The sequence below is a fragment of the Lagopus leucura genome, unplaced genomic scaffold, assembly GCF_019238085.1.
Source record: "Lagopus leucura isolate 7727_CA_CO unplaced genomic scaffold, USGS_WTPT01 Super-Scaffold_100157, whole genome shotgun sequence".
Classification (NCBI taxonomy): Eukaryota; Metazoa; Chordata; class Aves; order Galliformes; family Phasianidae; genus Lagopus; species Lagopus leucura.
Genome location: NW_024962334.1, coordinates 37,091,882 through 37,236,060, shown reverse-complemented (window position 1 = coordinate 37,236,060; position 144,179 = coordinate 37,091,882). Strand labels below are relative to the sequence as shown.

General features: G+C 40.2%; 1 protein-coding gene across 2 annotated transcripts; it reads left to right on the top strand.

Annotated features, from left to right (window-relative positions):
- The first annotated feature begins 26,772 nt into the window (after nt 1-26,772).
- NRP1 (neuropilin 1) lies at nt 26,773-135,949 on the top strand. 2 transcript variants are annotated; one of them, XM_042888156.1, is made up of 17 exons: nt 26,773-27,309; nt 30,351-30,525; nt 72,209-72,390; nt 76,606-76,833; nt 83,900-84,055; nt 86,290-86,456; nt 103,525-103,680; nt 106,805-106,949; nt 107,830-108,161; nt 112,648-112,792; nt 115,655-115,759; nt 118,698-118,757; nt 125,367-125,504; nt 128,412-128,683; nt 129,136-129,229; nt 130,991-131,047; nt 132,296-135,949. In XM_042888156.1, exons 1-17 carry the CDS (start codon nt 27,243-27,245, stop codon nt 132,580-132,582), a joined length of 2,766 nt encoding a protein of 921 aa, XP_042744090.1. In that variant the 5' UTR covers nt 26,773-27,242; the 3' UTR covers nt 132,583-135,949. The 2 variants fall into 2 exon arrangements, with proteins under 2 accessions (XP_042744090.1, XP_042744091.1); XM_042888157.1 differs by having other exon boundaries at nt 26,774-27,309; nt 115,655-115,738.
- Nucleotides 135,950-144,179: the final 8,230 nt, after the last annotated feature.

The following is a 144,179-nucleotide window of genomic DNA, read 5'->3' as shown; positions in this document are numbered from 1 at the left end:
ACCTTACATGAACTGCCTCACCTAGGAGGTATATCTACAGAGGAGTTAGTTCAACAGCTGTCACGGCCATTGCCAAGAAACAACTTGTGTGTTAGCACAGCATAGTTTCAAATTAGGAAGAACTATACATTCATTAGGGATCGTTCCTCATTATTCAAGGCGCAGATACCAAAAAGGCTGGGGGTGGGGGTAGAGTTCACAGCAATAGTGATCATTTAAATGAAAAAGAGAGAGAGAATTGGGGAGCAAATGGTAAGGAAGGCAACTGAAACTATGTGTATCCAATATCCACCATCTTGTAGCTGCTGATTTTTGGAACTGATCAGGAACTGACTGCTCTACAAGCTCGGCACATGTAGAAAACATTCACTTGGTATTTTAGGAAATGTCTCATGTATTCCATCTGGAGAATCCCCGCATAATTTTATGTTAAATGGTTGAATTCCCTCAGGGCAAGAAGTAAAGATGCTTTCAATTGATTGATTAGGAAGAAGAGTAGAAAGGAGGAAAGAATGACGAGAAAAAGAAAAACAAGTAGGCATCTAGCTGTAAGCATCTCTCAGCAAGCGTTCAAAGCATCCTGAAGAGTAACATTCTGAGTAGCAGAAAAAGAACATGAGTAACAGCAATGAAAGAAAGATTTATTTATGTTTTATTTTTCCAGGTTATTTGTCTTTGTGAAGTCTGTGCTGCAAAAGACAAATCTTGAGTTTGCTTGATGTGCTATTTTTCACTTTGTGTTGGTTCATATATTTTTTCAGAGAAGGATATTGCTATTTCTCCTAGGGACTAAAAATCGTTTACTCCAAAAAAATATAAGTGTGAATTAAAATAAAAGTTTGAAAAGCTGTAACTAGGTAATTCAGTAAAAAGTCTCATTGCTACAGTCAAGCATCCTCTTTCTGATCATTAAAAAAAAATATTTAGAAATATCTTTCTATTTTTACCAGAATAAGTAACTTTTTTTCTCAATGAAACTCCAAATCTCCACAGAAGCTGCAATTTTTTATCGATCCAAAAGAATATTTTGTACATTCCTAAATGTGATGTGATGAACACTTCTCAACTTTTAAGTTTGGGTCATCCTCCTGAAGGAGGATCATTCAAGGTCAGTGCACTATGCTCAACAGTGGTAATATGAAGCTTAAGATGAATCATTTCTACACATGAGATAAAGGCATTAGGCTGCATTTTTTTCCAGATGTAACCATTAAATTACATGAAAAATTAGTAGGAAAGATGTCTTGAGTCACACAATGTCATAGTAGCTCTAATTGAGATGGCTTGTGCATACTCCAAGATTGAATTTGTTATAGTTGTACATTGTTGACTGAAAAGTGTTTTGATTCAGTTTATGTGGTTTCATAGCAGCAACCTTCACTTTAATTCATACTGGCATAGTGGTAATTAAATTTAGCTCATAAAACAAAGCTAATTCTAGTAAGTTTTCAAATTTTTTTGCTTTTATATAAACACTAACATTGAAAATTTTAAGCATATAGTAATCACAGCAGGAGCCAAGCAACTAAATATGCAGTCCTACCTCCAGATTCCTTAAATTACCTACTGTTGAGGCACAGCGTCTATATCAAAAGGACAGAATTCTGGCAGAATATGTCCTCATCCATTACTGTGGCAAGCGAGGAGATGCACAATCAGATTACAATTACACTATGTAAATGCAAAGGATCAGAATAGGACCTCAAAGATATATATTCTGGGTTTCTCAAGTAGAAGATATCCTAAATGTTATGCAAAACAATACGTGGCATTTAATCTTCTAAGAGATATAAAGAAAATGTCTTCTACTTTATACATTTAAAGGGGAAAGTCTTTTGTTCATCACATTGGACAGAACTTTTATCCTTAAACTGTCAAGATGATAAAGGCATCAGCATACATTTAAATTCCTTACCTCAAAAGATAGTAAATGATGTATGCAAAAGAAAATCAGAGTGCACAAGAAATTTCTTTACACAGAGTTTGTACCATAGAAGAAAATGAATGTAAAAATATAGATGTGTTTTTTAAAGCTGATGTTAATACATGACGAGGTCAAGTGGCAAGCAAATCCAGCCAGCTGGAGGCTTCCTTTCTAATAGGAAAAAGATATTTTTTGAGAAAGAAGATTCTTTTTTTTTGCTTTTGCTTGTATTGATGCACTGTGAAGGTCAGGAAGAGATTGATCCACAGAGGCCAGTAAAAGTTAGAAGTAATTTAATTAGCATTGTCCAAATCCGAAATATCTTCAAATCCGATTATATATTTATTTCTTGGGGGAGACTGAGTTGATCTCTGTATTTCCTGTAGAAATATTCTTTTCTGTAATCAAAAAGATTCAGTTATCAACTCCTGAGTTGACACAATGAGTGAAAACAATAAAAAAAATCCTGGAATATTGGAGTACTTTTTCATAGCTTAATAAGTATATATTTTTGTATTAGTTTATACTTAAAATTGTCTGCATGTATGTGTCTATGGATTTGTAGAGATATATTACATCTACACTGGATAAAATAGTCTTGTTGAAACTTGGTCAAATGTGTCACATGAGGTTTCATTTCAGTGCTTGCTACCTGCTTTATGTGGCTGGAATGATTCATCACAATAAAGCGCATATCCTGGGAGATTTAAAGAGATGTGATTTTGTCTAACTGCTCTAATATTTAATAGATTAAAATGTTTATGAGGAAGACTATCATCCATGAAAGATTCTTCCTCCTGGCTTTGCCATAAGTTTTTAAAGGGTAGAAAATGTACATTAAATATAAGTGCAAAAACTGATGCTATTCTTAATAACTGTAAACCAAATGAGGCATCATGTGAAGGTGAGCATGCTGCAAATGAGAGCTGAGAGGCTGAGAAAAAAATTGCAGTACGTACTAAATGATAGCACGGTCTGAGCTGCAGAGGAAGGTCTTCAACCCACTGCCCCTGAAAAAATAACGCCACAGACAAGTTTTTAGGAATGTATCCCACATGTTAAGCAGGAATTGTAGCCTTTCTTAGCACAGTACAACAGGATTTGCCTGAAAACTGCTCAGTTTTCTCAAATAAAAATCATAAGGTAAAGAAGTTTGGGGCATGCAAAAAGCACAAGAGTGTAGGTCGCTTCCTTCATCTCCCTGTGTCCATTTGTAGCACCGAAATAGAAAGAAATGAGGTTTTGTAAGACATTTGGTTAGGTTTTCTAAAATGTTCCTCCCTTCGGTTTCCAGAATCCAGAGCCAGAAATAGCAGAGCTGAAATTCTATGAGAAAGACCACTCTCACACTTCTGGAAAATACCACTGTTATCTCTAGAAAGTCTGTTACTGTGAGATTTGGAGCTCTTTTGCTAACTGGGGAGATGTGGATATTCTTCAGACAAGGAATTGAAAGTTTGTCTTACTACCAGATGCAAATCTGAACTCTAAGTTCCACCCACTAATAAGTTAGACACTGAAGAATAGCTATAGTACAAATCTGGTAGGATCTCCTCAAGATTAATGTTTGCAATGCTGCCTTCAAAAGGTTTACAAACATGGATGGACCAGTGGTGTTAGTCAACAATAATTAAGATGTTCCCTAAATCAATCCCAAATACCGAATTGCCCACAAATGGCACAGAAATGATTTTATTTTCAGAAATAAACCATTAGAGATAAAAAGCTCCTGTGCCTCATGGGCTTTTATTTTTTACCACCAGATGAACATGTTATACAAAAAACAATTACTTTAGGCAAGATCTTAAGTTCCATGTGCTCAAGCTCTTTGCCAAACAGGCATGGGGTTATTCATGTGCTTAAATATGTCTTGCTATTACATAGATAATTCAAAATTTGAAATTTATATCCATGTATATCCTTCCTCATGTAACCATTTTGGAAATGAAGAAACATGCTGTGCTTTTTGGATCTTGCTGTATCCTGGCAAACAGAGAATATATTCCTTGTTCTCACTGGATATTTCACTGGACAGTTAATTTCTTGAAAAGCATAATGCACGCATTCCTAATGATTCGTAAGCTAATGTGATGACAACTACTTCTACCTTGAATGCTTCCCTGGACAGTGGTTTTTCTAAAGTGCTAATAACATGTCTCAATCTCCTAGAGCAATAAGAAATACTTTCCTAGGAGCTGTGCTTGTGAATGAGGGCTACAAGAACAACCTCTGTGAGAAGTTCCTTATAGCTTTTTTGTTTTCTCTCTTTTTTTTTTTTTTTTAAGAAAAACTGGCCTAAAAGAGTTTACACAGCTGTGAGTGATAAAATATAGCAGCCATGGCAACCCACTCTCCAGTATTCTGATAATGCATCAGAAATGAGGCTATTAGAATTATTAATTCACATTAGTGGCTATTAAAATTACTACCTGCAGATTCACAGCCTGAAAATCCTTTTCTATTTCTAAGAGAAGGTTCAATTGCAAAAGGAACCTTTTTGCTAAGTAGGTACACTGCATTGTATGCTAGACATTATGGGAAGTCCAATAGATAATAAAGCTCACATTGAGCTTTATGTGGCTTCTTTGTAATGCAAGGGTAGCAGATGTAATACTTTATTCTTTTAATGATGGCAAAGAACCAATACAGCCCCAATAGCAGTAACAATAACTGGACTCTTACTGGTTCCCTGCAAGCTAATACTAGAAATCCAACTTGCTCTAGTCTATTTCATTAAATAACAAGTGACATACAAAATATTCTACTTTGGTAGGTAATAAACAAAGCCGACAGAAACCAGCAGAAAAGCTGAGCCAGACCCATAGAAAGGTTTTGTAGAGATTCTGTAGTGAGACTCAGGGAGTCCTGTAGAGATTTGGCTACATCCTTTCCATCCCCCATTAACTTAACTCAAAATGCAATTGCATGCTGTTTTAAGTAAAAGAAGAAACACTATTACACCAAGGCCACAGCAGGAAATAATCAAGGGGAACAGCAACATGGCAGAGAAAGAACATTTTATTTATGGAAATGAGCAGAAAAAGTAACACACGATCTAGAAGCAGCCAAATAGGTACCAGTAAAAACAACAAACAAGTAAAGAACATGTGCTTGGATCACAACCAGTTTTTAGGAATTCACATCAGTGTCTATCTCCTTTAAAAGCCCATGTACCAAAAATGGATATGACATCCAGTGTTCTTTTTAAAAATTATCGTTCTCAGAAAGAGCAGAGGAAAACAAGGGTGAGTGCAAAAAGAAATTTAGCACGTCTACACACTACACACAGCAAATTATATAGGCATATATAATGGAGTTTGAGTAGTCTTTTCACCAATTGCTCTTCTGAATTCTCTCCCCTTGGTTGCCACCTAACTCAAGAACATCCTGAATTCCTTAAGGACTTTATTTTTCAATAAAGTTTACCCAATGCCTACATTTCTTTGTGCATATCCCCTTCTGATATCCTCTACAACTATATCAAGTAATGCCAATGGGCACCTAGATGTAGAATTTTCTCCATCTCTGAAGTATTGCTGACAAAATCAGATTTTCAACAAATAGAGCAATTGTGCTTCTTTTCAGACAAGGTAGCACCAAACGTATAGGCGACAGTATTTATGGTCATGAATTAGAAGTCCCAGGATTGATTTCTTCCAGGGGCTGTTCAGACTCACTCACAAACATTATATAGCTTAGCTCTGTTCTGTGGGTGCCTTTATAATGTTAAGAAAGTGAGCAGAGTAATTTGTTTTTGTATAGTATGACCAGCTAAATCATACACATTTTAGCTCATTGAGCATACAAAAAAGTGTTACTGACAGTCCCTACAAGAGATGACCAAATAATAAAAAAAATTTGTCTGTGATCTTATTTCTAAGGATTACAACTCTTCATTCTCAGTGCCGTGCCTTCTTCCCATTTCTCCTCAGGCATTCAGAGACACAATGATGTATATGGTATTATTCATACAGATAACAGTATCCCTGCATGACCAAAGAGTTTCATGCACGAACAAAAGTGTTGTTTCTTCCTCCGTACTTGTTCATCAACTCAAGTTCATGTCAACAGGATGACTCATGTGCTTCTGTTTAGCATGTGCTTAATGCTCAGCTGAGAGAAGCAAAGCCTGCTGTGGACTACAGGATCCAGCTTGTCACCAGAGAGAGAGCAGCCTCCACATGAGCAATTGCTACAAAGTCCAACATGGCACTGCTCCACAACATGGAAAGAGCTGTTTCGTCAGAGTTTCTCCCTTGGTCTTGCAGAGGGAAATCAGAGAGCAGCTCGGGAGCAGCCAGCGCCGTGCCAGGATTAACCTCCCCATAACTTAGGCAGGCAGCTGACCTGTCTTCATCTAGTCCAACTGTCTACCTACCACCAATACTGCCCACTAAGCCAGGTCCCTAAGTACACGTTTCTTGAATACCTCCAGGAATGGTGATCCCATCACTTCCCTGAGCATCCTGTGCCAATACATCACCACTCTTTCTGAGAAGATTTTTTTTCCTAATATCCAACCTGTGGCCTACCTGCCTGCCAAGTCTGCAGGCATCTCCTGCTATCATGGCTGCCCAGCTTCTCCACAGCCATGGTGGGGCATGGGGAGCTTCAGCATGATCCCACAGGATCAGGGCCCATCACTGAGCATCTTTTTCTTTTCTCTTTCTGAAAAATCTGAATTTCGTCCTTTTTTTGGCCTTTTTCAAATCACATTTGGAAGTATATATATAAACATATATAAGACAAAATAATCTTTCTCTGTATGGTTTGTGCACAATGGAGCAATAAGCAGTCATTTTTTCCCTGCCTCATAACGGACACTTTTGAACAACTCTCCTACAAAGACAGGCTGAAGAAGCTGGGCATTGGACAACCTGGTCTAGTGCCTGATTTAGTGGTTTGGAGCCCTGTCCATGGCAGGGGATTGGAACTAGGCAATCTTTGAGATCCATTCCAACCCAAGTCATTCTATGATTTCATGATTCTGTGATTCACTGAGACTTGCTGGGAAGATTATAAGAATAAAAACTGACAGTGAAAAATGAGAGTCAAAATTAAACAAGAAACACAGGTAGTGATCCTCCCACCAAAAAAAAAACACTGAACAGGGCAGGAGAAGTATTGGAGGAGAAACACTTCTCTTGTTCTCCTCAAATCATGAGTGCATTTGCAGAGATCGCCTGTGTGCAAAGTGTTTGGACATGACAATTGCCCTAAAAATGCACCACAGTTCAAAAAGCAGGCCCATACTAGAAGAGGAGCAAGCAAAGTATCTAAATGCATTATTACTGCATAAGAGGTCTGTGTTTTAAAGAAAGAGTTCCATTTATAGTAAAATTTAGATGGACAGATGCATTTTGAAATTCTTCAGCGGGTGAAGGGAGCCCAGCACAACAAACAGGTTGTTCTGGCCGCAGCTCCTAGGAGGTGCCCCATAAACCTCTGCTCTGGAGCAACTCTGTGGTGGGAGCAGGCTTCCTCAGGAAACTGTTTCTGCCAACAATATTATTGGAGAAAAAATAGTTTCACATCATTCACTTCTTCGTATTTTAACATTCTCTTAACGTTATCCTTCAGTTTATGCTCTTCTAAGTCACCACAAAAGCACAGCTTCTATACATTGCCCACTGACAAAATGACTGCTGTTACTTTTAGTCATTTTGATTTTAGCTTAATCTCATATTAAAATCTAAATGAGAGATGATTTCAATTTCTTCTTGGAGGCTGGAAGGAATGGCAATGTGGGACTGTACCAGCTGCAGCTTTAGAGCTTTATTTGGAAGGCTACAAGGACACAATATATTTCCTTATGGATCTCAAAAGGCCTGGACTAATTAGTACTTATTAGAAAACAAATTAGAAATGCATTTTAGTTCTCCATATGGTGAACACAGGAGCTACAGTAAAGGAATAGGATCCTAGAAAAACTGAGATGGTGATTTCCAATGCATTTTTTTCTTTTTTTAACTAATTTTGCCTTTTCTGTGCATGGATTGTCTACCAGCAGCTAACAGCTTCCCACAGTCTATCTATTGTTCAAAAGAATTCAACAAATAATTTTTGCCACACAGCTCATCTGTGAACCTTTTTTTTTTTTGATAATGTGGATACCACTATAATAAGGGTTTTTTAATGTGAGTGTGCTTGATTTGATTTTTAAATTTGCCATGAGCATAAATTCTCCAAAATTTATCTTAAAACTACCTCACTGCCAATAACTTTGCTGTAGAAAAGAAAAAGGGTGCTATGAGGACTAAGTAGAATTCAGAGGGCCTATGGTCTTTCCCTGACTGTTTTGTGAATGTTTCCTCCATGATAAACTTTGTATTTGTAGAAATTGAGTCTAGAAGGTGAATAAAAACAATTAAAGCAATTTCATTCTGAAAATTTAGCAGATTTGAGTACTTTGAGCCTGGAATAAAGAACTAATTTTTCATTATGCCTTGCATACATTAGAAACTGGAACAGTTATCACCTTAGTGATCTTTTTCTTTACCTCTTTTTCTCATATTGAACATAGCAACCACCATTCTGAAGCTATATTTCTCAGCCCAAATTTTGACCTTGGGGCTGGTTAAAGTACCAGGAGGTACTTTTTTCCACATGAACAATGTCCAGGTCTTTAATTTCCAGGTGGGGCATTATGCAGTAGGTATTCTTATGAACCACTTCTAGGAACTCACCATCAACATCTACTGCAGAAGTCATGTTGTGTGGTTCCGTATTGCCAGTGTGCTGGGTGTGCTTCCAGCAAGCCCACACACAGAACAAGGAGCCTCAGTGGAGCAAGGGCATAATGCCAGATCTATTCATCCCAAACAGTTTCTCCCATCTACCTGCTCTGGTCAATTTAAGACAGCAAAAATGATGCAAGTAGAAGTGGTGAACAGAAGTAATTATATTTATATGTATGTGAACCATGCAACTGCATGAACAATTGATTCCAGATATTCCTTTTATAGGCCCTACACCTGGCTAACTCTAAGCTGTGGTCTATAGACCCTTGTCCATAGGGGATGCATGCATCCTAGTCCCGTGAGCAAGATGGCTAGGATCTTTTGCCAAAAAAAAACAGATACCATTCACACTATCAAAAAATGCTCTGTAGTCTCATACATCTTGGTAGAAAGAAGCGTACAAAGGATTCACATAAGCATGACAATTTGAGGAAATTGATTTCATCTCCAGATTAAACGTTTTTGTTCTCTATTTTAAGATTCCAGTCAGACTTAATCTATTTTATTCCACTGAGTAAAATGCTTGGAGATCTGTTATCTTCCTTAAAATGTTTTTTGGCTAGAAAATGCTTCTAATTTGTATGATGCATTATTCCATCAATGTTAGAAAACTATAATTTATGCAAGCTGTAAGTATGCATGGACCATACATAAGTTTTCAAATTCTGAAAGACCTCTTGACTTGCTTTTCTCTGTTGATTTCCTTTACTGAGAGGACTGATCTCACCTTTCAGCCGCCTCTTTTAACAGAACATTGCTCAACTGTAGATAGCATATAAACTCTTCTCTCTTTGAAAATCTTTTCTCCTATATGTCCCACACTCAGTGCTGTATTTCAAAGTGCCACTTTAATCCTTTTTATCTTTCTGATAACTCAGATTATTGGTCATTATTTGGTTATTCCAGTCACATTTCACTGTTCTTCACTGAAATCTCTATAGAGAAACAATGCTTAAGGCAAAATGAACTGTGAACTTTTGTGTCATCAAAATCTTAATATAAGTATATTGAATACAGCCTACACAGCTTAGCCTAAAATCATAGGAAACACATTCACATTATAAAGCTTGCACCAGCACACAAATGTAAGCTTTTGTGAAGAAGAAATTTCATTTCTCAGTGTTATTACTTATGACCCTGGGTACTTACCTAATCTAATAATAATAATAATAATAAAAAAAAAAAAAACATTTGAAAATATTTATATCAAACCCAGGAAAGACAATGTAGTGAAGATTACAATAAAAACTTTCTGCTTCCTCCTATAGAAACCAGAATGCTTTTTACTGACCATAAACTTGATTTGAAATTCTACAATTAGAAAGCTATGACACTGTCTTCATGCACCACATCTGAATACATACAGGTCATGATGACACCATAAAAGTTAATGTGCATACTCTTTTTTAAATACCATTACTACTCCAAGGAAGTAGTGCCTATCATAAAATTGTGTTTAATTTGAAAAGAGATATTAATAGGAATTAAAGTGTCCTTTTCTCCTTCAATCCTTCAATACTTCATCCCTCAGGAATCATCAGAAAACTGCTTGTTTTTTTGAAACAGACATTTCTGACATAGGTGTCTCTGCTTGTACTTTTCACATATATTCCTGACATCATTATTACATTAAAACACAGTTTTTGCCGAGGATTTTCTTTTCTCTGCTTCACCTTATGCGTTTGTTATCAAACCTGCTGCTCCCTGCTGGTGCAGACCAATTTCTCACAGCTTAATACACAAATTATTATCTTAAAATTCCTAAAATACAGCTCCACCATGGCTTAGCCACTTTTGCCACTTTAAAAATCACTACTTATTAATGTTAATCATGTTAGGATACTGGGTTTTCTTAACTAGTATAAGAGCTTACGTTTTTAATCTGAGTCATTTTTATTCCTCACAAATTTCCAGAAAATTGCTAGGATTAAAATACCATAAAGATTTCCTTTCAACTTAAGTGAGCCTGTAGCCCAGATTGCTTAGGAAAAAATCTTTTATCCCATTCGAAGAACATATGTGCAGGCTGATGTAAAGCACAGTCATGTACATATGTGTTCACTCCAACAGGACATTCGCACATTTGCATTCTGTGGTTAACAAAAAATTAAAAACTGATGGAACTGCACTACAAACTATTTCTTCCCTTCACCTTCACCCTATATTTATGTCTTCACCCATATTTTATACAACTTTTGAATGTGCCCCCAGGTGAAATATACATGCTTTTTAAGCTTTGCAGAACCCAAAGTGTAGTGAACGCTGGATCTCTATTCAGAGGAACAAAGGTGACCCCAGAGGGGAAGCCATACCAATCTCCTCCATTGCAATTTATACCTAGAGGAAAAAGATGGACACGTGAATGCACCATTTCTAAGGCAAGCAGCGTCTCTACCTGCAGTCGCACGGCTGAGTCAGGAAGAGATAAATGTGACCTCTTCTCTGGTAATATCTCAGCCATTTGAAGTAACATAATTGTGAAGTTTGTCAACGGATTTCATTTTGCAGCCTGCATTTTAGAACCAAATTGAGCAGAAACACATTAAAACAGATTTTTCTGATTCCTTGTGGAAACTAAAGATAGTATCTTCCCAAAACTATAGTCACTGGCCTTCATTAAAAAAATATTAATAATTGCATGTCTCAGTACTTGCTATTTGTTGTTAGCGTGTTGCTCCACAATCTCCTTTCTAAGTGTTATTAAGAAGGAAGAAAAAGTTCTTCATCCATTTTTAATTTGATTTAGGAGAACAGCACAGACTATTCTCAGTTCTCTGACTTGTTTTCTGCCTAGAAATGGACAAAACTCTTGGATGTCTGTTTTAATTTCTTAGATCAGTTGGCAGCCCGTGATACCCATGGTCCTTAGTTGCGATAAACAGCATAGCTTTTATGATATCACTCACTTGAGTGATTTTCTTCCTTCTTCTCCAAACGCCAGCTATAGTTCCCACTGAATTCAACTGCAAAACTGCTTTAGGCTTCATCTAAAACAGGTTTGGGCCCCAGGAGATGAAAGAAAGTGATTTTGATCAATTGCTCATCTACCCAAAGAACACTTTCACACAGGTTCTGCCAGGCTATATTTTAGCACCCCTCCTCTATGTGATGCTGAGAGAGATAATAACACAATTTGGGCTGTTGTACTATCAAGATGCAGATGACACACAGCTCTATGCCTCATTTTCATCAAACCCAGATGGTGCAGCATCTTTGCTTTGCCTGTGCCTGGCAGAGATTAATACTTAGATAAGGACAAGCCGACAGAAGCTTAATTTGGACAAGATGGAGAAGGTGTTATTGTGCTAAGGGAAAATAGGGGCAATCTTACTTCTTTTCCATTTCCCATTTGGTGGTTCATCCTGGAGTGAGTTTGGATTCACGTTGCTATTTGAAATTGCAGGTGGCTTAGAGGGCTCAAGACAACATTTCATATCTGCTTCGATTAAATATCTATCATGTTTCTTCTTGGCTCCAGACAATGCCACCTCCAAGCTATGTCTTTGTAAATTCTAGACTTAATTATTGTGATGTGCTCTATATGGGGCTACAGATGAGGACCAACTGGAAACAATAGTGCGTGTTGAAACCAGCTGCTTGCCTGCTTGGCAATGGAAGCTGTGGAGCACATCCTGGATAACTCGTGTGGCAAAAACATCCTGTCTCTCTCCCCACCAAGGAGATGGTTCCCTCCCTATTTGAATCAAGCCTCTATATTGATTTGGTGTTAAATGACCTGGGTCCCATCTTCTTGAGAAAACATTTTCTGCCAAGTGAACTCTCAAAGCAATTTCTGACAATATTATGTTAGAGATCTAGAATTAAACAAATAGGAGGCAGTAGAAATGCTTTTAAAACAAACAGCGCTCAGCTTCAAAATTGGCATCCCCAACTACTCCAGCAGAGCCCAAATGTGTTAAGCTTGGCAGAGTAAATGACCCTTCACTTTTCCCTAGTTTTGGATTATCACCAGGCTTATCACAAAGGACTAGTTTGGGAATCTCACAGTAATTGCATCTGTATTCATGAGCTTTTTAACATTATCATTAATATTGCAGTAGAGTTATGAGATCTCCATAAAATTACATTGAACGTACACCAAGAACTTAATCTAAACAACCTTGAAGTTTTAATTTTCATTTTAGAGATCCCACTTATGGTACATTGCTCCCCAAAATGTATGGTTCAGATAAGCACTCCCCAGGATTCAATATTTCTCTGACTTGCCTCTTGGATCAGCAGAAGCGGTATGGAAAGTTCTAGTCAGTAGTCTTGTTTATGACATTTCAGGACTTCCTTTTCTAGGTCCAGCTAAACCAGGAAGGAACTCTTAGGACAATAAAAAATTCCTTTCAAATTCCAGAAGGACTTTAGGTGTAGTCCTAAAATGGAAATAGCCTGTCATTTCTCACTGCAGACAAATCGTATATTTCAGAGGCAAATTTAAATAAAATGCTGCAATCTGTATTTATACCATTACATATGAGATGCAGAGCATCAAAATTCTTTTCTTTTAGACAAATTTTGTTTTCTACATTCATGTCAGATAACGCTATTCTCCATCAGCAGTGAAACTGTCAAAATGGTGTAAGATACAGAGGACTAAGTTATCGCTTTTTGAGAGTAACAGTGGCAGAATACATTTTTTTATGATAATAGAATCAAATTCCTTTATCAGTTGCTCCAGCTGACCAGTTCAGACCTTGTTATCTGAATATGACACTTGCATCTGAAATATTCTCAGTAAATGGAGTTCAGATGTGATTCATACATCTTGAAAAGGAAAAAAAAATTCCTATATAGACTACATATACCAACAATTAGATTCCTACAGATATGCAGGTGCTTGGATGGAAAAGGAGACATTTCAATTCCTTGGTCTCTGCTTAATTGGATTTTACTGAGCATTTTAAATTGGCTGAGACTTTTGATCAATGGCACATCTATCGCCACTTCCAAGAGCTTTCACAACAGTACAGAACCTGAATATTTATCTGACAGCCATATTTTTGAATCTACTAACAGTTCCTTACTAAGATATTTTCATCAAAAATGTAAAATCTTATTAAAAATTCAAATGTTTTGGTTCAGTTGAGGCCCTCAGCTAGAATAATGTCATCTCATGTCTGTGCTGCATGGAGTTGTATTTATTTGGGGGCTTTTAATGCTACTGTGATAGTGATTTCAAAGTTTCTAGCTCCTTTTTATGAGATAACTACACCATATTTGATTTTGATCTGTCACCACCTTGCCACAGTATGATATTCCAGGTTTCTTGTTTTGAGTAAATGTATTTTTTAATCATTGCAGCTTGATAAAACAGAAGCCCATTTTGAACAATAAAGCATAAGTAATGTATTTCTATTTTTATGTTTTCTTGGATATGATTGCAATTTATGAGAAAAACCACTATAATTACGAATGCAAATGATTTCACAGTTACTGCAACAGATTTTGTTTATATATGTTAAACTATGCTGAGAAAGAGCCGGCTTTGATCTGCGAAACTCATTAATGTCTTTGCAAAACAGCAATCAGAACATGGTGTGTAGCAGTGATAGTGACCATGGTTCATCAGGATGTGACTCAAACTATACTACCTTTGAAATTCACATTCTTGTGTCGGAAAACAGAGATAGATGATGGAGAAACAAATATTTTCAAGTTAAATTGTTTAAAATTTTCTTTCCAGTCTGATACTAATAACAAGGTAATTTATTAAACAAATAGAACCTTGGTTTCTGCCAAAGACAGAAGCTGTGCTGAAGATACATACATATCCTTTTAAAAAAATGAAAGTGAGGGTGCAAGCCTGAACATTCAGCTATTGACATCCACACATCCACAATGCATTCTCCTTTGCAGTGATTTGAACTATTCCCTGTACACCTCCTCAAGATGAAATCTAGGTTCATCCTGAGGTTAGCTCCCACCAATGAACAGTATGGATGAAGCCACACCATGTTTAGCTATCTCCATCTGTCACCAGCCTCCTATGTTATCCCAGAAGACCTCATATCATCACATGCAACCTGAAATACTCACACAACACTCCAGGGCATGTGTATACTCTCCACATCACTCTTATTAAAATCTCAGTCTTGAGCCTGCAAAGCCATTTCGTTCTCAGCAGCCTGGCTTATGGAACCTGCCCTGATGACAAGTGTTATTAACACCACATCAACAGACATCTGTTAGGCACTGTGGAGATGGTCTGGGCCTTACAAAGTGAGCAGCCATGCTTTCAGTGTTCAAAAAAAAAAAAAAAAAAAAAAAAAATCTAGGAGGGGAAAGCCATCCAAAAGCCCCAAAAGAAATACCAGAATATTGCAACTTGCATTGGCTATGATGGTACCATCACACAAGTTTAAAAAAAAAAACAAACTAGACAAGTTACACAAAATTCAATGATTCAATGGCTCACCTATAGATTCAACACAGAAATAGCATATCCAGTGACATCTGATGCACGTGTCAGATAAGTGCACAAATCACTTAGACACTTGGCCATCTCCATGCCCTTCAGTACCCATGGCCTGAGGCTGTGGTGCAGCAGATCTATGAACACTCTCCTTTCTTGCTTCTCACTACTGTAGAGCAGGATCCAGGAGAGGATCAATATGAAGGGGTGTCTCTCCTAGCATACCCCTGGCATCACTGCATATTCAGAAGTGTCTCCTGCTCCTCTGTCAGAGATCAGTGACAGTTCTTTGTCATCTGATATCACTGGAAGGAAGCCCAGGGACAAGAATTGCACTCTGGGATCACACAATTTGTGATACTATGCAGCCTGCATAGGTAAAAAGGAGGTATCAGCAGAAGAACTAGTCACTCCTCCAAGTGACAATCTTCCTTTGCAGTCTCAGGGAGAAACTTGCAGCTGTGAATGACAGCTGGTTACAGCACAGAAACACTGCCCACAAGACCTCTGACAAACAAAAACTGCATGTAACATAATAAGCTGTACAAGTCTCCCAGCCAAGGGTGACTGGCAACTACCGATGGTTGCACTGCTGCATACCACTCTCCTGACATTCCCCTCCCTCACAGATCACAAAACAGAGTAGCGATTCAGAAATGGCCTCACATACCTCAACTGCAAAATAGCCTTGTTCCTCCTTCCTTATCACAAATACAGAGAGCTCAGTGTCGAATTGAATTTGAACATACATTTCACCATCATTATAAAATAGCTGCTGCCACAAGCCACTCCCATACACTCTCTGGGCACTGGGCACAGACAAATCCACACCCTTGGAAGTGCTGATGAAATATCCTGGCAATTTCCCAAAGGCAATGTCTACAAGAAATTCCTTGCCTTGACCTTGATCACCTTCCTGATACTTATCCACACATGAGCATTTATCCCATTCACAGCTAGCCCAAGATGAGACTGGAAGGATCTAGCTATGCCTTGCTCACGGCACAGGGAAGATCTGTGGGTGACCCAACATATAGGGACAAAATGAGCATCACATTGAACAGGCTTAATACTCAGAAGAGGAAGGCAGGAGCTATGGCACAAGGCAGAAAATACGACATGAGAAGGGTCATCTGCCACCGCTTTCAGTTTTTCCTCAGGACTCCCCAGTTCTGGAGCACAGCACTTACTGTGTATAAGTTGTATAAGTTGATACGGTGTATCGTGCAGATAAGGCTTCCACCATGCAGTGTGTCAACGTTTTACGGGCTGGTTCGGCCGAATTCCATGACTAGCGGGGCAGAACGCCTCCAGAAAGGGGAAACTGGGGACCCCAAAATAATTAAAAACAGCAGCAACAATCTGAGGAGAAACAAACTAATTTACTAAATATGGTATCGGAATGCAAGATAACACACTAAAATATAACATAATTAGAATTGAAGATAATACATCAAATATAATGAGAGAGTGTCTGAAAGATGGATAGACTTCACCATAACACTGAGGTGAGATGCGCAGACCAGTTGAGCAGCAGGGTGGAGAGCCTGACAAAAAAGAGCACATCAGGTGACCTTGCCAGGGGTTATATCTCCTCTCTGACCGCAAAGCAGTCATGGAGGTATGTAGTTCTGCTCTTCCGGACAATTGCCCGGACCTGGAGTATTAACAGTTTAACTCCCAGTGCATTACATGATGTTATAATGTGGAATATACCGATAACCAAAAATTATAAAACTATGACACAGTGGAAACATATGCATGCCCTTCTCTAATAAAGAATAATAAAGAAAAGTGCAAGTGCATCCCTAGAAGTAGAAGGGGAGCAGATTGGCATAGCAGAAATGAGTAGTGTCCCTCTATCCTTCTAAAAAATATTCACTTCCCTCTAGTGTGGCATTTGAAACCATAACAGCACTTGACCCACTACTCATTGGCAAAAAGCAGCTCACTGCTGGATGCTGTAGTTCTTCGTAGACCTTCTGCTAGCCAGAGCAGTTGGGAACCTTGTAAACCCTAGCCTGGCAGGACAGAGTAGTCTGAACTATTACACAGCACCTGAAAAACAGGTATTTTGATGGAAGAAAGATAAAAACTTTTGCTTATCCTCGTCGTCAAGACCCTCTGAGAAGCCCTGCCTGGATCCTCTGCAATGTCTGGCCCCTAGTGTCAACTCAAGGACCACACTCCACACTGGAAAGCTAAGCAACAGGTTGTAGTACATAGGGTCACCCTTCATTTTGATTACTTCTACTCAAAACCAAAAACATGTTCCCCAAATGAGAAGCCTTTCATTCTCATTAACTCTTGATAGGTTTCCATTAGCCAGACAGCACCAGTTTTTGCATAGATGCAGTTGTGTGAGCAGCTACTAAACCCATATCTATATTAGCTGAAGAGATGGGTGATGGATTTCTGCTCCGGCCCGAGGCCAACCAACCCACACTCACTATTTGTGCAGTGTGACTTTGCTCAAATTTCCAGTCAGCAATGGTCCCTGGCATCCACCAACCCTCAGCCAGCCATTTTTTGCAAGTACTATTTTACCCTGATCAAAACAACATCAAAATCATACTGGCAGTTAATAGCATCTCCCAGGTCCACACCACATTCTGGTTAGTTTATCAGCATAACCAGGTCCTGTTTAATTCACGGAAATACAAAGTTATTTTAAGCTGGTATAAGTAGGGATTGGAATAAGAGTAAGTTGCAGAGCGACACTCTTTTTTGCTCTCATCCTTTAGAAAAATAAACTTGTCTTAAGACTCAAAAATAAGTTGACAGCTGACTGAAATTATCCTAATCTTTTTTAAGATATAATAAACCGAATTTCAGGAAAATGAAGTTTTCCACAGAGTATAAGCAAGCAGAGTCCCCATGGAAAACTGACTTATTTTAATGAGTATTTATCCGGTAAACCTTCTGATTAGGTGCTAAGGAATTGTCTCTTTCAAACATTTGCAATAACTTTTTCTTCAGTGGGAGCTGATTATGGCTGGCAGCGTTCCCCTTCTGGGGCAGTGGGTCAATAGGTTAATGTCTTGGCTAAAGGACCTGAGAGTGCCTCACTTGGCAATGCCACAGTGTGCTGCCAGCACGCAGCAACGGGTGATAAAAGTCAGCTTAACCTCCCCAGTAACTCTACTGTTCACCAAGGGAAGCATTACACATGAATATCTCCAGTCTCATTTACATACCTGTTAGCAGCCCTCTGCTGGGTTTTAACATCTGTGTGCAGTCTTGCTACCATGGCTATAAATGCTAAACTTTTAAGCTAAAGTTTTATTTTTGAAAGTTATCATTGCATAAAATGCTCACATTTCAACTGCAAAAGCATAGTCCTTTGGTATGATGAGCACCAGCTCATTCCTGGTCTTCTTTAGTCATTAGAAATATAACACTTAAAAGTACTAATAGTTTGTCAACACAGTCTCATCAAGAACTTCATTTTTTTCTCCAAGTACCACATTTACATAATTAAGAACTATTTATACACTTTGATTTTTAATTTCAGTTTACCTTCAACTCCCAAAAACAGAGCATCTATACTTTACTTGAATGGAGACTGAGACTCTGAATGTACTGGTGAATACAGAGCGCATTATATTTATATTGATTGCACCAGAATCATATATGCATGCTACAAAATTATCCTGTAAGACAAAATTCAAGGCAATAAATATGAAAGATGCATTTCCAATAAATCCAACAAGTTCCCATCATTCTCAAAAATGATATTTTAATTATATTCAGCAAGTGATACTGTGCATGTCAAAAAATCAATTTCATTAATTTTCTAATGTTTCATCCAGATACTGTATCACAAAGGTCTGGAAGCCCTTTTCTAATTATGGGTAATTGGGTGAAAGAACATTTGAATTTTTATTAGCATGTGAACTTTGTGCATGAAGGATACAGGGCTTCACAGCAAGATGCTCATCATTTTACTAAGGAGCTAAAAAAACATCAGCTCCTATTCCATGTGGTGCGGCAACTGAGGTAACTTTGTGTTTTATAATATTACTCAGTATCTTGCAGGATTAATTTGAAGTAGAGCTCTTGGCCACCAATCACAGCCTGGTTTTTTTATGACCAAGTGAAATCGTGTTCATTCCAGTCAGTCAAAACCAAGCACCCTTTGGATTCAAGTATATATGCAGTACCTTTTTTTTTTTTTTTTTTTTTTTTCCTGTTTATTAGTCATTAAGGTCTCTGTGACAGAAAAATTTGACCCAAAGGAGGAGAAAATAACTGAAGGTTTTATGGTGTGCTATGGCATGATGAACAAGCCGTGAAGGAAATCTTAAAAACAATGTAACCTATAAATGTCAGGGAGTTTCCATGCAAACACAAAACTCACAAGAATAAATCAACGACAGTTGCTAATCAGAGTCCAAACTAATCTTAAAGAGCAAAGGTGTACCTCGAATTACAAGTACAAGGATGAAAAAGGAGAAAATATATCTGTAAATTCTGAAAGTGTGACAAAGAAGCTCCAACACAGTAAAGCCAACAGAGCAGTCGAGAACAAAAAAGCAATGTCTCCGGATAGATTTAGAAAAACATTGAATTTAATTTTTTTTCACAGCAAACAAGATGTTCTCTGGCAAAAGATATGAATCCTTTGTCGAGGCTGTCCAGATGGCCTTTGCGAATAAAATACTGCACGCAGCAGTGACATACTTGTTGGACAGATAACTTACAGATTTGGAAACAGCCTGTTGGAGAGCTTCTTCATTAAACTAATAATGTTTCTGGTTATTTGGTTACAAGAAGCCAAGGGCCTGGTGACAATTTCATGAAAAGGAAAGTTTAGGCTGCTATGACAACCTGGACAACTCTGATTCTCCTCATGACAACCCAGACGAATTATATAAAATCATGAACTCCCAGTCAAACCAGATCCCAGAAAATTCCCTAAAAAATATAAAAACAAATCCAGAAGAATCCATTACAAAAAATTTAATTCTATTCTCTTTTTCATTAATAAGATTGAGAAAAATGTGTGAAGTCTTAAAAACTGCTTTGGTTACAGTGAAAGCTTCTTCAGAAAAGTATTCTTCATCATGTAAGTAAAAAATACATTGCTTACATACAAAGTTGAAGTCAACTTTTATCTAGGGTGTTCTTCAGTTGTCCTCATTGGCAACTTAATGGTCCCAGTATCAGTAAAACTGCTGTAGAATTGTCAGGAGGGGGAACACAGACAAACACATCAAATTTCTGAGATAGGTGAAGCCTACAGGTGAGGCCTTTTAAAACATAATTTCTTATTCAGTCAATCCTTCTACAGTTTCTTTTTTATTTTCTTTTTCTGGCTGGGAGAGCCTGACAGTCCAATTTCTGTCACCCCCACTGGGTTTCTCTGACATCCCTCTACTGCACCCCGCAGATTGAATTTCAAAATGTTGCCCACCCAGCCTTATTTTATGGCCAAAACATCATCCTGCTCTAACTGGATTTTCTTGATAAACTAACAAAACAAAATATTACTTTCTTTCTCTTTTTCAAAGCAATTTTATGAGAAGTAACATTCCAGAGCCATTTTTCTACAAACATAGAAAATAACAAGAAAATGCTGAATGAAATCAATGTTCTGAAAATGTATCAATTTTATCAGACCAGTAATGATTCTCGCTTTCTACTTTCAAGCCTTGGTATGAAATACAATTATCCCATGTAGATCCTTAGAGCTCCTTCTTGATGTCAGTCTGTACACTTAAGTTGCAAGATCAACAATGGTAGACTTAGAAAGTTACTGCATATAATTTATTTGAATAATACTCCTACCATTATATGTAATCTCCTGAACAAAGATTTGTGCTACTGGTTGCTTCCACTTCCTCCAACTCAGCTAACCAACTGGAGGCAATCCATTGCCTGAGGGTTAATCCCTTCGAATATGATTCCCCGAATTTCTAGTTAATCCACTATAGCCTACAAATGGGTCCTCCATTCCGTGTATAACATCAAAGTATGCCAATGTAAATGTCCTCTGGTTAATAAATAATCCAAACGAGCATTTAGCTGAAAAGCCATTTAACATCATCTGTAATAAGTGACAAAGAAAATTATGATAGAGAACATCTCTTGAGAAAGATGAGAGATGACTGAGAAAGGGAATCTGATCTGTAATGAATGCAGTACAACTGCTTGTTTACAGTGATTGCTGCATTGTAGCTAAAGGGGGTGCATGACAACCATGCAGCGCCGCTGTGACAGCTTCCATTTCCCTAATAACATCACAGCCTTCCTGGTATTACTCTATCAGATGTAACATATAAAATAGTGCATATAATTTTCAATAATGTGATATAATTATATGGACCTGTACAGATGAGTAGATTACATGAGCGAGACACCAATTTTCCAGCCAAAGACAAAGAAAGACAAGATATACAAAGATAAATCTAATATAATTTACACCTTCTTCTTAATGATTATAGACTTTCAGTCTAACAAAGCCTTATTTTGAAAGGAACTGCTATTTTGCCTTTTTGCAGCAGATCTTCGTGTAAACACAGACACTGATATACTCATCGTGCAATCACATGGAAAAAAAATGAAGTTGATAAAACAAGTTTATTATCTGAGGGTCCGTGATCATCATTCAGGGCCTCTTTTCTTCTTTGAAGTCAATGGAATTTTGTCATTGCCATTAGAGGAAGCACAATCAGATTCTCAGTCCATGTGGATATATTTGCTATGTATTATTACTTTCATCACAGAAAGAGCTATTTCAGAACCCCTAGTCAATCAGGCATTGTTAGTAAGCACACCACCCTAAATCCACTTTCATGCTGTGTATACCCCCCACTTCCTATTTTAGAGAGAAAGCAGATGACACCGAGAAAAAGGAGTGGGGCAATCTGGTAGAACATGGCACTGACCATGCCTAGATCTGGCAGCACTAGCAGCTGAAGCAGAAGAATTAAGCCTTGGAAAGACCTGACAAGCTTGTCAAAATGGAAACAGAAGTAGATGATATGTGTGATGATTTGCCTTTGACACAGATGAAAACATTTGACTTTTGATAATCAGATAATCAGCTAATAAAGCTTCGGGCTGTGCTAATTTGTTGGAGTGGAATGTGTTTAGACAGGATGATGAACATGTTTTGATAAGGCATTTGTGAGACAACACAGTAGTGATTCCAAGGAATTTTGTAAGATACTTGTAAAGCCACTCCAACCCTAACAATGTAGTCAATGTGAAGGTGATGTAAATGCAAATGAAACTGGTCTCTAAACAACTAGAGTAGAGGTGCAAAGTGTATCTTCCAATATATGGCCATGTGTAAAAGTAAAATAATGTACAGATCAGATGGCTTTGTGTATAAAAACCATGTATTTGCACTGGTTCTTTAGAGGAGGCAAAGATGAGTGATGAAAGAGGGCGGATCGTTTAGATGCATGTGGCTGTGTGTGGAAAAGAGGTGTAATGTGAGAGGACAGGGTAAGAAAGCATTGGGTGTGAGAGACTGAGTAGGAGGATAAAAGATGTAAGAGATAAAAGGGGGAGATGCAGACAAGAGAAAATGTATGTCTGATTTTAAAGATAAGGGTAAATACCTTCAGTTCAGTACAGCAAGCAATAGGAAGCCAAGCAGTGATTCATACAGCCGAAACAACAGGAGAGGAGATGACACAGAAGCCTAATTTTGGAGAGATTCTTGGAGAAGATAAGCTAAAGGAAAAAAAAGAAAAAAAAAAACATTAGAAAGGCAATTACAAATGAGTACCCAGCTATATATGAAGATACTAATAGGTACTAGTCGTAAAGCAAATATATTTCCAGTTATCCCCTAAATATTTGCAGGAAGTCTTGATTTTATGGCATTTAATATTATGGATGAGTTTAATTCGTGGTGTTTCTTTCTGAAAATAATACCAAATAAAGGTGTCTATAGCCATGTATTTATCATTTGCCAAACTTAGTTTTTAATTAAATGCATTAATGTGGTATATGAGAGCATAAAGGAGAAAACATCAAAGTTGCTCTGCTTTGCTACTGTTAAAATGGGAAAACTGTTTTTTCCTTTGGAATTTTAAGTTTTGCATTACATGATTTAGCCCAAGGCGAATATATTTTATGGCTGAATTATAAACTTCCTGAGAAACAGGTTTATAACAGAAGTACAGACAATCTTCAAAAAGGTGCTCTAAGCACCAAGTCAAATTATGAAGCAGAGATGGGCCTCGACCCAAACCCCAGAGCTAGCCACTCCATTAACTTCTACATGCATGGGATTCAGACTCAGTCTTTGTAACACTAACTCATCCTTGCCATAAAATCCCATTACTGATGTGAAAATGGAGAGCTGAACGAACGTGTAAGCAGTTGCAGGATCAGAACCTAAAATACTAATACTAAAATGTGAGAAGTGGATTATAAAAAGAGACTTCTGAATGTTTCATTTGATGACAGTTCATATTCAAGATGATTAAAGCTTAAACATTTTGAGATAAGTGTATGTAAACCAAGGAAAGAATGTCTTCACTCATCGTTTCAGGTCAGTGCATACACGGAAGATGTATGTGCCTGTGTTTGTGAAACAGAGAGAAAAAGACGGGTAGAAAAAAACAGACTGACGCCATCCACATTGTGATAGGAAGGGACATTAACGTACCAGAGCTATATTGGCATAGGCTGCTCAGGGAGGTTGTAGAGTCACCATCCCTAGAGGTGTTCAAGAAAAGGGTCAATGTCATACTGAGGGACATGGTCTAGAGCGGCCACAGACACAGGCTGATGGCTCAACTAGATGATCTCACTCTTTCCAACCTTCACAATTCCATGACTGTATGATATTCTGCTGTATTTCCTAAGACTCTCAAGAGTTTTTTTCAAGAGAAAAAAGGTGTGAAATCCAGAAAGCCTACAGAGTGCTGAGGAAAGGCTGAAGTCCTCATCCATGGCCACAAAGGAGACAGCCCTGCCCGGCTGTCCCTGCAGCACATCTCTGAGCATGAAGAGGAAGCACTGATATTGGAGACCCGAGTGTGGTGCAGTCAGGCCTGCTGTGTGCATTGGTGGTTACAAGGCACTAGCCCTGCAATTCATCACACTGCACCATCTCACTAATGTACATGTTCTACCTGCATTTTAGGTATTTAATTTTTCTTTGAGATAATGGAACTCCTTTAAAATGCACCATCTATCAGTACACTGTGCCTGAATCTATAGAAAGTGACTTTCTAATCTGATACAGAAAGAAACTGAAAGAACCCTGCTGTTGCTTGGTTTGTTTGCAGCATCTTTAAGCTGTACAATTGGGAATGGGCATTGGCTCCCTTCAGATTCATGGGCACTGCCTGACAGGAGAACAGTGATGGAGCCAAGAGAGCCACTGGAGTCAGAAAATAATTCTAACTGTTAATATACAGAACCTCCAGTTATCTTCAATTGCATTTCACTTACAAAATTAATTTTGGTTTCTGAGGCTGAGCTTTTAAAACTAACATGTACGTATACACTTGTGTATACACCAATTAGCTGCCACCAGCAGGGAACTTCAGAATTCGGAAATAGATGTACTTCATTTCGAAACATACATTGTCTCTCAGTCAGTTGCAGACGACAGTGTGCTTCAGGACAGAACCAATTTATCTCAAGGACTGTCCAGTAGCATGAGAGCTTTAATCATCAGAGAGCACTGCTAGCTCTCCACTTCCCCCCTTTTCTGGTAACTTCACTAAATGAAAAAACTAAGGGGGCTTGATGTGCTACCCATAAAATACACATCCCAATCAATCACAGAAATGCCCAAGGACTGTATGTGATGATCCAGAGAGTGCCTAAAGACAGAGAAATGAGTCTGAACCCAGTAACTCAGTCTGACTGGTTCCGACCTGTAGACATGGGCATGGGCATGGACACGGGCAGGGGAACTGGCATGGGCATGGGCAGGGATGAAGGGCTGAAGAAGAAGAGGATGGAGTGTGCAGAGAACATAACAGGATCAAACAGTGCTTCGGTGTGTAATATTACAGAACTGCAGTCACAGAAGAAAGCTGAGTGTCTGGCAAAAACTCAGAAAGTAGCACTGAAAGTGCGCGGTATGAACCTAGCAGACAGATTTCCTACAGACTTAATCTCCAGACTTCAGCTGACCTTAAAGTCAGGGCTTCAAAAGGGCAGCAAGGGAGAGGGAGAGGGAGAGGAAGATGGAGAGAGAAAGGCTGAGACGCGAGGCTGGAGACAAAGAGATGGAGGAGGCTGAATCTCCGTACGATGTCTGAACACAGATGTAACACATTTGTAGTTAATCTGTGCGGCTGCAGACTTACAGCTATGTTTGAAGATTATTTCAAACATAGTTACATCTTTTGAGCGGACGGGGATTTACAGCTGCGGCCGCACGGGGGCTGACCCCCAGCAAAAGCCCACTCTTTTCCCCGGCAGCCTTCAGAGGGGCTCCTTGGGAGAAGGACCTCCACGGGCCCTTTTGATGGAGCGTGAACAGGGTTCACTGGCTGTGCACCGCTAACAAATCGTTTCCAAACTTGGCAGCGGGATATGCGAGTGCCTGATATTCACAGAAGCCCCGGGTCATTTCCTAGCACAGACCCATCTTTGGGGACCACTTAACGCCATGGTTTAGCTTTCAGCCTACAAGCTCTTGGTGTAACCCCTGCCGCAGTGCTTGACCGCCTCGGCACAGAGGGAGCTCAAAGCACTCCATGTGAAGGGAGCACTAGGGTTCAGCAGCACTGACTGCCAAGGCACAGTTAAGCCTCTGGGACTGGGCAGTGGGGCAGGGCAATGGGGCAGACCCCATTGCTGGCCAGCACCACCTATCCAAAGCCACAGGACTGGGAGTGAGCTGTGCTCTCCTGGATGGAGATTTGGGGCTGCACATCCTCCCTGGGGAGCAGAGCAGGCCTGGGGAATATGGGCTGCTTCTCTGCTCCTCGGGGACTTTATGGAGGACGGACAGAATGGTGACAGTCGAGGGGACACGAGGGGAGGGGGTCGGTGTCGGGAGTGGGAGGGTGCGAGAAGGTGTCCAAAGGGCACAAAGGGGACAAGACCAGAGGGTCCGGCTGAGCCTCCAGCAGGGGGTCACCTCGCGGGAGGACAGAGAGGGCAGCGGCCGGGAGGTGGGCACGGGGCCGGGCCAGCACCGCACGGCGGCACAGGGCCACACAGGAGTCCGCGAGGCTCAGGTGGGTGCCCCCGCCCGGCTCGGCGCTACCTGCCCGGGTGGGTGAGGCTGCTCCCCGTCCCCCCGTCCCTCCCTTCCCCTCTGAGTCTCACGAAGCGGGCCCCCGCCCGGCCGGCTGTCAAGGCCGTGTTTGTTTGTTGCCTCTTCCGCGCCGCCGATGTCTTGGGGGGCTGAGGAGGAGGAGAAGGAGGAGGAGGGCGGGGAGGGGGAGGGGACTGGGGCTTGGGAGACGGCGGCTCCTCGGCCTCTCTTATTGCCGCTGAGTTGCGCTCCTCTTCCTCAGGCTGCGAGCAGGAGCCGCCCGGGCGCTTCCCTTTCCCGGCCGGCACTCTCCGCGGCAGCGCCGCGCTCCCTCGCTCGCTCCCCGCCGGGCAGGTGAGTGCGGGGCGCCGCCGCCCCAACCCGAGTCCCAGCCCCGCAGGGCACCGCCGGGCACCGCTGGGTACCGCTGCTCCGGGGCCGCCGACCCCGCGGGATCCGCGCCGCGGATCAGAGCGGAGCGGGGAGGGCTCGAGAAAGCACTTTGCCGAACTCCGGCGCTTGTCCCCGCTCACCGCCGCTCTCCTCCCTTCTCTCCCCTCCGCAGAGCCGCCCCGCAGCCCGCCCCGGCAGAGCGCTCCCGAGGTGCCAGCAGCAGCCGCCAGGATTTTTGTCTGTCTTGTTTGTCTGTTTGTTTTTCTTTTTCTTTTTTTTTTCCTCCTCGTTTTCGTTTGGCTTTCTAGTCTCTCTGGGAATGGCCGGGGCAGCGGCGCCCGAAGCGGGAACAAGTGTGGGGAAAGGCAGAGGGAGCCAGAGCTGAACGCCAGGATGCGGGCGAGCTGAGGCTCAGAGCGGGCGGCCAACCTCGCTCTGCTCCCGGGACTGCCCATACGGACCGTGCCTTCTGCTCCCGACTCCGGCCGGAGGATTTAAGACCTAGGAAGAGTTGTGCGTGGAGGGCATTTTTTTTTTCTTCACATTTTTGTCTTTTCCCCGCTCTCGGAAGGGAAAATGGATTGGGGACTTCTCCTGCACTGCGCAGCCCTCACCTTCACTCTCGCCAGGGCTCTGAGAAGCGGTGAGTGTCGCGGGGACGGCGGTTCTGAGCCTGGGGGGCGGCTCCGGGGTTGCGGGAGCGGAGGGCGCGCAGTGGGGCCGCTCCGAGCCACTTCCCCCCCGGGAACTTTCCGCCGGGGGACGGGAGCGGTGCGGTCCTCCCCCGGTACCTCCGGGCCGGGCATTGCCTTCTGAGCTCTTTGGGGTGCTCGCACCGAGCAGGCTGCTCGTTCTCACAAGATCAGGATAGACAGTTATCTTAATAGCGTTTCCTCCCATCGGCAATTAAATAAGTCTCGCCTTCGGTATCTCAAAGGTAATGAACGCTGAAGGCGAAAGGCTCTTCCTCGCCCTTTCTTTCCCCAAAGCGAAAGGTGTCGGAGTGCCTTGCCCGTTTCGGGCTGTCCGTGTACCTGCGGGTGTCACAGCACTCAGCCCACCCCTTCCCGAGGTGCGCAGTTTGTGTACAACTCACGCAGTGCCCGAGGGGGAGGGGAGAGGGGTGGGCTGAGCCGCCCCACGAAGGCTCAAATACTCTTTTAGGAGAGAAATCCCGTAACAGATGACCGATGCAGTTGGTTTACTGTCAGGCATCCCCTGCAAACACAACAAATTGAAAGCACCGCGCTCCTCTTTCCCCGAACAATGCCCGGGCACCGCGGATGTGTCTGTCACTGCCTGATGCATTTCTCAAAACGCTCCGGCTGTGGGAGCGCTGACGTTCCGCTCCCACACAGCGAGCAGCTCCTGCGAGTTTGCCTTTCCCGACAAATCCCGAGCAATTATTATTAACTAATTATCAAATATTTACTTTAGCCTGGCTGGGGTTTCAATCAAAGTAATTAAAAGAAGAGAGCACACTCCGCTCTGCGCTGGTATATTGTTTTAATAAGAGACCGCGAGCGGAAGAGAGAGCATTAAAGCCTCGTGGTTTATGACGGGAGTTCATCTCCTTCGCAGCGTTTGGAGGAGGCTGAGTTTAACTGGGGGAGCCGCCTCCCGACACAGAGGCACAGGAGCGGAGGTGTCAGGGGGTGCTCTGGTGGTGCCCCTGGCCCAGGTGAGGGGTGCTGCTCCCACATCACCCAGGGGTGCTCCAGCCCCGCGGCTTCAGGGCTGTCCTCTCCTTGGCCTTTGGAAGAAGGTGCTGGGCAGAAGCCTCCGTCTGCTGTGAGCGATGGGCGCGGGACCCTGCCCCAGACACAGAGACGATAACCTCCCTCTCACCCACCGATGCCAACTTCACCTACATCCAGCGCTGGTGTCTGCTAAATTAATTCATTAACCTTATTTAGAACTAATGGTCCGAAGTCATTAGAAACTACTCTTCTTAATCAAGTGTGAGAGAGATTGCGCAGAGCCGCGGAGCCGAGCAGGGCACATTATCTTATTACTCTGTCACTTTCCCAGAAGTCGCAGATTAAACAGCGCTGGTGGTAGTGAGTCCACCTCAGCGTCCTCCAAACTGACTCTGTCGAGTGAATGGGAGCAGCGCTGCTTTATTTCAGGCGTTTTAGCAGATGCCAGACCCTGCCATGTTGTTTGCAGGGCTGGAGTGGGCTTAATGAGACGGGATCACTTTCCAAGGGTGCTTACAGAGGGAGGAAAAGGCAGGGTTCCCCGGAGCCCAGGCGGCGGATTAGCGAGATCACCAGTGACAGCTTTGAGCTCTGAGCCGCAGCGCCTTTTGTTCTGGTCAGGGGAAACAGGCTGTTCTGCAACGGCAAGGCGGAAATAAATAACAAGATAGCCATTCCCAGCAGCGTGCTTAGCAATATCTGGTTCTTGACCACACAGCTGCATATGTATCATCCCCTCCTCTCTTAATTTATGGCAAATATTCTCTACAAAGCGTGCAGCTTAATGCATTTTTGATGTGTTCTTCCTCATTCATTTCCATTTGACCTGGTTTTTCTACAGTAAAATCCTGTACATTCATAAATTCATGCTGAGAGTAAGGAATGCCATTTTGCTTTTGCAGAATGTGTATAAGATACAGCAGTGCAGTCTGTGTGTACCATTATTGGGATGTAGTGACATACAGGCTCCATTTTCAGTCCAGATAGTCTTCCTGTCTGTAGTTTACTGTCACATTTTATTGCTCAAAATTAAACAGTCACTCTTTAGGGAAAGTTTTCCTTCTCTGAGCATCCAGGCGTAGAAAACCATAGTAGAAAAATAAGTGAAACCAGAAATCTGCACTGGACAGTGAAGTGAGTGACGATGTAGACTGAACCTCTTGTCTTTATATTGGTCTCTTTATTTTTGCCATAAGCCCTAAAGCACAACCTTGGCAGTGCTGCCCAGAGAACCAAAATATGACATGATACTTCTCACAGTCACGCTCAGTCACTCCAGGAACTTTTGCAACTATTTTGCTGTTAGAAATAAACCTTTGTTGTTATTGGGGGGGGGGGGGGGGGGGGAGGGAGGAGCAGAGGGGAACGGGGAAGGATGTTGTTCTGCTCCATTACTTTGATGCAGCCTCCAAGCATGAACAAACTTCCTTGAAGGAATAAATAGTGGGTGATTTCTGCTTCACTAAAACCACTTTGTTCTCTGCCAGCCTGGGTTTGAGGAGCAGAGATAATTTTGGTCTGCCTAGATTTATGGCCTGATAAGCAAGGGGAGGGTCTGCTGCAAGGAGCAGGAATCCCTAGGACCATCCCAGTGACACTGACCAAGCTCATTTGGACAGAGGTCAGGCGGCCTCCTTTTAGTTGCCCTCCCACAGCTTTCCTTAAAACTTCATCGTTAAGGAGATTATACTTTGGGGGATAATTGGGTCTGTGACACCTCCTGAGCCAGTGTTAGCAGTGTTGGGAGGAGAGAGTCGAACACCGTATGGGCAGTGTTTGCTTGGGAGAGCTTTTAAAGATCAGGAAGGGGGGATCTTGTGCCTGATGTTGGATTTATGGATGGATGCAGAGAGTCAGGCCTCTTCCTTTCAGAAAATTTAGCAGAGATGGCTTTGTGCAAGCACACAGCAAAAGTTTGCTTGAGGAAGGCTGTCATCCCCTTGAAGTACCAAAAACAAGCCAACCTGTTTTCCTTCCACTACAGATAAATGCGGCGACACGATCAAAATTCTAAGCCCCGGGTACCTCACCTCCCCCGGCTACCCCCAGTCCTACCACCCCAGCCAGAAGTGCGAGTGGCTGATCCAGGCCCCGGAGCCCTACCAGCGGATCATGATCAACTTCAATCCGCACTTCGACCTGGAGGACCGCGACTGCAAGTAAGTGCGGCCGCCGCGCTGAGGAGCGCTATGGCGCCACCTGCCGGCGCAGCTCCGCGCAGCTCCCATCCTCCGCGACGCTCCGCAGCGCTCCGCGTCCCCCCCCACCGCAGTGCCCGGGGCCGGTCGTCACCGCTGCCACGGGGCTGCGGGCTCCGTTCCGCTGAGCCCGGCCGGGGGGAGGTGGAAAAGTGTCTTTGCAACTTTTCTGTGGGTGATCTGACATAGGTTTGAATTCCCTCTGCCTCGTGGAAGAGGCAGGTGGGTGATGGTGTGTGTTACAGGAGTGCAATTAAGATGAGGCGTTCTGAGCTCGTTTGACTGTTTGCTTTTTTGAATAAGTTTCTAAAAAGCTAGGAGATACTTCCTCTTCTTTTAATATTTCCACAACTGCTAATAGCCTGTGGCAGAAATGGGCAATCTATAAATTGTAAACTCCTTTTATTAATGCAGAATGTCTGGTATTTACTCTCACCCATTAAGGAGCAGTGAGCTGCAGATACGATAGCTGTACGTCCCCTTTTCTCCCTTTGCTGCTGATTTATAGCCAGGATAGCTCTTATTCCTCCTCCTGCTCTGCTGTAATTCTTTGGGAGGAGGAAGGGGAAAATTGAGGCATTCTGTGCATACGTTTCCATTGACCATCTATAATAGGAGTGGGACTCTCCCAGAAAATTGTTCTCCACTTTTCCCCAAATCTTTGAGTGGGATCCATTTAACTTGAATAAGGCAAGACACAGTCAGGTCATTCCCCTCTTCAACATACCCTCTAAGTTCAGCCTACTTGTTTCACGAAAATATTTTAATAACTCACTATTAAAAAAATTCTTGGGTATCATGGAGTTTTCAGCCCCTTCTGACAACTGCAAGAGAGAGTCATCGTTCATTAATGCTATCAGTCAAGATTTTCTCTGCATGTCAGGAAGGGATTAAACTCAGTTCCCATTAGTGTTTGACATTTCATGAGAGTTCTTGATATTCCACAGCCTCTGGTACTGTAAAATGATGCTCAGCATCATCAGGAGTGGTTGTCATGGACTGTGAAGTGGGACTGTTGGACTTAGGGAGCAACTGTATTCAAGCACTTAATTTTTACTATGCGTGTTTCTGTTCCTACTACTTAATAAATAGATTACTTAGAACATCATTATTGATTTCCCTTAAAATGAAGTTCTTTAATGATACATTGTGGCACTTAATTGCTTTGTTGTTGTTTCTGTAATCTCTTGTGTATCAGCATTTCAGTTCAAGTGATAATGCAGGAAAACCCTGTGCTATAAAACTAAACGGACTCTTTGTTAAAATGGATTTTTATTGTGATGTTGGAGCTGCAGCTCATATTCACACCATATGTTCACACGCTCATTTCCCGTTCTTTAATTTTTAATTTGCTGTGCTCAGGCCATGATTCACTTCCTTGTGTCTTCTTTGTATGGGTTTTACTTTCTTTCTGTGGAACGGTGCTAATGCTTAAAAATGGTCGTGTGTGTGTGTATCTCTTTGTCTTTTAGACAGAGATTGAGAAATTAAATCAGGCATATTCCAGTGTCAACCCCTTTTTTGTTCCTTGCTAGAATACATGTTCTTCCAATGCTATATAACCAATGTGGTCTTTGACAGCAGTAAAACGGTGCACAGCATACAATTATTTAAGGAACAAGTAATCTTTGTGGCATAGTGTTGTGCTAAATAGTGCCAGACTGAGCTGAACGAGGTCCAGGGAAGAGATTGACTCCCTCCCTTCATCGCTCCCTTCTCAATATTCATTGTCCACTCTCGCCCTTGCATTATTCCTTCCTCTGAAAGGGGTCCAACGCAGTAATGAGATGGCAGTGGGTGGGAGGGAGTCTCTGAACAGGGCTGTTTGCATTGTCTTTGCAGCATGTGATGGTGATGACTTTACTGTCATTTGGTCTATGCTGAAATGCTAATCTTCTAGGCTATGATAAATTACTCAGCTGCTACTTCACTTATACTTAAAATTGCTCTTTTTAAGTTGAGAAGGATTGTGTTCGTGCCAAGAACCTTAGGACCAGAATAATAGAAAATGATTTCAGCAACAGAAATTTGTCAACAAGCTCTGTGGTTTCACATTTCACTGTCTGCTTAGAAAATCCACATTCCTTTTACCGAACACCGGGTGCAAGCGATGATTAATGCAGTGAAACATATCATGAGATTTTTTTTGGTTTTGCAACTAAGTACATTTTGATTTCCTAATATTCTTAGTTTATTAGCAACCCAGTGTGCCATCTCGAAATGTGCAATTTAGGTTACACACTGGCTTATTGAAAGGTTTAGCACTGGAAATTAATAAGCACTTAAATATGAAAAGCAGATAGAAAATGAGAGATAGGGGAATTCTTGTCTGGGAACAAAAATGCCCCATACAATTAAAGTGGACTGGAGGAGAAGATTAACTTTCTGGCCTAGCTCCCAAAATCCTCTTCATAATGCTGTTCCTTGCATCTTATACCTCAGTTAGAGTTGAAATAACTTCAATAACAAAAACCCATGCTCCCGGGAAGGGGAACAGTGTGACTTTGGACAGGTTACTCTTGTGGTCTGTAATGTCAATGGGAAAACCAATAGGCCTTACCTTACTAGTGAATATCACCACGTGTAGAAGACTGGGCGTATTGAAATGTAAAACTGGTGAAAGGTCAATTCTCCGAGGAGAATCAAAAGCAGCAAATCTCAGTATCAGCTATACTGAAGCTGTTCGCAGTGAGTCTCTTTGAACATGAGGGTTTGAGATTCATTTTGAAAATATACTCTTGATTTACCTATGATTATGCTGTGCTTTAATGGATACGTGTTTCTCAAATGACTGCTAGTAAAATTCATGTGTGTGTGATTTTCTCATGATGATTTGAGTTGTTTTAAGCAAACACGGTAAAAAATCCTGTTTTTCTGGAGGCAGTCCAGAAAACTTCATAACTTTCACAGTTCTGAAGAATAAAGATACGCAAATAATTAGAAATATGTTCACACAAGCTAAGTTCATCTGACAAAAAACTTTCTAGCCAGAATTACTGAACCAGCATAATGGAAACACTAGGTCTCAACGGGAAGCATACAATCATGTCAACCACAGATTGTTATCAAGAGTATTAGCACATAATGAAAAAATACACAGTCTCTTTTTAACTTTTAACTTTAATGAGTGTTATGCCTCCTCTTCGGGAGGCAAAGAAACAGCAATTACTGTTTACTTTAAGACAACGCTAGCTTGTTTGCTGTTTTGCCTTTTCTCAAGCAAGCATGGATAACATCCATGCATTTTTGGAGTCAGGAAGATGGTTAAAATGAATAGAAGAGACAAAACATATGTCTGAGTATTAAAATGCTCCAATGTTTGTTGCATGTGGTAAATGCTTTTCAGCACTTGGAGCAAGCTATATATGTCTCGTGTCACTGAAGGAGCCTACTGTGTAAATGTAGCCATCTTGAATCCAGTAAAACTTTATACCTAGATAATAAACAAGAATGTCACTGATACAGTATTTTGAATTTATGGAACTTTTCCGGTTTCCCAGCAATGCACACTATCAGCATGATAATTTATAATGGTTTGTGACAAATGTTGCTGAGCAAAGAGGTGTGTGGTTACATTCAGATCAGATGTCATTATCTGGGGAGCAATAAAAATTTCACAGACACTAGGTTAAAAACATTAAGAAAATGAATGTGAAGCTTCAGAAGAAAAGAGCTTAAGAAAGGTGGAGAACAGGGTAGAGAAAGCCCAAAAGTGGTTTTCTTACTGACAAATTATTGACTTGGTTGCCAGACTTGACTATATTGCTTTTCAAGGTCTTTATATATACTCCATGCAGTACAGTTGTTTTATTGGCCATCATTTATAGATGTATAGAGTAAATATCATTCTTGCTTGACAATTATAAAAGGTGTACACAGTGCTGTCGAACTGGTCTGAACAGAAGAACTGCCCATTTTGGAAACATTTGTGTCTTAGATGGAAAGATGTCATAGATAATTTTTCTTTATACTGCTTTTATCAGGGATTAGGTACACTGATGAGATTAGGGCTGAGTAGAAATTGCAGTTAGTTATAGAATACAGAGAAAATAATACCCACCTGTGTTTGTTTATGTAGAAGAAAGCAGCTCCTGCAGATCCTTGAGTCTGCAAGCAGAAAGGCTGGCCAGACTGAGCGCAACTGTAGCCCTACAAACTTCTATAGCCCTTAATGATGTTGGAAATTCATCCATCCATTGTATTTCTAAATAATGTCAATGGATTTATGCTGCAAATCTGTAGGCATAACAAACTGAGGCTGGTAAAATAAACAGGAGCGAGGCAAGCCATGGCTCAGCCTTGCTTTAGTTTCTGCAAAGTTTAAGCTTTCATTTACTTTTGTTTAAATCCTGGTTCCTATTTCTCCACACAGTGACAGGCTGCCTTCGGCAGACTTTGTGGTTTATGTTTTCCTTGTGCAAAGGCAGTTTGAGCCCCAGGTGGCACTGAGCTGCTTTGGCTATGCAGTGCTGTCCTGGGAGACCCAGTTTAACCGCATATGTTGGAACGGTCTTTTGAACTGCTAAGGCTGCACACATTACAACTGCATTCTGACTGCCCAGAGGTGTGGCTGAGACCTGACTCCAGGTTTACCAACCCTGAATTGCTCCCAAATCTGTGCAAAGGGCACCTCAGGAGTAATGCAAGATCTGGACTCCATGCTGTCTTGTTATCATTGAAAGCAAGGGGAATTTTGCCCTCCGCTTTCACAAAGCTGTATCTTCTTTTTTTTATGGCTGTGAGGAATGGTGGAGCACAGGCCCTGTATGACTGTTTTATAACTGTATCAGTCATTTTGATGGCAAATGTCAATCAGAGCTTCCTAATTTCATCTCCTTCAGTAGCTTTTGAACTCAGTAGGCAGTGAGGTGACTGCAGCTGATTATGGCAGCTAAGCAGCAGAGATAGTAAAAGAGCAGCTTAATTCGGGCCTGTGAAAGACAGGAACCATATTTTTTAGAATCATAGAATCACAGAGTAGTTTGAGTTGAAAGGGACCTTAAAGAATGTCAGTTCCAATTCTGTCCATGGGTAGGGCTGCCCTCCTGCAGCTCAGGTTGCCCAAGGCCCCATCCAACCCAGCCTTGAATGCCTCCAGAGATGGGGCACCTACAGCTTCTTTGGGCAGCAATGCCAGGGCCTCATCACCCATTTCAGCATGGCTGAACTCAGTAGAGGAGCCTGAATGAGTCAATGCCTCTGAGCTTTCAACCAGAAACATGGTTTTAGCAGCTTGCTCTGCCTGTCTAGGCACCAGTGCCATTTCTTCTAGCCATTTGTCTCAGGACCAGGTATCTAAGGCAGACATGAATGTCCACTTGCCACCTGCTGAGAGTGGCTGAAGTGATACCCACATCTTGTGTGTCTTTTGAGTGAACCAAAGCACCCAGCCCTTACACCATGAGCACCTCACAGGAGGAGGCTGGCACATACCTGATGGCCTCACTGCTGAAGCCAGGTTCGATGTGATCTCAAGAAGAATGTGAATCTCAGCACTGTCCTGCAGGAGAAGCTGTACCAGGGCCAAAGAGTCAATTTCTCCACCCCTGGTCTCTCTCAGAAACCTCTCCTTCAACAGGAGCATCAAGCTGTTTGAGATTATTGAGATATTATTTGAAATTGTAAAAGGAGTGGAAGTGATCAGCGTTCTGGCCACCAAAACAAGAAAAAGGCCTTCTGAGATAGTTTAGGATGAGAGTTGTTGAAGTGGACTTTTAACATCTGTTTCTGGGTGCACTCTTAGAGCATTTCTCTACTTTAAATAAAAGCACATTAAGGGCTTTCTCAGGCAGCGTGCTGTTGGTGACCATTATTTGATACCTATTTAAGGCTAACAGTGCCAAGTAAGGGGGTCAGCCCAGGGCCTGCTTAGAATCAGGAAAGCAAATAACTCTTGTTTCAGTACAGATGGTGTATGTTGCATACAGATAATATTTTTCCTTTACGTAAAGTTTCTGAATCATAGTCCTTTCTCCTTGCTACAAGATTCGGCATGTATTTCCAGACATTTATCAGATGCAAGCATCCAAAGATAGCTCTATTATTTTATTGTGTTTTAGAGATTAAATAAGAGTTTAAAGAAGTTGGAAATTAAATTGTTTTTGCGATTACACAGTGCCATAAACAGATTCTTTTGTTGTTTTTCCAAGCAATTAACTCATGTGAAAGTCTCAACTGCTAACCTGGTTAACAATTCTTTCTTTCAGAGTAGTGGCAGGAAAATACGTTAGGAAAATCATGACCAAATTACCTGGTCATACCTGGACATCTGGGCATGTGTGCATTAGGAACAGAGGTACTGGATACAGAGCCTGGTTTTGCACTCTGTGGATGTGGGTACATCCCTGGCACAGTAGAGCCTTGATTTGGGTCTCAGTACATAGCATTTTACAATTATAATAACAATCATATGCAGATGTTTATATTAATGTAGACGGTTAAGTGAACTGTGGGGAAAATTATGTCTTGACGTGCTACAACCAGATGCCCTTCAGACAGTAGAAAATCTTCAGGGTCAAATGTAGATTCCCGTGAGCCTCATCCTTCAGCTTTTCTGTGGACAGAGAGGCAAATTTAGAACAGAGGGCTGAGTCCTTTCTAAAATGAAACCCAGAGTTGCAGACATTGGCCCTATGAACCATTCAAGATGCTTTCAGTCAACCTCATCTTGCTTTCCTCCTCAACCCCCCCCCCCCCCCCCTTGTTAATGTAATTAAAATAAAAATCTACGTGTTGCTGAAAATTAGTTTCTTAATTATAGCTTACTGCAAGCTATAACATTAGATCATAATTTGATAGTTATGATATAGAGACAGCTGATATAGAAGCAAATTGAATTATTTTCTTTTGTAGTATTTCCAAAAGATGAAGTTATGTCTGAAAACAGGATACAAATACTCACATGCGTATGTCTAGTCATAAATCATACGGAACAACTTGATCACAAACATACATGTTACATGCACATCTTTAAGACTGTGCATATGTACATGCATATCATATAGAATTGTTAGCTTATATAGGATTTCCTAAAGTAAATCTGCTAATTAAAGCGCTAATACCCATCTTAAGGCTGATAATTAGGTATAAAGAGAAAAAGAGACAGGATTAGTGTTCAGATCATGTTCCAAATGCCTCTTAATTGGGTGTTTGTAATCAATCCTGATTGCAAGAGGCAGTGGTTTGGCAGTACAAAGAACGAAAAACACTTAGCCCTACTATTTTCCTGTTAGTTGACTTGGCGATAGTATTTAGGTCAGGATCCAGTGTCAAACAAGGTAATTTTGTCAGTATTAGCGATCCTCATTACACATATAAAATATTTTCTATTGATAATTTCTTTCAAACTAAAAACTCTCTCAAAGTAGAGAGTTACTTTTATCCAGGATCTTAAAAGTGTTTTCAAGCAAACCAAAGAAACAACTTTGTTTCCCTGGCCCCCATCCACCACTGACTTGTGAAATCAGGTCTGAGTTCACTGTGTGTCTTTCATTGCAGTGACCTTGGCACTTTTCTCACCAAGCCACAGTTTTCCATCACAAAACCACACAGCTTGGTATAATGATTATTTCTTTTTTCCTAGTAACCAAACAATTTTTTAAATAGGGTGACAGATTTCCCTGTTGCGCTGCGGGAAGCAAGCACCTGGTCATTTCCAAATAGAGTTTTAATGAACTTCCTGAAGGAGATTTGAGAAACGTTTAATAAGTCACCTGCTAACTTTCTGGGAGCATAGGTCATTTTCTTTTTTTTCTGTAAGAATTCACAAAAATGTGAGAATAACCCCCCTTCCCAAGTCCTATACTTCCATGGAGGAAATTGATTTTTGTTGGCAATATCAAAGGTTTATAAAATAGCAACTTCAAAAAATCAGATTTCTGATTGTGTCTCACACATGAGGTAAAGTGAAACCCTGTGAGCCACAAAGCTGGCTGTGAACTGTGTGAGGTTGATCATTATTCATTTAAAGTGAAAAAGATTGTCCTTATTTATACCTATTTTGCATGTTAATAACATTACAAATATTTTACGTAATGCTGTAAAATGAAGAATTTAGATGGCTCAAAATATGAAAGTATATGTGTATATGGAAGGACACCCATCTGACATGATGATTTCTTCTGGAAGAAACTACGTGCATCCCAGAAGCACTCTAACCAGCTGTTGTGCAGGAGAAACTGGGGCACTAGTCTGCTGCTCTCCATGCTGATGTGGAGTTGCAGTAGCCCCATGCCTCCTCAAAATACAGATGCCTCACACTGAGTGGGAGCCTGGACTTATCCTTTCTTTGTGCTCCACCAGCTCTCTCTATTGCACATTTGCACTGTGGTCTGCTCGTGGCCCATGTGCAGATAGAGCCCATCAGGGCTGTGGGGTGGACCAGGTGTAGGAGCCCCCCAGGGTACCGACACACTGCCCACATAGCACAGGCTTGCACTGGGGCTGTTCCACTGTGTTTCATGCTGGAGAAGAAGACACTAATTTCTCTCCTTTCTTTCTTTTTTGGTTTTGTTTTTTTTTTTTAATTTTTAATATGCTCCTTTGGCAGTTGGTAGCTGAGAACCTAGGGAAAATTGAGAGGTCTGTTCACAGCCATGTGATTATTCAGCCTCGAGCTCTGAGAAACGCTCCCTTACAGCCAAATTTTTCCTCATCTTATTCACATAAACAGTCCCACTGAAGTCAATTAAAAGCACAGACTCACTTGTGCAGGGCTAACAGTGCTTGAAAGCTAGGACATACGTTTATGGCAGTATACAAATTAGTTACTTCTTGCAACAGTGGATTTCAAATGCTTGAAGAGTAATTTACTGTACAGTAGAAAATTCAAATTCAATCCCCATTGTCACCTCAATTTGTATCACCACACCATATGCAACTTATCATTTGTTCTCTGAAATCTTAGCTCCTAATAACAGAGTTTTAGGACAAATTGCTAAGTGCATGGGTAAGAATCAAAGTTTGTCTCGTTGCAGAATCTTGTGCCAATCTGTCATTAAGCCAGGCAACTTCTGCCGACTTTCCTCCAATGTATTCATCTGTAACAAGGGAAGCAGATCAGCAATTTGGAAAAGCTTTAGCTTGATCACCATGCAGAAATGTAGACTACGCTGCCTATTTCCATAGTGATCACTCCACTTTGCCAGATGCAAAATGGAAGACTTACATCCTCCGTGCTAAAACACTTCTTAAACAAATTCCTAGGCTGCTACATTTGAGTAGCTTTAGATAAGTCTGGAAAACAATGCAAAGGTAGCTCTTAAGTAAAAGCCTTTTTTTATTTCTCCTTTTTCACAGATTTCTCCATGACCTTTGTTTTGAAGACAAAGGCATCCGATATCTTAGCATGGAAGGCATATGTTCTGGTTGTGAAGTGTTTTTTAGGCATTCCCACGAAACCCCTGAGACTTCACGTCACAATTCTATAAACTTTATCTATTTGTATATTCATATCTGGGCTCAAATCCAAAACTTCCATATATGCATTTGTAGCAGACAGTTCAGGTTCATCCCCTTGTGTTTCAGATGGCAGGCACTTAGAGCAGGTACACGTTTTAACCACTCTACATAGTCTAGCACAATTCTAATATATTTCTGAAGTTTTCTGTTTCAAATAGCACACGCACACTATAGTGTAGGCATATAAAACAGATACAGGACCACAGTGAGTTGAGCAGCAAGTGAAGACAGCTCCACTGATACCAATAGACTTGCACCTGCTAACAGCACAAATACAAAATACCATAAGCATATCGTATTATGTTCCTAACTGGTTTCCATTTTCATTCACCCTCTACAGCTATACTAGATGATGGCCTTCAGACAGTATAATAGTCTTCTTTATCTTATCTCTCTGACATCATTTTCAAGTTCCTTATTACTCTTGAACAGTGTTGCTAATAGTGCCCAAATTGCTTCTCATTTTTTCCCATCATAGCATGCCATTATTCAAGAAACCAGTGCTCTCCAGCCTTTCCCACATAAGTAGCTCTCCCCCAAACTAAACTTACATTTACTACCAAGAGCCAGTCTTACATTTCCCAAGCAATCAGGCTATCCCATTGCCTATTACATTTTTAATTTGTATGTTTTTGCACTTTTATTTTTAATTAACCATACTTGTGTGTTACTTAAGACTTGAATCTTTGTCTCCTAAAGCCCAATCTTCACGCTCTGGCTTTTGTACTTTTATTATTTCAATTAAGGAGTTGTTTGTGTACAGTTAAAACAATTCAGCACACGTGAGGAGATAGGTTTATTCCAGTATCAAGATTCCTTATGTCAGTACTTTTGCAGAAATTTGCAGAAAACCTTGCTTTTTTCAGCAGTGTGTAACATGTATCTTTATCTACAATGGTTTCTAATGTGATATAGCTAAAGTGGCTGTAAAAACAGTATATAGACTGTGGTAAATAAATAGTCACAAGTAGTGGTAGAGATTTTTTTGATAATGTAATAGCTAATTTGTGAGCAGAAATTGGTAAGATTCCCCTGCTGCTTGCAAGCTTCAGACTGCCATATGCATATAAATATATGTGTACATAGTGAGTGACTTAGTGGCAAATCCTTTTCCTCCCGGCTTTGATTCTTTGAACACTGGCTCAGGCAAAGTGTCTGCACTAAGCAGTTCCTCTGCTTACTGTAAGTTATTCCTTCCAGGAAGGCTATTTTTTTTTTTAACTCGCCTCACTAGGCAGCTAGATAAATTACTGCATGGTGACCTTCAGGCACCTCGCTCACTCCGTGGAAATCATCCATATGCACACTCTCACCCTGTGGTATTCCATATGAAGTGCAATGTAGCTTATCCCCTTTTTTAGTTATTCCTACCCCCCACCCCAGCAGTGCAAACTAAAAACATGTTCATAGGTGTAGCCACAGCTCAGTTGACAATCACCGGGTAATTTTCACTTGTCCCCATATGCTCAGCATAGAAAGGAAAATATATTCTCCCTTGCCACATCTCAGCTTCATCTCTTTGTCATCTGAAATAAATGTCAGATTATTTCAGTGTAAATACCTGAAGAAAGGGAGCTGTTTGTCATTGGTCCAAAGTACGTTACTGAAGCTTGTGTTGTATGCCAGCTGAGTGAGGAGCTGACTGTGCAGTTCAGCAGTACCCTAGGAATTTTTCGGAAGACCAACACTGCAGCTCCAACTGCAGTAACTCAAAGTGAAGGCAGTTAAAGTTCTGCTTCAGTGTTTGTGCAGAATGGGTAGGAGGTTCTCAAAATTAGGTATAATAAAGACCAAGGTCCTCCCACCATGTATTCAAATCTCTTTCCACCAACCCTAAAGAAGTATACAGAACTGGGTGCTAGGGCATTGTGGATGCAAACCCTCTCATCCATATTGATCTTAGGCAAGTCAGCCATCATCTCTGTGCCTCAGTTTCCTTGCAGGGGGTAATATCTTCATGTTTTGAAGTATGCTGAGGATGCATTTACTAATGTTTGTAAAGTCCGTAGAGGTTTCTGGGTGGAAATGTAATGCAGTTTAATAATTATTTGCTATTGTTTTGTGTTTCTTAATCTTCTACCCGTTAATTTTTTTAAACAATATACTGCTGTGTATAAATGCAGTCTATTGACTTTCAGAGAGAAGCGTTATCCAAACAAAAATGAAGAATAGTACTCATGCTCACAAGAGACATATTATCCGTGATGAGAAGAATCTATAACAGACACGGCACTAACTCAAAACCGAGCACGATAGCATCCAAATGCGAGCAATTTCCAACGTGTGCATATTGCAGCACAAAACCAGGCCATTCTGCTAGCACAGCAGCCCCTGAGGAGCTGTGAACCACGCAGCAGCAGCACTAATGGTTGTCTCCTCATGTGCAGTGAGGGAAGGCAGCACTTTAGAGCCGCCTTGGGCAGCTTTTAGGTTATTCATTCTTAACTTACTTCTATAAAGCTATTATTGGGTGGAAGCAGATGACACAAAGATTTGGGGCTGCTCTGTCTGCATCAGGGAGGACTTCCCCATCTTTGCGTGTAGGGTCAAATTATGGCTTCTTTTAAGTCAGTGACAAAACTTCTCCCTACTTGCATGGAATCAGGATTTCACTTGATTTTAGGCTCCAAAATATCTTTTTCTAAAGAACATTTCTCTGTTGCCAGTGTATGTCATAGGTCTTTTCTCAGTTTGGACATTATTTTCCTTCCAATGTAGACAGTGTGTGTAGGGGAGAAACTCTTTTCTCATGAGTTTCCAAATGCATTTATAATACAAGAAAAATGATTAGGCAGGCAAAATACTGAATTTTCTCTTGTTAGAGTACAGTTAATCATAGAATGGTTTGGGTTGGAAGCCCTGTCCCACAGGCAGGGTTCCTACCCAGCAGCTCAGGCTGCCCAGGGCCACATCCAACCCAGCATTGAGCACCTCCATGGATGGGGCACCCACAGCTTCTCTGGGCAGCACTGCCAGGGCCTCACCACCCTCTGAGTAAAAAATTTCTTCCTAACGTCAACATAAATCTCCCCTCTTTTTGTTTAAAGCCATTCCCTGTCCCAGTGCATGGAGTACTGTGCTAAGTCACCTACTTGGTTTCGTAATTTACTTTCAGAACATTTTGGGCTGTTCTGTGATTTACTTGTTCTACATGATGCATGTTCCCTCCCTATGTTCTCTCTGTGGGCAATTTATTCCACCAACTGAAACAGTCATTTTCTTTCTTAAGAGCATCCACTCCAAGTTTTGGATATCGTTAGTCCTCAAAAAAATATGAAACTTTATAAAAGTATCACAAAAAGTACTGAGGATTTCTTTTTCCTTTTATTACATTGTTGGGGATTTTATTACATTGCTGGGGATTACATTGTTGGGGATCCTTCCTTCCCATAGTTGCATTTCAGCAGTGGGGCTGCTCTGGCGTGCAGCCGCTGAGAAGCAGCCGTGTAGCTCTGAACTCAGGCAGTTCTGAGGACAAAACTGGTTTTCAAAACATTTTTATGAAGTCAGGGAAATCTTAATGTCTATATCCACTCCAAGTTTTGGATATCGTTAGTCCTCAAAAAAATATGAAACTTAATAAAAATATCACAGAAAGTACTGAGATTTCTTTTTCCTTTTATTACATTGTTGGGGATTTTATCTGTGATAATAATAGCCATAAAATTCCTTCATCTTAAATGAGAAATTTGGCATTCCCTGATATCAGCAGCTGATGCTTTAAAACCTACCATCAAGTTTCACGAGACCAGTGATAAAAATCATGAGAACTGGCAGTGCTGGATTCTCCTTACAGTCCCAGCTTCCTGCTGCTGCATCTTTCTGCAGCCACGGCCCTGGAACTTCCACTCAAGTGATAGATTTGTTGAAAAAATACAATCAAAAGGAAATTAAAGCATTAATCTCTATTACTTTCACTGCTTGGTTATGTTTCTTCACCCCTCACTGCATGATCAAAACTTAAAAAAAGCAAAATTCACCCAAGGTAAAGAAAAATCCCTTAGTTCACCAACCTCATCTCTGTATATACATACAACAGCATAGAATCATAGAATCATGGAATGGCCTGGGTTGAAAAGAATCACAGTGATTATCTAGTTTCAACCTCCCTGCTATGTGCAGGGTTGCCAACCACCAGACCAGGCTGCCCAGAGCCACATCCAGCCTGGCCTTGAATGCCTCCAGGGATGGGGCATCCACAACCTCCTTGGGCAACTGTGCCAGTGCTTGCTTCACCATCCTCTGTGTGAAAAAGTTCCTTCTAATACATAACCTAAATCTCCCCTGTCTTAGTTTAAAACCATTCCCCCTTGTTCTATCACTATACACCCATGTAAACAGTCATTCTTCCTCCTGTTTATATGCTCCCTTCAAGTACTGGAAGGAAGCACTGGGCATCCTGTCATTAAGGAAGCTAAATTTTTGTTTGGCTCCAAAACCAACTTACATCCATGAGAAGAAAAAAAAACAAAACAGTGATTAGAGGTCAGTAAACACAAGGGTGTGACTTTGATTTTGGAAGACCCTGATCTGCAAGCTGCTGGCATATTTTTGCTCACACTGGCTGCTGCAGGGTGCTTATGCTCTCCTGCTGCTTTTCTCTGGCAAGCTGTACTGAATAGCTGGCACTGACATTAAGGGTCCTGTTTTTATGTCTGTATATTTCTAGTGAAGACAATAAAGCCATGACTGACAGTTGTGTATTTCCCACAGAGGCCGGATCCTTCCTTCCCATAGTTGCATTACAGCAGTGGGGCTGCTCTGGCGTGCAGCCGCTGAGAAGCAGCCGTGTAGCTCTGAACTCAGGCAGTTCTGAGGACAAAACTAGTTTTCAAAACATTTTTATGAAGTCAGGGAAATCTTAATGTCTTTATTCTGTTATTACTTTAAAATAATAATCCCGAGCTGACCTGGGAGCTATTACTCAGTGAGCACTAGCCCCTCGGAAGGCTTCAGCTTGTCAAGTTTAGCCATTTTTTGAATGCTCAGAGGAAGTCATTAAGGCACATCAGGCTGCTGATTGCTATTAAACTCTGCGGAGAGTTCTGTGTAAAAATCAATGCCATAAGATGGCTACAGGAATCTAGGAGGCAGGAAAAGCGTTTCTTTACCCTCTGGATCTTGAAAGTGGATTAATAGGCTTTGCGAAACCTCAAAAAAATATCACCTTTGAGCCGGGGGCCACATGTAAGCCTCTGTGACAAAATAATACAGCTCAGAAAGCTCCAAGCATGTGAAAATGGGATTATAATGGAACCCTCACCGCTATAACCTCAACTGTACATTTCTGTGCTGGAGAAATCTCACACATCTGCACGTGTACCCATGCACATGCTCTTTTATTGTATCCCAATGAAGACCTTTTGTGTTCTATCGCCACTAAGAAATCTGGAGGGAGAATTGCTTTTTAGTAAGCGATGATTGCATGTAGCTCGTGCTAAAAGAGCAGTGAAGGACTTCCCAGATGAGTTCAGTCTCAGCAATAGTAAAACTGTTTCTTGGATGGCCAGTGGGTTCTGCTTGTGTGAGAACTGCACTGAAAAATGCAGCACAGTTTACTATTAGTTGAAGGCTTTTTACCAACTTTTTTTTTTTTCATGGGAAAGAGTAGTTTAAATCATATTAGGAAGTTTTTCTGTAAACAAGTCATATACAAGCAGACAAAGCCCATTGGCTAGGAGGCCAATTGCTGTGGAATGGCTAAAATTCAAACATTCAAATTCTCAGAAAGCAGAGTGGCAGCATTAGATTCCATTTGGGGCATGAATTTCATTAAATTTCTAATGAGAATATGTTGAAAATTCTTTTTAATTTGATGATTTTCTTTGATTCTTTTATGAAAATACAATTTAAATGGGTTGTAATTAATTTTTTTCATTCCATCATAGGATCGTTTGGGTTGGAAGGGACCTCAGGAAACCATCAACTCAAATGAGTTGTATTTTATATGAAAAAAGGCTAAAATGAAGTAATCCATGTAAAACCAAATGCTTCCATTAAAAACAAACAAACAAAAAAAAAAAAACCCAGACATTTTCATACTCAATTAGGATGATTAAGAATCTCTATTTCATGTTATATCCCAGCCTTTATGCTCATATCAATACTGGTTTCTTGCAATCTCCCCTTGTTCATTTTAAAACCTTATATTTCATATTTTTAATTAAAAAAAAATCTTTACTGTTATACCATTTTAAATACATGGTAATATCAGGTAGGGTTAACCACTGTAGGCGGAGAGCTGAGAGGCAAGGCCACTAGCCTGGTCCATCATCTCAGCTAAGCCCAGAAAATACCTTTTTAAAGAGGGAGCTCAAGGAGTCTCAGCACCAAACCTTGTGACAGACAGACTCAGGACTGTAATATACACTTCTGGTACAGAGGGAGAAAAATTTTTCCCAGATCTCTCCCAGGCTGCAAATGCCCAACAATTTTCCCTTTGTCTGGGGGAGCTGCTCCCATGCATCTCCCCATGTCCATGGCAAGAGCATGGGGTTGGGGATGCAACTGATATTGGCAACTCCGTCATCGAGTCCAGATCCAAGGCTGGGGTCTGGAAAGAAGGATCAGAATTAGGCTTTCTGCTAAGGACTGACTCAAGCACACACAGTGAAAAAACTCTTAGCAAGTGAGCTGTTAAGCCCATTTTAGTGCGTATGGTCTGGAGTGGCTGCAGTGAGGGGGCAGCTCTCAGCATGGCGTCGAGGACAGAGGCTCCTACACTCTCATTATAGTGGGGAAAAATCCACTTTTCTTGCATGGATAATTTGGATGATATGAATCAGCCTGTTGTTTTTATTTCAGTGGAGTACAGACAAGAGTTGTGTAAAATGAGGCTGCTGCCTGTCTGTCAGGCAGCTGTAGTTTTTACCCTGCAGCCTCTTTTAATGCGCATTCTTGGCAAATTCTGAAGAGAAGCAGTCACAACTGTGCACTCAGACATTCGAGCAGCCCTCTTACCATTGTCATTGAGCTGAGGACTTCACTCGTGCATTGTCCTGTGTTTGATGCAGCCATTAGGCATCCTGACCCAGTAACCAGAAAACTGGTTCACTATCTGAATCAAGAGGCAGTGTAAAAATATTTTATTGAATCATCCATTTTTGAAAAGACATTAATATTTTCTTGCAGTATAACTATTTTTTCCAGGTGTTAAATTGATCATTCGCTATCTGCTGGTTCTTGGAGTTTTTTAAAGCAGGTGTTTAAGGCTATTCCAGCCCAACACTACAGGGTTTTAAGGCATAAGAGACAGTTATCTGAAGAAAAAAAATGCCCTTCACTCAAATAATTAGTGTTATCTGTCAAAAAAAGAAATCCTCTGAACTGACTACAGTAAGAAAAACTCTTCATCTTTGGCCTCTTTTTCACTCTCCTTGCCTTTCTCCCTATTTTCCTCTTGCATTTTCTGAGCAGGCTTTGCCAAAGGAAATACTGATGAAAGTAACTGTCAGTGGCTGGGCAGTTCCCTGAGTCACCTCCTCCCAGTCCGCCCCCTAGATTGCAACAGACTTCTGCCTTTGTACATACCATGTCAGAGTCCAGAAGAGATATTATACGTTCATTGTTCCTCCAAAATAAACAAAAGCAGCACAGCCAACGCAAACTGGCTGTAGATATCCCATTGCTAATAATGGAGCTATGCTGCTAATTGCTAATAATGATGCAGTGTTTCAGCATGGGAATGCAGTTCTAGCTGTAATGTGGATCTGGCCTGAATAAAGTGACACAGATGGTAACGTTATTGCATATTTCTTTGTAGGGGAGGTTGACATTTTACTGTGGGAAAAAAATCCATTCCTACATTTCCTTCCAGTTATTTCTTTAATATCAGCAGTGCTGGCATACTTGATACATGAACTGTGTCAGTGGCACATAAGGAATTTGCAGAGGAGCCTGCAAAGTGAGGAGAAACAATTGTTTCCACTTAAGCAAGGAAAAGCTTAGATGCTGTTTTATACAACTGTATTTGCCTTCCTTGGCAGGGATGACCCATTTTGATCACACGCAACAGCCCAACAACAGCCGATTTGCAGCAGCTCAGACTTTAAACCTCTCTGTAGCTGCTAGCTGAAAGAACTCAAGCTCTGGAGTCCCCTCTCACTGATGCATCTGCATATCCTTGTTCTTTGCCAGCCTGCAGGCTGCAGACAGCAGGGACAGCGCCTGCCTTCAGCTGCCTTTTGATGCACATTCCCCAGTGGGAGCACCCAGTGTCTTTTGTGTGGGCATGCATAAATCCTCCTGCACCCCTGTGAGCCAAAACCAGGGAAAGGGCATACTGCTGCTTCAGCCTGACTGCAACACGCTTCCTTTGAAAGGTGTTTGTAAAGCTGTGGCAGCTTATCAGAGATAAGGGAGGAAGGAATCAGGTGTGTTTGCCAAGCGTCTGCCTGCATTGGCTCTGTCCACAGAGCCGCTATCCTCACTTTTGAACTCTCTGATCTCCCTGCGTGCTCACCCACAAAAATCGCTAAGCTAACCCAGAGCCAGAGTTGTCCTTCCTGCAAGATTAGGTCACTGCATTTTAGATCAAAGCCCTCATATGCCATTTTATACCACGTGGATGCAACAATCAGCCAAGTTTCAAGTCCTCAGCACAGGTGTCTTTGAGCTGCACTATGTACACATGAAAGTTCAGGCCAGGAGCCAAAGTTACGAGCTAAATTCCGTCTTGTTCCCCAGCATTACACCTTTTTCATCCACCCTTACAACTTCATTTCCAATTTAAATTGCAGCAGATTTGCAGGTCACTGCTGGTGTCAAAAGCCTTCCTGCTTTTCTTTCCCAGTTTTGCAGTCCTTTGCAATTTTCTCCCTCTCTCTGGCAATTCAGAAGTGAGGTTAATAATGTGTTTAGAAAGAAACAGTAGAGAAAGAATGATCCACAAACAAAGCTTCTTCCTGCCAAAAGAAGTGCTGCACAGTATTAACTAACATGTGGAGGGACATGCAGCAAAAAAACGGTGCTAGTATACATGTAGGCAAAAAGGCACTGTATTTGCTACAGTTGCCATGCACCTGGAAGTGCAAGGCTTGAGCCACAGTGATAAGCAAGTGCCACTTAGTAATGGTTAGGAGAAAAATAGTGAAAAAATGCAGAAAGATTAGCCCTCATCTCATTTATTTACTCTCCTAAAAGCTTGATGTCTCCTTTAAACTGGATCCCTGGCCTTCTCTTGTGGCTTATGGGAAGAGAGATACTAACAGCAAAAGTGCATCCCATCTTACAGCTGACCAGCAGAGTGAATCATTCTTTTCAGGTGCCTCTATCTCTCTGCACAGACTCCCAAGAGATAACTAGCTCAGAGCTCCTCCCTGACCTTTAGATAACTGCTGAAGGTGAAAAAAATTCCACCTGAAGACCTCAGAAGTAGCTGCCCAAGCAGACGGGAAGGTGGACAGGTTTTGATAGCTGCAGCAGCTCACTTGTGCCATGGTGGATGGAGGGCTGACTGCCAGGGCTGATGCACGCCATTGCCCGTATCAGTGAGGCTAAAAACATTTCAGAATTGTTTGCCACGTGATGGGCTTGATGCACAAGCACTGTAGTCACGCTACAGTAAAATGAAAACAGAAAATGAACATAAGAACTGTATGTTCTGTTTTTGTGGAAGTAAACATTTTCTTCCAGAACTGAAACTGCTGTTATAAAATATGTCACATGTTGATGTGCCTACAATGTAAAATTACATCTGCTCAGGCACTGCTACCTGCAGCTCAGCAATGAGTCTTACTACTGTGCTCAGCGCAGAGCCCTCCTGAGACTCACCAGGGCCAGCTGGCAATCTGTGCGCCCTGCTCTGTGGGTCACTCACTGCAGAGCACACACACTGCAGGAGCTCCAGTCAGCAGCCAGAGATCTCCTGTGGCAAAGCAACTTGATAGGACATAAGAACATGAAGTGGAAGGGAGTGGAAAAGAAAATGCCAGAGTATAAGTGCGCGCAGCATAGTCTAACACAGTAAATACAGTTCGCCCACTTAATCTTCCTCCATCTTCTCTCAGCACATCCCAAGCCCTGTTTAGTATATGTTTAAACTCCACTTAATTTTATGTGGCCAACAGGTGCTTACTATTAGCATGTTCCTTGCAACATGACTGAATCAAGGCTCAAAGCATCAGCACATGAACACGACTGTCGTTCGTAAGGAGAATCAGCCACAAGGCCCTGTAATCACTGCAGACCACTCTGTGTAGAAGATGAGGCACTGTGGAATGCTTCTATTCAAAGCCTGTTCATACAGGTTCATTCAGATCCAAGCCCAAAACTTTTTCTTAATCAAAGTAACAACCCTGTCTTACGGAATGCAAATGCTGAAGTTGCTATTGCTGCGGAATTCTCACAGAAACTGCACATCAGTTCATAGATTGTGGGCAGACCATCAGGGCAGCTTCCTCGGGAGGGAAAAATGAAGGATGCTGAGCGGTCATTTTCAAACTTTCTCTACCTTACATATTTAACATAGGGTGGATTTAAGCATCACTAGGTTTTGTGGTAATGACGCCAATTGCTGAGGCATTGACAAAGCCAAGGATACAATGTTAAACTAGAGTTGTTTCTCTTTTTCCTTAAATAATATTTTTATTGAGCAAGAAGCGGATGTCAGAATGGCCTTTTGATCAACTAAAAACAGCAGTGTCTCTAGGGGAATCTTTCCTGTTTTTTGTATGTTGCTGCCTATGAAAAGTGCTAGCGTACAGTAGAAATGGACTTCTTAATATACGAGAAGTAAAGCAAAACAGGATGAGGCCAAAATGGGAACGGTATATCACAGGAACTCAGAAAGGCAGGAAGTAACAAAAGAAGTAGACATTCTTGATTAGAAATATAATTGTACCAGCTTGTGCAAGAGGATAATGACTTTAAAATGTCAGCCTTTGTGCCTGTTCATAATGATAAAGCTATTAAACAGTATGTACTGTTCTTAATTCCATTTCTCATGGCAAGTCATTTAGGATCTGCATCTATTCTGCCCTCTAAAATGTAAAGTATTTCTTCAGTAGTATATTCAAACAGTAGATTAGAAGCAGTGCTAACTGCAGTGCCAGCCGGGGCTCCTGCACAGTGGTTTAGAACATGTGAGAGATTCTGTAATAAGCCCTTATTTTCAAGGATTTAAATATCAGCTATAAAAATTCACTCCCAAGATGAAAGTCAGCCAAAGAGTGAATATTTAAACTGTGAGAAGAAAAAGACATCATTTTTGTGTTTTAGGAGATCTATGTGTAAAAATGAAGGAGGTCTTAAAATACTTTCTGCAGATCTGTAACTGGAAAGTATAACTTTCAAAAATTAACTCAATCAGAAATTAACTCTTACTGCACTCAGTGGCATCTTTATTTCTGGCAATAAATTATAACAGAGTCAGTCAGTAACTCTGCTCTGCTTTATAATTGCTGCACAGTTGAGCTTGGTCCAGCTCTGTGTTGCTAGTGGAAAAAAACAATTTACTTCAGCAGTAATTAGATCAAACACCAACTTCCTCATCAGGAAGTTCAATTCTGGATGGAAAACTAAGAGCTCAACTTTGCAATCACAATGCACAAGCAAAATATTCGCTTTTAATGTCAGTAAAGTTGCCTTCAAAGATAGGAAGACAAGCAATGTGATGGTGTCCCTAGGGGTGCTTTTACCTTCCCAGCATTTTGGTCAGTGCCACTGCTTCCTATCCTTGCCATGGGCTTTGGTGCTTCCAGGCTGAAGCTGGTAATAGCATGTTTTGTAATTGCAGGCACATGCCAACAGAAAAGCTATAGAGTAAAGTGTAATTGCCAGATGGCTCAATGTTTCAGGAGTTGGAGAAAGATGTTAGCAGAGAATTCTGCAGCAGCTTCCTCAAGTCCTACCCAGCAGGTGATATTTATGGCCTGTTTACAAGATTTTCACATATGGCACGATAAAGAAGTTTGCAGCTTTTATACTCTGCCATCCAATTTATTTATTTTTCAAAAATCCCACTCCAAAGGTCAGCTATGTTTTGTCTGTCTCAGCAATTCCAGGTCAAAGGGAAAGTACTGGACCTAATCTCAGCATGCTGTAATTAAACAAACGTGCTTTAAAACATGGTAGAGATGTTTTTGCATCTTGTTCTTGTAGAGCTTAGACCTCTGTCTCTTGGCTTCAGGTATCATTTAAATGAGAGCACTGTTTAGTGCCTCTTTCACATTCAAATGATATATTTGTGTTCTTTTGTGCGGAAATGTCTGCATATTTTCAGCACTTTTCAATTCATGTGAAAGCAGACAGGAACAAACCAAGGAGACAAAGATTATGTCAAAAAGAGTAAATAATACTTAAGCGATCTTGATGCATCTATTCTTTTCTAAATCTTCAGCAGAAAGCCACTTTTCTTTTTTCAGCCTACTGATAGCACTGACAAGTTCACTGCCGACCCTTCCAGCCTGATACAGTGCTCTTAGTGCTGTGTTTTCATCCCTAAGCATCCTCTGGTACATCTGATTCAGGCATGGAGGTGAAACCCAGACTTGGTGGCCTCCCTCCTCACCTGACAGCAAGACAGGATGGCTTCCTTTTTTCTGACCATCTTTTACCCTCACACCTGAAAAGATTCTCACTAAGTGATGACCTATAGGTGAAATTCAAATCATGAAAAGGTCATTGTGCTGGCCTACCTAGTTCATTTTGAGGGTGCAAAATGTGCTTGCACACAGGGAAACACAGATCAGCTTTTCAACTCACATCCCAAACGTGTTCGTAGCTGTTAGTACCTTGAAGTTATATTTGCTATAAGACCAGTTAAATTTCAACAACTGATGGAACAGCTGAGTCTTCTGATTCACAAAAGCAATGTGATTACAGTGCAACTATTATATATACAAAGTCTGACTTGTGATATACGTGTATAATCAATTGCAAATTATGCGCCTTTCAAACATCTGCTGTGGTTTATTGTGAGTCTATTAGAGGATATCTAATATGCAATAGAAATGATGTGTAAGAAATCCATCACTTCTGCCCTGGCAGGAGGGCTGTGCAATTCAGACAGAAACTGTCTGTCTGTTATATAGAACCTCTGCAGTGGTGGATCTGAAGCTTTCTACTGAACCATCATGAAAATACTTTTCACGTCTGCTATAAAGCAGCTCCTTGCTTACCAAGAAGACATACAGAATGCAAAGATGGGCACAGCATTGTAACAGGCATTACTTCAAAGCCATGAGGCAATGCTATTAGACTTGAAAATGCTGTTTTCAAGTCAAAATCACATAATCATTTTTTTCATTAGCTGCTAATATCCCAAGGACTGTTTCTTTTAGGAATACTGCCTGGGAATGTAAATTCCTTTTGCACTTAGGAGCCTGATGTGCAAACCTTGGAAGCAGTGTGTGTGGTTGCACATACAGTACATAGGGAGGTTTGCAATCTCTGGTTTTAGGCAAGTTTTGTCAACCACAATTTACAAATTCCACATTCTTCACTGGAGAGAGAGCACTTGAAACTGTGCCGCAGCTGCAAGGTATATAGGCAGCCATTAAATAAGCCTCTGCTATGTGTTTAAAGGTGCACTAAAGAGGACGTGTCTCGGGCAGGGAATCAGCGGGTTAAATTGGGTCCACTTAAATCAAGAGAACTGAGTCAATTTTCAACTCTGGCAGAGCTGGAGCAGCCAAACAGGACACCGTGCAAACCCCTCCACTACCAGCATCTGTGGAGTTTCATAAAACGGACTGGAGGGAGCCAAGTGCAGGTTTTGTGACTCCTTGTTTGGCAATGCCCTGGCCTGGTGCTGCATTGAGGGGTGCCAAGGGCTCCCGCTTTGCTCCCGGGCTGAGCTGTGTGTCAGGCTGACCTAGGTGTGTTTTTCCCTCTCTTTTCTCAGCCTGGAAGAAGTTCCATCGTCTCTGTGAGAATTTAACAGAGTCTGTGGGACTGGGGCCACGGCTTCCCGTTCCACCTAATTAGCCCTGGGAATTCATCTCCACCACACAGAACTAAGGCCAAGAATATAGGTAGCTTTAAGAAAGAAAATGAAGGATTTGCAAGGAAGATATAGAATATCCACAATTACATTTCACATGATACAAAATAATTAAGGGATATAAGCCATAATGGTTCATGGCACAATCCAAGTTCGAACAGATGGGGATACGAGAAATTTCCCCATGGGAAAGTGATTTTGTAATTGTAGAGGTGGGTGTATTCCTTTTACTTCTGTATTTATTTTAGCAGTGTATTTATATTTGTATAAACATTAAGGAAAAACATCAATCTGTAACCTCAGGGTATTTTCACCATTTCTTTAAAATACAGAAGTAATTGCTGCATACTTCTTAGAGAATAAAAGGGAAAAAAATTAAAACCTTCATTTTTCCTCACCCACACATTTCTCTTCGCTCACAGATCCCAGCCCTCACATTGCCCCTCCCTCTGCAAAAGCCTGGGAAAAGATTCACAAGCACATGTGAAAAATGATAGTTTCACATGGCTGCAGTAGGTTCACATCCTTATTATGTAAATGAGTGGTTTTGGTGTGAGCGCCTCTTTTGTGGTTTTTGTGCAGATGGTTAAATACTTAAGCACAGTGGGCCAAAGTGTTCCTACTGGAATTTCACTGGCTCTGGATAAACTACATGAGGATTTAAAACAGGCCTCGGACCCAAACTCTAGTTTTGCTCATAATGAAATGACCAAATGGGTAATGGGATTGCAGCACAGTAGCAGGAAAAAATTTCCCTCCGTGTGTTCAGTAATTAATGAAGTACCTGGTGAATGGGGTAGGCGTGAGGAACCTCTCCTTGCTGCTGTGATCTGCACTTCCTCCAGACAGGTAAGTGCGGAGCTGTGCGTGCTGGAGACTGAGTAATTAGCTCAAGCAAGTCGTAAAATCTTTAGGAAGCAAGTGGTGTCTGTTTTCTTTTGCACAGGATGCCAAGAGATGTATTTAAAGTGTGAGAGCCAAAGGTCAGCTTGACATCACATACTCTAAGAACTCTCTTGGATTCCTGTTTCATGTTAGGAATATCTTCTGAGAGCTGGGAAGCTATTGCTGTTGATAAGGAGCAGGATTCATCCGCAGCAAGCAAATTTTAGGTTCAATATTATGAAAAATGTTCTAACAGTGGGATCACTTAAACAAAGTAGCTGGCTGTCAAGGGAAACAGTCAAGGCTGGAAGTGACACTTTTACATCAGAGGGGGGCTCGCAGAGTAATGAATAAGCATTGCTTGTGGAATGGGGAGGGCTGTGGGCTTTGCTAGTGGTCCCTGCCTGATCAAAGGAGTCCGGGAGTAGGAAGGAGGCTGAGTGCCTCTGCACAGGGAAAGTGCAGCCCTTAAAGGTGTGTTCCGGTCTCTTCTCCATGTCTGTTACATATCAAAATGTAAATCAAATGCAAATACTTTGAACTGCTCACTGCAAAATGATTTACGTTCTCCTGCACCAAATCTGACTCAGTGGAAATTTAAGGGGCAGTAATAATGCTGTGTATAATTCTTGCAGAATTAATTGAGTTACAACAGTGAAAAAGGCTGCTCCAATCTCTATGATTTCTTACACCTGTTTCATATTTATGTTCCCAAATTTCTTGCTTCAGTTACAATATTTCAGAGTTTTTCACAGTGTTTTCCACTATCAAAGCTAATGAATGTGTTAACGTTGCATTCAGTGGCAAAACACGTAAGCCAGATGTGAGGCTGAAGTTCTAAATATTCTGTTAAGGTTTTTATCTTCAGATTGTTCAGACTTACCCACTTGCACTGAACTAGTGATAATAATGTATCTTTCTTTCTGTCTTTGCTCTGGAAAGACAAAATATGTCATTTCCTAGCATTATATCCAAGTACAGCAGATTGCAAAACAAATGCAATTACCTCTGTATTATTTTGAGGGGACGGTGTGTGTTAAATTCAGTTTCAAAATCAAATGGCAGGAGGTTAAATCTTAGTTCCTAATTTGCACCAAAAAAGTTGGCAAATCATCTTAAAAAGGGCCAAAGAATTATTGCTTTGGTAAAAACAGCAAATTTGAGCTTGTCAGTTTAATAGATGGGCCTGTGTCAGAAATGCTGATGGCTTTCAGAAGGTTTAGGAGGGGCTGTTCTCCACCATTGCCAACAGAGTGATGCTTCATAAAAGCAAGCATTCATTGTGCCTGCTAACAGTGGTTTTAGCTAAGTGAAGGGGGTCACAGGCAATACAAAATATAATCCATAGCTTTCCATCCACTGCGCCCTACAGAGCCACAACCAGGGAACCAGAGGAAAGAGATCAAAAGGCTCTAAAAATGTCAGGCAACAGGATCTTATTTAAATTATTAGGTGAGTTGCCCTCTTGCTTTTAACAATAGCAAAAACATATCACGTTGCCTGTTTTCCTCTCTCTCTTTTATGCTGCTTCTGACAGACTGGTGTAAATTGCGTATAGAAATTGTGTTTCTGTTTTCCAGCATCACTTTGGACAATGTTTAAAAACACATTTTCATAGAACAGTGTAAAATTCAAAGGTATGTGAATCACGTAGAAGCTGGAGGATTTGGAACAGGTTCTTAACCAGTATTGACTGAAATAAAACTAATTTGGAGGGAAAAAAAATCCAAAGCAAAACCAAAAAAAAAAGCAAACAACAAAACCCAGAAACCTGCCTTGGGTGACACTCAGTGAATACAGGCACTTAGGGAATGAAAAAAGGCTCATCTATAACTCAAGTGATTCAACTTTAGGAATTGCTTGTTTCTAATTCACATGCATGTATTATAAGGCTTTTTGAGTTTCAACAATTGAAATCATTAAAACCACATAAGAAGACATATTTTCATTGTTGTTGTTTATGTTTGCTTAAATGTAGAAAGTTAGATACAGTCGTAATTTAACATTGGACTGCAGAGTAATAAAGCTTTTCTCCTGAGCTCTGTGTTCAAGCTCTGTGCTGCCAAATCCTTGTTCACTGAAGTGAATGTCAGGAAAGCCAAGGTGCTGTGCTATCCATAGTGTTTCATGAGTGTGTCAATTCTTGATAATATTGCTTCTATTTTGGATTTTATGAAGTGAAGCATATGGCCTACGCAGGAGATTGGCTAAATATTCAACTTCTCTGATTTACTGAGATGTTCCTAAATCACATGAGTAGCAAATAGTACTGATTTAATAAAGGACCAATCGTCTGAGACTGATGTGCTTAAAATGAAAGAAATAGAAATAAAAAGTCATCACTTTACACATAATTAATGATCGTTTTTAAAGAGGTTTCTCCATACCCCCTAGTTATGGGTTTGCATGTCTCTGTGTCTGTGCATATGAAAAGAGGGCTGAAATGAGGGCAAAGAAGACCTCTGCAACATTCTTTCTTGTTTATATTAGTGCTCTTGGGACTCTGACTCAGAAAAACAGATTTAGGAAATCAGTACAAGCTATTTTTAGGATTCAGTTCATATGAAAGCATTTTCATTTACCTTGTAGCAGTTCTCTGGGTTTCTTCTCACAAGCTGTGTTGGCTTAAGGTATGGGCAGGGGACTGTGAAGCTGAAGCGAGTTGGACTCACATCCTCAGGGATTAAAAGCACCAGGAGACAAAACGTGTGCTAGAGACAAGCAAGCTTAAGCTCTGGGTGTAAAGGGCAGCAGTCAGACTGTATGACAGACGTCTCAGCATGACATATGGTAGAGAAGCGCGTTGCTAATGGTGCCTGCTTTCTCTCGTGTTGTCCCAGGTAGCTAAAAGAGTTCCTGTATGGCAAACAGAGGGAGAGCCATTTGTAACGCGACAGACTCACACTAGGGCTGGCAGGGAGTGCTGTTAACCTCCGAAGCCTTGATGTGACTGAAGAGCCTCGGGATCTGTATGGGAGACAAGTCTGAAAATTAACAGCCTCATTAATCAAATCACAATGTTTTGACAACTTCGTGGTGTGTATGTAATCTATCCTGTATACAATTTGGCGAAGGCTTTCAAGCAACAAGATGGTTTTTGCAATAACTTTATGTGGTAAAGCTCCACCCACAGTACAATTACTGGATTGTATGCTGATTATCAAAGGGCGAGAAGGCTTAATCAGCTGAGCTCTGAAAAGAAAGTACTGCCAGGATAGTGAAAGAATCACACATCTCTGTGTTTCCCATTTGTTTTTCTGAGTGAAGCGTAGTTACCTTCATCTCTTGCTTAGAAAGTCTGTGGAAAGGCATCCAGCCTTTCCCACCTGAACCCAGGCACAGGACTTACTTCAGAGAAAAAATCCCTTAAATTTATTCTCTGATTTGTTTAGTCAAGAGAGAAATGTGCAGGAAACCAGAGCTTATCCTCAGAGATCCAGTTCTGCATAGCAGCAGGACGCTCAGCACAGCATAATTTCGGGGTGATTCTTGTTGCCTTACACGTCAGACAGTCATTTTCTGCTTAAAAAGCAGATTCTCCCCCAAATCCTTTGTTCTCCAGGCATCTTGTAAGTACCCTTTCTAAGGAGCTTAGAGACAAATGGCTGCCTCCTTCCGCACCTAGGGATTTACGCAGAACACTTGTACATGCTTTTGGGTATTAATTGTGTAAATGTCTGCACATCTAGACAAGACCATATCCACAAGTATTTCTGGGCTATAATGAAATGTTATTGCTTCTTATAATGTGCTTATGAGAAAGAGGCATGATGAACTGGCAGGAGTCACACAGTGCCATATTTCATCACCAACACTATGAAACAGAGGCTCACAAAAAGTACATAGTATTACAAGTCCCTTTGTCCTTCCTGTTTATGTTTGCAAAGGTAATCTTTTAAATCATAGCTGAAAAGGATTAGGAGCAAGAATGCTGTGCTGTCAACTGCATTTGGCTGTTTACGAAAGACATATTAAATCACAGAGTTAATGACGGAGTCACAGTTGTAGCCATCTAATTTCTTCTCATGCTTTCAAATGCTGTCAGGGAAATATCATTGTCTGATTTTCCAGACTGGGAAACTGAGGCAGTAAACAGATAACAGTAAAGTTACCTGTACCTGACTGTGCAGAATAGTGATGCCACGTGTCATCACAGCAGCGCCTGTGACTTTGGCCTTTCCCATCCATTGCTCTGCCTGCTCTATCCCTTCTCCCTGAGTGACCCAATCCCCCTTATATTGAAGGCCAGACTGGCAGCTGGTTATGGCATCAAAGTATAAGGGTTAGTGGTATGGTAGTGATGGGTTGACAGTTGGGCAAGCTGATCTAAGTGGCCTTTTCCAATCTTAATGATTCTATGATTTTATGACTCCCAGTTTCCAACCCGCCTTATGTTGGACATCTGTATCCATACTGCAGTTGAAGACGTGATTACAGCATCCATAATGGTGCCAAAACTCAATCCTGTTAGTGGCAACGCTGAAGTGCCATAGGTTTTATGGTCCCTGATGGGAACATGCAGCACTGAACAGAATCTGTAGCACTGTTAGTACCTCAGCCAGTTAAATAAAAATAGCTCAGACATGTGTCCCTGTGCTGTAATCACATCTCCAAGTGCTAGAAAAGCAAATTTTGGTAGAGGTTATCACTGTTCTGAGCAGCAGCATTAATGAGAAATACTGTGATTTTCCCAGAGCATAATTCTGCATAGAAGCCTTACTCAGATTTTTTCCAGCTGACATATCCTTTTGTTACTGGCATGAGGCTCATTCCTGATCCTTATGCCTATGGGATAAAGGAGACAATCCTTCATCAGTTCCTCTCTTATCCCTTTGCTAGCTCTGATTTTGGTGAACTGCCACGTGGTGTGTTCATGGGGGTAAGAGCCACAGGTATGAAATACTTCTCAAAGTTGCCTGGCTGGTATGGCTCCTAAACCAGACATATGGCAATCGTGCAAGAGGGAGGATGCTTCGTGGTATCGCTTTTAGGAGAAATGAGTCGTAAACGAGAAAAAGCTGAAATATGGGATGTTATATGCCAAATATGTGGAAATTCCACTCGTTGGGGCTGTTTCAGGAATCTGTTCATATTAACATGTGTTGTTACTCTGATTCAGGCAGAATTTTGCCTCAGTAGTGTTCTCTTGACATCCCTTTGTTCTGGGAGAGCAAGATGGACTGACTTTACCATGAACATAAGACCCAGCTCAGATTAAAGCTAACAAAGAATGCATATGTTTAATTTGGTAAAGGGGTTTTCTGCCTGTTCCAGGGAAGAGGGGGGGATTATTACCATTCCCCCTTAATGAAAAGCAGGATCCTGTATCTTGAAAATGTTTACAATGTAACAAAATGCAGTTAGTTTGGGTTGTAAAATTTTAAAGGGGAGTGTGGATGGACAGCTTGGCTCGGAGCTGGTGGAGGCTTTGCTGATGCTGAGCTCCTCCAGGTCCAGCCAGGCATCCCCTCCAGCCAGCATGGGGGGCTTAGGGTGAGGAAAGGGATGTGGCATTATCTCATTTCCTTCCCAGACTTCCTACTACTGTTTTGGGCAATTTATACCTTAAAGAATGCATAAGGCAAACAAATCTTTTTCTCCCCAGTGTGTGAAAACATGTCTTTTGCATTATTAAGCTGCAGAGGAAGGCATGGCTTATCTGGCTCAGATTCTCTGCACGTACAGGAGAATCTGGCCAAAATACATTTCACGGCTTGTCTGTCTGGGTTAGTGTGCTGCTTGCTGTGAGTGAAGGAGAGGAAAGAATCAATGCTTAATACCACACAGCCTTTCAGAGATTGCTCTTGTATGCTTATCACTGCTAAATAGACAAACAAAGCTAAATGTGTTAATAGATACCTGACTGGAAGTGTAAATTAAACAAAAGCTATCAAATCAGGATTTTATCCATTTAATTGCAGAGTAGGTGTTTTCATCAGCCATGTAATAGTTTATTGCCTTTCAAGGCTTATTTATTGTAATTGATTAATGAAGACTTAGAGCGCCATTCTCTTATGGCTAACAAAAGGTATGAAGCTGGAACACCTTCTATGTTTCTAATTCACTGGGTTACTGCAAGCCTCCCTTGCTATTTGAGATAATGCGTTATTACAGCTCCATGTCACACTGCCTGTTTCCCTGAGTAGAAAGCAAGGACAGAAGTCTGACCCATGAGATGAAGAAGGCAAATCTACATCCTTATCCCATGCTTGCTTAGGCCCACTAACAGCCATCTCCAAAAAACTGTTCTTTTCTGGATCACAGCTGTAGAAACAGCAAGAACAAAAATGAGAGAGAGTGGTTCTGTGGAAACATTTCTGTAGATCTCAAAAGCAGCAATTCCTATGCGATTGCATTAGTCCTGATTTAGTTTTTGAGTATAGAGTGTATGTGTGTATAATGATTGAGTATAGGCTCAAATGCTCAGCAAGCTTAAAAGAGCGTATCTCAAAAAATTGCTCTGATGAGCAGAGGAAAAGCAAGTGGAAAGACAAACTCCATCCCATCTAATGAACAGTGCCCTGACATATCCGTGGCTCCCACTAGGAACTGAGCAGATGCATTTATGCAGTGTGGTGCCAATTATTGAAACCCACGAGCTGTGTATGTGCTTGGGTTGTATGTGTGTTCATTACCCTGCTTGCCTTCTCAGATAAGTATCCAGTGCCAGAAAAAAGCTATGCAAGTTTTCTTTCAAAAACTACTGTCAGGCTTTTGACTTAGTTTTAAAACAGCTTATGATGATGCACCCCTAAAACATCTCCACTAGACTCTAAATTTGCACCGGGAATGATGCTGATCTTCTGTGCACATTTTCCTTTCTGAAAGTCACATGCCTCTCTGAGAAAGACATTTTTATGAGAGATGGATCACTGGGGCGGGTTTCTTTTGCACGGCCGATGTGCCCCACGTGCCAGCCGTAACAATGCGGTTTCACTGGATGCTGGATCATACGGCTGACCTCAGCTAACAAGATGTTCCTGTTTATAGGCTACTGAGAATGTTTATTGGCCACTGTTTTCCTCCTTTCTGAACACATAGTTATTTCCCAACACCCAAATAAATCATAAGGTCACAAAACTCATAGAAACTCTGACATTCTCTGCGGTACAGGACACAAAGGAACTAACTTCAAACTTAGCAGCTTTAAACATCTATTATATATTTTATCATAATATAATGTATAATATCATAATATAATGTATTCACTGAAGTTATTTGTACTTTTTAGTTTGATTATAAACACAATAAAATGGTAATAAAATCGCTCAGTGGGACAAAAATTGTATAGTGATCTTTCAAATTGGTGCAGTTTAACTGTGGGCACTATTAGAAAAAAAAAAAAAAAGAAAGTACTATAACTGTTCTAAACTGTGCTTAGGAGTAATGTTAATTAGCTACGTACTTTCGAAGAAAATGATGCTAAGGTTGCTGTTGAATTTCTTAATGCAGACTTAATGCAGACAGTAGAAACTTAAGAGGAGACCCCTCCTAACATGCTACATAGACAAACTCATCTGTACAAAACCCAGCTATACCAACAGGGAAATACACTCATTTATCAACTGCAGTTTTATTCATAATGTGAGTACCAAAGCTGGACAACAAAGGAGTGGAAAATAATTGGTAGACAGTAGTGGAAAACTATTGGTAGTCATTTTGCAGAAGTTTCCACTTGCTTCCCTGTCCTCATTTGGTTCAGTTGTTTCGAAATGCCTATCTTCTGGGCTGAAAGTTTCCCAGGCTGCTCCTCTGCTTGAGAATGAATTTAAAAAGAGAGATCTAGGATATGATTCAGGTCTTTTTTAGAACAAGGAATATAAAAACACAGAAGATAGGCACACACATGCAAGCATTTCCACTGAAAAAAAGAGAAAAAGAGCAAGAACTGTTTTCCTTTTTTCAGACAGATCTTCAGCCACACTTACAAAGATCAGAAAGCTGAGATTTGAAAGCAGCCTCCATGAGTAAATGTTCTTTGCACTGCTCTTGTGAAATGTTGAAATGTCATTTAGACTTCCCAAAGCCATGGCTGCTTTAAAGTTGCCGTCTACACGAATTACTCATGCTGCTTAAGGGTTGTTTGTTAAAGTGGCAATGTACACAACCAGATGATTTTGTGCTGAGATAACAGCCAGCCAGGAAGCATGCAAACACTGTAAGTGGGCTGATCTCTGAACTGGAAATGCTTCTTACTCAGCTTAGTGTGCCTCCTGTTGATAGCACTTCTAGGTGCTATGGCCAAATGCTTTGTCTTTCCAAGTTTGTGTTACAGGAAAGATGTAAGGAGGGGTACTTTTTTTCTCTATTACAAGAGGCTGTCAAAGGTCTTCTCAGCATTATAGCAGTATTTAGCTAGTAAATCTCTACATTCACACACCTAGGACTTCATTTTCAAGCCAGAAAATCTTTGAGAGTTATGAGCTACTTTCACAGAATCATCACAGAATCATAGAATGGCCTGGGTTGAAAAGGACCACAATGATCATCTAGTTTCAACCTCCCTGCTATATGCAGGGTCACCAACCAGCAGACCAGGCTGCTCAGAGACACATCCAGCCTGGCCTTGAATGCCTGCAGGGATGGGGCATCCACAACCTCCTTGGGCAACCTGTTCCAGTGCGTCACCACCCTCTGTGTTAAAAACTTCCTCCTAATATCTAATCTAAATCTCTTGTGTGTCAGTTTAAAACCATTCCCCCTTGTCCTATCACTATCCACCCTCATAAACAGCTGTTTTACTTTATTGAATTGTAATGTTTTGGTTTTTTTACAGTAGATTAAGAGAGTCCATGTTCACCTCCAAACCACCAACACCCATATCTGACCCACCACAAAAAAGGGAGGGAAATTTTAATACATGCACACGGTTAAACACTGGCAGGTCAAAACTTTGGCAGTTAAGTTGTATGTCCCCTAATAATTCCTCTTTTCTGTAAGTATGCCTTACTCTCTAGTTGTGGGACTATATATAGGTTTTAGTTGTAGCTCCTCCAAAAATCAATGCATTCGTTTACATGTGTCACACTTCCAGGCAAGAAAGACCCAGAGAAATCATTTATATCAATACCAACTATGTGTAGACACTAACCAAGCAGTGGATTTTTCACTTGGCCAATCCCAAAGGGAAAGTGGCATAGAAAGTATAACAAAGGGAAAAATGTTGAGAAATGCTGAGTTCCAAATGTCTAACTATATTAAGAGAGCATCCTTAATGCTCTCTTAATATAGTTCCTAGCTGAAAATAAATGAATAAATACCTATCATTTTGCTGCATTTACAGAGCTTCAGGACATGGTTGCCATGGAGGAAAATTGCTGTAACTTGTGTCCTAATGCTGATACGTATGTCTGCAATTTCCTCTCTCCTTTAGCCTCTTTTAGTTTCATTAATTACGACTGTTGCTCGGAGAGGTTTCAGACTGCCCACAAGGGACAAATATTTGAGAATTTCAAAAGCTTGAAAGTTATTTTATGTTCTGAACTTTCACAGTTTCTGTGAGAAGCTAACATGTACCTAATACTTTTAGAAGTCGAGTTCCATAGGTTATGATTAATATACCACATAGATCCCAAAGGGATAATTACAAATTAATCAGTGGTTCAGAACTCCCAAATGAAGTACTATAAGGTTGCCATGCCTTTAAAGCATTCCTTTCCTATTTTCATGGAAAGAAAAAGAAATCATAGAAGAGTCTGATCTCGGTTTGAGTCAGACCTTTTCTGTTCTTCAGGTAATCAAGGAACCAAACCTGAGGCTTCCATTACATAGCAGTGAAGTAGGCTTTTTGGTGAACTCAGCAGTACGTGCTAACAACACTCATCCAACCACAAGCCACTAAACCAGTTAGGCACATGAAAACAGTGCTTAATGGATACAGAAATGTACAGATAGTGCTAGGCTCCCTACATGTGTGTGTGTATGTATATGCACGAGTCTCTGTATGTATGTAATTTAGTCTACAAAAAACAGAAATGTGTTTAATTTTTAACCACGTAAGACTGTGCAGCCCCTTCTTCCAGTTCTGTTGTTTAAGAAAACTTCTAGGTTTTGAGTCTCTTTTAGGAAGCCTTATTAAAAAAACCACAGAAGCCGTTAGAAATCTTTCCATTATTTCAGGAGGAGCTAGACTGAGTTCTTGTATTTGAAACACAGTATCTGACTATTTAGGCTTTGTTCCTTGCTGTTTGCAAAATTTCTGGAAAGTTGTTGGCACTCTGTCTCTCTCTTCTGCCTCCACATATGTAAAATGAGAATGACAACTTTACCTCAGAGGAATGCTGCAAAGCTTTACGTATAAACAGATTGGCATACTTGGGTGAAGTTCCTCAACTAACAAGAAGCGTTCTGATGGATGGGAGTCCCTTGGGAGGTCATAAAAACAAAAACAAAACTGTGTAATTGAGTTTGGGAAATTATTTTTTTGGCTTTCATGAGCCTACTTTAATGCAAGATGACTGATTGGTCCTCCTTTTTTCTCTCCTTATCATCTATAATATCTTTACAAATCTAATTGTGTGGCTTTATACAAAACTAAGCCAAGACATATCTGTAATGTCCATATGAAAGAGTATAAAACTTGAGCATAGCCAGCGATAAGAAAATTCCTTTAAAAAAAAAAAAAAAAGATTTTTTTTTCCAGTTTCTTAAACCGTTAAATAGATAAAGTAGCTATGAAAGAACCAGTAAAACTTAGGCTGCATTTTATTTTGTGAAGAAGACTGGAAAGTTGGCAAGAGGTAAGATTTTGCAGTGAAATAGGGAGGTGAACAAGTTGTAAATGATTCTAATATCTTCCAGATGGCATATTTTACTTGGGAACTGAATTTGGAGTAATTAGACGCATGTGAATTTCCTATAAATACTAACCTTCACCAGTTTGACATTAGAAAGCTCCACCGTCTCTGATGCCTTTCAACTGCTAAGTGTTTCTTTTTCCGCTACTTAAGTGAAAGTCATGGATTTGTAAATTTGTCTCATTTGACAGACAGAAATCTTTTTCCATGAAAAGATGGCATTTTTCTATGCCAGAAAGTTATGGACTGAAGTTCCCCACTGAAGAGGTTTAAAATTGAATGTTTCTTCCCAGAAGAGGTCTTCATTTTTATATACTGGGATTATTATATTATAATTTATTACAGTGTGTGGCAAGCAATGAAATTGGTGGAGTAAGCTTTAACTTCAAGATCAACTATTTTCACTGGTAAAATGCTTTTTGCAGATAGATATGCTAAAGACTTTAGCAGATGAATTCTGTTCTTACTTCCCCTAGGACTCTGCAACACTAAAATGATCAGAGCTGGTGTGCAGCCTCCCATTCTGCATGATGTTGTTACATTCACTCCTGGAGTGAATACTGATGTTCACACTTATGTTGAAGAATTTTCCAAATTTATTTGATGTAAATAGAATAGAAGTAAATAAATAAAAGGAAAAAAATTCTGTCACCACTTGTGCTCTTCAGCCATGTATCAGTGTAAACTGGCTTAGATCTACTGACATAAAGGGGCTAATCTCATTTGCAGCAGCTGAAGATCTATCTGCTGTTCTCAGTGGAGCAGTACAGATAAAGTGCAGATGTAATCTTGCTTATTTAGTTTGTATCTTCAATTCCGCCAGTCCTGGTTATTCAAAATGCACGAGCCAAACAGCCAGAAGCATGTGATAAGACGAAGGATAATCAGATTTTAAAATAGTAATGATTATTTTTATTACTTCTGGGTTTTCAATTTTTATTGGTTAAGGTATGTTGTGTATCAGATTGCTGTGCTCTGCAGAGAATTAAAAGCTTGATTTTAACATGGAAGGTGAAATTTTAAAGTACTCGATGATGCCAGAAAACAGCATAATAACAAAACTGTTGCTAACAGTCTCAATCAAACTGTTGTATTGGGCAACTGTAGATCTTTATCCATGTCTTTGTCACATCTATTTTCTTTTTTACTACAGCACTGTCATGCACTAAAATAGACCCTCACTGGTTCATTCTTAATGGAGACCCACTGTCACTTAATGGCATTAGTAAATTATTGAACAGTGGCCAAATCCCAATGGCCTTATTCCCAGAAACCTCTTAGTTTGACAGGATCTTTGTATGAGTAACTTCAGTGAATTTTGGCCTTGGGTGAAGGACATAAAAACACTAACTCACAAAAGACCAACTGGAACAAAAGCCTCCTAAACTGATGGGCACTTCAGTAACTTACAAATCTCCAACTGATTGCAAATTGCTTATTTAAATACCCAGGCCTTTCAGAGAGCAGTAGGATTCAGATGGTATACCACCTCCCTCACTGTGTTTCATCCACACCATGCATCCTGCACGACCAAGACCAGCTTAAAAGACTCCTGCTGGAGGTGCTCACTGCCATCTCAACCTCACTACCATAGAGCTATGCAGAAGTTCTGATGCAGCGCAGCCTGACAGGCACTGTGGTTCTGGGCAGAAATACAGTCTCTTTGGGGCTGCGCCTAATTTTTTATTTGTAACAGCGTGTGCTTCTTTTTCTTGTCGCTAATAAAGCGGGATTAAGTTTGGTATCCCCGGAGTGCCTGCTGTTCTGGAGTTCTTAGCTCTGGGATACAGATTGCCTTGTGTTGCAGGCACTACAGTAAATCCCACACTGCTAACCTTCAGTCACTAATGGGACACAAATCCACAGTGCGGAATAACTCAAAGTAGTGGTTTAGCTTTCCTTTTGCAATGCCTTCTGCTTGGCTAGAGTAGAGACTTGCGAGGAAAAAAAAAATGTTATAAAGACAAAAGAGAGTAAAAATTCTCGTAAGCAAAGGTAGTCTAGCCAGGGTGAATAATTCCTATCAGGGAGACATTTAGCAGTTTGGGGAAAGGGGGACCAGAGAAAGAAAAGAAATAGAGAGCTGGAAGGTCTTTTCATTCTAACAGGTGAATAACCAAAATACTCATAACCAGCCTATAGATGCATATCATAGTAGGCTGCAGAAAAAAACATGGTGTATTTTGATGTAAATTAGAGTTGTATACGCTTCACTGATTGTTTCATAAGTAACATGGCAGACATTTAGATTTCAGCTGAGTTCTGCGTGTGTCTTCAGAAGGAATTATTTCCAGGCAAAATGCATGAAATTTTGCTACTCTAATAATGTGCAGGATCTGAGCACAGTGTGTCAGGGTGGCTGTCTGCAGCACTGCAAGGCTTCCCAGCACCCCACCTTCCCTTCTGCAGCACAGCGAGTGGTTGTGTATCTTGGGTCACCGGCCTGTTCACAGCTGAAAACAGATGAGAGCTCTGTTATCACCTACCAGAAACTGGAAATGAAACTTCCACCAAAATCTGTATTCTACAGCTGTTTATGTTTTTTCACTGCCCAGTGCTCATTTTTATAGGCATGGCTTGGCCTTTTCCTAGAACCTATAACTTACACTTGCTGGGGAAAAAAACAAAACAAAACAAAACAAAACAAAACCCAACTCTTAAAGCAATTCCTTCCAGAACTTGCAGAGGAATTCTAGATTCCTTCATCATCCAAGATATCCTGTTATGGTACCATAAAACTGGGACCCATCAGTGTGCACGTGCTCAGGCACTGGTTGGGAGGAGCAGGGCAGCACTAGAGTCCTGCAATCCAGCAGGCTCCCATCAGGAGAACACTCCACACACCACCAGGAGCGTTGTTACAGGGCAGAGTGAACACAAATGGGATATCCGGAGGGAGCCAGCAAGAAGGGAATGCTTATTACCTCTTGACACAGTAGCTCCATGAGCATACCTGCTGAACCCACCAGCACAGGCGTATCTTTCCTGGTTTCATGCATGAACTCATGCAATGGTCTTTCACCTGAAACTTGGAGCAATGGTTAGCTCTGTGTTTTTATTTACGTCTCCATGCCATAAACCCTAGAGGACTATAACATTACGAGAAATATTTGCCACACCATTGGCAGCAGTAACTGAGCGAAGAATTGCCAAGTGGGAAATCCAAATTTGCAAACTCAGTTCTCTGGGCTGCACGCCAAGGCTGTCTGGGCACTGCGGAGGTGACACATTCAGTCTCCTCGCAGGGATGCCAGCGTACCAACTGCATCCCTGGCACAGCATCTTCTCCTGACAAACTTATGGGACTGCTACCAAGTCCAGAGGAAGATGCAAGCTGCTTCCTGAGCTTCCTTTCAAGTTGTGACTGTACTTTCCCCCATTTACAAGAACAGTTTTTGCAATACGCTGCGGTCTCCAGTACGATTTTGAAAAGTGCAGAAGTGACAGCAGGACTTTGGTTTCCAAGTATAAACTAGTAAAACCCAGAGTAAGTTAATTTCCCTATGAAAAAAATCCATAAATACTCAGTTACTGCAGCCCAGCTTTCAGATGTTGCTGCCAGTGTGGGAGAATCCAAACCCATCTGTTTATTGCCAAATGCAGGGCAGGATCCCCAGAACACGAAGGCTGTGAGGCTGATCTCTACAGCTTCCCATTTTCAAATCTTATTTCATACCTATTGTCTCACAACTCAACTTCTTTCCTTTCTGTCATTTTTCAGAGGAACTGAAAAAATCTGAGAAATCTTCCATCTTCAGCAGGGCACTAAGACCTATAACTTGCAAAATCCATTAAAAGACAGCCTTTTAGCAGACAAATTGTGTAACTTAGAACTGCACAGCAGCCAGCACTGTAAATTACAGTTCTATTGCTATAAGGGACAGTAGAAAGGTGTGGGCAGGCTATTTGTACAGATGAGGAGATACGAGAGAGTGAGAGAATGTAATCTTAATGTTTTTTGCAGGCTATTACTTCCTATAATAGCAAAACTGGTACTTATTTGTCAATTATCTTTTTTGTTGTATGTGACTTGTTAGGACTGTAGAAGACTTTTAATCTTTATGTGTAGAAAAAAATAAATGCTGAATTCAAACTTTTTTTTAAATTATAATAGTAAAAAAGCATGTAAAATGTGATTAACATTTTTAGTTTAAATTGTTCAGAACATTTAATAATTCAGTAGCAGCATTCTTCTGAATTTGAAGAATCGTCTACTTTTGAGTCTTGAGCAATGAATGGCATCAGGGAAACTAGTGAAGTAATGCTGTCAGAGAGAGAGAAGAGCAAAGGGTAGGGTTCAACATACCTGAACCCCGCAAGTGTCAGATGATGCAAAATACAAGTAGCTTTAAGCACCTGCTCTCCAAATAAAGGAAAATACTCTGCATCAGTGTTGGAAGTGCTGTGGCTTTGGGAGACTACACTGTCTCTTTAATGAGCGGTTGAGGATATGAAAAAAGGTTGTCGCATTAAAAATTCCCTACAGTTGTTATTCCATAAGTCTGAAAACGAGCAGCCCTGAGTACTTCCAAGGGATGGAGGCATTCCAAGAGACTTCGTGTTTATATTCCTAAGCATATTTGTAACATAACCAAAAACGAAAAAAGAAAAGGGGGCAGGAGATAAATCTTTCTGAAGCCCTTTAATAGCTCCTCTCCCAACTTTCAGATCCTCAAATGTATACACCATAATGAAATTACAGAGAAAACAAGAGGAACAAGAGGTCCAATTTAGAAAAAAAAAAAGGCAGCTTACTTAAAGTATCCATAACATTCATTCAGAAGTGAACATTTCCCCTTTGTATTTCCACCAATTTGAGCTGGGGCAGTGAAGCTAGCAAGTTGAGCAATAGCTACTAGAAAAATCAAATCCACAGAATGAAATGCAGTTAACACAATATTTCACATATGTTAATGCTTACGGTTCCATCAGTGTCAGCTTTATTTTCTACTTGATATACACCAAAGCTGGCACACGGTTTTAACTGATGAGGTAATGTCATTTTTAATTTAAGGAGCCTTAAGCCGTCCACTTTAACTAGTGATATCATCTCTGCAGTTGTCTTATGGGACTTCATGTAAACATAAGTAATGTGCCCTGGATGGTTTGGAACAGGGTTGTTAAAAATGACATTGGTCATCACGAAGACATTTTTTTTCCTTTGATCTCTTTAAAAATGTCAGACACACTTTACTGTCCTGTCAGTTCTAGCTCTTCCTTGTATATTAATATGCTCAGAACATTTCAGTGAACCCAACAGCGGAATAAAGGTCTAAACAAATTAATGGCTACATTTCAATGTCAGTTGTAGTAGGATAATGAAAAGTAAATGGGATTGTCTGGCTAACAGCAACCTGTGAAGTGAAACGGCAGTGTGGCTGAGACACAAAGAGGCACAGACAGGGCAAAAGCTTTTGCTGCAACCCAGCAAAGAGCAGAGCAGAACCCGGTCTCCAAATGCCACCGCATTTTAGAGAAGATTAAACCAGTTCTTCAGATTGTGTCTGCACATCCTTCCTGCCCAGGGCCAAGTGAAATCATCTGCTAATAAAACTTAAAACCTGACCTGTCTCTGCACCTGCAGCTCGTGCCTCTCTGAGTAGGATGCTCATTTGTATGCTGTGGGCTGGCTCAGTGCACCAAGCTGCAGGCCCTGCACAGCCCCCTGCAATCGAAGTGTGAGACCCAGCCCCGCAGGCTGGCATTGCTGGTGACACAGCTCAGGGTCCCTGCTATGACTGCTGCTCCCAGGCACACGTTTGCTTTTGTATTGCATATTTGTACTTTCTTTTATGAAGTCCTTGGGAATCTAGCAAGTAAGCAGGGGAGGGTTTAGCCCAGCCTGTTAGGCAATCACTGTACAGGCAAGAATACTGTAGTATGCACTCCTTGGCTCGAACACCTATGCAAAGCTGTTTTGCAATGAGGGGTGGTTCATCTGAGAAAACTCAAGTGTTGTGGTAGATGTGTAGATCTTGAGTTTTGCTGAAAATTGTTTGTCCAGCTATCAGGGAAGAGAGCAGATTTTTCTATCTACAGCATGATGGAGTTTTGAAGAAAATCTAATGCTTTGGGATTTATTTATTATTCTGTGGACATATGTTTAGAGGACAGCATATGGAAATGAAAGTATTGTTCATGAAGAGCTTCGGCTAAAAAGACATTTCTGAATTCATAACAGAAATTCACAGTTTGAAAAGAATGCTATGCATTATGTATTGATAACAACACCACATAGACAAAGGAACACAATTTAATAATGCAGAATTGTGCTCATGAGATTTCCTTTTTTTTTTTATGTTAATTGGTTACTTTAGCTGACATTGTCTGCAAGCATAATGGACACCATTCTTCCTAATAGTTCCATGTTGCCAGATGATGTCTACAGACATAATGTAGTCCATTTTAATTATTTCATTTTGCTTACATCTTTCAGCATAATGCATTTTCCAAGCAAGCTAGCATTTTTCTTGATTATCTATGTTGTGTTATGGTTTCTAAATTAATTAGGTCTCCTTCTTTCCTGGAAGTTAAAAGTTTCTTCCTTCCATTTGTCTACCAGGTATGATTATGTTGAAGTGATTGATGGAGATAATGCTGAAGGACGCTTATGGGGAAAGTACTGTGGAAAAATTGCTCCCCCTCCTTTAGTGTCTTCGGGACCGTATCTTTTTATTAAATTCGTTTCCGACTACGAAACACACGGAGCAGGATTTTCTATCCGTTATGAAGTTTTCAAAAGAGGTGAGAAGCAATTTATTGTTATACGGCTCCTAACCTGTGACTTCTACTTTCATCAAAAAGTTCACCATATTTTTTGGGAGTGGGAGGAATACAGGAAAATGTTTGAAAGAGAAGACTGTGTTACCTTTGTCATTACAATGTGGGGCATGTATGCAATGGGTGGAAAGTATTATGGAAGCAGTGGGTCAGCTGTATGTGAGAATTGACTCCTCTGGGTGTAATTTGATAGTCTTCATCAGCTGTTTGTTTGGACCTTCTTAAAACCATTAGCTTTCTTCTTTTGTGTGATAATAATTACTGTATGATTTACAGTGTTTCAGCCCTAACAGCACTGTAACCTTCTGACTCCCTGACTTACTCTGGTTAGTGCTCACTCTGCATTCCCAAGAGACAGCTGTAGGCTCAGAAAGAACCGAATTGCACATGGACAGCAGATGATGTTGCTGTTCCTTTCACAAATCATGTTTGGGAGCTTAAGGAGTGGGGAAGGTCACACAGTTCAGAAACATGTCCTACTGGATGATTGTGCAGGGAGCACAGATAGCTGTACAGGGTGCAAAGAAAGCCCAGAGAACCAATCTAGGGTTAACCAAACCAGTAAAGATTCCCTCTTTTATAACTCCCTGAGCCAACGGCTAGAAGGGCAGTGAGATCATGTTTGGCATACACCTTCCCTATAGCTGGATGGAGATAAATAATTCAATTACTCCATTCCTGGAGAATACAAGACCAAAAGTAGATAGTGTACAAAAAGACAAAAAGCTCAGAACAAAGTGATAACAAATATTGGCTTTGGTATCAGTTTTTAGAGTCGTATTTACAAAAGCAGCTTGAAGGTCCAGACTTCCAGCACAGACCCCTCCCAGTTACTGCTACATTTTCAGAACAATTCAAGTCCCTTTTATGTACCTAACACAGAGCCAGATTTTCAGCTGCATTCAGTGCACACGCTTCGTGGCAGCCATACTGTTAATGAGGAGAGAGTCACAGTTGTGAGGTCTCTGTAGCATGCCAGTGCTGCTCTGCACAGTGCTAATTGGGGCCACAGACCTCTTGGTCACCATCTTCCCTGCCTGTAAGTCCACTCCTTGCTCTCAGAAATTCTTCTGGTGACCTTCAGGGTCAAGTATTTTAAAAGAACTCATCATCCAAGTGACACCAAGCTTTCCTGAAAAAAATATCTCTGTTTATTCTGGTGTTTTTAGGAAGCTAAGTTATTGAAATCACATCCTAAAGTTTCTCAATGCTTATATATACACTACCATCTTTCATGAAGATGAAGACTGAAACACAGAGAACAAGTGAAAGAGTAGTCTGTGAAAAATCTATTTTAGCAAATTGATGTTTCCAAGAAGAAAAGCTTTTATTTATTTTCTAACAGTGAAGTTGTGAGTCAGAACTCTGACAGGAGTGTTGTGTTTATTTTCTTGTGTGGTCATTTGCATCTCTCAGTGATACATATTAACTATGATAAGATGGCATTATGAATGTGATTGTACACACACACAAGTCAAGAAACTCAAAATTGTGGCCCCCAGAGCAACTTTAACTCTAGTTCATTCCACATAAACGGTATTTTAAGGCAGCAAATTTATCACCAGGTACGGCATTAGAAAATGCTGTTTGTACACAAAGGGCACATGTTACAGTTGCCGTGGGAATGCAGCTCTTTTTAACTTTTGAGTTAATGCACAGATGCTATTCCAAATTTGCATTTTAATTTCTGTACCAAATGAAGCTGACCAGTTTACCCTGTTCTGCAGATGAAGCTCAGATGCACACATCAGGCTACCATGCTCTTCTTTAGCATACCTTTATAACCTTGCTTAACCATTTCCCAGATAGGAGAGGCATTAAAGTGATCCCAATCTCAATATCCTGTGGTGCTGAGCCAAAGGCTTAGCTGTACTCCAGCACTTCTGCATTATAGAATGTGAAAGTAAAGGAAGAAAGTAAAGAAAGAAAAGAAAAGCTTCCTTGCTCTACCAGCGTCCTAAGCTGAATCCTCAGCCTAGCACTCAAAGGGCCACATGCCATGGAAACTGTGAGGAGACTGACTATAGCAAATGCAGAATGGGTTTGAGAGTAGGATCACATGTAATCTCTGTGCCTTGGAAGTATCTGTTCCATTGGGTGTCCACAGAGCCTCTTCTTCCAGCTTTCCACAAAGACCTCTCCATGGAGTTTCTTGTATCCTCAGTGTTAATTTAATTCTTGAAGTTTCTTCACAGTGTCAATAAAGGGTCAAAATCTGTGGAGTGCATTTTAGTAAGGCAGCTCTTCTGAAAACAGTTTTTGTTTCTTGCACCAGATTGGCTTGAACATGTTTAAAATAATACAAGCTGGTACTGAGATGCCATGTGTGAGCGTAAGGAGCCTGACGATCCTGCACTCACAGAGCCAGGATTTGGCTGTATTTAATAAAGCAATAATGATCCTGGCTTACATTTTGTATTGCATCTTTTATTGGATTCCAAGAAGAGTAAAGAGCACTTTATGCCATGAATGGCATACTCCAAAGCTATTTTATCCTGGAACAGCAGCTACTGGTGGGAGTGAGGAGCAACAACCAGAATATAACCCTCCCATATGTGACAGGGAGACAAGGGAATGACGAGGAAAGGAGAGAAATATCCGGCTAATGTGTATGGGTGTGATTTAATTGTGGGCAAAATGTAATTTCCCAAATTGGAATGGGTCAGGTTAAGTGAGCATTAATTTCTACATCTTCCAAAATATGCCATGAAATGTTCTAAGCACTTATGTGATAGCTCAAGCATTTTCCATCAGTGTCTGCTGAAGGACAAAAATACCTGAACTGATTACATTCATTCAGCCCTCTCTCTTGCTTGCTGAATTTACTTGGGAGGTAGCCAAATCTGTGGGGGGTAATATGTTTGGCACATTCACAAGGAAAACATTTTCTGTGGTGAAATAAGAGTATGCATATATGCAACAAGCCAGACTGTTTTCCCTCAATGATCTGTGTTAAGCGTTAGAAATCCTCTAAGGCTACTGACTACAGTCGCTAAGGAAGCTGAGCATCCTCATCCGAACCAAAAGCTCTCACACACTCAGTTGCAACAGGCCTGTTGCAACTCAGCTGTGTTGCCTGCATCCTTCCTTTACTCCATGTCATCTGAGCCATCCTCCCCAAACTCCCCAGGTCAGCTGCCTCTCACAGATGCCCCAAACCCCATCAATCACTTTCCATTAAACTGGAAGTGTCAAAAGACAGAGAGAGGGGTACCTGAGCTGACCCTGTGGGAAGATGTGTGGGCAGAGCCTCAGGCTTACCCACAGCACACCTGCAGGTGTGGGATCCACAGAGAGGATTCCCGAGGACATAAACAAGGGAGAAACATGATCTGTCGACAAGAGGCTCTGGTTTTAGTCCCACGTGTTCACAAAGGCAATTCCAATGACCTGGCCTTTCATACCCTTGCTCCTCCATTGCTACCTGCCTCCTCCACCGAAAGCAGTGTTAGGGGCAGCACGTTATGCCATGGTGGGGACACTGGGGAAAGCCAGCATATCAACATTGACATTAGGTGACTTCTAGCAACACTGCCTGTAATCACACAGTTTGTCATGCCTGCACTAACAGCAACATTTTACTGGTGCACCTGTGTCAACACCACTCAGAATGAGTCACTCACCCTTGGTACATGTACGAATTACCTTTCACATTTAGTTTGTCAAGAAGGCATAGGTCACATCTGGCAGAGTTACTGAGTCAGTGCTCCAGGAATCTGAAACCACTACTCCCTCTACTGAATTCACTCACCGTCTTTTGTAAAAAATTCTATTTCACCAATAAAAGCCTGTCAGCCATAAGATTTAAAGATTTGAGCTTGAAGGGGCTATAATTATTTCTCTAGGGCTCTGTTGAGATTTCTGCAGCTTACACTTTCATTGTTCCCACATGACTTTGTATTTGTCATAATTTTTTCTAGAGCTTGTACAAGTTTTCATATTGTTCTATACAAATTGAAAATTGGAGATCAGACAGTGTATGTGAGTTGCGCTTTAAAAACCTGACTATCAGTAATATGAACAAGCTGGCTGAATGATTAATACAGCAATTAAAATGAGGTGTTTCATTGAAAAGCCACCTTTGCTGCTGTGGAGACAATGCAGCCTAATTTGTTTTCCAGCTAACTGCTTTGTTAGTAACATAGTGTTAACTCAGGTGAATTGTTCTTTCTCTTGCAGGACCTGAGTGCTCCAGAAACTTTACTTCATCAAGTGGAATGATAAAGTCCCCCGGATTCCCTGAAAAATATCCCAATAGCCTTGAATGCACTTATATTATCTTTGCACCAAAGATGTCAGAGATTATACTGGAATTTGAAAGCTTTGAACTAGAACCTGATTCAAATACTCCAGGGGGAGCATTCTGTCGCTATGACCGATTGGAAATCTGGGACGGATTCCCTGATGGTAAGAGAAAAATGGACTGTGATACACATAACCATTACTCCATAGTGGGCTGCAGAAGGCACATTCTCATTTTTTTAAATGCCACAGTACAGAGGTCCTTGTTTGATTTATGTGAAATGAGTTAAATTGAAGAGAAATGGAGAAAATGCTCTGTAAATTCATTCAGTAAAGCATATCACAGTGTGAATGATTTTTTTATGAAATATGTTTAATTTTGAACAGTTGGCTCAGGGAAAAACTCTATTTTTGGATAGAATATATGATGGACCTCGTACACTGAAATAAATCAAATATGAAACCTTACGATGGATCCCCAGACTTTCACAGATAACACATTGGGATTATCCAGTAATTTCCAAAAACTTGCACATATTGGAGTTAACCCTTAACTTTAACAGGAGAAGGAATGAGGTTTCAGACCAGCTACCAAAGCAGAGGATTTTTGTGCCAGAGCAAATGTAGCAAACCTGCAGTCCAAGTCACTCTTGGTAAACCATTACCCAGGTCAACGGGCAATCCCCAGTTGGCCATTCAGGTATCATCAGTGATCGGGCACCACAGGGTTCTTCACTCACAGTATTCTCTCTTCCAGCACAACAAACAAATCCAAAGGCTTTCTTTCTCTTCATTTGTTAATTTATAATCTGATTAACCGGGCACACGTGCCAGGGTGGGTGTGGTGGTGCCCTACTGGAATTTACTTCTCTGCCATCTCAGTAATTTTCCGCTTATCTGTTGACCACACTTAACCTTGTGTAAACAGGAGAAGGGCATAGCTAGATCTTGGCTGAGGCGGGGGAGCCATTCAGCCCCATTTCACCTCGTGCCCGATCTCATACCCTTTTTTAACGGTTGAACGAAGTAGTGATGTGATTTCCTTATTTTTTCTTCTCCTTTTTTTTCTTTTTTCCATGAAAAGGGGCTGCTCAGACTGAGTGCCTAGCCTTTAGGGTGTCCAAACACCCATACAGATTGTGCAAACAGCTATGTCAAGCTGTTTGTGATGTCTTTTTCACTGTTTCTATGTACGGTGCAGGCTGATAAAGAGAAGTATCATGTAGCTGTCTTTTTTATTCTTTCTTTTGTAACTGCTAGTAAAATTCATTGACTGAGGATTATTGTTTGTGTTGGGTGCTAATTACAGATATTTTAGTTTTCCACTGGTATGATAACCCATCCTAAATAATAGATATTTTCTGTCAGTTTCTACAAACTGCTAATGCTGCATTAATATTTCATTGAAATGAAAACATGTAACTTTAGGGACATATTTTAATAACACATTTGAACTTGTCTGCTTTCTTAAAAAAATCCTCAATATCATTTTAATTAAGGTTTTTATTGATGCTGCAGTAAATAAGTATGGACTTTTTAATGTATATCTCTGTTCTTCCTTTTTGTTTTATGCTTAATGGGTTTATCATGGCTCTTTTCAATCCTCTCCAATAAACAGGGAAGAAAGAGCCATGACAGTAACTGCAAGTAGTATTTAATGCTTCAGTTAGGAAAACAGCATTGTAGAATATAATAATGATGTCTGGAACATTCAATAATAGTTTTATTTGTACATAGGCCAAATCCTTTCAAGCTGAATTCCTGTAGAGCTTGGATTTCAAGTGATACGTGAAAAGATGATCCGGTCAATCAATTTGTGCAATATAACGCCAAAAAAAAAGAGGCATTATTGTTAGTGTCAGAGGGTTTCAAAGCGAAGTAATTTCCTGGTTCAAGAAAATGACTGAGCCATATTGAAGAGCAATTAAGAACAGGCATTATCTGCCTTCCAATTCCCTCACAAACTGTCTAAATCCAAACTGCTCGTGACGTCCAGTAAGGCTGTTTAGATGTTTGTAAATATTCAGCTGAATTTGTAGACTAGAAAAAAGCATTTCCTTAGATCCATACTGTTGTAGATTGTGGCATTGTAGGGAAGCATTTGCTACATCATCGCAGTGTAGGATGCTCCTCAGCCAGAGGTCAGGCTCTCTTGTTTAACTTAACAAAGATGAAGAGGATGTGTTTGTTCATGTGATACACACGTCACAGGATGAGTACTTGGGAGGGAGAAGAACTATTTCAGGCAAAGAGCAAAGCAGACACAGGAAACTGCTGGGATGACCTGACCGTAAACTGTAGATAGAGATTGAAAGTTTCCAGGTATCAAAAAGAGATCTCCAGGTAATAAGGAAGTCAACATAAATCTAATTTATATCCATGTAGAAATAGTACATTTCTGAAAAATGTTAGATAATACTCCCTTACGTGGTTTTTCACCCACTTCAGCCAACGCTTTCCCCAGCAGTTCCCAAGCATGGTTTGAAAAGCAGCAGGTCTGGATGGTACATTGAATGCAGCTATCCTGCTTCAGAGGGAGGAGCCATCTGGGAGCAAGCTGTGTCACTCTGGATGGTTTGCTCCTGGGAGCAATCTCTGGCCACTGAACACAGGTCCAGAGGGTGCTCCGTGACCACCTTAACTTCCTGATATGGACATGCAGGAGAAAGCTATTTTTCTTTGCTGAACTGTGTTATTGCTCACACTCCCAGTTGTGGTAGAGGTTAAAGCCCTCATTACACTGCACTTATATAAACAGAGTAGAAGGATGTCTAGCTCTAATAATAGAGCAGACAGCTGGACTTAGAGGAAACAAACGCACAAGAAAGAAGTTTCAATTTCTTTTTTTTTCATTTTACTATAAACTTTTATTCTAAAAATTTTTTTTTCAAAAAAAGTATATCCTTCAGTTCAACTCCCCAGATCCAAGCAGAACATCTCTGTTTTGTAGATATGATTATGTTGGGTTTTTTTTTAATACAACACAAAGAGCAGTTTGATGGAAACTGTCATGGCTATATCCAGGTGAGAATGAGGTGGGCATCCCCTGTACATGCTGCTCCACTGTAAAAGCAGGTGTTCCCTGAAAAGCAAGTGTCAGTGTGTGAGCTGGACACTGCCAGTCCCACTGTTCAAAGCAGAGAACAGGACCTCACTCTGGTCCTGGTCTCAGACATCTACTGTAGGATCCGGGTAATGCTCCTCTGGAGTTGCTTATCTCATTGGCTATTCTGGGAGCTGTGAATCACTAACTCAATTATAAACTTTAGGTACCTAAGTCAGGTAAAAGTCCTTGTGAGTTGTGTGCTTTCACTCTAGAGTTTGGTTACAAGCACTAAGAATCAACAGAAGATGAATTTGCTGTTTTCAAGAAATTCTGTAATTTCTCTTAACTAAAATTTATCAAACATGCTTTCATGTATATTTTGCTTCTCCATTGTTAAAATTTTTTTGATGGAAAACAATTATTCTTCAGAAAATTTTCCAGCAGCCATAGGAACCATTCACAAAGAAGTTAATTCTGAAATGCTCGGCTATGATTGTAGTCCTCAGCCTCCCTGGTTATCCTTCTACTAGATGGAATCTGGCTGAGGCTGAATACCTGTGACTTGATTCTGCAAACAAGTGCTTATTTTCAGAGCACATGAGTGGTTAGACTGACTTCAAAAGGAATTCGCTGAGGACACTTACAGGCCTGAAGTTAAGCACTAGTTTAAGTGTTCTGTTGTTTCAGGGGGGGAATGGTAGGCATTCAGGAATGCCTCGAGCATGGCATTTTCTTTCCACGTAACTGTATGCCAAGGGCACCCTTTGGTATCTTTGTTAAAAGAGAGCTTGAAGTGAAACAAGTCCTGTCAGAGAATATTTGGGAACTACAGGTGCATTTTGCAAATACAGTACAGAAAAAGAACCATGGTTGGGAGACAGAAATGAGTAAAGTTGGAGCAGAAGAGTATAGATGACAGAGTAGAAACAGATGATTTCACACTGATAAACTAGACACCAAAGATGTCTTTGGCCAAGGCACAAATATACCTCAGTCAGCCTTGGCCGAGAACACCCCATTGATGGTTTGGAAGAAAAATAGCCCACTCAAAATGAGGGCTAGCTCAAGTGATGAATTGCATCTATTCATCATGCAGCGTTCTTTGAAGCTCTATGGACTATCTAGTAGGTGCTCAAAAATAATTTAAAGAACTTTACATATGGTTTGAGAACCATAGGCTAAGCATTGCTGCTTCAGTCAATACCACTGAGTTACAGAGCAAAACAGAAGGCTTCACTGCAGTTGTTTACATCAGTGCAAATGAAGGTTGCTATTAATCTGGGTTTTTCTCCTCAGCTATGGTTACATTCTACATTCTTATGAGAAGCCATTAAGATTTCAGTGTATGCAAGCTCAGTGTGACTAGTGGACTGTGAGAACAAAACTCATTTTTCAGTTGTTTTCTCTTTAGCATCCTAAATTATGTGCAAATGTTTTGTCAATAACAATCACATTGCTGTGAAAATACTGTTTGCAGTACTCTAGCACACTTTCATAAGCTTTTTAAAATCCAATAAAAACACTGGTTAATATAACATTTTGTCTGATATTTTAGTAGTTTAATACAGGTTTTTTATTTGCCTTTTTTTTATTTGCCTTTTTTTTTTAATGTAGCCCTAAAGCTTGTGGAACTGCTTTCTTAGTTACCCCTCAGTCTTTTATTCTGGAAGTAACTTGGGTCTCCATTCTATCGTATCATGCTGAGGCCCCAGAAATAGCTAGAGCATGGGCAGTCAGTGAAGTAGCTGGCTCACAAAAATGCCTCTGTTCCGCAGGTAATGCGGAAGTGACCTTGTGTGAGAACATCTGCATGTTCTCCACCATCCTGCAGGATGCCTGCAAGTCACCTGATTGTCTACAGGCACAGGCTGCAAAGAGCTTTCTGGGCCTAATGACTTCTCAGCACCTGCTAGCCTGAAATTCCTATCTGTAGCTATATCTTGTCCATTATGAAAACCCGTCTCAGCTTGCAGAGAACGGTCAGGAAGACAGCACAAAAAACAGTGGCATAGTCTTAAGCAGTCAGCAATGCCTTTCCCTGGATGAGTGCTCGGTGTTCCCCATGCTGCATTTGTTTCATGTGGTGACACCTGAAACGTGTCAATTTACCGTCATTCAAAAGTCATCAAGAGTTGAATAGGAACAAGGAGGATTTTAATTGCATTAGCTATTTATGTAAGAAGAGTAAGAATCTCTATTTGATCAATTTCTGCTTAGATCAATACCATATTAGCTCCAAACACTGAGGTTTACACGCTGTGCAAAAAATTCAATACCTCTTTGTCATGTTCTGCAAGTTCTTGCCTCTTCATCTACACAGCTAGCAAAGGGGATAGTACTGTGATAACAGTGCCAATTTGAAGACTGAAATGCAGAATTAGTGAATGTGTCTTAAAAATTATAAACCAGTGAGTCATGCGGACTCTTAAAGCCTGTCTGCTTTAAACAAAGTTCTCTTCTGTTTGTCATTTCAAAGAGGCTTCCCTGCAGGAAATGGGAGGAGGGAGGCTCAGAGTGCCCTAACATGGTGGCCTTATCCTCCCTATTTTGATTCAGAGCAAGATCAGCAGCTGTAATGTCAAAAGGCCATCATAGGAAAGAGCAGTGCCAGAGCCGTGTGCACATGCAAAATTTTTAAATATATATATATATACTACCAGTGACACAATTGGAGCCTGAAGTGGGGTATAATTTTGTCTTTTTAAAAAAGACAGTAACTGTGACACTCCAGAACAACTTCGTCACTCCAAATAATAAAACTCTTCAGCTTTATTATTTCTAGAATGAGAGGGAATCCAACTCATGTGCTGTACAGGGTGTTTCAGTCTATCAGTATGACAATGAACAATGCTGGTGAAAAAAGACTGGACTGGCAGCTACTCAAAATGCCCTGGGATTTCCAAAGCAAGTGAAGATTATGTCCAGAATATGGGTTGAAATATATATGCTGGCAGCAAAAGCTATATCATACGAGCTCCCTCTTTCTGGCAACTCAAGAGCCTTACAGAAGTGTGTAGCTTACAAAATAAAGTTATTTCAAGCTGGAACTGTTTTACTTGTTGAAAAATGCCAACAAATGACTACAAAATGATGTTAGCTGAGGATTTTCTTTGAACTGTGAATAATTAGTATATATAAACATTTTATAATTTAAACTGAATGTTAAATGAAGTTCCTAAAGAAATGACAAGGTGTTAATTTAAGTCTAAAAAGCCAGTGGTGTAAGCATTAGAATGATTTCTTACCATTATTTTTATTGTTGACTCCGTGCATGGGTTTAAAATTATCTTTTCTTATTGTTTGTAAGCAGAGATGTGTCAGTACTCAACAGCCTATCTGTAGTGAATGCTCAAGAGTTAGAAGACTGCATATGTTGGTTGTGATTTGAGTAGCGTAATTAAGGGAAAAGATTCTCTCCCTGCATAGGAAAGCCAAAAAAAAATTGCAGGAGCCAGTTTATATGTTATGAACACTAAAAGAAATCATGTATGTGTACTTGTTCTGTGACAAGGAGTTCCACTTAAGAAATCTTTCCACTGTTGAATGGATTAATATTTTCCACCTGAATTCTTCTACAGTATTATTTAGTATTGAGTATATAAGTGAAAGATCCATGAGGATGTGCTGAAGGTCTAAATAGGAAGGGAAAAAGAGAATTTGGTCTTGGGCTCAATATGAGTACAAAAATGTTTTTCTAAATTTGCTCTAAAATTAAGAGATTGGCTGCAGTATCGGGCAGAAATCCTGAAAGATGCTGTTTGCACTTTAACCAGAGCTAAGAATGTTCAGCATCTTGTAGGCTATGTGGGCAAATCAGGCCATTCCAATGTCCTTGTCATAAATAGGTGCTTCAGTCACTCTTTGGAAAATAGTTCTGCTGTTTTGTACGTGTAATTTTGTGCATCGTTACCCTTTCTGTGCACTTTAAGGACACATTTTGAAATCCTGATTCTTTACGTTTTCTGACTTTTATGGAGTGCTATCTGGAACATTTTAGAAGCAAGACTACTGGGGCAGGATAAGCAATTTATTGTTCATTGCTAAGTTATTGATGAGGCTGTTATTTTAAGCTATTGCGGAGTTTCACTTACTCCTGCTGAGGGAATCTCTGTAGGAGGCTATTGTAGCATCATCTATTGTTGTAGTAGAAGTGCTCGTTTACCATTGTACTCTGTCTCTTTACAGTTGGCCCGCACATAGGACGTTATTGTGGGCAGAACAACCCAGGCCGCGTCCGTTCTTCAACAGGGATTCTTTCAATGGTATTTTACACTGACAGTGCAATAGCAAAAGAGGGATTTTCAGCAAACTACAGCGTGTCGCAGAGCAGTGTATTGGAAGGTCAGTATTTATGCATCCTGCAGAGCTTCTTGGAAAATATTCTCTGTTATGTCTTCTTGCACACCAGGTGTTGCATGAAACTTTAAAGAAACCTTAAATAAATAAGATGATAGGGGAGGGTTGGTTCTGTTTTGCTGTCCTGCTTTTTCTTCCCTTTTTTTTTTTCCTTTTTCCTATCTTCGTTTTTTTTTTCTTTAAGACCAGCTACACTTTGAAAAAAATGTGCAAGAAGCAGAGTTCCTCTGACAGCCTTATTCCTCAGTATTGCCAGGAAGTTAAAACAGTTATTAAAGCCTCTGCTGACCAAGGAAACACAGGAATGCTGAGCAATTGAACAGTTGCATTAAAACAATGAAGCATGTACAATGAATATCCAAAGCCTTCTTTTATTACGTGGAATAAGCTTTGACGATCGATTTCATGAATAAAAAGAACCCATTTAATATACATGCACTTGTTAAACCATTTCATAAGCTACCTAAGCTTTGTTCTCTGTCTATTATTTTTCTCCCAGTTGCCTCATTTTCGTGCTTGCTGCTTGGACAGAGAATGAAATCAAGAAGGGAGATGCAGGAAAATAATGGGCTATGTTATGTTATGTCCTTGCAGATTTCCTTGCTTTGTTACATGATAAAATACACACTTTAAATCAAACTCTCTCCATTCTGTGACTGAGTTTTGTGCAGATTCAGAGTTGATGTAGTTGTTTAATCAAAGACAGAACAAAGGAAAAATTGACAAAGAGAAATTATTCCAGTTTCTCCCCACCTTTTCTCTGCTTTGCATCTTCAATTTCTTCCTTGTACATTCATAGCCAGCAGGAGGTAACAGGACATACCCAGCTGGCATGGATGGGAAAGCATCCATCAAACTGGACATCTGCTTTTCAGATATTTTAATATGACTCTGACCTATCATGCCTTGGGTCCTTTGTAGTGGCCTTCTGATTCTGAACAGAAGAGGATTAACACTGATGTAAGAAGTCTTACCTAAGAAGACTTATGCTAACATGCTACAGTTTCAATACCTCAGCAAAGGCCTCTAATGTTCTTTAGCAGCACAAAAAGGGGGAAATGCTTGGTACACCATGGAGAATGTGATTTCACCAGCAAAGCTGATAATTCAGTTATCCTCCTTTTTGGGTCGAATGCCCAAAAGCAGTGAGCTGTACATCTCAAAACTCAAGTTTGCATTTGTTCAACATATGAGATGAATCAGAAGCAGCAGCAGATCAGGTTTCCCATACTATCATGAAAATGCATCTCAGTCCTGAATTCAGTACTGAATCCAGCCAACAGTATCTAGTGGTTCTGAAACCTTTGGCTAAGCACCCACCTCTCTGTTGGAAATGAAGTTCTTTCTTTCAGATTCATGTGCTGGCCGTTTGTCTTAAGCTATCAGTGATTAATTCCCCAAACTGTAGTGCAGGCATATGCTCTTTTCTTTTGCCCTTAAGGTGGTAAGCCTTTGACAAAGGTCCATATGCAGCTGGGTGTGAGGATCCATCTAAAGCCACTAGTCTCTGTTGGTTCAACAGTAATATTTCTGATGAGTGAGAGAATTTAGACTCCATGCACTATCAGCCTTTGAGCTCCCAATATTGACAACATTGTCAATTCTAAGTTATCTAAGGTATGTATATGATTCTAAGTTATCTAGGTAATTTTTGTGTGTATAGAAAGAGACTGGATGGAAATGGTCAACTCATTAAAAATGCAGCACATTACAGAAGAGGTGGTGATTCCTTTGTGTCAATACTCTTCTGAACTGGATTCAAATTTTGTTGGTCTGTTTCCTTCCAGTGTCCAGGATCAAAAGAGAACTGCTGCAATTTTAATAACATTTTGAAACATTTTATACTTTTTGTACTGGAGTATATATGTAGTTCTAAAATTGAATTATTTTGTACAGTCATCTAGTTTGTCTTTCCTGGCTTTGTGCATAATTATGGGTTGAACATACATTGTTTTATATTGTGAATTTACAGAAGTGCCTCTGCTGCCGTAGAAAAGAAAATTCTATTGTCCTATCCTGAAATGGCTACAACACTGGTCTAAAAATATTTGTATGGCATTATTATTGTAGGAATTGCCATGGCAACTTGAATGACAATATTAAGAATGGCACCACAAGTTCCATATTGCTTCACTTAAAGTTGCTAAAGAATTCAATGTCACATAAAAATAAATCCAAAAACCTGACCATAGTAATGATGGTAATTTATTTTTCTTCAGATTTCCAGTGCATGGAACCACTAGGTATGGAGTCAGGAGAAATTCACTCTGATCAAATCACTGTCTCCTCCCAGTACAGTGCTATCTGGTCTTCAGAAAGGTCCCGGCTAAATTATCCTGAAAATGGATGGACCCCAGGGGAAGATTCTGTCAGAGAATGGATACAGGTAAAAAGATAATGCTTTAAAGATATTATTGATACCTTATGGAGTTTACTGAATATGAAGAATGCAAAAGAAAAAGGAAAATAATACAGTAGTATGAAGTAGTCCTACATAATCTAAGAATCGCTGCAAGTGAATAGTTCGCATTCCCTATTAAACACACAGAAAAACTGACTCCCAGAGCTATAAAAAAAAAAAGGTCAGGAAGATTAATTCTTCTGCTTCCCCCTTCTATTGTTTTTCAGTCTTCTGGGCACAAATAGCAGATTTTGGTTTAGTGGAAAAGTCAATATTAGTTTAACATGCACTTAAAGTGGAATGTCGCAGTAAACTGAGCATGTGCTATGTCTCAAGCTGATTATAGTTAAGCATTAATATGGGATGGTGTTTTCATGCACTCAGATTTCACCTCGGAAGACTCAGGTCCCTTCTAGAATATCTTAAGCAGAAGGTGAGTTTACTGGTATCTGTCTAGTGGCAGTTCTTCCACATCCTTAAGCAAAGCAGTGTTTAGCAGGATTGCCTGCCTCAGCTTTGCTCTGATGGGACAGGAGCAATAGCAATCCTGCAAACACTTGTACCTATGAAGAGCTTCCTTGAGGTCAGTGGGTCTACAGAAGGTTGTTGCAGGTCCTTATTTTCATGGTGCATGATCCCTGAACAGGTTAAAGTTGTTTGTATGAGTTACTGTATGCAAATAATAAACTATAGTAGCACACCAGTATTTATTTCATTAGGTGAAGAATACTGATTTACCTTGATTATGTAGGTTGACTCCTTAGTTGTGATCTAGTTTTCTTTTCTTCTGTTAAAAATAAATTAAGAAATAAATAAAACGAGAAAGGTTCATGCATATTAGATTAATATTACAAATATTGAAAGTTTTTTCATGTATTTGAAACATTTCTCCTGCTCCTGTTGTTTTCTATAGGAAACTGCTAACTGACATATAAAAAAGGTCTCATTAGCTGTCAATAAGAATGTTCACATCAGTGTTTCCTGTGAGGTTTGCTGTCTGCAAGAGAGCTTAAAAACGTGTTGAGCAGTAGTTAGTAAAGGAGGGAAAGAAGGGGAAATCTTTCATTTCTGATCCTTGGCACACAATGGGACTCTCAGGTGTCCTGCCTGGGGGCCCCTACACATCCTGAGCTCTTGTTGATGGACCTAATCAGGCTTCAGAGAGGCAAAAAAAAATCTTTTGATCCTTCTTCTTTACTCAGGAATAAATATTAAAATCTCCCTACTCTTCTCTAAGTGCTAGGCTTGTTATTAATCACTGCTGCTTGAAATCCGTGGAATGCTTGTAGAAAAAGGATGGAATGCATCAGAATCAAAGTCCACGTGTTTCATCTGGTCAGAGGGCCACTACTTTTTTTTTTATTATTTCCTTCTTTTCTACTGTCACTTCCACATTTATGGCTGGATAATCAAAACAAGAAAGCTTGTCAAATCTCATTCATGTGTTCTATGTGCTTATTAACTTTAGTAAGTTATGATGACCATATACATATACATATAGCTTAATCCTTTCAGTTAGAACTAGGCCTTTCTTAGAAAAAATTTCAAAGGACTTTTTTAACTATTAACTTCTTTAATAACAAATGCTTAACAGAATCCAAGCCACTCGGGGATTTATGCTTAAAACAGTAAGGGTACCTCAAGCCTCCTAACCAGAAATTTCTCACCCTCCCTTGTGTTTTGCCATAAACCAGAGTGCCTAGGGCAGAAACAATCACCAAACAAAATTTAGAGCACCTTTATGCTGCTTTCAGCTACCCCATCAGTCAAGAAGTTGGTGGTTATTTGTATGCTGTCCTGCTCAAGCCACAGTTCTCACCTACTTCACCAAGCCCTTGATTTGAAAAAGGCAGCATGAACCACTTCCCAGAGTGTTTAGCGCTAGAACAGTGCCCAAAAACCATTATGAGAGTACAAGCAGCCCTGAGGCAGACTTTGCGCCAGAACTGTAGCAGTCTTTACAGTGGAGATAGGTTGTGTTTGCAGGATCAAGCCTACAAAACACTACTTGCAGATTCATTGTGTTGACTATGTGTGCTTTACACATGCTGCAGAACTGTTAATCATTCCACTCATCCTGTGTAGTGTCTCATTATCCTACCATTCATTGTCTGCGTAATAGAAGCAACCATAGTTTGGGGACTTGCCATCCTCTGGCCTTTCTCAACGTACAATGGCTTAACACATCTTTGCTTCCATTTGTGTGAGAAGGATATGAATTATAATTATTTATTTATTAGCATTTAATTCAACACTCATTGATAATTCAAGCCTCCAAGCATTCTTGATGCTTTCCTGTTAAAGTAAATTGACAGTCTTCAAATGGACGCTAAGTACTTCAGACCACCAAGTACCTTGGTAGCAGTGTCCTTGCGCATGGGAAAAGCCATCTACAAAGGCTTGATGCCATTGGCAGCGAGAGCATATTGCGAGTTTGTATCTGGATATGGTAATGAAAGCCCATGTTTCCTCTACTCAAATATCTGCAGGAACAGATGTTCATATCCATAAGAGCTTACAGACAAACAACCAAGGACATGCAACTAATAAAACACTCTGAAATTACCCATTGAAAAAAAATCATAATATTTTCTAAAAGGAGGGAGGCACTTGTGTATGAAGGACTGAGATCACTTTGTTCTATGTGGTTCTGTATGCTGTTGTAAATTAGTCATTTACACAGTTTTTGCTTTTGTGCAGTACAACGTAAACAGATTTTTGTGGGACGCTGCAAGACCTCTGGAAAATATTCAGTGGGAAAAAACAAGCTGAAGTATACAGCAATACTGAACTTGAAACTTTTAAAGTGAAAATTTCTGCCTTTATGCCATCGTCTGAGAGTTAGGGATTTTATGTATCTTACTATTCATTAATCAGTTCACGTTTGCAGGTTTGCATACCTGCACACACTGCAGCTGGTTAAGTAGCAATGTCTGCCTTTAAACTGCCAATACGCATATACAACTAGGGCATATATTTGAGATATGTACAATTATACGTGGGCAAAACAGCTTGAAAATTCAGCTCCAAATAGTAATTTCCTTAGTGTATCATTTTTTGTATAAGGGAAATATTATAGTTCTCCTTTCCCTTCCTTTTACCCCTCCCTTCAAGGTTAATGTTTTTGCTAAGACAAAAGAAACAGAAAACCTCAGTTAAGTATCAGCAAAGGGAGATTGGTATCTACAGAGGACGTCTAGAGGGCATGTGATATGATTGTCTCCTTTGAGGTGTTGACGTCTTTTGGACCATTTCACTGAAAATAATTAGGAAAATAGCTTTGGCTTGCTGTTAGCAATGGATTTGCATGAATTCCATCTGTGAACGTGAAATCCATTCTTTGGTAGAAAAACTGGGTGGCTCCTTTGTGGCTGACAGAGCACGAGCTCCTGGGTGCATCTGAGTGCTGCCTGCTTGCCAGGCTCTGCAAAATGAAAGCTGTATGTCCACTCCTTTCTTGTTTTGAAGTAAATGTCAGAGCTTAGATTCAAAATATCAGTAGCACGGTCATACCATCGGTCTGCGTGGTACCTTCTTTTTTTTTTTTTTTAACCCTCAAACACACTTTTTAAAATAACTGACTCGAGATTTGGAGTGACTCCATAATCAGAAACAGAGTCACTCCAGATTGAATTTCTTTAAAATCACATTAATAAAGTCTGTGGATTTTCTAATATGAACAGACTAAAGATATGCATGAGACAAAGGTTGTCAAAAATAAGCATAAAGTTAGTTTATTGTCATATGGAATGTTATTAGCTCTTCAAACTTAAGCTAAACATCCCTGTTTATTACACTGAGGTTTTATACATTCAGCTGCCTGACAGTGTGAAATAGCATAATTTAAAATAAATAAAAAAAAACCAACCCTTTAATTTAATCAAGAGCAGAGTACTGACATTGCATTGTAAGTCATTGTCCCTCATTAACGTATCCTTTCACAGGAAAAATAGTATAGTGTTTCCATTTCTGTAATCTGAACAACAAACATGTTAATAGGTATCAATTACCAGCCAGTTTCAGTACTTAGAACCAGTAAGAAGGCCAGCACAAGGGTTTCACATCTGGTTTTAGTGAAACTGTTCCTGTCTGTGGTATTTAAAATTTAAAGAACTGCTGTTATTGTGCAATTGGGAATCCTAGGGGAGTACAATGTTAATGAAATCCATAACGTGCAGGGATTTTATGATTGCATTTTCAAGGCATTCCTTCAAAAGGGACAACTGATTTCTGCCATGGCAGCAGTAATTGTGCTTTTACAGAGTAGATTTAATGTTTGCATTTAAGAATGGCAGTTATGTTTACGCACATCTGAACAGGCAGTACGTGAAATCTTTGCAATTAGGGAACTTTCTGCATCTTACCTTTGAAGCCCTGGAGCAGGAGCCATAGGTGCTGTGCATGGAAATCCTTTGCATTTCTAGGCCATACGGGTGGTGGCAGTGGCCACATGGGCAGGGCTGCAGGCAGATACTTGAGCCCCATGTGTGTGTGGTTTTGACGGGAAACTGATTGCCTATTAACAGGGTCACTGGAACTTGTGCTATCATCAATTCTCATAATGATGTGGGTTTTCAAACCCACAAGGAGCAACACCTTCTGGGTACTTTTACTGCAGCATCTGTGTGCTTTCTGACAAAATCTTTCTCCTAATGCTTATGGCACGAATCTTTATGCTCCCACCAAGTTGAGTGATAGTTTCTGGGTGGCATCATTTGTCACTCATTGACCCCCAGCTTGCCCAGATAGCAAAGATGTGTTTGCACAACATCTTCAGTTCGTATTATGACTGGAGTTCAACAAAACCATAAATCCAGCTTTAAGAATCTAGAACCAGATCCAAACTTTGCAGCCACAAGACAAAAGGCACTAATCTGGTATAAACACACTCTGCCAGTTCAGATTTGTTCCAAAAGGTTAACAGAGGGTTAACATAAATAGACGTTATACTCTGGATTGGGTATTATCTGTCATTCTGCAGCTGACACAGGGCCATACACTACGATGAATTCCATATTGTGCATTCTGGCTAACATGACAGAAATGGTTAATCCGGTCCAAATCTGTGTACTAGGTTTTCCAGCGGGGCAGTGAAATGGCCAGGTTGGAGGCCTGCAGAGAGCAGGTCTGGCCCAGAAGGCTCCCAAATCCCAGCCTGCTTGCCCAGATCCCTGCCTGCCACTCAGACCTCTTCCCAGCATCATGCCTCGGGCACCCAGGCTTGCACAGGGCCATCCTCCATCCCAGCCAGCCCTAAAAACAGCAGCCGACCCGGTGTAAAACTATCCTTCTGCATCCTGCAGCAGTGAGGTCTCTGGAGTACGAACGGGCCTCCTCACAAAGCAACCTGGGGGATCCCCTCGCCTCCACTGATTGAAATATCAGTTGTTTATTTAACACAAACTCTCCCATGCAAGGAAAATATACTTCCATTGATTTAAAACACTTCCATGTATACAGTGCTTCACCAGAATGAGAGGGACCTCTGAGGTGGAATTTTTCTTCCACATTTGTCTTCATTCCTTTAAATTTGCAGTAACCTACCTTCTTCATTACTTGCTCCTTTGTAAGTGAAACACAGAAACATGCACTGTTGATGTAAAGTGGTATATAGATTAATATAGATTTATTCCTGCAGCACTTCTGAAAATAATCACAGTTTATCATTTGGTGTCTCGACCTTTCATCAGTGTCATAGCCTATCTCCTTATCAGGTATTCACTTAAAAATGCAGTCAGTATTTATATTGCTTCTGCACAGCACATTTGTTTCAGTAACAGGTTTATTCTTACATCAGGCAGCTGCTCAGGTTGACTTTCCTGAGCGAGCTTATCTAAATATTTCACGTGAAAGCTCAAGGAAGTGCAAATCAACACTGCCTTTGCTTCTACTGCTATTATTTCTGCTTCTTTTGGAGTTTGATATTGCAGTGAAGTACATCATATTTCTGCATAGAATAATGGGAAACCTGGGAAACCCACTTCTGGCCTTTGAAGGACTGCCTGAGAGCTGAGGCTCAGAGGCTTCATGGCAGGGCTTGCCCATCATTAGGGAGCACACTGACATGAAAGCACAAAACCTGCCAGTCCTTTGTCTTCCCTACCACTTCAGAATGCAAGTCATGTATTTGGTTCATGTCATTTTACAGTTCATAACTGTACTTCAGCAATTACAAAAAGCAGAGTTAGCTTTATGTGGAAGAGTGTTACAGTTATCTTATAGTCTTAACATGTGTTTGCACATGGGCAAAGAATGACAAAAGAATATTCCTTTCTGGAAATCACAGCCAGTACAGACTGTGACACAGTGCAGAACCGGGGTTAATTGACCCAGCAGGATGCATTCGTACCTTTATTTACTGTGACATGGGAATAAATGGTACAGTTTCTCAAAGGCAAGTACTGAAATTAGGCAAGAGGGAGAGGGAGAACTAAAAGGGCCCTGCAAAGTGTGAAGTTTTTTGTTGTTGTTGTTTTTTATTGTTATTCAAAAGATTTTAAGAGCTATTTTAGTACCACAAAGTTCCCAGCCATAGATTTATCACTCTGGGGAGGCTGGAGGTATGCTCAGAGTGCTGTGTGCAACCACTGGCAGCCTTTTTGTTCCAGAAGTGCAGGTGCAAAATGCTGTTTAGAGGAAAAGCCTTGCTGCATCCCACTGACATGTTTCTGCATCAGCCCAGGTACAGAGGGGAGTCCTGCGTGGCTTCGAGCAATCCTGCATGCAGCATATGGTGGAGCAGCAGAAGCAGAGCCCCTCCGAGTCTCCACCACCAGCCTAATCATTATAATAGTTGCACTTCTTTCAGGGGATCCATTATGCAGAGATCTGAGCAGTTTGTATATAACTCCGTAATTACCTATGCATCCACTTCCCAGTCCAGCCCTACATCCCCTCAATGGCTGCAAGACAGATGGCCCTTTAGAGCTGAGGTAGCAAATTAAAAATGAGTCCAGCAAAAGCACTGAATCAGCAGCTACTAAAATGATCTTGTAAATTTATCTCACTTTCACAAAATAGTTCATTTCAGGAGGCAAAGAAATTAAAACCTTTAAATATGTTTTTAAACTAAATGTTTTTTGGTTTTTTTTTTTTTTTTAATGAAAGCACTTTTTTCTTCTACTTTCTTTCACAGAAATAAAACCTGCTTGAAAACATTAGAAACAGAATGATTCTTCTTTTTTCTTCCCAATCATGCTCATGTGTTTAGCTTGACTCAAACCATTTGATATTGCTCGATGATATTTTTAACTGCCATGAAGGCAAAAAATCAGTTGTTTGTGCCATTCTGCTTGGCAGGGGAGCTCTCCTGGAGGGTCTGCAGAGCTTGTGTGGGCTGAGGCAGCCTTACCTATACCACACCACAACATGTCTGTTCCTCTGAGCCCGTGCTCTACACAGAGGTGAGGGAAGGTATCTCAAAAGGAGATTTTTTTTCCAAGTCCAGCAGAAATAAATTAATCTACAAGACCAGGCAGGTGTCGGGCTGCAGGGAAAGCAGAGCTCAAGGCTAGAAGTTAAATGACTAAATGTAGTGGCTAAAAACACAGTCTTGGGTAGGAACACGCAGCTGAGGCATGTTATAATAGGCAGAGTTGTTACTGAGCTAAAGGTCTCTGCTCTCACAGGGCTGACCTCGGGCTGGAGATGATAGGTGCACTGCTGAGTGCTTTGCAGAGACGACTGTGTGGTTTTATTCACTCATCCCACACCTGCACTGCAGTAAGAGGCTGAAGAGTTCATGAGTCCTGTGGGTCCTTCCCCATCCCAGCATCCACGCTCTGGATTTTCTGCCATTTGCCTCCCCTACCCTTGTGTTATCCTGCTTCTGTATCCCAGTTTGATTCTGTTCTGCCCATTAGGTGGCATTTTCACAGCAGTAGAAAAATAGGTATAGTGGAAGGATAAATTAGATTTCTTCCAAGTGGCAAATAGATTCCCTTCAGAAAGCAATTTATCTTCTTCTCACCAAAAAAAAAAAATATATATGTATATGTATATATACATATATATATATATGTATATATACACATATACACATATATATATATATATATTAATATCATTATATATTATATATATATAAATATATATATAAATAATATATATATATTATATATCATATATATAATTGGAGAAATACTTCCACTTTTGCTTCAGCTTTAACATTTTTGTTCAAGGCTTTAAAAAATTCTTTAAAAAAACATCACTGGAACTTCATAGCTGTCTGATAAACAAAGCCTATAAGCAGAGAAAGCACAGCTGACAGTCAAGAAATTGTTAAGCCAAAGTTGGGTTCCTTTGCTTTCAGGAGTGCCTGGCTCTTCCGCAGCCCTGTTTGCACGCAGCTCCCAGCAGCTGGTGATACCTGTGCAGTCTGGTCTTTCTCTCCTCTGCAGCCTCCTGCATTGAACACTTTGGGCCAAATTCATTTCTGGTGTTGATCCTTTGAAGCTGCTGATAAGATTAATTTGTCGTGTTGCTTATAAAACCTAGGCATATTTTAACTGGTCATATTTAGGTTATAGATGATTGAAATGGAGACTAAGGTGGCTTTCAGCCTTAACAAAGGAAGCAGCAGGTCTTCCATTGCAAATCCTATTAAATTCAGACTATGGGTTGAGGGCTGACAGAGCATAGAACAACTTTAAAATGCTGTTATCAGGCTGTAAAAATTAACAGTCCATAGTGGTTTTTCCCCTTTCAGTGATATGCTTAACTAAGAAAATACATCCTGTGTTTATTTTACAAAGTCACAGCACCTAAAAATCAATGGCTTTGCCCTTTGCATGGCTAAAGATAGAGCAACTTTTAGAGAGACAGGGTGGGAGTACACAAACCAGGCACGTTCCTTGGCCCAAGAAACCCTGGAAATGAGATCCCAGAAGTCTGAGCAGGCTTTGCTGAGAAAAGGGCAGAAATGGAAAGGAAGCAATCTTCTAGTGCTTTGCTTTAGCACTACAGGGGAAGCACTAGAGGGAGTCTATAAGGAAAAAGGGGAGACACTCTTTAGCAACATCTGTTGTGACAGAACAAGAGGAAATGGTTTCAAACTAAAAGAGGGGAGATTTAGATTGGATATTAGGAAGAAGTTTTTTACAGTAAGGGTGGTGAGGCACTGGCATAGGTTGCCCAGAGGGGTGGTGGATGCCCCATCCCTGGAGACACTCAAGGTCAGGCTGGACAGGGCTCTGAGCACCTTACCTAGTGTAGGTGCTCCTGTCCATTGTGGGAGGGTTCCTTCCAACTCAGATGTTTCTGTGATTTTGTCCGAGTGGTCACCAACCTGTGCATCCCTTCTGCTATCCCTGTACTCTTCCAAATGCAAAAGCACTGCACTCACCAGCAGGTCTTCCAGATCCCTGCCTCAGAAGGACTTCATCAACAGCTGAAGCTATGAGAAACGAACCAAACAAGATGATCTTGGCATGTCAGTCCCTTTTCTCTGAGCATTTACAGTCCCTTCCGCACATCATCTGACTGTAGTTACCTGGCATTTTCTCTAGAAAGTAGCAAAAACTCATATTTTAAAAAAAGCAGTGACTTGTTTGGTGACCCAGTAGTAAATTAAAATCATCATACACAATGTGTATGAAATAGAAAATCGAATTTTGGTGCAACAAAACTGACAGTTCCATTTAACAGAGAATAAATGAATGCAGACTCCCGTGGATGGCTGACTGATTTAAAGAGACTGCACCAATTTTCCCAGATGAGAAAACTGATCACAAGAAAATACATATATTTCTAAGTGACACAGGTTATATACCTTTTCCCATTCCCAGTGAAATTAAGCTTAAAAAATATTAAATCGTAGACACTGGCATTTTTTCCACGTTTTGTTGCTGTATACATAGAAAACTCAAAGCTCGAACTTTGTAGCAAATTCCAGTGATTTCAGAGGCACTTTCTCTGCATCTGTGATTGCACAGTCAAATCTTTCTGGTCTGAGACAGCAGAGGTTTAATTCCGTATGGCACATCACACCCTCACTTATGAGCTTCCTACATGATTAGCATAGGTATGCTGCAAAACAGGAAGAAGTAGAGGCAGTTCCTATGTGTTTATGCGTGTATAATATTGTACTTACATTTAGAGTGCCAAGATACATTTCAGATCAAGCCTTGCTGCCTCTGCCTCTGATTACAACAGGATAGTAGCTGGCAAACAAATGCTAGAAGAAAACATAGATAAAATTCAGTGTTTTCCACCCAGAGTCTGGTTATTCACATGTGAGGAAGTCTGGTAGAAAAGCTTTGCATTACTCATTTCCCATTTGTGCATAAGCTGCTTGGTACAGTTGGGAGAGAAAGAAGTCCTACAATTATGTCCCTCCCTCAGAAAAGAGCGGTTCTGCAAGTATTGCTATTGAGTTTCCCTTTTCTATAGTCTCTAACACAAACTGGGGAAGGTTACATTCAGACTGCACTAAATAGTTGTCTTCATTCCAGATCAGAGGATTAAACTCAGGTTTAAAATTAAATGTAAATTGCAAATAAGTATTCAGAAAACGTTAATTAAAAGTATTACGTTCCTGACTCATTTATGGCTCAGCAAGGGTTCCTAAGTATCTTAGCTGGAGAAAGGGGCCATTCACATTCCTCTTTTTTTGACCAAGTCATTGTACATGTCTTAGGTTATCCATTTGCAAGTTAATGTAGTGCTGAAGCAAAGGTTTTCATTTTAAAGAAGTAATATTTCACAGCAAGATATGCTCCTGCAAGACGTAAAACAATCCTTTTCTAAAAGACTGGGAGTTAATCAGCCTTTCTCTGCATTGCTACAAAGAGGTTTTGAATGGCACAAGATACTGATTACTTGTATCCCAGAGTCTATAGAAATCCCAATACTATTACATTCTCCTCTCTTAGTTATCGTAACTTGGTGTTCAGATTTTAAGTAGTTTTGAAGTAGGAAATAAATTAAAAAGAAGGTATTTTCTGAGTCTTCTGAATAATGATCATGTTACATCAGAGCCCTACAAGACCACGTCAGGTGCAGCTTGGAATCCATGAAGAGTGGCAGGAGCACTTGGTCTCCACCCGCCAACACAGTCAGCCCCTTCCAGGGGACCAGCGCACTGCCCCTGCTCTTAAACTGACCCTTTCCAAGCCCCACACTGAAAACATCACACCGAGCTAATGTGTACCAGTGGCAGCACTTCTCCCAGCCTACTCACAGTATTTCTCTTTCGCATTTGATCTTTATAGTTTCCATACTGGAGCGATTTGGTTTGCTGAATTCTGGAAATGTCTCAAGTTGAAATGCTAGTGTATTAACCTGCTGTACTGAGTCTCTTTTGTTTCTCTTTACCAGAGTGCTGCTTGCCAATTTTTACAACTACAGCAGATTTTACTATTCAAACAGAACCAGATGGAACACCAGTTCAAAGAACATGTCAGAATTAAATATTTCTTTTTTAATTAGTTGCTTCTGATTTATGCAAAAAAAAATTAACATAAGAGTGGGAGAATGTGCCATGAATCCAGATGCAACACAGCCCACACAAGCATTATCTTTTCTCTGTCAGAGACACAGAGGCCTTTTCTTTCATTTTTTTCTTGTCTTTTTTTTCCCTTTCTTTCTGGATTTCATTTTTCTTATACTTTCTGCATCTTTTCTTTTTCCAGGAAGCCCCACAGTGATGACTGAGGGTCATTTATGTCTATTAGTCATATTTTTCAGGACGATTTTGACTTTTCTCTTGTAGAAACTAGCTGATCTACCTCTGAAAAAAAAAGTCTGTACTCAGTACTGCAGTCCCAGCATCAGTATCTCAGTGCGATAGCCTCCTCTGAATCAGTTCTTTGTCTTCAGGCACACAGTCTTTACACTCACGTTTTTCCTGCTCAGAAAAGCATTTGGGCAGAGGGCAAAGATTGCAAGGAATATTTCAAATGCTAAAGAAAGTTCATTTGCTTGTTGCTGCCAAGCATTCTTCTTTGGCATGAATATTTGCTCATCTTCTTGTTCCTACCTTCCCACTTTTGCCAAGTCACATAGGCATCAGTTCAGTAAAGCATGCTGACTGAGGGCAGTTGTTTAGCACAGGCTAGAAGTCGAGCACATGATTAGCTGCTTTCTCTTGTCAGGCTTTCAGGATGTTGCTGTCAAAGTCAATGAGAAAGACTTCAGTGACTCAGGAGAGACCCTACCAACTGCAATATTTTTATCTTGCTTTGTTTGTGGAGCTGACACAAGTACCAATGAGAATTTTGCACAAAAGCCTTCACTACTTTCACTTAAACCCAGGATGAATATTTACACTCTGTCATTAATCAAGGGGTTGTGCTCTTTCAATGACAATTCAATTCAGGGATGAAGGCTTTTGGAAATAACACTCAAACCAAATTAGTGAAACTCCTTTCAGAATTTCTACTAGAGCTTGTGCCATTTTTACTTAGCATTGTAATCTTTTTTACTTAAAGCTCAATAAATAAAGCAACTAATTGATAGCTGTATGTACATCATGGTAGCATGTGATTGGTCAAAACAATAGCAACATCTAATAAAAAATATGGGCTTAACAAATGAAAAAGATTAGCTCTTGATTAATTAAAATATTTGACAGAACAGTGAAGCATCACAACAGTCAATATAAATCAGAGCACTGTATGCTATCTGGGGAAATGACACAGTTCTCTAAAAATATTTACTTTGGTGTGTTGTGTCAAGTGATGGATTATACAGCTTTTCAAGCCACAAGAGATGCCCACAACAAAAAGCTTCCTGTTGTTAATCAAACTCCAGCGCTTTGTCCTTTATTTTCTCAGGCTGTTGAACAGACCTACAGTAGGAGTGTTAAAAGCTCGTGAAACTGCTCCCTTGCTACAGCTCACTCAGCAACTGTATTTTATTTAGGGAGGCAGATTTTCATTCTGAAAATAAAGTCTTCCAAACAATGACATGGTTATGTATGACGACAGGGAGAAGCAATATTCATTTTGTGCCTTGCGTTTTGTGTGTTGTTCATTAACCAGCAGTTTTGCTAAGATTTGCTGCATGATATATTATGCAGAGCTAAATGTTATTCTTTTTCTCTCTCCATAAATGGTCTCAAAATCAAATGTGCATGCCACCCGTTGCATATCTGTGTCTTACAAGTGTGTCACCCACCCACATATTTTGAAGACAGTAAGACAGCATTAAAAATATTTTTCCTGGAAGCTAAAAGATATTGCAGTATAAATATTGTGGAAGTAATTCATATGCAGAAATAGTGTCTTGCAATATGATTTCACAGGAAATAAATTGATTTTAGAAATAGGAAAAACTGGGACTTTTCTACACGAACATTTTTCTTCTGGAGAAGAAACACACACTGGAGATATTCCTCATTTCTTGGGGCCCATTCTTGTAGGTAGGTCTGCTCCCAGACTTGTACTTACCAATAGAGGCGGTCACATTGCAACACAGGCAATTATCAAAGCAGTTTGTTGGATAGGGTCCTAAGGCACCATTTTCCAGAAGAGAGAAGCTTTTTAATCTGAATGAAGGAGAGCAAGATTTCGAAAACGGACTGTCAGTATACTGCAGTTAGTTAAAGCAAAAATTCTGTTCGTGGAAATGAAACGTCGTGATTTCAGGCTTGGAGACAACTGTCTATCTCAGACCGTGACCATACAGCATGCAGTAACTTAGAAAATTGTTTGCATCCTGTAAAATAAATTCCAGATGTTTGTTTATCATATGTGCAGAAAGCTAAATGTCAAATAATTGCAGGGAAATGCATTTGATGTTCATCTTCAAAAGTACTGTGATTCATCACCATCTCTGCAGTTCATTTTAACATGAAACACAAGTTCTAAACACAAATAAAGGACAAGAAGTCCAAAACAGAAAGCTAGCTGTTAAAGATTCATATTAACATTGTGACTAGAGAAGAATGGACATGAAAAAAATGGGTTACCTCTGGTCATGTTAACACTCTGTTGAGAAGGCACACTGAGCTGATTGGAAATTTAATTACTTGTGGAGCAAACACCTCCAAAAAGTATAGGAACTCCTACCCATTTGTGACACGTCTGTACTAGAGCTGCTGCAGTGGTTCCTCTAGGTAACATAGCACAAAAGATCTCTGTTTTACAACCTCTACATTCTGGTACCTTGAGGTTCCAGTTGTTAATAGCAGTTAAAATGGTTGAGCTTCAACCCTGAAAAAATAGAAAGAGAACAAAATACATCAAGAAATGACTAGTAAAGATTAATTTGACAGCTCTTTTAAGGTGTTTCATGCAATTTCCAGGTTTTCTTCTACATAATTTATTTCAATCACCTTACTTAGAGAGGATTGGTAAAGGTAGAGTTTGATTTACAAACACAGAGGTACCACAGAGAGGTGTTCAGTATTACAATTCTATTTTCAGGCACCTGGAGAGAAGCAATTCCTCTGTAGAGCTGTATTCCATGTCACAGTTACTGGTGCAAGGAGAACAATCAGGTTGCTTCTTCCATAGCTGGAGGCAGTGAACTGGAGGCCTACTCAAAGTCTCCCTCTCTCAGTTCACTGTTAACTTTCACCAGGATAATTTCTACCTACCTGTAGAGTTGTGTCAGCTATTAGGTCTGACAGTAGCTGTCAAAACTTACTGTATACAGGATTTTGCTCCGGGCAGTGGGATGGATGAGTTTCAGGATTTTCAATGCCTAAGGAGTTAAAGGAGCGTATTGAATATCAGCATTTGGGCCTTAGCAAAATGTGGGCACCTGACGTTCTGTGATGGGACAAGCCTGAGGTGCCTGAGTGATCACAGACCATTGGCTGTAATTGTTCGCTCAGACATCAACTAATCAAATCTTCCCCTCAGTCCGCAGTGTTAAATTTTAACTTAGCTTTGAATATCTAGAATTCTTGTAATAGGCCATTGCTTGACTTTATTCACAATGAAGTACTTACTGTATATTAAAAAGCCCCTACTAGAATCATTTCAAATCAGTTGGAATGGTACAGGCTTGGGACCCTAATCATTTCAAAACTGAAGAGCTGTTTCAAATTGTAAGAGAAGCAGATCATTTAAATAACTTAGCTCTGCACTCCCTCAGACTTCCAGATTTTCAAGTGCACTTCAGTCTGGAAGTGAATGTGGTATTGGACATAACTCAGCGCAGCACACTTTACAATCAGCAGAGTACAGTTTGGAGAGCATTTGAAGTTAAGCTGAGATTGCTCAGCGCAATGATGCCCAGATTCCCCCATTAACTTTCAGATTGCAACAATCTAACATCTGAGACTCTCCAGTTACTTTAAATCACTTGATTGTTTTTGTAAGGCTGTGCTCTGATTATTTTTTTTTTAAGATTGATTTATTTTTTTTTTAATCACGAGATAACAAAACGTTGCACTATTTCACCTCTACAGACCAACGCTTAAATGTTACATATAGGCTTCATCAGCCTTAAAAACCATGGCAGGGGCAGCAGCTTTGTGCTGAAAGCTGGTTCTATCTGTCACACACAAGGCTTCTATTCTTGTGTTGGAAGACTTCAGAATGACTTGCATATGACATGGGCATTGAGAGAGCAGGCAGTCTGTCCTCAATAGCACTTCCTTCAGCCTTTTGAGAGAGAATGCAGAGCATGTTGATTTAACTGCTCCAGCGCCTTTGGATATATGACATACATCCAGGAAAAAGGATGCCTGTGGGACACAGGGGATGCATGTGCCCCATCCTGCATACTTTGGAAATAATGAGAAGGCCTGAGACATTCTCTGGACATTCATGTGAGAAGGATTAATCAACCTATTATTATGCTCCTAAAGCCTGGTCAACAAGTTTAAGTGAATTAATTGCTCTGATTAATATTTTGTGAACAGTGTAATTTGTATTGAATTTAAATAGTTTGCTTTAGGAAACAAAGAGAAGGTTCCAGCTGTGGAGAAAGCAGAGTGATGAATTTGATTTTATCAAGTTTGTTTTTATGGCTAAAGAAAAGCAGTAAGGAAATGGAGTGTTTCAAAGCTGTGGTCATCAGCCAGACAGTGTGAATGTTTCATGCCTAGGTTCAGCTATTTGGCATCTGGACTTGTGCTCTGAGACATAGGTTTCTCTTGCCAGTAGAGCTGACTTGAGTAGTGTTGCTCCTGCACCCCACATCATCCTCCCAGCCACACTCATACAGCTTCAGTGACTACAAACGATGACATAGATCTGGATTAGAAATATTTGTTTGAGGGGGAAGTTAATATAAATCACTTGTAATATCATGAGGGAAAGACAGAGAATGGTTGAGGAAGAGAGATGGCCTCTAGCAAGCATTTGTGTGCACACAATAGCATTCATTTCTATAGCAAGTTCAAATTGCCATTATTTTGTAAAGCTTGAAGTTCATTACATTTGTCAGTTGGAGCAAAATTATTGTACTTGTGTTAATGCCTCCTTCTTTTTTCTGCAAATGCCTCATAGTGTACAAGCTAGCAACTCATTTGCCTTTCTCCCAACAAAATTGCACAGTGATTCATAATTATCATGTGACTAAATAATGTACCATGGGATTCTTTTCTCCTCATCTGTTTGCAAGTGATGAGCTTGTAGGCTTCAGCAGAATTCTTTTTATTATTCCCTAAGTGCATGACTTCGATATCGTACTATTAAATTTTATCCCATTTCTAATAATCCAGTCCTCGGGGTCATTCAGCTTTCACTGCATGGCTCTCCTCTGTATTGACAATGCCTGGTAGCTTTGTGTCCTCAGCAAATTTCATTTGCATCTATGCAAGACAGTTAATGAAAGTATTAAGTAAGATTGTTCACCAGACTGGTCCTTGAGGAGCTTTGCAAATAACTTATCTACAGTCTGGTGCCTGGTTGCAGTGATGGGGTTTCTGATTCCTCCTCCATAAAGGAAATCCTCTGCCATGTGTGTAGCTGATCAAGCAAATGTTTCTTTCTCCTGTGATGGCCCTGTTAGCAATAAAGAAGACTAGTACTGTCATTAGCAATGATATACTGCAGTTTCCTTTATACAAACCCCTATTACCTCTGTGAAACATAGGGATGGGAAGGGTCACTTATGCATTGATGGTCCTCACATTCCTGTTTGTTCACTACCACAGGTAGATCTGGGCCTTCTCCGCTTCGTTTCTGGAATTGGGACCCAAGGAGCTATCTCAAAGGAGACAAAGAAAGAATATTACCTGAAAACATACCGTGTAGATGTCAGCTCCAATGGAGAGGACTGGATTACACTGAAGGAAGGAAACAAGCCTGTTGTAAGTTCTTTCTCTTTTACCTTTTTTTTGCCAAAAAAAATAGGCTGCTGAATTCCTTAGTTACTTTTAGTTGTTAAATAAGGGGAAAAAAGAAAAAAAAAAGAGAGGAATAAGGTATCACAGGTTTAATCAGCATGATCAGTGTTAGCAGTATCCCAAATCCAAAAGGCAGCAATTTTCTCGGTAGCAAACGGCCCCAGAAATCGTTTGTGTGCAGCAGCTGGAAAGGGTGTGAGGTTCTGCTTTGCTTATTGTAGCCACCAGAACTGGAGTGGTTTGGATCTTTTCCCTAGAGTATGCTGCTGTTTCCCTATTGACAGAAATTTCCGATGTGACCTTGAGAAAAAGATTATGGGGAATCTTTTAGAAAATGTATCAGTCCTTTATATACGGTGAAGCTCTGGATATGCGCTGCTTTGGTGCCTCAGCATAGTCACAGAATGGCCAGGGTTGGAAGGGACCTCAAGGATCATGAATCTCCAACCCCCCTTCCACATGCAGGGCCACCAACCTCCCCATTTAATACTAGACCAGGCTGCCCAGGGCCCTTTCCAACAGTTCCCTGTCTTTCTTGTACTGTGGGCTCCAGACCTGGACACAGAACTCCACATGGGGACTCACAAAAGCAGAGCGGAGGGGGACGATCACCTCCCTTCCCTTCTGGCCACCCCTCTTTTGATGGTGCCCAGGATACCATTTGCCCTGCTATCTTGCAGGAGTGCCAGCAAGCCATTAGTAATTTGTTAGACTTTCAAGCATCTCAGTGATGGGGTCATGCAGGCAGATAATTAGGCTTATCTTTCCATCCTTATAGATTTTTATCACCTTTCCATTTATCAGCAGATTTGCTCCCTGTAACCTCCCAATGAACCAGCTTTAGACAGTTGTAAGAAAAATCTTCATTATCCACTACCATGAACATAAAGCTCATTACGGAGAAGTCAGTTCTGTCTCAGCTCTCAGTGAGGCTGTAACTTGCATTCCACCTCACCTGGGATACATCTGAGAGCAGCATCCCCAGTGGCTGCTGGAGGCTGATGCAACGTAGAAGACTTTCTGCTGTCTCTCCTCAAAACAGCTTTTTTTGTGACCCTTCTGTAAGGACTCAGATTGGCTGTGTAAAATTATGCTCTACCAGCGTAACCGTATCTAACTCTAAATATTTGGTTACTGGTTTGTCCCTTATTCATCTGTGTTACGCCAAGTCTGCTGCTTTTATCTAATCAAAATGGTAGCAGTGTTTAGCACATTTATCTTTCTTCTTTGAAATACTTTGTAAAGAAACAAAGAGCAAGAATCTTGAAAGCCTCCTGAACAGGTATTATCCTGGTTTTACAGATGAGAAGGAATTTTAGAAGGTCAAATGCCTCAATGTAGGCACTGTGTAATGATGTAAAAAGGTACAATAACTGACTTGCCCAAAGTCACAAGAGGAGCCAACACTACAGTGGGTACAAGGCACAGGGTTTTCTGGCTCTGGTTCCAGTAACCTGAACAAATGCCTCTTTCAGAGTCAGACCATGCCTGATTTTCATTACCAGTTTCAATCTGTAAATTCTCCAAGAGTGTATTTTACACAAGTTTCTGTTGTACGTGCTGTCCTTCATTCGTTCTTAAATCACTTACTTTTTCAAAGGCTTTATTAAAAAAAAAAAAAAAAAAACAGGTTTCTTGAAAGGTCACATTTCTAAAATGACCTTATTTTGCTGTTGATCAGGACAAGGAAAAAAACCTGTACACTGGTCTCCCTCTAAAAGCTTTGTCCAAACCAATGAAGGAGACTCAGCGGCTGAAGGAATGACAAAAGCAGGCAGCCGCCAGCATTCTAAGGAGGCCTCATGGCAGCGTTGCACTGCACGCTCACAAGTTAGGTGCCTTGAGAGACCCATTTCCTTGATCAGATGCAAACCTTGAGAGAACTACAACAGGTCCTTCCAAGAGAAAAAGAAAATAGCTGCTGAAAGTAAATGTAGATCCATTTAAAATCTTTTTCTGTGTATGAAACCCCTTTATTAAATTATTTAAGAAATAACTGAGCCTGGTGAGCTGGCAGCTGTGTGCTGCTGGCCTCCGCTCCAAATTAGTGCAGTTACTGCAAGTAACAAACAGGAAAGTAGACACTGTATGTAAGAAATGGGAAAACCTCCTATAAAAAGAGAGGGGACTGCATCTATGGAAAATAACAGGAAGCTTGTCCTCTCTACGTGAGAAAGAGGCAGGAAACTGAATCACTTTCTTTGGACTGGAACATTGCAAGATCTCAGCTCTGCTAGGAAGGAGCATGTTTGCAGGATCCTCAACATGAAAGAACAGCACAATCCTCTCTCTTCTTGTGGAAGTCTTATTGTTTATCTGATTTGACTGTTAGCCTCAGGGGACACACAGAGGCTAAATCTCAGAACCCGCCATATAGACTTTAAATAGACTTCTATCTCAGAATGCAAGGAGAAAGAAAGACTGAGCATTTGTTAAAAAGGAGTTAAGCCCAGAAGGTCATCAGATCAAGGCTTGCATGACACACTCTGAAAAACTCTGAAACCTAAGGACAGCAAAACAAAGTGTTTTTAGCTTAATTCCATATAGGGAATTTTTATATGGTCTAATTGAAGTCCAAACCTTTAATTTGGGCATGAGGCTTTGTATCTTTTGGCATCGTTCTACAAACATTTGAGTAATCAAATTGCCTTAATTGGGCAGTGAGGCGTTTGGCCAGGACATGGCAATCCTTGGGTGGCAAGGACCAGTGTCTGCCAGTCCCACACAGAGGCCTGGGCATTGGGAAGGTGTTAACATAGGCAGGGAGTGGGCAGGGCCTTGCAGTGCTCAGGTGAGTTCCTGCTCTCCTGACGGCCTTGAGCTCTCCTGCTGTGTTCTGCAGCGTGCTATGGGACATGGCTATTTTTTAGTATCACCAAACATCTTTTTCCTCGCAAAGGAAAGCTTAGCTGTCTGCAAAAATTATGCTGAGTTTAATGAAATACTTCCCCATGCAAGATTTTTCTCTCATCTCCCACAGAAATAACCCTGGTTAGATCTTATGTCTCTAGTATCTATAAAATACAGAAATCTAAACACCATTTAAAAGAAAACCTAACAAATATAAACCTTTTCTTTCCACACAAAGGTTTTTCAAGGGAATAGCAATCCCACTGATGTTGTTTACAGACCTTTTGCCAAACCAGTTTTAACACGTTTTGTACGAATTAGACCTATGTCTTGGGAAAATGGAGTATCGCTGAGATTTGAAGTGTATGGCTGCAAGATAACAGGTAAGTCTTGGGAAGGATTTTAGAACCAAGGGAATTTCTTGTGCCTATGCTGTGTTTTTTATTTTTGTTCGTGAAATACATCTTCACTATTTGTGCTGTGGTCTGACTGTAGGAATGTGAACAAAATGAGAAAGGAAATAAAACCCAACAACCCAAATGTACAGTGTTATCAGAATATTGTTCCAGAGAAGTTAAATAAAGTGTAATTACTTTTCATGCAATTACTCTACAGCTTCATGCAAAATGCCTCAGATACACACCACTCTTTTTTTCCCCTTCCTACTCTTCAGTCCCCCTCTCTTGCCTACTGTTTGCAGTTTGTACTCAGCAGGTTGCCCAAGGAACAGACATATATACCTACGTTTAAAAACACTACAAGGTAAAAACCCCGGGATCTAAAGCCTGTTTCAGTATCTATACATATAAATTCATGTTCCCAGTGATAATCAGTATTACTTTTTGGAATGTAACTTCTTTGTATCACACAGATTCCTCCCTACAGAACAACATTATAAATACTTTGCAACTGTTTTTTGGTTGATTTAGGAAACTTTCCCTAGGGAAAATTCGAATTCAGATATGACCCCACACTCTTTGACTGAGCAAAAAGAATAGAAAACAAGAATAGAATAGGATTTTCTGATCCTTTTGGTTCCCATAAGGACAGAAATACTTGTGGTATTTTGGTACTTCCATTTCCTGCCAAAACTAGGAAGTGCATGTTTGAACAAATGAAAATTATATACAAATCCAAAAAGATTATTTTTCATGTAAGAAAGTAATAAATAGCTTATCAGAGTTGAAATGATCGATATGGCCTGTTTCTGCTTTGGTGCTTGTTCAGTTTAACAGTTTAGTTCATTTGTTTTTTTCTCTGTAGATTATCCTTGCTCTGGGATGCTGGGCATGGTGTCTGGGCTCATACCTGACTCTCAGATTACTGCATCTACTCAAGTTGATAGAAACTGGATCCCAGAAAATGCTCGCCTTATAACAAGCCGTTCAGGCTGGGCACTGCCACCAACTACTCATCCATATACAAATGAATGGCTTCAAATAGACCTTGGTGAAGAAAAGAAAGTGAGGGGCATTATTGTCCAAGGAGGCAAGCACCGAGAAAACAAAGTGTTCATGAAAAAATTCAAAATTGGCTACAGCAACAATGGATCAGATTGGAAAATGATCATGGATTCCAGCAAGAAAAAGATAAAGGTAAGGAGGAATGCTCTGTATAGGGAAGAGCTTGCAGTAAATTTTTATACATTCATGTCTGATCTGAGGAAAGGCGCGTTTTTGGGTTGAAGCTAAGGTAGGACTCCTAGGACAAAAACACCAAATTGGTTGCTGTGGAAATGGTACAAAGCCCATACACCATGTACCATGTACCATCATCCCATGACATCAAACACCACGGCAAAGGTTTTGTTTGTTCAGCATCTAGTTCAGAAGACTTCTGACAGGAGTAGTGTGCCTGTGTGGCCTCTAGGTTATTCCAGAATCACATGTAATGGTAATACCCAGCACAGCCAAAAAAGTAGTTACCTCTGCATTTTTTTTCCGTTGACAGTGAGTGAGCTCATTTGAGATACAGAGTTACGTTTCCTTTGCTGGTTTTTTGTTTTTGTTTTTTTTCTTTTGATCTATGGAATGAGGATTTAACTCTCTAGGATACCTGCTGAATTTCTGAGCTGCCTGCTTTGAGAGCTACACAGGCTCTCCACAATGGTCTGATCGAAGCTGAACTGAAAGAAAATGATGTGGTTTTTGACATTATCCCATCCTAGGTGGAATGTACCAGTGGAGATTACTGGTGAAGCACCTTGATACATGCTTGGGAATAAGAGGCAGCTGGTACATAGAAGCAGAAACCACAAGATGATATTTCCAGGGATGGGTCATATGAATTTCTGGGTTAAGTGCTGAGGAAAAGAAAATGAGTGTACTCCAGAAATGTTTCTGGGAATGTACATGTCTTTTTTTTTTGTCTTTGAATGCACTCTCTTCAGAACATCATATGCACTGTTTAACATGTTTACCCCAAATCCTTTTTATTGCTTTCCATACAGATTTGCTATTGTTGCTCACAGAGTCCATTTTTGCCTTGAGAAGCACAATTTTTTTCAGTCTTCCTTTTCGTTCAGGAAAGGAGCATGCAGTACTGGTACTACAGTATTGGAAAGATCAGGGAATCAGATAAACCAAAAACGTTTCCTTAAAAGCCAAATCATTATGGTGCTTGGCAAACAGAAACCTTGAGAGTTGCTCCATATCTTAGCAGTGCTAGTCTGAAAAGTCGATGTAAAAGCTGTTTTGCTATATAGACTCACCAGTCGGGCAAACCTGTGTTTCTTTAATGGAGAAGCTGAGTGTGCCCATGGATGTGGCTTTTCCAGGCATATTTGGTAAATATTGGGCTTCCTTCACTCCTGTTTTAATCTCACTGAATCTCACTTTTCGTCATTTGTTACGAGGATTAAAACTAAATGAATTCAGCCTTTGCAATCAGCTCCTTTCTCTTGTTACCATGAGTTTTGACTTCATCATAAAGTGTGAAGAGAGTGTAAATCAACAATGGGATCTAACCATTTTCTTTCTAAAATAGATGTTGTTTTGACATGTACTTCTACGCTGGGGCTCAATGAGGGAAAAAATAATGCCATATGCTTTCAAAGCAGTGCGCCGTCTGCTGCATGGCTTTCTGTTTTCTAATACAAGCACTTGCCATCATTGTCAGAAGTTAGCAGTTTGACAAGAAAACTAGAGTGCTAACTAACACACTGAGCCCATCCTCAGCTTTCATCACTACCAGAAATTAACTTTCAAAGGTTAGTGGAATGAGGAGGGCTGGAATTCAAATCTCTTGCGGCCTAATTATAATCCTTCCCAAAAATTCAAGACATTTAATAAACTTTCCTCCAAAGTACTAGTTTTCTTAAAAGAGAATTAAATAAATCCTATGATTTGGGAGTCTGAAGGATTTAAAATGTTAATACTGGAATGTAGCATTTTTAAATGTAAGTAGAGCTGGATAGGACAGAATGCTATAATGAGTCACAGCAGGAACGTGGATTAGAAACAGCCCCATTTTATGAAATGAAACACATCATTTCACTTGGTTAAAGTCTTGACTTTCAATAAACAAACAACTGCATGCAAGGAAAGAGAAGAGAAACGACAAGCTAAATGTAAAAACAGAATATGTCCAAAGGATGAAACATCACCTCAATACTATCTTGTCATCCATGCCTGCAGCTCCTTCCTTAGGACTACCGTAACTCTTTTTTCTTTGGCTGACCCAATTTCTGCTATTTTTGCCTGTGCAGAATGTTTCCCCCTTCAGCCTATCTCGAGCACTTGAAGGAGTGAATATCACTCAAATCCTCAAACAACCACGCAGAACCCCTCATTCATTTCAAAATCCAACTTGTTTTTGTTCTCCACAGGCTTACTCTAATTCACTCTGTAAATTCATCTTTGTCTTTCATTCTTCTTTCCTCCTTCCTCTTGCCAACTGATGACCTTTTTTTGGTTTTCACACCACTTCTGGTCATTTACTGCACATGAAAATTCTAAATGTCCTGCCAACTGGAACAACCTTTTTAAATTTCTCTGCCATACTTATTTTGATTTACAAATCTGTTGGGGAAAACCTTTTTTTTTCCCCTCTTGCTAATTTATATTCCCTTTTGTTTTGTGATCATTTATTGTACTTATCTTTGTAACAAAGTAAATCGATTTGTGACATAGCATATATAAAAGATGCTCACAAAGTGAAGTATTACTGTGTACTCCTCTCTCCTCCCCCACAAAGAATATCAGTATGTATTTTAAATGAACAGTCAAAATTGAATCACAGGCAGCTCTTCACTACAAAGGACAATGATTCAATATAATTATGATTCAATATAATTCTAGATGCCTATTGAATTCTAATGTCTATGTGTCAGTACTCCAGTATTGATGTCTTTTATAAAACAGTTGTCGTTATTATATGTTGCTATTAAGACTACTATTAAAAAGGAAGCAAGAATTCCTCAGATACGTCTGTCTATTTTCTGCAGATAAAATGGCATTCATTCTTTCACATGCGGTAGGGAGCTTTTTTGATCATTTGCCCTATATTGGAATTCAAATCTAATAATATGTAATTGCAAGTTAATTAGTTCTTGACAGGCCATATACATGTGAATTCTTGACAACTTTCTTCCAGGCACTGTCTGAACACGAGGTCAGGCTGTGTCCCTTGAGCCACCTCAGAGTTACAGTCTTCACTAAGAAATAATAGCAAAAGCATTTACGTAGAAATCACTTCACCCATCAACACTGGCTTATGTGACTGCAACATTGTCTTATGCGACTGGCGCTCTAACCAGTGGCCAGAAGGGATTCTGGACCGTTCGGTAGAAACAAGTGTAAAGCAAACACAACAAGGCTTTTAGGACTGCACTAAAAGCACAAGCAGCTATCAGTTTTAGCTGTGCTCTTGGGCAATATAGCCAATTTTTCCTGTGGCTTCAGTTTTCTCTGTCCCAGCTCAATAGGAGGGCCGGGTTTTGTTGTCATCTAAAATGAAGGAAAGACAGGTGCTGACTTCTTCCTGAAGAAAGCTTCAGACCTCACAGCTATGAATTGGAAGTAGCAGCACTTCTAACATTGTCAAAGAAGGTTATTTGTATTGATTTGTAATTTAACTATTAACAGAAAGAAAAGCTGAAATCATTTTACTTTTACCTCTTTTATATACATTTAATATTTTGTTATTTATTCTCTACAGGGCCTTCTGAAATTAAAAATTAGGCCAAAAATAACTCTCTTTAGCCATCTAGGCTTGTAAACACATCATGGAAAAGACTATTTCTTTGTACAGTCAAATTCATTCTAAGGACCTATTATCTCCATGGATATAATATAAAGGTGTTCGTTTAAGTATGAATTACAACTTGTCCCTTATACAAAATGTCAATGAAAGGAGACACTGAAGGTATCAGACAGATGCCACTGAGAGCTATATTATGGCTAAAGAACTCAGAGTGCAACTCAGACAAGAGATTTTTGTTTGAAAGGTACCTTCACTGACCTGCCTTACCTGTTAAATTATTATATTATATTGCAGTTTTGTCAGGAAGCAGCTTTCTTCTTTCTTTCATTCCTTCTTTTTTTCTTTTTTTCTTGCTTTCTTTCTATTCTTATTCAATAGCAGTCTCCCTGGAAGAACTCTTGCAGCTACTGTTACTGGAGTTTAATTTATGCCTTTTGAAATAACTACAACTTGTGAAACTCTGTCACTGGGGGAAATCAGATTGAAATTTTCTCTTGAATAGTTGGATTATTATTGCAGCCACTTAAAAGGTGACAGGATCTTCACCTCAGTCATTTTTTTTCCCTAAGAAGTGTTGAAAATGTCACCCAGTTAAACCCCAGATCAGAGCGTCATTTAAAAACACGTCTCATTAAACACTCAGCTCTTGTTATGACCCTGATGGATTGGTTGCTACTGAGTTTATGAAAAATGAAATGCATTACTTCTCCGAGAAGCTTTAACTGTGTATTTTCCATTCTCGTTTAGGATGGGGAAGTCTGACACTTATTAAATTGTTAGAATCTGGCCTACTTCTCACCTAATTCAAAGACTAGAGAATGAAGAAAACGTTGAAATATCTTTTCTTTTTTAACAAGCAGCATCTGTCATGCCTTGCAGACTTTTGAAGGCAACACCAACTACGATACACCTGAACTGCGGACTTTTGAACCTGTATCGACGAGATTCGTCCGCGTCTACCCAGAGAGAGCCACACACGCAGGATTGGGACTTCGAATGGAGCTGCTGGGATGTGAACTTGAAGGTAATTGCTCTGCTAGAGATGAATGCACTTTATTATTTTCAGACAGACATTCTGTACTTGGACTACTGCTGAACACTGCTGTTCTTGTACAGGCATAACATCATACTCTTGCTTCCATGACTGCCATTAGTGCTGTTTCTTGGACTAATCAGTTCCTTCTGGGCAGACGTTCGAATATGCTGAAGGCACAAATGTTATTCTCTCTCCCATCCTTTGTTGAATCACAGTGATACTCTCCACATGGTTTCTGTTCCCTCAAGCAAACTTATGATTATTCTTTCGAGAAGCATAGAGCTATTAGGAGAAAATAAAGACAGAAACTTATATTTTCTGTTACCATGATAGAACCCAGGGAGAGATATTTTATGAGAATGCAAAGGGAGAAATTATACCTTTTGCTCCTTCAAAGGATGTGAAAATCAACCAGACAACATGGTAGGCAGTGATTACTTGTCTGGACAGGGTCTGTGTTCTTGCTTTTTAAGGGTGAGGAAGGTCCTTTTTGTTCCCTACCATGCTTTAATTTTGCAACAGTATGTAAAGAGATGAAAGACCAGGAAAAGCAAAGTTTAGACATTTATCCTTGGACTATGACATGAGGTATTATTATGCTTTGATTTTTGTTATATAAACAAGAGTTATTTAACATCATAGATAACTACAGATAGCACTATGTGAATTTCACAGTATTATCTGATGGGTGAAGGTTCAGTGGCTTGTCTTATAAATCACAGAGCTTACCAATGCACAGCTAATAACAAACCATATTATCAGGGGTTTCATATGATACCTCAGAAAGAAGTCGCTGAACAGGCTCCCAAGATGAATGACTGTTCCACCTCTGTTTCTCTCTCACTGTCTCATTCCCACAGTGGAGGAGTGGGAAGCATTACTGTGAGAACTGCTGAACTCTCTGCTGTTTTTTTAGTGAAGGCCAAATTGAATGTGTGCTTTTTACTTGGCCCAGAAAGTTGGGAGTTTGAAAATTCTTCTTAGTTCCTGCAGGAAGTCCTAATTTCCTGTGAGAATTCTTGGTTCCTGCAGACTATTGTACTACTTGCTCAGAAAAGAGAAAAGAAAACTCAGCACCTGCCCTGTGTAAACTTACAACCTGTGGGTAATGTCCTCCTGCTATGGGGGTTCTGTAGCCACCTACTCATCAAGAAGTGAGTTTATGGATCACCTTACAAGAACATGTGGCTCAGTGAGGTGGAGGAGCCAGAGAAGACTAAATAGGCAAACTGAAGCACCAAGTATTTTGTTTCCCTGGGACTCATCTACTTGCATTCATCTTCCCACTCTAGAGCACTTCTGAAAGTTGCTCACCTGCAGGTCGTCCATGGACAGGCAGGGTCAATTTCCATTCACCTTCAGGAGAAACATAATAAGAAAAATTTGTTGTATAACTGTATCTTAAGGAGGGAGTTGAATGAAGAGAAATCACTTGAGATTTACTGAGGAGGATAGGTGTTGAGCTGAGAAAAGAGGCATGGAGATAGGCACAGACAGGAGTAAAAATCAGCTCTCCAGCAGTAATGAGCAAGGGGAAGCTTTGTGTCTTCAAAGCATCCCAGGGGGCTTATGTGAATTGATGGCAGAGACATAGGCAAGCTTGAGGCTATACAGGGGCATGAAGATCAAGATAAGAAACTTAACTTGATGTAGAAAGCTAGAGGGAGCTCCCAGAGGGGTTTTCAAGGAGTTATGGGGAATAGATGCTCTGAATAATTTATAACAGGTACAGAAATGTTTCTTTAGTGCTAGATTATACCTGTAAAGCACAGGTCGAGGTCCAAAAAAGCTTCATTTCATCCCAGAATAGAGCTTCTGCAGAAACTGGCATCCCTACTGACATTTTCAGGCCATGAATTCAGTGCATAAGATCTTATGTGGACAGTGGGCTCTGGAGGCAGTAGAAGGGCAAAGAAGAATCCAAGGAAGTGAAGCATTATTATAGAGCTATAATCACAGTAAAACATTGTTAATGAAAATAGCAGTAGTTGAAAACAGGCAAAAGCCTGGACCACATTCCCAGACTGGTTATCTTAAGAAGAGGAAATATACTTCCAGCATAAAACATAACTTGTATCCTGATTTTCCAGATGTTATATGTTTTGCAGACACTGGGATTTAGATATGTTTTCTGGCACCTTGCACAAATCTCAAGGTCTTAATTGCAATAACAAAGGTCAGACTTCTACTGGTTGTGCAGCAGCTACCGGAAAGTCATCACCAGTGAGAAGCAAGCAGGTGGCCAGGAGGGATGACTGACATCATTGATGTCTTACTTATTTATAACTAAAACAAGAACAAAAGAAACTCCTTGCAGACCTTCTCAGTGAGCACAAAGTGATTCCACATCACACTGCCTTCCTGCTACTGTTACTGTCTGCTCAGACATTTCCTCCCTTACACGTGCTATGTGGAGATTTCTTTGGCAGTGTGGTAGGTGCTGGAGAACTACCACCCTGACTGCACCCCTCATACTGCTCTGTACAGGCCTACTCATGAGCACTTCAGCCACATGATAAGATTATGGGCTTTTTACCCAACCTTGAGACTTCCATCCCTTCACTCCTTGTTTGTAGAAACAATAAGGTGTCATCAGCCAATGAACAGATAGTACAGGGCTTTACTGTCCAACTCCATCCAGCCCTTGAGCTCACATACAGCAGAGTGCCTTAGTGCAAGAGGAAGAACAAGTACTGCCCATTGCAAAGAAATATTAACTAACCTGTGGAGTTGCTCCTTCTCTCAAAAACAGCACAAGAAAACACCGTATGGTGCTCATCAAGATGTTACTGCCAATTGCATGCTGATTCTGCAGCACACTTTTTAACTAACAACTGGATTTTCTTTCAGCTCCAACGGCTGTCCCTACTGTTTCTGAAGGCAAGCCCGTAGATGAGTGTGATGATGACCAGGCGAACTGTCACAGTGGCACAGGTGATGACTACCAACTGACAGGTGCAGAAACCATCCTCATTTCATTGCAGCTTCATTGTAGCTCATATTCATCACCAGTAACCAGCTAAACATTTGTACTGATTTAATCACTCAGCATAAACGGACATTGGTATGCAGTTTATATTGTCGGTGCTGTCAAAACAGAGGCATCTGCCTTTTACATGTGACAATACTTTTGATTGTTTTCTCAGCTATGTAATTTTGGAAGCAAATAATAGCGACTAGCTGGAGCAGAGGGCTTTTTTTTATCAGGAATTCTGTCTAATCATAATGTCATGATTAAACTTTCTCTTACTAAGAACAAAACTGGATAAACCTTTTGAGGTTTATTGTCTGAGGTTGAAGAACTCAAAATGAAATATTGTTTAGGTTCTTCCATGTTGTTAAACTCTTCCATGCATAAAATTTAGCACAGGACTCAAATCTCAGCCCGAAACCTTACTCACACAGAAACAAAGCAGATTTGATTTATCAAAGTATTCTCACATGTACGCCACCAAAAAGATTTTCATGACCTTCCCCATCAGCACTGCATTACAGCCACAGAGGGGCTGCCATCACTAAAAGGAAAACAGGACATAAGTTTATCTATCTGCATGTGGAAGGGAGAAAGCTTCTTAAATTTCATATTTTCTCACTTCTGCACAGAACCACTGTCCTTCTGAGACGGCTGATTCTCCATCACTACGTTCTCGATCACTTCAAGCAGGTCACTTACTGCAGAAAGCTCTTGTACTAGATCCATACTTCTGTAGCAGCTGAGCTTATTTTTGGACATAGCAACACTGGTTATTTCATCACCTCTCCCTGGTGCACTTATCTAATAAAAGTTTACTGTTTCTTATGTCTATGGCATAAAATAGCACCACAACCTGACAATAGCTGTCCACAAGGACATTGAGAAACCTTAGGTAAGAGAGAGATTGACTTTTTGGAAGCAGTCAAGTAGAACATCTGACAGCAGATATGAGTGAAAGTGCAGTTTCAGCATCAGACCCTTTCTGAGATTTGCCAATGTCTCCCGTAAATGTATGCTGCAAATCAAAAATTGAAAAGCAATTTGTGGGCAGAAAAGATGCTGCATGGTCACTGTCACTGCTTTTCAACTCAGTATTCCAGATGAATCTTATTCTCTGTGAAAAGAGCCATGTAGAAAGTCTAATAAAATAGTCCATATTGTGTTAAGGTAGATCAGAAAGCTTTCAGTATTACTAAACATTGTAATTTTGTAATTTTTCTGAAAGCAGAGCCAGGTCAGAAAACCCTGGGGCTTCCTGCAAAGCTCTGTGATGAAGGCTGGCTTGCAAGACCCAATAGGTAGAGTCTGTGTGAGGGCAAGGAGACAGATCTGTGCAAGCACCTTCCTGTTCACTCACTAATAGTCTCTGCACTTCAAGCTGTTCAGGACTGCATCCCACATGTCCCTCAGGGAAAGGTTATTGAGCAGAAGAAACTCCCTCCGGCAGTTTTTGCAGGCTGTGCTTAGGGAGCAGTTTATAATCTCTAAGACAAGGGAGCAGCCATCACCCTTCCTGAGCACCAGATTTTCTGGTAACTGAACCTATTTCACTACTCACATTGAAAATTATTACACTGCCCTTCTACAGAGTGCTGGCACTTCTGTATAATTTACGACCCCACCTAGAAACCCTGGCTCAATTGTTCCAGGCACAGCAGTAATGTTACGTTTTATGTTTGATGTCACATACAACACAAAAAATGCACAGAAGTGATTTTACCAATAAATTTACTGCAAACATTCCCTCAAAATGCATAGACTGAAAGTATGTAAGTCTCACAGCCCATGAAAGATGGCAGAGCAAGGCATCAGTGCCATCCCCTCTTTCCTCCACTCCCCTTGAGTGCAGTGCCAGCATTCTCATGGGTACGGCTGCTTGAGTCACTTCCCTGATGGTACTTGCACATATGTGAGTATCACAATGAAGCCTCCCTTGCAATTAACTATAATTGTTTTGTAGGCCAGATTCCTTCCTGCTCTATTTGGACCCCATACAGAGCTACTCTATTTGCGTGTCTTATAGCATTTCCCATCAGATCACTCTCACAAACATAAAGCTGATATAGCTTGGGCATTCATTCTCACTGGAAGTCATCATACTCATCCTTTCTATAATGCTTTAAGTACTTGCTTGCTGGAGAAGAGAAAAGCCAGTGACTGGTAATCAGCACCCCGCTGTGCATTTATAATTGCACTAGTTTACTTTTTGTTTCCTTTATCAATATGAGGCTTACCTTTAAAAAGTCAAGTATTTTTAAAATATCAATTAGTGAGCATAGAGAGAGGGCCATGACCCCTCTCATCTCATGTTCATCTACTTGAAGAATAAGACAAAGTTCTTAATTTCCCCTGCTCTTTGAGACAGAAGTGAAACCTGCCTAAAGAGCAGCCAAAAGCTAGGCAATTCCTATGCAGCTCATCTGCAAGCTGGCCTCACAAAGTGGTTGTGAAGCGGTGCAGGGGCTGGAGGACCCCAGGTGTCTGATATGGCAAGCATGTGCTTGCTGAATGCACAGATTCGTGAGTGTCATGGGGGCTAGGGAGATCAGTCACTGACATCCCATCTGATTTTGACAAATCACTGTCTGTAAAGTGAGGACAACCGTAAGGGCACGATGGAGATTGATTAGTTGGTGTTTGCGAGGACTCAAAACGTAGAAAGCTTTATTTGAGTTTTAGGTGGGGTGTTTTTTGGCCTGTTCGTTGGGTTTTATTGCTTTGGTGGTGTTTTTTTGTTTTGTTTTGTTTTTGTAAAGAAAACCAGAAATGTGATGTCATATTTTCATGCTTAAGGTACTCAGTTGCCTTCATGTCTAATAAAGGTGGTCATATTTCAGATTTATATGTAGGATGTTCCTAATGACCGCTGTGTCCTTTGTTGTGTCGCACGTATCATGATATACATAATTTCTTTTCCAGGTGGAACTACAGTGCTGAACACAGAAAAGCCGACAGTAATAGACAATACATTACAACCAGGTATAAAAAAGAGTTTTTTTCTTATTAAAAAAAAAAAAAGAAAAAAAAAATTCCATGCCTAAATTTCATGCCAGAGACAAAATAATGAATTGCAGCTTCCTGACTCCCCAGTCCCTAAAAGTCTCTGAAGTAAAGAAGCATCTGGTCTTTCAGCTCTATACAGTAAATATTTTATTCCTTTCATCCACATGTAGACAAAGCAGAGAACAAGATTTCCTTTTGCATCAGCAAATGGTAAATGTGACAAAATTAAACTATCTTAATCAAACAGTGAATTTTGTTAGAATGGCATCTTAGCAATACAGTTTGTTTGCAAACCTGCGGAAGACAAAAACAAGCCACACAGGCACATTCACTCTTAATGTCTGTGGTTTCACAAAACAGACAGGTTTGCCAGTTTTGTCCACCAGAGAGCTGGCAGTTTTGCAACATTGTTTTCTAGCAAGTTTTCTCAAAACAGGGTTAAGTAAACTACTACCATGAGCTTGAAAAGAGAGGAACAAGTTGTCACTGGCAGCACGTCCTTTCTACTTAATCAATACAGTAACTAGCAGCTTTTAAAATCCTTACTTTTCTGCTTCCAGATCCTTCATGGCATCTTTTTAATATCCTGTTCAGTTTACTGGGAATAGGGGATTGAATAGATTTGGTCAGAATATCTGAACTGTAAAAACTGGTAACACCAGCTTAAAATGCTGTGTGTTAGTGAAGGTGGAGTGGTAAAGAGGTCAGCTTTCGACAACTCCCATTTCCTCCATTAAAGTATGCACAGCTTTGCAAGTGATTTGTAGCAGGGTGGGCACGTGTTTATCATTGTTTCCTCAAATGTATGACAGAAACCGTTTTTGCTTCAAGTGAAAAAAAAAGGTACCAATAATGGAAAAGTTTCTTACAGAGCGCCAGTGGTGTCAATCTGACAAAGAGATAGAGCCAGCCTCTCTCTGATGTTGTTCCCACTCTCAGCCTCTGCATTCCACTATTGCAAAGGCAAATGCTTTTACTCTCCCTAAAATTTGTCCCCAGGGCCATAACGTTTGCTTTGTCAGCATATTCTATTCCTAACTCCGACTTCTGTATGAGTGGGGCAGATTGAGGGGTACCAGAGTTTGGGGATGGTGAAGGCAGAAAGGATATTTCAGTGGGCTTAGAGTAAAATTTTGGATTCTTCTGTCTGAAATGAGCTTTAAGTCTTCTACTTGACTGAAATGAAGGATTTTTTAGTTCTTTTTACTGTCTTCTTGCATTCAAACAAATGCTCATACAGTTCTCCTCGCCCCTCCCTATTGCCAGTTGCAGTTGCAGGTTGTGTTTAATCGCTTTGGGTTAGGTGGGACTGTCTGTGCCAGAGATGAAGATGTCCTCATTTTCCCTCCTTACTTCCCTCCTGCACCACCTTCGTTTACTTCACCATGAGCCAAGTTTTTTCTCTACTGAAGAAGTTTACGAGGTTCCCTTCAGAGCATGCCAATGCTACTTCCCTGCATTGTGCTGGTAGGAGCTGTTTCCTTCAGAGCAATAAGGGACAAGCTCACATCCCAAACACCAGGCTCCCACATGACACTACAGTACAAAGATCATAGACAGAGATCACTCAGATGCTAATAAATAAGTATAGGGTTTCCAGAATCGGCAGTTCAAGACATAAAGGTTTCCAGCTGCTTTGTAATCCCTCACTGAAAACCAGCCAGAAGAATCCCAAAAAGGGGCAGCCAGAAATTCCCCTCAGTGTAGGGAAAGCCCTCCTGGCAGAGAGCTGATGTAAGCCACTGCCAGCCACGGCATCTCGTGCCACGGTGATTTGAAACACCTTTCCAGCCCTTTCAACACCAGTACCTCCCGTGGCACAGGTACTTCTGCAAGATGAGCTAAGGCCCTGTACTCCTGAGCTGTCTTCCTGCCTGTGTTCAAGCCTTCAAGCACCCCTAATCATGTTATCCCAGACTAACGTGCTTGTCTATGTCAAAGTCTTGAGCTTATCCTATTCCTGCCAGCTTTCATACACTATGGAAACAGTTAAGCGCAAATTGCTGGAAAACCTCCACATATAAACAAGCTTTCCATCAAAGAGACTTTTACAGTTCATTCCAAGGAGACTGAATTGTAAGAAAATAAAAAAGAATCATTATTTCCAACTGCTCAAAAAGTTTAAAGCTTTGGATTTTTTTTTATTTTTTTATTTTTTTTAATAGGATCTACTTTCCTTCTCAGACTTAAAAATGTGCTTTTAACAAACCTGTCTGTCAAGGTAAATACCTTTCAGACCTCAGTCCTCAGACTCACCAGAAACTCTTGACTCTTAGCTATTTACATACAGAGCAAGCTGTTCATTTACATAATGTGCTCTTGGAGCGTAAGCTCAGTTCTTTGTAAAGCAGACTGTTCAAGAAGTAACGTATCTTGTTTTTCACACATATAGTAGCTATTTTGGAAAAATGTAAGAAATCTTGAGGTTAAAATCTATACAAAAAAAATCATTTAAAGGTAGAAAATATCAGAACCTCTTTTATGTCAGGATGACTTTTCATCGATAAAGGATGTAAAGGGATATTAAAGCACTTAAATTATAATTTACTATCTTTTGAGGTAATTCCAAGCTGCCAATATAAATAGTATAAAAAGGTGAAATGCAAATAAGAATCAGACCCAATACACTACTTTGAAGTGTTTCCTTTTTTAGTGTTGATCTACCTTTTGGCAAGAGCATCCTATAGGTAATTTTCATAGCATTTTTAATGCCATCATGCTCCTTCTTGCCTTTTGTTGGAGGAGTTATAAAAATATGTCGAAGTCTTTGGGCCACAAAAGATTAATGGACTTGCAAGAAACTCACTCAACTAGATTTTCAAATGACTTTCTTGTCCACGTGCAGTACTGATTCCAGCTGTGAGCAAGATGTGGTCAAGAAGTACAGCTGTTGGTTACTCTTTGAGAGGATAAATCTGTTTTAATTCAGTATCACGTACCCTACATTTTCAAAAAGACATATGGGATTTCGTCACACCTCCGTCTCAGATTCTCATCTGAACTGCTGCTATGCAGTTACATAATAGCTGGTTTTCTTCATCCTCTCAATGTACACAAACCCCAAGATCAATCACCTGCCGGCAGGGGAATAGGACAGCGCTGCAAAGGGAGCCCAACACATCCTGCTCATCCTTCCCTCCCCTCTTCTTTCCTTCTTTCCCTGAGAGCTACCAAGCTAGAGTTCAAGGACAAAGAAACGGACAGATTGCCTATAGCGTACTGTGAGCTACTGTATCAGCCTCCTGGGACGTTTGTTAGAATCACTGAACTATTCTGTCTTTTGCTGGGTTAGACCCATTGTCCATACATCTAATGAACCTATCCTGATGTTACAAGTGTCTGTTATTAATTGGTTAGCAGGTCCGTTTTTTTTTTTTTTTATGGGTCCCTGGGAGAAGCACTGGAAGAGTCATAAGAATAGACAGTAAGAGATGGCATGTTTAAGGAGCCCATAAAATGAGAGCACTCTGAAATAAAAGCCTTGCTTTTGATTTCCAGTCCCATTGCTGTGAATGTCTAAGGAACATATTAACGCAATCACTTTTGAGAAAACAGTAGGGACCTAGCAAGACGTAGCTGACAAAGAACGCGTTACAGGCCAAATCCTGCTCGATTTCAAGGGGTTCTCGTTAACTTCTACATAGAAAATAAGTTCATTTTAGTGCTTCAATGCCGCAAAGCCAAGGAACAGGCATGGCCAAAGCATATCAAATTTAGGCATTTTGCCAGTTTCCTGGACTATATATTTAAAATGAAAGTGTAAGAAATACTTTATTGCATGATGCTGTGAAATTTAGCCCTGCTTTGAAGCTCTCATTCTAGTCACAGTGTTCAGAGCTTGCTTCAGACCATGAAGAAGGCAGCTTTTGTCACTCCCTGCATGTTAGAATTAACAACTAAATTCTGGATATTTTCCTCATCCATTTCAGTGCCCATTTCTCTTTGAAGCGTTCGAAGCACCCTTAGCAGTATTCAAGGGAAGAAAGCGTTGTTCGCACCACATGAGGTTTTTCCTTTGATTAGTACCGAACTACACTGTATATCTCAGTTCTCAGGCTGTGAAACTGAGAAAACAGAATATTGTAATTCTCCTTCTCTAGGTTCTTTGCCCGTACTTATTCTGTGTCCTCTGCTATTTACTTTTATTCAGAGTTGAACAATCCCAGTCCTTTCAACCTATTTGCACCATGTGCTCATTTATGCTGTCTTACATGTTCAGATGGATGTGATCTATCCACCATTGTTCTGCTTTCTTGTGGTCTGAATACCACACAGGTTATCACAAGCTTCACATGATATAATCCTTAGGGATTAATAAGATTAATTTTGTTTTAGGTCCTCTAAGGCCTTTTTTATATTTCTGTTTCATGACTCTGATGACAAAACCATGCAGTATAGCTCTCTCCGGGCTCTCCAGGCTTCCTTGACAATGAAAGGAAATTTTTCAAAAAATTAAAACCCTTTAATTCATTTCAATGTCACTCTATTTTTTTTAAAAACTCCCCTTGATTTTCAGATGTCCCCTTTCAGGGAAGATCTCTTTGATCATGGCTCCATTGTCTAGGAAAAAAAAAAAAAAAACATATACTGAAGCAAGAAACATAATGGATTGCGTTTTTGTACCATGTGTGCACAGGCTGAGTTCTGCTTCTTCAACATTTTGAGCCCAAAGAGACATTATTCACCACAATCTGCCTCTTTCCTAGAAAAGGCTGAGGTCCGCCAGGAAACATGTTTTCTCCACATTGAATTCCTGTGACAGACAGTATCTGTTTAATTCATTTGCTCCCAGTTAAGATGCCGCATCCGTGACAATGTCGGGTAGACCCCTCCAGAGGCCAGCAGGAGGCCGGGGAGTTGGGTTGGAATGGGGCAGATGAAAGGCGGGGGCGAGGAACAAGGAACAGGGATTGCAAAGATGCTGCAGCACAGCCAGGGTGGAGGAGAGGGACAGGAGCTGCAATGCACTCAGACCTCTCTGCTGACAGAACAACATTGGGGGGGGGGGGGCCGCAGAGAAGAGAGGGCACAGTGGCTGAAATGCAGGAAGCCTCTGGATTTGGCTTGAGCGAAATACATGTCTCAAAGCAAGGATCCACTGAACAAGGACACAGTGGGCAAGGAGGAAAGTGATAGATGAACTGCTTTTATATCTGTTCTGTCTTGACCTACTCACCTACAGGTTTTCTCTCTGTTCGTAAAATAGCTCCATAATACTAATTCTAGTTTACTTCCTATTAAAATCTAAGATGTGAGTTCAAAAGTCCAGTCTTCCCTGGGCTCCTTTTTTTATGTGGAGCTCTTTGCCACATCAGACTGGAAGAGACTCACCTCAAAAGTCTGCCCAGTTGCAGGTGCCAGCATACTTCCCGTATTTCTCTATATTTTCCCACAATAAACAAGAGACATCTATCCTAGGAGTTACATTTTCTTTCTCTGGGTTTGTTTGGTTTTTTGTTTGGTTGTGGTTTTTTTTCTTCTTTGTTGTTGTTGTTTTAGTAATGGGAAAGTCAGTAGAAGAACAGAATTCTTCTCCCAGACCTGATAATGGTGGGAGAAAAGAGTCCTTTGTTCTTAGTTCATACTTGCACAAAGCATCTCATTAAAGTAAATCTAAGTTTTTTCCTTTAATAAAGCATGAGTCACGCCTAAGAAAAAGACTTTGGGATTTGGTCACATTGCTGTGGGAGGGGTATTACTCTACTGGGAGCCGGCATTGCTCTGGGTGAGGTAAAAGTTCATACCAATGTGGTAGAAACCAAAAGCCTAAAAGACTTCAAACTGGTTATTAAAATAAGAAATGTGAAGAATATGCTATGTTTGTATTATCTTTGCATACAAATTCCAAGTTGTAGTGAGTAAAATAAGCTACAATCTATTAAACCTTTGGGCAGAATTGAAGAGAAGCTGAAAACAAGATATGATCTCATCCTGACCATAATACCAGATTTCCCTTGTTTTACATGGAGCTTGTTTTGAAGCTTATTTTGAGTTCATTTGGCAATCAGCCACATTTGTCCCTTTTCTGTCTCAATTTGTCCATTTCAATGCTGCCATCTTGTGGGCCAGCTTGTCTGGAAGATGCTGCAGTGCTATTCCTGACTGATGCCATGAGCTTTGCATTTCACCAGAAATCCTTTCCTGCCCAGGACATTTCACTAGTGTTCCTTATTTTTTATCCAAATCTTATTGTGGTTTGTTGTACAATGTTATGGTACAGTTACAGTACAAATGCACATTAACAACCAGCGAATGTATCTGATAAGTGAGCCAGAGTTTTCTTTTGGAGTCATAGATGTTTCAACAGAATTACCAGGTAACGTGGGGACATTAATCTAACAAAAAAAAAAAAAAAAAAAAAAAATCACAAAATAAGGTTCATAAAGCAACAAAAAACAGGCACACTGTTTACTAGAAATAGCCCTCCTTTTTCCTAGCAGGACTACTCTTGCTTCTGTCTTCTCAGACTTTCAAGTGGGAATGGCTCCCTTAGTGGTTAAATGAATGCATTTGGTTTTGAAATGCAAAATCTGAATAATGCAATTTATAATCATTTCCACCCTCTTTTTCTATCTTTTCCTGCAGAACTGCCATTATACAACTTCAACTGTGGCTTTGGCTGGGGATCCCACAAGACTTTGTGCCAATGGGAACATGACAACCAGGTGGATTTGAAGTGGGCAATTCTGACCAGCAAAACTGGGCCAATTCAAGACCACACAGGTAATCTTGAGTTTATGATTTAGCCATTTTACATGAGAAGAAGTTGTTCTGTTAAACACCAACATGGTTTCCAAAACCAGAAAAGTCTTGTTATACCTAAAATATGTATTGTGGGAAAGATAAGTCTAGGCAACCTGATCCATTATGTGTGGACACAAATGTCCATAATTATCTCTTTTTGGGGGGAATGAAGATCATTCACTGTCAGTAACTGAAGATATATGCTTCTCCTAACTATCCTTTCAATAACTGCCATCTAGGCTGAAAAAAAATCTAAATAATCAAACATTCTGCAAATATCACTTACCAAGTGATATGATCATAAGCAAACCCCACGCTGTTCCTATTTGCGCTTATAGAAACTGCCCACCATGGAAAGGTGTTGTGAGTGAAACTTCTCACAAGGGCTTGTTTCCATACCCTCCTATTCTCCAATGGGAGTTGGAGATTGCAGCCATCCCTTCGCTCACACAGTTTTTCCAGAATTATTACCCTGGGAAATTGATTAGTTTGGTTTGTAGTATCTAACTCATGGCTCTGCATAATCAGGCAATAAATATGCCGCTGGCTAACAGAGAAGGGAGTGCATTGTGTGACCTGCATGGCCTCTCACTTCAGTGTTCTCCTTTGCATACGTGCAGATTAATCAAATGTGTTAGGAATGAATACCCCTTCCCACTTCTGCAACCCCTTTGCTTAATGAGAATGACAAGGAAATTAGACAAAATTGGACTTTTTAAATTCTGAGACACTTTCAATTGAATCTTAAGACAAGTACAGTAGTTTCTGGGAAAAAAAAAAAACTTACAATACTTTGACTATAAATGGCATTTTACAAATAAATGGCATCAAATTAACTAAATGCAGTTAGCTGAAGTGAAGTCTGTAATGGTGGAAAAATTGATGTAAAGTAAAATGGCTCAGCAGGATCTGACATTGAAAGGAGGTTAAAAGCTATGTTAGCCAGAGACTGACAAAATCTAAAAGGCATGCATAAGTAAAGCTCTAATTAAGACAATGAAGACAGAGTTCCTGACCCAGTACTACAGTAATATTCTGGAAATGAGAGCTATCTGCACTTTGCCACCAAGGATTATAGAGAGACTGAACCTGTCTTCAATCAAGAGATGAAGAAATGATATTCTTCAAATGAGATTTTGTTGTTTCCTCCGGGTTTTGCTATTGCACAAGACTTATTCATTCCATTAGCTGTAGCTTCAGTAAGTCTTCCAGGCAGCTAATTTTGCTCCTTGCTACACTCATTTTCAATATTTTCCAAAATTTTTCTTGAACTCCAAGAGTACCTTCATCTGCCACATTTGCCATAGGGGTGGAGGGGGTGTGAACAGACCACAAGTGATCTGAATGTCACTGCCATCACAAAAGTGCACTTCAGTGTGCCTGTTAACCAGTATACAAGGTATACTGGGAAAACTGCAGTGAGCAACTCCCTGCTGTACTTCTATAAAACTGAAGAAACTCCAGAGAAGTGACCTTCAACAGCAATTGCTTTAAGACAGCAGGACACTATGTACGCCACTTCAAATTCTCCATGTTATGATTAAATCTGGACAGAGTTAGGTCTTCCAACTGAGATGCCATCCTAATGCTATGATTATTTTCCTTTTTTTCCTGCCTTTGGTGTTCTCTATCACCGTTCTTTGATGAGAGAGATTTGCATTTGCATTGTGCTGTCCTCTGCAGAGGAGTAAAGTTGGAAAAAGCCTGTCAGCACAAATACTCCTGCTGAAAAAGCTGGACAAGGTGCTACTGCACTAAAATAGGGGAAAAAAAATTCTAAATTTTTGGCAATTTATCATCAACTTCCCCTACAAAATTCTTTGAGAGATCAGATACTTCCATGTGTATTGGCCAGGATAATTCTGACTGCTCACAGAAAAATCCAAGTAAAATACTCACATTTCATGTTAGAATAAATATTTCTCTTTTTCTCTTAGTAGGCCCACTCTTTGCAACGACTAGATTTAACCCACTTGTTTTGTTTCTGGTTAATCTTTTACTATGCTGTACTTCTTCACTTGTTGAAAAAGCCTCACCCTTCTAAAACATCTTTTGCCTCTTTTTTTAACTTTTCTTTAGCTAAAGCACTGGTATAAGCATATTCTTATTTCAGCAGATCACCAGCACTTTGCTTCAGTCAGTATCTCACTTAGTATTTTGTTGGCAAACTAATCATGTTCCCACATGCTTCCCTACCCAAATAAGCATTTTCAAAACCAAAGGTATCTAGTGTTCAGATTTCTTATGTAAAATCCACACACAAACCCATTCTGCCATGATTATCTTATGGGAAGTGGCTCATAAGAATACAGAACCCAGTATGCTATTGCCAAAATCAAAGGGATTAACTCTGGCACCATTTATGACAATACTCTGGCTCAGTTTAGGCACCCCATTTTGATTTCAGTTTCTCATCTCTGACCATGGCTGCTCAAAGATATTTTATTCTCCACTAGTCTTCCCATCCTAGCCCTGCCTTCTCAAGAACAGCCTAAATAGACACTAAAAGCAGCTCTTTACACGATCGGTGTAGAGTAGGCCCAGGGGACTTCAGCCAGGCCTACTGCATGAGGACCAGCCCTCAGAAGCTGTGCAGTGACTGACGAAGCACTCACTGTCACTCCAAACCATGCCCTTGCAAACATGCCCCTTCCTGAGCAAAAGGAAACAAATTCTGAGCGCTTCATGGCACCCGCTTGGCACGGGGCATCTTGTTGAGCAGCAGGAATACACTCCCTCTGGGGCATACTCAAAACTTCACCCTCAGCTGTGAGACTTTGGGGCAGAATGCCAAGTGACTGGGACTGGCAGAGCTGAGATTTCTTAGTTGAACAAAGAAAATGACATCTGGTCGCTATCCCTAATGCAGTCCCTTTGTCATAGCAGGAGATGGCAACTTCATCTACTCTCAAGCTGACGAAAGCCAGAAAGGCAAAGTTGCCCGGCTGTTGAGCCCCGTCATTTACTCGCAGAACTCTGCACACTGCATGACTTTCTGGTACCACATGTCTGGCCCACATGTTGGCACCCTGAAGATCAAGCTGCGCTACCAGAAGCCGGACGAATATGACCAGGAGCTGCTGACCCTGAGCGGGCACCAGGCAAACTGCTGGAAAGAGGGCCGTGTTCTTCTGCACAAGTCTGTGAAACACTATCAGGTGAGCCTTGCTGGTCATGCTTTAGCAGAAAATGTCACTGCAGGATTTATGTTAACAGTATTATACCTACAGATGAGGTGCTATTGCTGTGAGAGTAATAATAGTGGCATATTTCACGCTATCACAGATGACAGTGATACAAGCAATTTGTTATAGAAGGCCAAATAAATGCACTAGAAATCTTTTCTAAGCTGTCAAAAAACTGCATCCTTGCCATAGTTTTGCTGCTGATGTAAAATATTTCTGGGAAGTTTTGACATTGTATGAATTCACATTTGTGCATATAAGTTCGTAGAGGCACATAGCGCTGACTGACAGGCCACAATCAAAGTGTATGCGTAATGTGGCATCGTGACAACTGGAGATGTGTGTTAACAGCTAATTAAGAATTCCTGAATGCTTTAGTTGTGTGTTAACGTGAAAACAATGTGAAAATTATGTTATTTTTCCAGGTGGTTATAGAGGGAGAAATTGGAAAAGGAAATGGAGGAATTGCTGTGGATGATATTAATATCGACAATCACATATCTCAAGAGGATTGCCAAAGTAAGTATGCATAGCATGGACGTATAGAGATCTAATCCAGCACACTTATTTACTTGGATTTATTTAGATAGCTCATTTTGTGGGTTTTTGGTTTTGGTTGTTTCTTTTTTCTTTGTGAAAAGGATACATAATTATTGGCTATATTGGAAGCTTAGCACTGAAAACACCCTGATCTGGTCCATAGTCTAATTGGTAGGCTGGCCTCAGTTCTACAGTGAAACAGTCTTTCGGATCAGAACTGGCATTCCCCTGACGGGTCACTGCACATTTACATCCTCACATCTCTCCTTGTATTTTTTATTGCTGTACTCTTTATATTTTTCTGCTTTTCCTAAGGTTTGCCTACCTTAAGTAATGCTCAAAATTCTTCACTCCTTTTAGATCACTTATCCTAGGTTTTTTTAAACACTTCATCAAACCTACATTTGATACACAAACCTACATTTGATATACGTGGTTCAATGGCCTCTGCTGTGTCCTTTGCTGCCCTGCAGCACAGAGTTTCCTATTACTCATTTACCGTGGTCATCATCTCCCAGAAGCGTGTCACTGAGCAGTACTGGATCATGGTCTGTTTTGCCTCTGAGCCAGGCTGTTCTTGAGCCACTATTTCAGTCATTTTATTTCTGGCCAGTCTGGAGTTATTCCACTCTCAGCCAATCATATGTGCATTGCATACTGCGTGTAATTTGGCAGCAGCACTCCAGATAAACACAAGCAACTAAATCCTGTCCTTCATGATGGAGATTGAGCTATGACTTATATAAGAGAGAAAATAGAGCAGAGAACCTTCAGCATCAGAAATGTAAACTTACACCACTTGAGTTGGCAGCACATTGGAGAACAAAGATAGAGGTTGTTCTCACCCTTTGTGGCTAACAGCCATTTGAGGATAATATGACAGGCTTCAACTACATGGTAATTTCATAGCTGAATAAGGCTGCATAGTCTCTTCATTGTGCAGTCCGTCTCCTCGATTCATCCTGCAGAACAAGTAAATGTTACCAGGAAAGAAAGTCAGAGCACACTGCTTGGTCCTCCTGCAGTGATTTCAGTGCCAAGCAAGATGCTGGGACCACAGTGATGGCACTGATTTGACTGAAATGAAAGAGGCAAGTAAATTATTTCCTACCTCCTCATTTCAGATATACGAACTGAAATCTCAAGCAAGAAGAAAAGACAAATGGAGTTTCTATTTATATCATCCCAACCAAAATAGTAATAATAATAATAATAATCAGGTTAACTGTCCACCAGGAAAGGAGGAAAAAAAATTCAACCCCCAACAGTAAAACTCTAATTGGCATTTGTATATTTCCTCCTTTCAGATACACAAACCGAATGGTGAGCAGAAATTTTGGCTTGTGTGAGCTAAAGCTCATTCAGCAGTCCAAACACAAATGGTCTCGCTGCAGTTCTTGTGATTAAATGTGCCTTCACTGATGAAGTGTTGTGGAATTGGGCTCCAAAATTGTAAATACAATGAATGAGATGCTAATTTATCATAGTGATTTCTCTTTTGTAGGCATGGAAAACCCCTGCTGATAACTCTAAAACTGTGCCAAGATTGGGTGGAGAGAAGTTTTAAAATCTTTCTTTTTTCTCCATTAATTTTCAGAGCCCGTCATAATGAACAGTTCTGTCAAGCTGACATAATGATGCTCTGACACAGAAAAATCTGCTATACCATTATTGCCAGCATGATAGTCAATCAGTGTTTGTAACCCTAATAATCAATGTCAATTCTCTTTGCTTCATTAGAATCAACTGATGAGGAGAATGAAATAGATGATGAAGACCAAGAAAGTAATCAAACAGGTAAAAATTATGCTATTGTTACAAGGAAATGAATTACACTGTGTATTTTCACATGAATTTGTATATTCTATTTCCTTATTTATGGATTGGTTCTCTTAATTGCATATGGCACTAAGTTTTTGTTGTTGTTTTTCTAGAGCAGATAATTAGAAGGCTTACATTTATACTAAGGATTTCATAGTTTTATTCTTCTATGCCTTATAATCTTATGGATTTTCTGTCATATATAAATTTTTTAGAAATTCAAATTTTGTTTACATATATTTGTTACATTGTATATTTATATTTATATTTATGCACACACACACTATAGATCCCTAATATTTTTTTATCCAGAGGGCATACCCACAGATGAAGAAAAAGCTATCACTGTATTTTATGTCTCATGCAGTGTCTAGGTAATTAGGCTCAAAACTCTTCAGGCTAATCATTTCTCAGACCTTGCAGAAAATATCATTTTATAACTAGTCTACCAAAGCGTTATCATTTTCAATGATGATAGCTGTAAATGGATCATTAAATGGATCATAATTGTCATATTGTCCTAGTAATAAAATACATTCGCGTTTTTCCAGCAAAGAGCTTCATTTTTTTTTTTGTTACAGTCAACAGGATGATCATTGGGTTTAGTGAAAGAGGAGTTCATCCAGAAATACTCCTTTGCTTTTCTTACAACAATTAGCAAGTTTTATAAGCTTAGCATATCTCCTTAATAAATTGAATTTAGGGAAAACATTGTGATATTCAGTGAGTATTTGACATAAGGAGGCAGAGTGTTCTCCTGTCAGTTCTGTCACTATCCCCATGTCTAGGTTCATTCCTGAAGCCAGGGAAGCAGAGACAGAATCAAACTGGCTGGTGATTCCTGATTGATGTCTAAGACTATAAACATTAACACTGAGCTGTGTAATATTTAACATTTTGGAGATAAATACTGCAGACAAGCAAAATATAACCAAAAGGTCTGGTTATTCATTCTTGAGACTCCCACATAAGTCAAGGCAGAATCAGACTCTTGCTACCACGCAACAGATTTAATTACTGGAGAGCAGCATGAAGAAACTAGCAACTATTTAAGCCCCATTATAGTTTTCAGTTATTTGTGACTACTTGTAAGAAGCTAGGTTTTCAAACTTCATAGCAATTTATGCCAAAAGCTTGATATCCTTTCTTCAAATTTCCAGCTCATCAAACAAAGATCTAACTGGAATCAATTCTGAACATTTTGCAACTCTTACTCTATTTCAGGGTTCACTCCTTCATACCATACAGATGAGGAGTACGATGACATCTCCAGGAAACCAGGCAATGTCCTGAAGACGCTAGACCCAATCCTTATTACCATCATAGCCATGAGTGCACTTGGTGTGCTTTTAGGAGCCATTTGTGGAGTTGTTCTTTACTGTGCCTGTTGGCACAATGGGATGTCAGAGAGGAACTTGTCTGCACTGGAGAATTACAATTTTGAGCTGGTCGATGGTGTAAAACTGAAGAAAGATAAACTAAACACACAGAATTCTTACTCGGAAGCATGAAGGTGTAAAGCAACTTGAGAAGTTTCAGAGAATCGGGATGGAAGGACATAGCTCGGTCGTGCTGGGGAACTGTTGATCATCTTTTACTGTACAGGCTGTAAAGTGCATTGATGACACTGAGCCAAGCTTTTCTCAGGAGCTTCAGCAAGTGTGTAACCGATAAACATGGACAACAATCTGTGTTAACAATCTGAATCATGTACAGTCTGCTTTTTCTGTTGGTTTTATTTGAAATAATCAAATGCTGGTGTTGAGACCAAGTATGATTGACTTCTAGTTCATTCTGTCTTTCTCTCCCTCTCTTTTGTTTTCTGTTAATGGGTAATTTTCTTTTTACTGTGCAAAATCCAAGATGCTGTCACAAAGTGTATTCAGTGGGGTCCTTCGGATGGACATGCTGTCTGTAGCTCAGTGCCCAGAAATTATTGACGTAACAGCAATTTAGTGGACTCCTGCACCTGTATTTGTGTATAATTGCTCGTGTTGTGCATAGGCAAAGAAGGGTTAGGATGTTTTTGAAAGTACTGCTGCATCAGTACCAATATAGTGTGTCAGCTCTGTTTACAAAGCAATACAGTCAAATTTTATTGATGTTTTTCAGTGTTGTACTAAATTTTGTGCTTGTGACTCCATAAAAGAGTATGTGCCATCATCAGACACAACTGGTAACCGAGTATACTGCCTAAAATCTAAACAGAAAAGTCCTTGGCACTGGCTAGTGTATGTCCTCTCAAGTGCCTTTTTGTTTGTACTGCTTCTCATTGTGTTAACATTGACTGCAGCTCTGCTTCTCTCCAATTATGCCCTTGTCTTTAATCATATTCTGATGGCTCACTGAATAAAAGAAAAGTATATTTTAGTGTAAGAGAGCAGCCTCGGCAAGGCAAGGGCTAATCAGATTTGACCATCTGGCTTGATTGTTCTGCTTTCTGTATTTCAACTTCATGTCTCTTGACCCTTTTGTATAAAGCTGCAATATCCCCTTTTATTGTTCTTTCATATAGAATGTATTTTCAAATGTAAAATCTCTCTACCTTTCTCTTCTTGTTCTCTCTCTTTCTCTCTCTGAGTAGATTGCATAAACATTTGCCATTGCCAAGGAAAGAAAACTGCAGCTTTAACTTGCTGGTAATGGCAAAAGATTTTATTAGGGTTTGTGTTAAAAACTAAGGGAAAATTCTTAACTTTACCCTCCAAAGTCGAACTTTGGATTTCTTCTTAGCGGCATAAAGTGACAGTATCTTTTTTCCTGAAGTCATGAAACGTATTTTATCCTAAACGACTTGCCTGTTAATTACACTAGGGAAATTAATTCCAAGCTGAAAATATTGCCTATAAAATAAGAAACTTTCCTCCTCCTGTCCCTACCTGAATCAGAGTTCTCTCAGTAAACCTTCACTTTCATGCTAATCAGTGCTAATTGGGCCTGCACATGAGTTCTGAGGGCAGAATAAAATCCCGCAGTGTATGCGGGAGATGTCCTTGCTGTTCTGTTATATCCCACTGGCATTTCCTACCACGAGGTTTCTGTTTGACTAAAAGTGCAGATAGCAATAGATTTGGTGAGCAAAGCTAATGTAAGCTGTCAGGACAACATACGCTACAATTATGTGGCGATTTTTAATATTTCAGGACAAGTATTATTGAAAAAATAATATCCAGCAGTTGATACAGCTGGTCTGAGAAGGTAAAAAGAAATAAAATGATGCTGTGCTCAGAGGAGCTCTCTGCAATGATCAAGATGCAGCACAGTCAGAGCTGGGGGGCTTCAACCCATGCAGACCTGGGGAAAGGACTGTTCTGGAAAGAGCTGAACTCCTGTTCTTCCTCACTGGGTTCCTTCTGTGGAGCCAGGGAAGAGACTGTGATTTTTGGAGTTAGTCTTTTCTGAAATGGGTTTTGTAGGTAAGCAGTGAAATATCCTGCCCAGGATTAGGACTATGAAAGGAATAATTCAGCCCTGAACTGCAACAAAATCCACCCTTGCTTATCAGTGAAACGTTTTAAAGCATATCATGTAACCAATACTAATCACAAAACAGAAACTTATCACAAAACAGAAAATCTACCAACTTAGAAATTGAAAAAGAGGGAGGCTGAAGGTAAAAAAATATGAGTTATGTAGCTGAAAATATTTTAGAGGAAGACTCAGTAAAAAAAGCAGTAGATGGTTGCTACTTCAAAGGACTCCTGAAAGCAGCGGCTGTAGCAAATACTGAAACACACACTTCAGGTCATCACACCTTTGCCTAAAGTGGAAGGGTTACCTCCCCAGGCTCTAGGCCTCAGCCCCTCCAGAAGGTGAGGCAGAGCACCCATGACTTCAAAGTTAAGCCCAAAATTTAGACCACGAAGCGGCCCAAGAGGCAAGCTCACTTGAACAGAGGCAGAATTTTCATTTACATCCACCAGTGTAAGCTGACCATCATTGTATTGCAGCAGCTAGTTAATTAACCCAAAGAAAAGAAGGATTTTTCAGGATTTTATTTTCAGGACGCCGCCATGTTATTCGGTTGTGTTGTGTTAGAATCTGCTCTCCTTGTCTCAAAACACATCCACTATGACCGAGAGTTACGTTTATATATTGCCTTGAGGAGAAAATCCCACCGGGGAGCCCAGGCCCAAAACTTTCTGAAATGTTCCCACAGATTTCAGTAGATTCTGGACCAGCTCTTGGTCTTAGTCCGTTTGAACAGTAAAGCTGACGGTTGTTTGTGTGGTGTTTTTTCCTTTGCTCTTTTAATGTACTGAGGATGGTAAACATAAAAAAGAATGTTATCTCCTTTGTAGTCTTCAGACTTTACTATGATAATGAGGATCTAGCACTGAAGATTTGATTTCTCTGAAGGTAATAGAATGAAAGTTGCCCTTCAAAAAAGGAAAAATGATACTGCAACTTTACATTGAAAAGTATCTTGCACTGATAAATATATTTAAAAAAATATATGTTTATAAAGTTATTAATTTGTAAAGGCAGTGTTACAAAATGTTCAGTTTATATTGTTTTAGATTGTTTCATAATTTTTAAAGTGTAAAATAACATATTTTTTTCTTTATTGAAAAACTATAAAAATCTTCTGTAGTAAAATGATTTCATTTTACTGGTATATTATTGCTTCATGTTTTGTACCATCATAAAACTTTGTGCAAATTTTTTTTACAGAAATTTTTATTTTCTATGACAATATGACACTTGTAAATTGTTGTTTCAAAATTAACAGCAAAGCCTTAACTTTAAATGACATTTGTATTCTCAGACACTGAGTAGCATAAAAAGAATCACATAGAACTGAACTGTAACTTAAATTTCCAAACTATGACTACTACATTCCAAAGAAACAGTTGAATTAAACATTTTCATAAAATATCCCCTACCTGATGTATTTTATTATACCAAATGCATTTGTTTTATTAAATGTCTTTTTTTCTTTAGAATCTTGCAACAACCACATTTTAATCGTAGTTAGATATGTTTCAAGGCAATTAGTTAGAATAAAAGTTAGGATATATCTTGCTGGCTCTAGGAGCTTCCTGAAGTTAACCTGAGAGCTCATTGTTTAGGATGGCTTTAACAACGTGGTTTTAATGCTGACCACTCTGCAAATTAAAGTTTGTCAAATCCTTCCTTTATGTGCACACAGAAACAATGTGTATACTGCCACTGTGTCGCTAGGTTGAGTGCTCATAGAGACATGGTTTACTTTATTTTCTGCTCATAGACACATGGTTTACTTTATCTTCTTTGCTGTTCCTGGGAAAAATAGTGCACTTACTACTGTGTTTTTGATGATTGTGGCATTTAAAAAGAAAGCACAAAATCTTCCTTGGGAGAGCAGCATTTTGGGTGCCTGTTTAAAATAGATGGAGCTACAGCAAAGTTTCTGAGCAAAGCCATGCTTCGTGGTCACAGTGGAGGTTGCTGAAAGCATAGCTGTGAGAGTTATTGTCCATATAATCACTAAATCCAAATTCCATAGGAATATACTTCATCACTTCCTATTTGTTTCTCTGATACTCAGCCACAGGGCATCTTGAGGGAATATAAATGGCACTTAAATTAATTAGTGAAAAAATGAATCTATAAAGTGAATCCATCAAGAGGCTGAGAAGAGATAAGTATTTCAAGTTAAAAATTCACTTTCTTAGGGGAGATGGATTAGTCTAGAAGCTAATACTTACCTAGCACTAAGCCTTCTGTTTTCCACACTGAACAGGATTCATAAAGGAAAAACAGAAATAGCACAGCGAGTTCTGGTATTCAAACCCCCCTGTGCAGAACTGAAGCTTACATTTCAGAACATAACTTGTAAACCTGAAAGAAAATGATGAGCAGGCTGGAAAAACAGATGGGTCAGCTGAAGAAAAATAAAGCCAGGAGCACCTAACTGAGGCTCCAGTAGACCCCAAAGTCACTGACTGCAAAAAGAACCTTAGGTGGGTAGAAACAAGTAAACACTTCTAATTTTACCAATTAAACATACCAGTCCTAAACCAGCAGCCGTGCAGCTGAGTCCTGAACCCACTCTCTTCTCCTTCCCTTTCACCAGGACAGAAAGTAGTTACACAGCAGATGCACAGGAGAGGCAGGGGGGCCTGGTTGGCACATGGCTGGGTAGGGCCTGCTGGCATCCATCAGCAGGGCCTGTCCATACAGACCTACCTGCGGGTCCAGAGCTCCCACTCCTGCAGAAGCAACTCCTGACCCTCAGTCCTCCAAAACTACTATTATAGTTCTAAACTTGATTCCCGTATGTTTTGTCTTACGTGCAATCAGTATATTTCTAATTCACATCTCCTTATTTGCTTTTGCAAAGTCAAATGGTAAAATTGCTCTTGATTTTCAGATCACTGGTAAATTTGCTTGTGTGGCGGATGTTTGAACCCAGAAGTAATTCCCTTCCCATTCCTTAATTATCCTATCCTTTGCAGTGCATTATGCCTAACAGCAAATTGGTTCAAGCAACATTAATTTATTAGAGCTTCAATTTCTTTTTTTCAACCATTTTATGCATCAAATCACCCATAACCACAATTTTATCTACAAGTGTTTGTTATTTATAACAGAGTGTATCTTAATTTTTTTGCCATGGGATACTTTGTACTGTTGTTTTATTTGCCCATTAGTCTCTCTGTAGATCTTAATTGCTTTTCTACAGTAGGTCAGTTCCCTATATACACTTCTATTCTCACAGTAACACACAATCAAACTCTAATCTTATCACCCAAGGACTGATGGTGCCCCAATGTCTATGGCTGAAAATCTCATTAAAAAAATCTTCTGGCATTTTTCACGGATGAATGGATTGTTATCATGTGTTCAAACCTAATTTCACCTTCAATAATCATATTCTCCTATTTAAATTTACATTGTTTTTATTCATCTCAAACATTTAATTCATGTCTCTATCACTGTACAGCATCGCTGTGCAGCAACACTGTTCTTGGCTACAGACAGCTGCACTTCCATCATGAGTGAGATGAATCCTATTGAAATAGGAATTACTCCTTACTGAAGTCAGAGAGACAGGTCAGGTAGTGCTCTCATGGGGAGAAAGCAAGGAGGAGGTTTGCAAGTGTTGTCATAATGCAGACTGAAGGATTTAATGACAAGAGGCTGGAGGATGAAGGTCTTGCCTGAGGGAATAAATACTTCAGGTGATAGGAGTTGCAAAGGGAATTATCAAAAAGCTCCTGTGTTTGGTCCACAACTCCTCTGTTTTCCCCTTGAAAAACAAGCAAACAAAACAAAAACAACAACATAATTCTCAAAAAAACGTCTGCTTCACAGAAATCTCTCAAGCAGTCACCACGCACCATGCACCATGCACCGGTCACCTCATGCACAGAGGAAGGGAATGGAACCAACACATCCTTAGCTGAACTTAAATGGTGAACTTACACACTCAAAGAGGCAAAAGAGGGAAAGAGGCAAAATGGGTACAGATGTGTCTTTGGAGACCCTGTTAGCATCTCAGGACAATACGATACACGTTCTTCATGCATCATTTTCATCTGAGCACCTTTGCTCTTTCCTCAAGTTGCTTCATTCCATTTGCTCCATAAATAAACTGCTCTGGCAGTATATTTTGTGATTTCTTAACACGTATTTTTAAGTGCATTTTTTGCTTTCCTCCCTGCCCAAACATGTTTCTAAGACATGCATAGCATGAAATAGCTCTGCTCAATGCTAAGCACACTCTGTGTCAGAAGAAAGGAGAAGACTCTACCTGGTCTCACCCCTCCTTTCCACATCTCTACCAGGGCTGTGCTCTCCATGTCAGGGGCCCAGACAAGATGCCTTTAATAAAGTAATCTACCTTGCAAGAAGCTTCACTGTTTACTAGATCAGGACTGATATATTTGTACTAATCCATTAATTAAATATTGATGTCAATCTTTCTGCTTAATATTTACTTACCAGCTTCATAACTGTTAGCATAATAGAGCGGGTCACTCTCCCTCTGCCTTTTGAGATTGCTAACTAAACCCCAGTGTTTTATCTTTCTCTCCTTTTAACCTTCTAATATGACTGTTTCCCACAGCTCTATTAGCGAGGAATAAAAAACTGAGAAGAAATGAAGACATAGCTGAGCCCTTTCTATCTATGAGACTGGAAGATCCTTTTGAATAAGTAGAGAAGTTAAATTTATTCTGAAATATGTTTTTGTGGAATGAAAAGCAAAGGCATCAGACTGATTGGAGGTGATCTTTGAGAGGGCAGGGAAGCAGTAAGGAGGCAGCTTCCAGAGCTGGAAACTATCCTGTAACACTTGAAAAGGTTTAATAATACTGCTGAGTCATGGGAGCAAAGGAGTACGAAAGTAGGCAGGATATGAAGATATTGATTTACTCCAAGTATGACTGGCGAAATGGTAAAAAACAGAAAAATACTTAGTGCTAAGAGAAGGTCAGAGATGACCTTCTTGTTATAAGATCTCCTAGTGTCTCACAATCAGTTTTCAACCATTCAGTTCAATCTACAGCTCATGCTGACTAATTCATGTCCTGCAGCACTGAGACTGAGACAAGGAGAAGCTGCTCACCACCACCCTTTGTGTGAAGTTTCTGACCCTTAACACCAATTCCCTTGCATGTTCTTCAAATGGCTGCATGCAGGAAAAATACCTCTTTGCACACATTGCCCACATACTCAAATTTATTTAAAATATTTGTTCTGTGTCATATCGTCTTCCTTTTTCATTTCTTTAGCCTTTCTTTTTATTAAGACAGTACTTGTCAAATAAGCCATGTTCCTCAAGCTCTCTGCCTTGCATGGTGCAGTGCAGCCCAGGTCCTGTTTTTCAGCATAGGAAGCCCCACGTGGGACCAGAGTTCCCATTTGCTCATCTAATGCTGTTCTACTGCCTGAGCTCTTCAGGGCCTGCTGATTGTTTTGCATCACTATCCTGTTTGCAACAGGAGGTCATTGAAAGTTCACTTGAAATCTAGACTATTCCAGTGCCATTATAGGTAGACAACCAAAGACCATCTTTGCTACTGTTAACAAGACTTTCACAATCTATTCCCTTTTCTTCATGCATACCTAGGTCATAAAATGGTCTTAAATCCATATAACTTGATAAAGTGCTGAATTATTGCCACTGAATTGTAGGCCATTATCTACAATTAGTTTATAGCTCTTAGTAGCTATTATTGCAAATTATGGACTTTTCAGTATCATATCTTACCAAAGATCCTGTTATCTAGTATCTTATCTATAATATCTAATCATATCTTGCTTATGGAAATTTAAGTTGCAGCTGCTTTCTGGAAAAGATCAACTTACTCTCCAGGCTGAAAAAACCTGGTACCAGCTAACCACCATGGGTATTATGCAGGTTATTTGCTCTATGAGGATTATTTGGTTCTTCTTTGTTATATATTGTATGTAATAATGTAAGTGCACACAGCACTAGATAGCCTGACTGAAGAAATGCTGTCAGTGTGTCACCACCTAGTTTAAGAGGATGTCTACCTGTCAAGGAAGACATGCAGTAACTTGTTTCAGAGTAACAGCTTTTCTTTTTCTGTTTATAGAGGTATGATGATAGAACACTTAGATTCTAAGTGTGTGTCATTTCAATGAAAAAAACTCTGGATTTATGGATCTCCTTGAGGAAGTGCCTTCCGATGAAGGACATGAAGGAGCAGAGAGTAGAGGCAGAGTAGATGAGGTCATGAACTTCATTTTACTTCTCATCATGAGTAATAGTGCTAAACTGATAGTCAGTCAGATCTCTCATTTTCTTTAATTTAACGCTATTCTTCTTGCTCCTTGCATTACTGACCCCACATTATAACTGAACCATGTGTTTTATTACAATGATAAGCACTGCTTTAAATGCACATGAGAAGATTTCAGTACTTCTTATACTGCACAGTTATGTGCAGTGAGTTTTGTTCTTTCCATATAAAGAACCATCTCAGAGCTAACAACTTGTATTATTTTAATCAAGTCTCATTTCACATAGATTGTGAACTTTAATACAGACTGCTATTTCTTCTGAGTTTCAGGTATAAGGCACAGCTCAGCATAAGTCTAACCTTTGTGGTTTCATCTCAGTACATACTGGCTAAAGTTACTTATATTATATATATAAGGTATACATATATATATTATGTACCAAGGGTGACAAAGCTTTCAGCTTTACTACTATCTTTCTTTGGAGCTGTTGGTGATTACCAATACATACCTTTTAACCAGTAACATTTTGTCTGTGTATTACGTGCAGAAAGCACAGTACCACCTCTCTTAAGAAGCAGCAGAAGGCAAAGCAGCTCCAGAAGCACCGGAATATAGAATGTGCCTAAAAGTAATCTATGCATAATTATTAAACACATGAAGGTTTTAGGCAGGTTTGGGGCTTCCTTGTGAAAGTGCAATGCATTTAGAAATGCAAAGAGCACCTCTACAGGCAGAATTATTTTCAGACTGCTTTTATGTTGCTCTCTTCCGTAGCTCATTTCTTAGCTCAAATTTTGCAGGCTAAAAGGAGAATTTTTAATATTCAGCAACTATTTTTCTCTACTGCTTTACGGATCCAACACTTTTTTAACTAAAACAATTTGTATTTAATGTTTATGCGATGAAAGTGCCTGTGGTATCACAAAATTGGAGTCCAGTAGTGCGAAACAACATAAAAAGACGCAGAAATGTACATTCCTGCTCCTCAGACAGAAACTGCAATGTGGTTGTTATGAGGAAAGATGATTCTGAAGCCAGTGTCTTTGTCAAGCACCTTTGCTGCCAGGTTTTTTGTATTTTCCAGAGCTATTGCTGATTTTTATGATCAATGCACCAAAAGAATGGAATGCCACTATACATTGCTGAACACTTAAAAGCTGACTGATAGTTCTGAAGGCTTCAGTTATCTACCACTGGTAGTGAGACATCATACCCAGAGCCTATGCCATAAGCACTGCTACAGACATCTACCTCAGAGGGGGGTGAATTTCCTCTCATAGTGTCAATTTCTCCTGTCTACACGATAGTCTGGACTATAATTCAAATAATATAAGGACTATGTTTTAGATGCATAAAATGAAATGGATAAAATTTCCCAACTATTTATTGTGATGAACAAACTGGTGCTGGTTTTATTTGCTTTTCCTGGGAACAAAGATTCAAATTGCTTTGGTTTATTTCTTTCATAGTTTTTTTTTGGTTTGTTTGTTTTTTTGACATCTTAAAGCATTGGTACGCTTTCTGCTGTGCTAGCTGAAGGGAAACTTAACTGTTTAGTTTGCAGTTGGATTCTCTAATCCCACTGGTTTAACTTCAGTAGAGGAGGCAAATAAGTTGTATGAAGGTAAGTAGAGCATCCACTCCTTTATAACCTTTATAACTATGTCATTCACTACTACCTACAGAATTAAAATATGCCTTGAAGAAGTCTTATCCTGCCCTCATACTTAAGTAGACTTGGGTTTGACTGTGTCTTTATTCAAGATCTAGAACTGGGAATTAAACTTGAATTTTTATAGGTTTCTTTGAATATGCATCTTAGATTGGTTTTGTTCCAGCTGCTATGAGCTAATTATACTGCATTCCTACAGTGCTGCAGGTTACACTGTTGCCTCCCGCGCAGTCATCTATTCACTTTCTCACTTCCTTTTCTAGTGTTTTGGTTTTGTTCTGATCTGTATGTATAACTTTACACAAAGCTGTTATTTTTTTCTTCTTCGAGATTTGATCTACTTACAGTTTCATTATCTTATACTCCTTCTGAATGCTTGAATGAAAAGCGTGCATTTCTGAAGTGCAGCTCTCTGCTCTCTCTAGGAAATCTCAAGCTTCTGCAACATACAGCTATATTTCTTAACTTGCCATGCATTTCAAACCATTATATTAGATGGTTTCCTGAGTATTTTTCTCAGCAAGAAAACACGCTTATGTCAATGACAGTCTGCATGAGGGATGACCCAAAATCTGACTGCCTTTCATACCAGAGTCCTACTGAACTTATTAATGAAACCTGACAGAACCTTGAAATGACCTGGAAGAAACTATCAGAAGTGTTATTAGGGAGCATTTTAGATAATGTTATTGACACCAATAAGCCTTGCAGCAAATTTCAAGGTCTTTTCTGATTACCTCTGTTAGGAAAATCCATAGTTCTTATCTGAATACGCATTGTCTGAATACACATTTTAAAAATAAGATCAAGAAGGTCTTCCTTCTTTTTGTATTTACATAGGCAAACAGAATGGGCTCCAGTGTGTGACATGTTAATCACCATCTTCAGGAAGTTTGCTCTGATTTTTCAGTGTTTGCTACACCAAAAAGACAGAGGCATCCAAATTATTTCCATGCTGCTCTTTAATACATTTAGGAGTCTACAAGTTTCAGAGAGTTATGACTTTCAGCCCTTCCAAGCCCATTTTCTCCATATTCACTATGGAACATGAGGATAAGAATTTGCTTTGTCTCTCTTCAACAATTCTAAAAAATACCTTTCATAATTATTGCCTCAGGTCAATGCAAGTTCTAAAGCGAATATAAATGCACTCACAAGGCAGCCATGATCTCTAAGGTGCGTATGCTATCAAATGGCTGAAAGACATTGTACAAAATACATAAATGATAGAGAAGTGGGAACTGGCTCACCATTTTCAAGTCCTTTAAATAGCAGTGATCTGACATCTCAAAATCCATTAGCTCATGCTGAAACTGAGGAAAGCACTGAGCAATCAAACTACTTGTGCTCTTCCTTCCAGTGGTGCTGATGGACGCTGTTCTGTGGGCCTCAGTCAAGAAAAACTGCCCAGAAAATCAGATGGAGCTTTATAAGGAGAAAGATTTAGATTCACTGTCCACTGTTGCCTGATGAAAAAATTATACCAATGTTTCAGAGGACTGTTAGCAGATAAGTAATTCGTGCTACAATAAAAAGATTTTAGAAAAACTGGACGAATGCAAGGAAGTGTTGGCCAATTGCAGAAGTTGAGAGAACTGGTCATTAGTAACTCATGGAGACTTTCTAACGTGAAATAAACATCATCATCGTTTGCACGGAACACAATTTTAGCTTTTAGCATTATAGCTTATATATAGCTCCCAGTACTGAAACTATTTTTGATATTGAAGGCAGCATGAT

Bases quoted from the DNA above. Each gene is read 5' to 3' on its own strand.
- NRP1 (XM_042888156.1), top strand. From the start codon at position 27,243: ATGGATTGGGGACTTCTCCTGCACTGCGCAGCCCTCACCTTCACTCTC. The intron at 72,391-76,605 runs GTGAGAAGCAAT...TTTCTCTTGCAG, and splicing joins TTATGAAGTTTTCAAAAGAG to GACCTGAGTGCTCCAGAAAC. The intron at 125,505-128,411 runs GTAATCTTGAGT...TTGTCATAGCAG, and splicing joins GCCAATTCAAGACCACACAG to GAGATGGCAACTTCATCTAC.